This window comes from Lepisosteus oculatus, chromosome 10 (assembly GCF_040954835.1).
Source record: "Lepisosteus oculatus isolate fLepOcu1 chromosome 10, fLepOcu1.hap2, whole genome shotgun sequence".
In the NCBI taxonomy this organism is placed as follows: domain Eukaryota; kingdom Metazoa; phylum Chordata; class Actinopteri; order Semionotiformes; family Lepisosteidae; genus Lepisosteus; species Lepisosteus oculatus.
The window spans coordinates 4,583,142-4,721,820 of NC_090705.1; the positions used below are offsets into that span (position 1 = coordinate 4,583,142).

A 138,679-nucleotide genomic window follows, 5' to 3' on the forward strand; every position below is an offset into this window, starting at 1 on the left:
CTCGAAAAGGGTTCGCTAGGGCCGCAATACAGCCAACACTGCAGCAATGGAATCATTAACAGGAAACATCATTTTGATTTTCTCCCTGCTTGTACAAGCGTTTGGATTGCCACCAAAAGGTAAAATGCCAACTTCTACTGAACTGTTTCCCGTTGCTCTGCAACACGTTTTCTGCCTTGTACACAAGATGAGAGATGACTGTTGAGGGAAGCAAAACGGTTTAAACTTTTTTTTTTATTCCAGTCATTCTGATTTGGCCCTTAACGGGTTTTGATTGTTTCGGATTAGAAAGTTAACGTTTTGCACAGAAGAAACAAAATTAGAGACGATGCGACTTTTCAGGATGCCCAAATTACTGCAGTGTGTGAGCGCTATATGTGCGTCTGTTCTCAGTTAGAAAACATGGGCCGGTCGCTGTTTTGTTTTCGACTGGAGAAAATTTCTTTGGAACCCTAAATTAAAAATGATGTATAAACTCTCTTTCTGTTCCAGAGGTCTGTCTGCTCCCAGTGGCTGAAGGTCCCTGCAGAGCCACGATTCCGCGTTATTACTACAACAGGTACACGCAGAAATGCGAGGACTTCAGCTACGGCGGCTGTCAGGGAAACGACAATAATTTTGAAACTTTAGAAGAATGCGAGAAAACATGCTGGAAGATACCAAGTGAGTACTGTATATCCCCTCCCATGTGAAATGTATAAAAACTGTCAAGCACGTGTGCGTAACCTTGGAAAGGAGCGGCAGAAAGGTGAAAGTAGACTTTAACGAAAGTTTCAGCTTAAGCTAACGTCTGATGGTTATGTCTAAAACACACGTCAGTTAGCTCTGTGGAAGTTTGTTTTATTAAAAAGAGAATACTGAAATAAAACAGAGCAGTCAATCTTATTTTATACATAATGTACAGTATAATTAAAGTCATTTTATTTTCGCAGTCCTATCCAGTATTTGTTCCAACTTCATACAGATGCATGAGTTGAATGTTTAATGTTTCACAGTCAATTAGTATTTACTTCACAGCAGTGTTTTTTTTATTAGAGGTTTTGAAAGTGTAGGTTTGTTTAGAATGTATTGTTATATGTACCAGTGTACAATGAAATGCTTCCTTGTCTATTTCCTCACATACAATACCAGATGATATCACAAATTGTTGGAGACGACCACATTTTGGAGGATCATGCACGTTAACATGTTTTACCGTGGATGTGTGACTTTTATGTAAAACATGTTAGAAAATGATAATTTGTAGAATACTATGTTATGGTTCCGAATGCAAACCGCGTAACGTTCCAATAAATATGATCATTTTGTCTTAATTTGGCATCAGCGTGCTCATGATGTTCTTTCCTATGCTCCTTTAGTGGGAAAATAATTTCCAGAATGCTTTACCAAAAGAGGTTGTCTTAAGTCTGTCACATGTTTGGTCCGTTTTTTTCAAATACAGTGTGCAACACATTTTGTTTAAACTTCCTGCCTTAAATGCGCGAATGCCACTTTTTAAATGTATATCGTGTTGACATGTGTATTTGTTATCACTCACTTCACCCACCATTGAAGTTCTACCTTTGCAAAGCACATGACGTGGTTATCTAGAGGTAGAAAACAATTTTCGTCTGTGTGTGGTGGTGGTGGGGGCTACAAAGTTAATGCGTTTGGTTGCCAACTCGCCTAACTCCATTTCTTGTACGTTTAGAGATTCCCAAAATCTGCAGATTGGATAAAGAGGAGGGGCCATGCCGTGGTCTTTTCAAGAAATACTACTTCAATTTCACCGCGATGCAGTGCGAAGAGTTCGATTATGGGGGCTGCCGCGGCAATGCCAATCAGTTTGATGATAAGCGATCCTGCATGGAATCCTGCGACCCTCACAGATGTATGTTGTTACATGTTCATACCTGATGCGACGCCTCTCTTGTGCTCTACAGTTCGAGGGGTTAATTCCTGACAAGTATTGCTATATTGTTTCGCAATACATTTGCCCATTGAAATTCTTTATAATTTGGCTTGTAAGAATAAAAACATGGCCATGTACTGTAGGAGAATTCAAGTTCACGCTCTGCAATGCGTTTACCGTATTAGGAGGCAAAACGAAACCCACAGTCTTACAGTAAGTGCTAGGCGAGTTTTTAGCCTTTTACGGTATTTTCTCTAATCTTGACCTCGTTTCTATTTTAAAAGGAAGGGGGAAATCAGTTCGATGCTTTAACAACTTGAACTACAATCAGAGCATGAACATTTTTTAAATTTTTAACGTAATCCTCAATAGTTCGACTACAGGTTTCCATTGTGAGAATAATATGCCTACCAGCTAGGCAAGGTCCCTGAGACTGAAGGCTATTAATTTTCACATGTCATGTGGCTTAGACCTGCTGATGTTATTGGTGTCCCTCATTTAGAGGTAATGAGCTGAAAATATGTGTAATGGAACATAAGGGAAACATATCACAGGTCTTAGCCATTCTGAGCTGCACACAGACCTGCGTCATGCAGTGCAGATATTATGCGTCAACAGTCCCAGACACCCCAGATTTATAGCAACAGCCTGACTTTCCTTTGAGGTCTCCCATCCCAGTGCTGACCAGGCCCAGCCTTGCTTTGCTCCTGAGTTCTATTAAGATCGGTCTACAGGGTGGTACTGTAACTTTGCCGTTCGTTTCCAATAGTTGCAGACTTAAGTTTAAACTCGTGGAGTTTTCAGTAGCATTTCCATTTCTGAAAAACCCCTCAACCGTGCATGTGTGTGATGTTTGTGCAGTGACACAGCAGGCTACAATAACTCTGCTTGGTCTTTTGTTCTCCAGCCATTCCAGCTTTCTGCCTCAGCCCAGAGCATAAAGGATTTTGTTCTGCCTCCATACCACGGTATTACTACAGTCCAATCCGGAAGTCCTGTGTGGAGTTTATCTATACTGGCTGTGGAGGGAACAGCAACAATTTTGTTTCCAAGCAAGTGTGCAATGCAGTTTGCACAAAAGGTGTGTGCATAGACGTGAATTTAATAAAAGTTCTAGATTTATGTGCTTTTGTCGTTTAACACACAACCTGGGAAATGGTATTTAGATTTTTTTAGTGCAGAATTTTGCAAGATGATTGTGTAATTTATAAATCGGCCACCAAAAAAAAATGATTGCAAAAAAATTTGGAATTTGGACATTTTATTCCAAATAACTTATTTTCCATATGAGTGGGATTTAGTGTCTGGACTGAAAAAGGTTAACATGAGATTGTGTTTGACTTAGTTATCATACCTATACAAGGACTGCAAGCAGGAAGTCATAACTGTTACTAAAAAGGGGTGAACACATCTCCCAACAAGTTCACTGAACCATAATACTGGAAAACCAATTCGGTATGTAAAAATAGTTTGCTTGACTTCTTTCTTAAAATTGTTTTTTATGTATGCCATTCAATTTTTCTTTCAGGAAGAAAAATGAGACCAAGGCCAGCAAATGTGTTAATCAGGAGAAAAGTGAAAAGAATAAATGAATAAGGTAGTTTGTGAAATGATTTGTTTACACACCAGCTCACAAGTGCCTTCGGATGAGAAATGTTTTTCTACTGTTGTCAGTATTAAGTTTCTACTGTATTTTAAGATGTTATGTATGGTGAGTCTATATACTGTATATATACAATGGATATGAATATTAATTACCTCATGCTGTATCACAAAACCGTCTTGCTGCTTATATTTGAACCTTTATAAAGTCAAGATGTAATTATTATTCATACCCATCATTCACAGTGGCTGCATGATCTTAAAATATCACCTTAACCTTGGAGGGTTCTCCATGTGAGACATTATTTTAAAATATTTACACTATGAAAGTATGTTACATTTGCACTATATTAAGACTGCAGTATTTTGAATTTTGTACAAAGTGCATTTTGTGTATTTTTTATTTGAAATATCTGACAGATACTCCTCTCTCCAAAGACAGAATTATTATAATCTAAATGACAAAAACAATGCCTAAAATAATCTGGATGCTGAGGTTATCAAAATGTTTTTGAAAAGACAATTAAACTTTATTTTTACAGTTGTAGATAAAAAAAACTAAGAAGTTTTCTGATAATTAAAGTTACGTATGAATAGTGTTTTTGTATAGTTTTAGTGGTTTGAACCTCTACGATATGGAGAGTGGAGCACCTTAAATTTGAATTTTTTATCTGTTATTCTTTTTTAAATGTTTTAATACTCAGATCTCTTATTTATGGTTTTTGTTGTTTATGGCTTCCAAAACGTCTGCAGTTTATTTCTGTGGAATAAAATTTTTTACCTTGAATTTTCAGTGTTTTTTTGCCCTTCTACAGTACTGTAAGTTAACAGGCTACAGTATACAGTATACAGTATGATGAGCGAGAGAGTCCTGATCTGGACAAGTTCTTGTCAGTATTTCAGATGTAGGCATTTTTTTTTTATTTTCTGCACATTTTGTGTGATTGACAGGAACAAATCATTTTATTCCTACGTGTTGCTGTTATCTTGGTCAAAATGTATTATTTTTTTGCTGTTTGATATATTAAAGTTGTTGTGGTTTTTGGGAACACCCATATACTGTATAAACATACAGTAAGGGTTACAAATAAGTGGAGGGTATTTGGTTCAACTAGCTCATTTGTTTGCTAGTAGCTCATTTATCCTAGACTAGTTTGAATTTTTGAACATATTCTTCTATGTTATTAACGAGAAGGATTCAATTCTTTTGAAATGCCAAAATGGGATATTCTTTTAAGGCTTACAATGAACCATTCAATTTGTTATTCTGCATTGGGCCGATTCCAGAGCAGCAGTATCTTTTTTTGAGAGAGAGAGAGAGGAGTTTATTTGCCATATGTACATTTACATTGGGATATGTATTCATGCTAATCTCTCGGGACATGCACAGCACAATACACAGCATTTTTTGTAATGTGGTAAAAGAATAGTACATTGTATTCTAAATGGGTTCTTCCTAATGTGTTGTACAATTTCAATTTAACATCCCTTGATTTAGATTGTACAATTTTAGCAATATATTAAGTCATGCTTTTCACCTTGCTTATTGCTTCGCCTCACTGTTTACAGGACGAAACATTTTGTTAACCTGGATATTTGTATTTTATGTAGGTTGTTTGTTCAAGCTCTGTGTTGTTGACCTCATATTGGTTGTTTGTATTGCTTGTTTTTGACACTCTTCTTGACTACATTACATCAGCTATGTGTCCAGTCTTGAATTTAGTTTTTTTCATTGTTTCTACACTTATACAGTCTGATCTGGTCATATTTTGGTATCACCTGAAAACCTTACTAATTTACTCAATACAGTAAAATGATATAAATTAAAAAAAACTGTGGTCCTAACACAGATTCCTGGGGTACTCCACTAACTCCATCATCCCATTTTGAGTATTCTCTACTTTGCCTTAGTCACTGTTTTCTGTTCATGAACCAGTTCTCAGTATGAGTACATGTATTACCTTTTTTGGTATGGCCTTCATCTTAATAAATCATATTTTAGGAGGAATATTATCAAAAGCCTTATGAAAAATAAATACTGTATGCCATGTTCTGTTTATATCTGTTATTGTTGTCGCCTTTAACGAGATACAGTATGCAAGATCTTTTTTTTAATTTCATGTTGACTGTCTCTTAGAATCGTACTACAATACAAAGTTTAACTATGATTGTCTCCATAGCAGTACATGCAAGTAATCTTTTAATTAAAGAATGAGTGCAAATTCGCTGTGCTAGTAACAGTATGTAAATGCCCTGTGTATAACGTTAGTACAAGTTTTCATTTATATAGAACTTCATATTCATTATTCCCATAAACTATTCTTTATATTAACACCCAGATCCACATGATTGTTCATGTTTTCAAAAGGTAAAACAGTGGTCATTTTTATACAGTTCTTGTGGACTGGGGACTGCTTTTGCGAGTCAAAGCATTAGCACTTTAGTCTTCTGACTGCAGCTCCCTAGTTTTTGGATCTGAAATAATGATCTTTTGAGGGTTAAGGTTAGAAATGTGGGAGCTCACATGAGGCACTAATAAAAGTCAGGCAGCACTTTGAAGTCCTGTATTTAAACTCCCTTTTATACTCTAGCTTTTGATTCTGTACAATTGACTGTTTTAGTGTCTCTGTACAGTATTTTAATGTACAGTGCCCAGACATGATGTATTGAAATAAAGGTCTTTATATAAACTTTGTTTTAAAAAAAACAAATGGTCAGTCTTTCTCTGCGAACGTGTTCATTGATAATTTCATTAATTTGGGAGACATAGCCAAGTGTCTGACACTTGTTTCAGTTAAAAGGATCTTTCCACTTCATTTTGGTGACAGTCTGTCAGAAATACAATATCTTCTTCAATATGCTGTTTTTAGAAAGCATATTATTATATCTCAACTTTGCTGAGAGGAAGCTCTGCTGTAAACAGGAGCACTTCAGAAGTTTGCACTTCAAGGGTCACGCCCTTGGCAGTAATATAAAATGTTATGAAAGTAGTACTGAAATACTGTATCGCTATACTTTATTGATCCCTGGGATAATTTAACATGAAGCCATTTCACTGTCTATTAAATACTGGACATTTAAAACTATGAAGAAAAAAAATAATGTATCTGCTTAAAACCTTCATAGTGAAATTCCTTCTTATTTGCTTGTCTGGAAAAAATACATGGGCAGCATGGTGTCGCAGTGGACAGCATCGCTTCCTCGTAGTGCTGGACACTGGGATCAGTCTCAGACCTGGAACTGTATGTATGCTGTGTGTTCTCCTGGTGTGCGTGTGGGTGTCCTCTGGGGGCTCTCGTGTCCTGCCACAGTCCAAGAAGCATGCTGGCAAGTGAACTGGCCTCCGAGAGAATTGGCCCTGGTGTGCGTGTCAGTGTGTCTGCCCTGCGATGGACTGCTAACCCATCCAGGGTGTGCCCAGCTTTGCACCGGGTGCTTGCTGGGATAGGCTCTGGCTCCGACGTGACCCTGAATTGGAAGAAGCAGTTAGGGAATACGGATGGATGGTATGAAATGTTTTTGTAAGGATGATTATAACCAAGCTCAGTCCTGCTACTTTTAAAAGAGAATCCTCAATGACCTCACTTCTCAAAAAGCTATAGGTACCCTCGTGAGCTCTCTTCCTTGCTGTCATTATTTTCTCATCCCTCCTCCACTCCTTTTCCAGCTTTGCAGCTGCTCCTTGGCTAAAGAAGTTCGAGTGGGGAGTTGTGTCAGCGTCAGTGCACGCTGGCTCCACAGGAGAAAGCAAAGGTCAATTCCACACTGTAAAGCAGAAAGACACCCTTAATATGTAAATAGTTAGTCTATGGGGTAAAAGTATAAAACTGCTTGCTCACAGCAATGTATTAGTTTCAGAGCATTAAATATGAAGTTGATGACATTATACCCTCTATGCTTCACAAAGACAACACAAAGGTCTGGTGGAGCGTGAAGTCCTTGCATTAAGCAGCAGTCTTATGATACTATTTCATTATTTAATGTCCCAGATGTAATGGAGAGTAATTCCCTCTTGCTGATGGCAGTGGCTGAGTAGTTGGAGCATCGTTTCCTAGAGCAGCATGCAAGGCTCAGTATGAATGTGTGCCCATTGGGAATGCATTGTATGCGTGTACTGAACTCTTTTCCTTTTTAAAGATCGCTGTACTTATGAGATTTGGCCTAGATATCTCCAAAAAACTGCTGTTCTCTTCCGCTTTGTTTTTACCAGCAAATATAAAAATAGTTATTCTTCATGGTATTACTCTTCTCAGAAAACCACACTCCTCTGGTAAATAAAGCTGAATATGTCTTTATTATAATAAAGAAAGGAAGAAAGACAGAGTTAGCAGCTTGCCTCTTTCATTTATGTTCCTACGGACAGCAACAGGCTTTTATTCTTGAAGATGAGTTTTCATACAAAAACATACATTTATGATTGGTCAGAATCAGTTAGTTACCATTGAAGGTACAGTCTAAGCAAGGTCCAAAATCATGCAGTTAGGTCAGCCTTGGGCAAATATCCATTAGTTAAGACCCCGGTTCCCTTTCATGTGGCTAAATCATGCATAACATACATGAGTTACACCTCCACTCAAGAGACCTTGGAGTAATCTAGGCCAGCTGGGAATGCACAAAACAGTAAGACAGTTCTTGAGGGACGTTCACTCCTAACGGACATGTGTTCTTTCAATGGTTTGGGACTACGTCACTTTTAGTGGTGCCTTATTAAGGTGCATCTTTTATTTCTCATTGTCACGCAGTGTTGTCCCATCTTCACAGAAACCCAAGGACCAAGCTTTTTCCCACAAGCATGTGATTCATTCTGGTTTAGTCCTCACAAGCAGAGATCCCTAGTGGCTTGTAGGAAGCTGATGCCAAGTCAATTCTCTGGTTTGCTAAGATTAAATCTGAACAAGCACTAACTGTAGGTTTTAAAGTGGGTTGAACATGGCAATTTTGTTCTTCTGTTTTACTTATTAAAAAATGACCATGCTCATGTATAACATTTCAAAATAACCACTTTGCAGACACATTTGAGAGACAGCCACATTGGAGTCGATAGCATCAGTTTAAAAGAGGAATGGAAGGCAAGATTCTGAAAACATAATTTCTAACGTAGATTCATTATTAAAGATCGATTTTGTTATTTATTTTATCTTTATTCAATAAGCACGTTTGTTCAATTGATTACTAAAAGTAGTAAACATGAACAAATCTGAAAAAGCACATACTGCTGTTGGTGCCATGGTACTGAAAAGCAGGAAGCCTGTTCTCAGTGAAAGCAGAGATAAAACCGGCAGAGGATTTTGTTCTAAATTATATTTTAGTAAGGAAATTAGTATTGTAATATTTTTATGTTTGAAATCTGCATAATGGGGGTGTGTATTACAATTTATTAATCTCATTGGAATTTACTTCAAAGATAGCCGATATCTTATATTGATTTGAGACAATGTTATGAAAGCTGCAATGAAAATCACATTTCCTATGAGAAACTGGGAATACTGGAGCTTTTATCATTGGAATAATAGTTAACAGCATTCAGAGACCAACACTTTAAAGCAGTGTCAAATAAAATGTGCAGTCTTTACCTAAACATATCTGACAGTTATTTCTCACGAGCAGTTGTTACTGCTTGATCTGATATTGACTTGCTGGAAAGTGAAAGGTTGTATTTTGACGTGAGACGTAAATCCTCTTAAAAAGCCTTTAAATCCCAAAGCAAAAGTGCTTGTCTGCTTCAGATCTTCATTTAGAAAGCAAAAATATTTTCTTGACCGTCTTTAAACTGCCTGTGGAGAAATAAATGTTTATTTCAGTACCTCCACAGCTGCTGAGATATAAACATAATTTTATATGACAACTAATCTAGGTATAAGTAGTTCAAATAGGTATACCCGAAGAAGGCTCTACAGCCAAAATGTTGCATTTTCTTTCTTCTCTTTTCAGTATGGAATGAACCTATAACTTGTTCCTAATCCTGGTATAGTATGGATGGGTTTTATTTTCTTTCCTTAGAAAATGTGGCATTGATTGTGACACCTTTTTGCACACTCAATCTCTTGCAAAGATCAACATATGACACTTAAATTATACAGTATATAGTTAAACCTCAGGTTAACATTAAAAATGCTGCAACTTACAGATACTTATTACCAGGGAAATTGATTTTTTTTTAATTTCCTGCAGAAGATACTCAACAAAAATACTAACAAAGCCCAACATACTGAAGTTTCTTAAGTTGGACAATTTACTAACTGGGTTTATTTCAGTCATTTAAAAAAGGATTTTAATAGATGAAGTGAAAAAAAATATCAAAAATGTTAAAAAACGCAGCTCCTTTTATGTGGCCACAGAAAGTGAAAAAAATACTTTGTGTCTTGGTGTGTTTACTAATTGTGTTTCATTTGTTTATATGGTTATAGTATTTGAATTGTAGTTTCTCAAGAATAAACAAGAAGTCTGAAAGGAAATGGGAGGAGTGGGGTGATTAGATAGGTGGACATTCCATGATGTACATTTGCGACCCCTGCTGGTTCATTTCTCATTAAATCATTATCAAAACTCTAATCAGAAGTAGCCTACTGTACCTTGGTCCTTGGTCCTTGGTTTATTATGGGTCAAATAAACAGGAACAGAAATATGATAAACCTAAGTTTGTGTTATATACTAAGTACATACTATATACATTTACCATTCCTTTATGTTACCATCACAATTATTTGACGACCTGGACAGTATCTCTTCATACAGCTTGTCATTTCTTTGGAGAAATCTAAGAGGAATACCTTTAAGGGGACAGCAGTTGAATTCTACCCAGCATTTGGACCCCTTGACCCTACAGCCTCGTGTTCAGAGTCCTCACCATTGTTCCATGCTGCTACATAAAGTTGAGTTTCCAGTTCATTTACAAGGCAATTAGAAAACATTACATTAATAAGAGCCCAGAAAGTACTGCACTCAGTTGTTAAATAAAAATAGTGGATAAATAGATGTCATTGTGCTTTTGTCACAACCCCATCGATTTGACTGTCAACCTGTCAACTGATCCTGGGGTCTGAGCCATAAAATAAACCACAAGAGTTCCTGTTGATCTAGTGAGCTGCCAGTGAGCCTCCCTGATGCTTGTTCTGCATCCTTGTAGTTGAGGGAGAGAAGGAGCTGATCAGCAGCAAGATAATAGCCCCATTTTCCCTTCCATTCCTGGCACACAAATAAAGTAGAACCAGGAACCCCACAACTAAGCAAGAAATAATATCCCACGACAAAAGGGTCACACACGCAGAGGATTCTACAAAGATTTTGTGCATATTTTCGTATTAAAGTAATTTTGGCACAGCTGAAGTATTTTTCCTAGATTATTTTGAATTTTCCCACCTTGTACTAGTTGGGGTGCTTGCTCAGATAGGCTCTGGCTCCCAGGACAGGACCCTGTACTGGATCAAGCAATTGGAAATTGAATCACATTTGTACATTGTAATACAGAACTGTGCGCAAGCGAATTCCCCAATAGAACAGAATGTGTCCACACACACTTTTCACTGTGCTTGTTAGCAAACTATAGGCATCCATCCATTTTCCAATCGCTATCCAATACAGGGTTACAGGGAAGCCGAAGCCTATTATGGCAAGCAATGGGCACATGGCAGGATACGCCCTGGATGGGACACCAAGGCACAGGACACACACAGACACAAACACACATGCACTAACACCAGGGCCAATTTTCCCAGGAGCCAATTCACCTACCAGCACTGTGTTAGCAACTGGAGCACCAAGTGAAAACCCACATGGACACAGGGAGAACATGCATACTCTATGCTGATAGCACCCCAGGTCTGGAATTGAACCAAGGGCCCCAGTGCTACAAGGCAGCAGTGCTAACTGCTGGACATTTTGCCACTGTTTATCCACAGGGTGGGTGACAAATCTTCCTTTGTTTTCATGGTTCACCATTCTCTTTGACTTTGTGATTAATACTGTAAAATAGAATATTTAGTAATTGTTCTAAGTCTGCCATTGGAAACTAAAATCTAACACAATGACTTTATTAAAGCAAACTACAGGTAATGCTTTTGTACCAGAAGCTAGTATATTACCTGGGACTGTTTTTTTCACTGCATTGTGTGCTATTTTTGTGTCAGCTCTACATTATGCTTTTTTTTCCCCACTGTAAATACTTTACGGTTCATGGATTATTCTGAATGCAAGCTGTTTTGGATAGAGGCATTAGTTGAATTCACAATGAGCATCTTTTACAAGTTAACTATGTGACAAGAATGCCAAATTTTCTCATTTCTATTTTGTAAAAGTCCGACATTTAAGATCTATTGTGTGGGTAAATTATAGTTTCTTCCAAAAGGACTAAATGTCTCTGGAACTCACTCATTTGCCTGTGTTGATGATGGCAGCAATATAATTTATTCTGCAGTTTACAGAAATATTTTGTCTGTGTATATACAAGAACATTCTACAATACATATTGGCCAGTACTTCCAGTTTCCCCCTTGTTTAGTTAGGAGGGACAGTCTGATCTAGGTAGTGTCTGGGTGCCTTCCACTTCTTAATGATCAACTTCAGCATGCTTGAAGAGATACAATGTTTTTATATCCTTTTCCTGATCTGGGCTTTTATACAGCTTGATCCCTGAGTTGTTTTGAAAGCTCTGTGGTCTTTGTGCTTGAATCTTTGCTTGAAATTTACTATGAAAGAGGGATCTTACATAGATTGATGTATTTCTTCTGAAATCATGTAAACCACTATTATTGCACACAGACAGAAACCAGTCAACTAATGTGTGGCTTTTTAAGGTACGTTTATGCACCAAATTGATTTAGGCGTGCCACGGTGAAGGTTTAAATCGTGACTTTTAAATGTTTGTTTCATATTAATGATCTGTTGACTTCTTTTCTGTTTTTTAACTGAATGTATGGAATAGGTTGTGCATACAACAAATATTAATTATTTGCAAGCTTTACAACAATAAAATAAGAAAAGTATTCAAGGCTCTGTCTGTGTGACTACTGTATAAAATAAGAACAAGGGTAGCATTTTTCATCATAATGGGGTTTGTGTAGGAATCATTATAGTGGATTATTCATCAGATGACATACTGTAAGAGAGCATTTTATGGTTACATATACAGCTGTTTTTGTGTTTTATACTGTATGTCTTCGTTAGAGCCGCACTGTGCATGCAGAGGTGGTGGACACAGGCAGGGACTGTGATTTCCTAGACCCTGTATATCCCAGAGGCTTTTTGGCTAATGTGGAAACAATAGTGTGCTGCCCCCCTCGGATCATCCTTCAGCTGTTATCCTAACAATAGTCTCATCAGTGGATTCTGTTCCATTTTACATCTTGAATTGCCTAGGTGATCCTCTTTAGTGTTTTCTGAAAAAGTCTGGAAGTTCTCAGTGCAAGCCTTATGCATGTCACTGACCCCTTTTTCTCTTAAATAAAATGGCTGTACAGTGTATGTTTTTCTATCTTTGCTGGTGCCTGAAAATTGCCAAGTAAATTCTTTTAAAAATGGTCTTTTCCAGAATCCTCAATAACCTCTGGTGAAAGCGGCAGGCACATCACTGGGTGTACGGTAAGTTACAGGTAGGAAACAATAACATAGAAATAATTTTTACAGAGCATTCGTTTAAAAACGAATGGCATGCTGGGATAGGCTCCAGCTCCCCCACGACTGTAACGAACAGTTCTTTCCGGACCCTATGCGGACGACACAATCCAAAGAAGTGGGGAAACACTGGGAAAACGTCATGCAGGAATACGGGGATGAAAACAGGGGGGCGTGTCCAAAGTGCGCTGGTGCATGGGGGAGGTGTGGCCGAGGCAAACAATCCAAGAGAGTAATCCTTAGAGGGTATCCAAAAACACAAGAGAAAGTCGAAGCCAGGAGATCCATCAAAACAAGGAATTAAAAACCATGGAACAGGAACAGGAACAGGAACAGGAACAGGAACAGGAACAGGAACAGGAACAGGAACAGAGGTTAAAACCTTAACGGGACCAGGCGCTTCCAGGTCCCGGACTCGCATGGTGCGGAAACCAGATGCAGAGCCTGGATGAGCGTCAGCGCCTGGCTTTTAAGGTGGGCTGGGTAAAGGGATCAGGTGCACAGAATAAAGTCTAAAGTGAAAGGGCTGGAGCACCCTTAAGGAGGGGGGACTATAATCGTGACAACGACCCTGTATTGGATAAAGAGGTTAGAAAATGGATGGATGTCCTTGTGTAGATTCACCTCTCCCTGGAAATTACTTGTACAGCATTTCATATTCTAAGATACGATTAATTTTGAAGTGGGTAGTGGGGGAAAGATAATAGAACAGAATATAAAAAGATATTTTTTTCTGTTCTTACTACTGACTCACAAGAGTTCCCAAGGTAGACTTCAGAAGATATTAATCATTTTAAGAACCTCTTTGTTATTATACAAATTGAATCATTTAACAAGACATACATCTTCATTTTAGTTGTTGACAATAATAATCACATTAGAATTGGTATCTGTCCAACTAAATTCAGTTTCATGCTGAGGCGGGCCAGCAGTAATTTGCATCTCAACTGCCCTGCCGTTAGAGGTCATTTAGGTGTCTGTAGTGTAAACAGATTCACATGTGCTGTATAATTGATTAATTAGATCAGTGATTAAGGGCAGACCAACATTTTCATGTGGAAACACGTTTGGTATGTAAAGGAATTGGCTTCTGGGAAACCTTACCCTTGGCGTGTGCGTGTGTGTGTGTGTGCGTCTGCGTCTGCACTGCAATGGACTGGCATCCCATCCAGGGTGTATCTTGCCTTGTGCCTGTTGCTTGGTGGGATATGTACTGGTCCCCCACAGCTCTGCATTGAATAAAGTGGTTAGAAATGGAAGTGAAAGGATTAACGGTGGTACAGTAGCTCTGTTATCTAGAGTAGGTTTTATTTGAACAGTTTTGTTAAATAAAGTCTTCTAGCACAAATGTGTTGGCTTTGCATTGTGATTTCTGTGCTCAGGTCTCACAAGCCACCTGTCATGGATGTCAGAAGGGACAAGCCCTGGAATTCCGATCAGGAACTCCCGCCGTAACAACCGCATTCCTTTGGTGCTTCCCTACCACCCTAACACACTTTCTATCCCCAGGACTATTAACCACAACTTTTCCATCCTACAGGATGATCCCTCCATTGGAGCCCTCTTTTCTGATCGCCCCATCATCTCATATCACCGACCACCTAATCTGCGTAACCTCCTTGTTCACAGCTCCCTTGACCAGCCTCAACAACCATCCACACCAGGCACTTTCCCTTGCAACAGAGATCGCTGTATCACCTGCAAGTACACATCCACCACCACACTCATTCAAGGCCCCTCAGGACAATTCTGGATCACCCAGATGGCATCTTGTACCTCCAGCAACCTCATTTACTGTATCTCTTGCAGTAAATACCCAGCCATCTACATTGGAGAAACAGGAAGGAGACTCGGAGACCGCTTCAGAGAACACGTCAGGCCTTATACTGTATTTTAGTTGAATATTTTACTGACGTTAAGGATACTACAGTATGTTTGTGACCAATATTGCCTTTTCCCATCTTCCTGCAACAAAAGAATGCATTTTGCTGGTGAAAAATTTTAGGCCCCTGAAAGTTAAGTGAAAGTCCCATCATTTTGTATACCTCTCTAAACCTTTACAAAAATCTGAAGATCCATTTCTGTCAAGGTACATACAGCACTGCTATACCATCAGTATACTAGAGATAGATGATTGATTTTAGGGCAATTTTGTCATTGCTGGATATTAAATAATTTACAATCCATTTCATATGTCAGTTGCACACCAGCAGGCTTTGTGTCTGTTATCAAATGGAGCATGGCTTTCACGAGTACTGAAATAGGAGAGATGACACACCCTTGTTTGACTCCTGTCCAGACTTTAAAGGGCTCTGTAATGGAGCCATTAGTGAGTTTGACTGCAGGCAAAGGATGTTAGGTATTCTGGATGTGTGGAGGATGTTTCAGAGTGCCTCCCAATTCATGGAATAAGACAACTTTGTTAAATCAAGGAATGATAACAGAGAGGCTGGCATTGCTCCCTACATTTTCTACGTAATTAGCGGGCTGTAAACCCACTGATTCTGCAAGAAGGTCTTCAGCAAATGAGACAGCTTTGGCTAATGCTCTTAATGGTTTTGCCAAGGTTGTATTTGTCCCCCTTTACTGAAGATTGTCATAATCATATCGTCCTTTAAATTGGATGGTCTTGATGTAAATCTGTATGATGACGGTATGAAGGTGTAGTTCTTGTCAGTAATATACAAAAATACATGCTTTGTATTTTTTTTTATGTGCTTGATGGTGTTCATCACCTACTGAAGTGCTGGATTTATTACAAGGTCTCTTTTAAGTTCATTTATGTCAATCAAACTGGCTCACAAATGTCACCTGAAGAAGAAGCAATGTACATGGAAAATTAACACTGAAGGACTTAAGAATCCAAAGAAAAGCAAAAATTTACAAAGATATATTGGGGAAACAATGTTAAAGCTCCACGATAGAGCCAAGATGAGAACTGAAGAAAGACCTCAAATAACTGGGGACAAACAGTACAAATATCGCAAATCCCTGTAAAAAGACACTTTTATTTTACACCAGAAAACTCCAGGATGGGTTTGATAAAATGCCCAGGTGATTAATGACCTTACGGATCACAAGCAGAAAGCTTTCTGTGCCTAGCCGACTCACCTGTCATGAAGAAGCTGGCCTACCAAAAAGGCTGAGGTTCAAAGGAGAATTAAGGAAATTATATCCTTATTTTGTACAGGTGGTAGACAGACCATACAAAAGAAATTCAATAGCTTTCAGACATAAATAATATCTAAGGTTTCTTTACTGTCACAAGGACTACTTGCAGCCTGAGAAACCAAGGATCAGTCCCTGAAGACACACAGTCTAATGTCCACTGGAAAGAGAACCTTGAACATTGCTGAGTTAAGAACTCCCTCAACTACAGTGTTCAATGTCATTTGACAACACAAAAAATAAGATGGAGATAATTCCAGCATTTGCAAGCCCCTGCCATTGTCCTGATGATAGGAGCATCTTTATTCCGAGTATAATGACAATGTCAATCAGGTGTCATTGATTAGACTGGTCACACGGTGCTTGGAGATGAAGTACTTCATGCAAGGATGTTGATCAAAAATAATTCTAAAGATCTAAAAGTAAAATAATGAACAGCGTGGATAAGGAGGAGAGATTGGAATAGCATGAACATTACAAGCACAGAAATTCAATTCTTGTCAACTACTACAGCACTACTGTTACTTAATATTATTTTCCTTTCTTGTGATCAATGTAATGTTGGTGCCTGGCTATAGGGAAGCCTGTAAAAGTTTGCCATTTTCTTGGGGTAACCACCAAGCCTTGATGGGTTCATTGACATGGCTGAATCATAATTAAAGATTGTCATTTCCTTATTGCATTATCAATATTCATCTGCTGAAAATATGAATGCTTTTTTTTCTATTAGAAGATTAATTCAAACTATATAATTTAAGTTTTTTTCCAAATGAAGGTTAAATCTTTGTTTCTTCCATTTCTCTTGTGTTTTGTAGCTTCCTCTTCATAATATATTTTACAGTACATCAAGTCAAAAAACATTCCTCCTGTAATGCAAGAATATAATTAAGTTTTCAATTCTGCAGTGTTGAAATGTCATTCTAATGCAGTCTTTCTATTAAAAAAACAAAGGTTAATAGTTTTTATAATACCATTACTTTTTTCACTGTTCCCAGCAGATTTCCAGGTATATAGATTGGGATGTTCAGTGTGAATTATACAGTCGGCAAAAGCAATTTTTTTGTGTTCCTATAATCAATCTGGATGAATAATACAGCTAGAAAAAGCATTTTTTTTACCAGTTTCTATAATAAGCAATTTGACCACACTCACATACTAACAACCAAGTTGTTCACGGAACTGATTAAAAGTAGATGCGTTTACTGCATGCACAAATTAACTGAGGCATATTCCCCATTAACGACTTCTAGAGTTTATGTGAAATTCTAAACCATTTATGTTGTACAGGCTGTTCCTCATAACAGTACCCAGAAAACACCGAACATACAGTACAGTCTGGCTCATTTAAAGTTCTGTAGATATAACTCTGGAATATAAGCTCCAGGGTATGCAGTGGGGTCAATGAATGTTGTGCAAAGAAAATTATATTTGCACATATACTGTATATATAGTGACAGACATGAAAATATAACAAATGGCATATTGTAAACAATCATGTTTGTTGTGTTTTTTAAATATTTCTCATTGTGCTGGAATAAATACTGTAGATTTGTTACCTGGTGACTTGCATTCTCTTTCTGTAAATGTATCCGTAACACACATACTTTAGTGCTCTAATATTTGACAGAATTTCCCATTGATTCCTACTTTATTCCTTTCCAACAGCACTCAAACAAATCTCCAAAAAGATTAAAGTAGACCCCCAAAAATACTTTAACCAAGATATGATTAAAATAACATTTTGTTTGTGGGGAAACCATATGTCATTTGTTTGCCAGAAATTACATTTTTAGGACATTCACTCTTTTTTGTAGATATTGTAGCACTTTCGGGTTCACTTGGGTATCCACCCACTGCCACCTCAGGTCGGACCCCCTACCAATGGGGACTCGAACCCAGGCTTCCAGCATAACTCAACATTGACCCAGCCAGTTGAGCCAAAGGGAAATCTCCCATCAGCCCGGCTATTCACAGGGAAGGGCGGTGACGTCACCGCGCCGGTAAGATGGCTCGCACAACCTGCAATGGCGGCCGTATGCGTTACACTGTTAATACAAGCCCACACCAATGCCTCTTTCAGACTTCACACAGTGACCCATGTATCTATGAATGTGTTAACTACGTTTACGTTAATGATTGAAAACGATCATTAACTCAAATTAATGAGTTGATAAGCTAGAACTTGCTCCAAAGCCCACAAGTCTCTGAGTGAGAATTCCTGCAAATGAAGATTGTTTGACCTTCCACATTGTTTCGAAGTTTGAATGCTGCTTGAAATCTGTTTCATTTTTCCTGTTTTGAATTAACCGTCTTTAAAGCTGCTGGTTAGTACAGTATGTGTCTGCTTATAACTACCACCAGCTGCCCATGAGAAGACTGTAACGGGAGCCGGTTCTGACTCCCGTGAAGTGCGTAGTTTAGGACTCCATGCGGACGGTATAACCCGGAAGCGATGGGAGTCGGACACCGGTGAAAAAACGGCCGGATCCGGGCGGGAAGACAGTGATCCGGTGCTCAAGGGGCGTGGCGCAGGCAACCAAGTCCAAAACAGTCCAAATAGGGTAACCAGGGCACAATCCAATATCCAAAAACTGGGAGGTCCTTCTGAGACAACGACAAGAATAAAAACAGGTAACGGGGACATGGAACCAGGAAAATGGAAGCTAAAAGACGAGTAAAGAAGGGCATCTGTCCTCCAATGCAGAGCCCTGAGTTTCGGAGGCACATGGTTTCAATAACAGATGGGGAACAAGGGGCAGGTGAACGCAATAATGAAACTAAAATACAAAAGGGTTGGAGCGCCCTCTAGAGGAGGGATGACGATCGTGACAAAGACTGCTGCCTACCAGACCATTAATGTGAAAGAAAAGGAATGGGTTTACGTTCGACTTCACCCTTTTTTGTCAAATGGACACAGGTTACTGCGCAATAAAATAACCAGCACGAAGTATTCTGACATGGAGGGTCCAAATATTTGCTGCCAATCCGATGTGTGATCGCATTCACCATGAGCAAAAGAGATAACAGCAGGAATACCACATAAATGAGATACTACATTAATTATTTTGTTTTTGTTTTTTCAGTTAAAACTGGTGGGAAAGCACTTTATTACAGAATTACTGAAATCTATCGATCCCTGACGAAAACATTTCATCCTACTCTACTTGACAAAATCACTGTCAGTTCAGTAAATGGAGGGATGGACCTGATATTGAATTTTGAAAAGGGTCATAAGAATTGAATAAAAACACAACAGAAAATATGCCAAGGTTAAACAAGAGCACGAAAGTATACATAATTTTGAATATATGACCATATACACCAAATAAGCAATACCATGGCGGTCGTACTTGTTTTTTATTTTGCATTCTTTTCTGTTTGTGTTTTGCACTTCATGGCCACCTTAAGATACAGCAATTTACGAAAGTAAAAGAAATACTCTTGGCTTTACCAGTTACTGTCGTTAGGTGGCAGAGTGAAGAGGGAATTATTTGTCCCGTTCACGTTCTGTAGCCTGCAATAGAACTATTTGCATAGCAGCTAGACCCAATCTAATTTATAGTATTTATTGCCTACATAAATCATAGGGTTTTAAAATAAATCTTATTTATCTGATCTGTCTTTTTTATGGTAAATAAAATCTTAATGAATGAAATGAAATTTGTTTTATAGCGATGTGTCCAGTAAAGTACTCTTGTGGTTACTGTCCTTTTTAATATAAAGTGGCCTCCTGCTGTTTCTTTTGTTGCTACAGTATGTGAGTTCAGGGTGCAATGTGGAGACAAATGAAAACACACAAAAAAAAAATTTTACTTTTTGTTTTCTAAGATGTTTTCTGAGAAGTTTTCTAAGACATTCTCAATTTTGCATATTGTATTTTTAGCATTATTATACATTAAGAGAATTTGCGACATAAACAACACCATCTTCAACATTGAAAACCCATCAGCACATTATGTTAAAGAAAAGCAATTAAAAATCAGGATTTTAGGAAAATGTTTTAAAACTAGTTATTCTCTGTACTCTGTACTCATTCAGTAATGAAGATTTTCATATGAACATTCACATTAAAATCCAATATACATATACTGATAGCTGAATGAACCTTAATAAACTACAATCTGAATCTATAGATGACACACTGCTCTTACACTACTTCAGACTTAATTTATTGTTAAACCAGACTACACCTGCTCCTTTCCAGTGGGCTCACAAGCATCACTTTGTTCTTGTCCTGCAGGAGTTTGTGGCAGCCAAGACTCAGTTTAGGAAGCGACCTAGTTTTGCATTGCTTCTAAAGAAAGAATCAAGTCAGATGTGTCTCTTTGGCATTATCGCTGTATTTTTCAATTACTGTAAATACAGTTAATTTCAGGTTTCTGTAATTACACTGATGAATGAATAAGCCAGGATGCAGCTGAAAAGAGTTTATACTAAGTAGGTAAAAAAAAACAGCAGAATATTTTAGTAATATAGCCAAAACATACTACAGTTACAGACCATAAAATTATCTGATCAGTTAAAAATGCATTAGAAAATTCTGAAAGAATGTGATTCTATTAAATTGTTCTATTGAAACTAAAATAGAGCCTCAGTTTCGTGCTGTTGATCCAATATCCTTTGGAATTGACCAAAAGCTTCATTACATTGTACACAGGGAATAGAAGATTTGTATATATATATCAGCTTTCTACCAATGACATACATAATATTCTTCAATTTCCATATAAGTGTCACAATACAATTTAAAATCCAGTAAACTGAAACAAGAATATAAACACTAGAAAACTAAATAGAAACAAATATGATATTAATTGTTGGTTTCATTTCATACCTCTCTTCACTCATCCTGACTTCACACTACCTGATTGGCCACTCTGTCTATCCCCTGCTCCCATCTTCCGCCCCTCCTCTCTCCCACCTTTTGTTCTCCTGCTACATTACCTTTGCCTACTACCCTGTCTTTCTTATACCTGAAGAAGGCTCCATGGCCGAAACGTTGTGTTTTCTGTCTTCTCTTTTCAGCATGGAATAAACCTCTATTACTTGTTCCCTTGCAGCTGAGGCAGCTACCCACCTGAACTACTATATACACTATTGCATTTTCACAGTATAGTGTGTCATTTTAAGAGCTTGTAAACCAAGTGGATGGATGTTCATCTTTCATTATTACATTATTACTTCCATTATTCATCTTCATAGAATATTCTACTGTACGTCTACCTTAATAGAGGTCATTAAGCCTGTTATTTGCTGCTTGGAGCATCCTGGAAGACTCCCAACAGCCAGACTACTGTACATCTCCATATTCATGGAGGTTTGCGTCTATAATTGTCAGAGCACCATCCCAGAGAGACAGAAAAGAACCGTTCTTACATTCTCTTTGTCTGTTTGTTGTATCATTGATTGACAGGAAGAAACTGTACCTCTGTTGATAGCATCTTGGTACAGTATCTGTTTTACACTGAACATCATGAACTTCAGCTTGCTGACAAATTATGTGATCACAATGTTTGATTTTGATCAGGATTCTTGCAGTTGCAATCTAATTGCAGAATATTGCAGCATGTGCCAGCATGACAATGAAGAGTGTGTTGCAATTGTCTGGACAAAAGGTTCGTTACAAGCAATAGAATCAAGATCAGATATAGAAAGCTGAAGGTGGAGTTCAGCAGTGTTCTGGAGGAGGTAAAAATGAGATCAGGGGGCTTAAAGTAAACTGACTTTTTCAATGACCTCCAAGACTACATACAGAGAGGAAAGCAGAAATTGTTGTGCATCCTACAAAAACCACATATTCCAATCAATAGAGAAAATGTGTTCTGAATTCTACATACAGTACATGTACACTGTATGTGTACATGCCATGCCATGGGCACCAGAATGGGACCCAGCTATGCCAATATTTTTGTCAGCTGGGTAGAAGAACGCTTCTTCGCTTCCTACACTGGCTATGTCCCTGACCTCTACAAACGATATATTGATGATTGTGTCGGTGCCGCCACATGCTCCATCGATCAGCTTGAGTTCTTCCTGCACTATTTCACCAACTTCCACCCGTCCCTCAAATATACGGTTAACATATCTTCCACTACTCTTCTGTTTCTAGACATCAACTTCTCCATCAACTACCCCTGACTCTCCACTTCAGTTTATTACAAACCCACGGATTTACAGAGCTACCTCCTGTACAGCTCATTTCACCCCAACCACACTAAAAACTCTCTTCCTTTTTCACAGTTCCTTAGGCTACGATAATGCAGCGACGACAGCGACTTCGAGAACCAAGCCCTCGAAATGTACTCTTTCTGTCCCCTGCTCCGGCCTCTCACTCCTCCTCCCTCCCAGCCTTTGGTCTCCTGCTACATTTCTTTTGCCTACTGCCTTGTCTCTCTCACACCTGATGAAGGCTCCAAGGCTGAAACGTTGTGTTCTCTTTCTTCTTTTTTTCAGCATGGAATAAACCTATTACTTGTTCCTTTGCAGCCTGCGCATGCTGACGCAGCTACCCACTTGAACATGTACACAGTATTTGTTTAAAAAGACAAAGCATTTTAAAATTTACATTTTAGACTGGAACAGTTTTACTGTGCATGATGTAAAACAAGTTGTAGACATATCCCCTAAATTTTGCAAGATATTTGCATAACCTTTATCAGAGATGTGGCTGCCCTTTTCCAATCAAACATGCCTGTGATCTCAAGAGGGACTGATAGAAACCATCACAAAAGATTTATACTTTGGCTGAAGCAAAGTCTTTTTCTTTGTTCTTCAAATGCCTTTGTGAAATTTAGGATTACAGAGAAGAACAAATAACAGATTCCAAAATGTGAAGTTTAGCACAAATCTAATAAATTGCAGTTGTAATTACTGTTTGTTATTTTAATGTAAAAAGTTCCACTACTTTTTAAATGAATATATTTAGCACTGATCCCTTTTTCATTTCCATGCATACATATTGAAATCTTCTTGCTTTAGGGTTCTTAGCCTTCGTCTTAATTACTTATTCATGTTTCTGGAATAAAAAGCTTTATTTTCTTGTAAATCATAATTATTATGAGCAATTCATTACATTTTAATTATTTTTACATTTATTAAAATGGAACTCTGTTCCAAAACAAATTTCAGGGATGTATGTGACTTAATCATACTTACTCAATACTGTGATTATCCAGTCAACAAGTAAAGGTTCAAATAATGACAAAATATTAATTCTGTTGATGAAGTTTCATTAATTATTTTTTTCCAGTATCTTTAACTTTAAAGAAGTAATGTTTAAAGATGATGTTAAACATAATCATTGAAAATGAAGTAGAAGAAGATTTAAAATAATATTTGCATAATGTTTAATTAAAATTGATAAAGTGGCTATAACTACTTTGTTTAGTGAACCTGAAAATTGTTTGAGCATATTTATTTTTAGGAATTGTTCATGAAGTCACAGCCATGTTGGCAAACAGTGATGTAAGTTTACTACAGTATATACTTAATTCAATTATTGTTTAACATTTGTAACTTCATGCAACAATGTGGATTTTTTGTGTATTTGAGTAGCGCATAATACAATTAGTTGCTGCAAAGCTAAAGATGTTAAAAACAAAGTTTTCCATGTGATTCCACAAGACACAATGATAGTTTTTTCTGTAGTTATACTTTAAATTATTTCATTTGTGACAATTTTGTTCTTTTCCTGTTAGCTGATGGATGAAAATTAAGACCAAATGAATTTATTTAAAAATAACCCTTTCCTTTTTCATGTAAGTAGAACTCTAATGACATGTGAAATACTCAAAATATGATTAGTAATCTTGCACTATAAAACATTATACTGGAAATGTATATGTAATTTTTCTTCAATGTTATGAATGTAAGGGGTTATACATAATTGATAAAATACAATATATTCTATAATACCCATAAATAAGCGAATTCTCCTGAAACAGTGCTGAAAACTCCCTAGACTGCTCTGTATTCTCCTATATTGTAGATTGTAGACTATATCAAAGTAATGTTATGAAAGTCATAATAAAATATAAAATAGCCTTATCAAACATATAACATAAAATATATTCTTGGATTATTTAATCCTAAACAGTAAATATCCTCATGTGAATAGATATGAGAACCCTTAGATTCAATAACTTGTGGCACCTCCTTTGACCAGCAATGACTTTATCAAGATGTTTCCTGTACCAATTTTTGAGTCTCTTGTATAGGCTTTTAGGAATTTGGGCCGAGTCTTTGTTACAGAGCTTGTTAAAGTAGGTCACATTTGAAGGTTTCATTGCATGAGCAGCCCACTTCACGTCCTGCCATAACATCGCAATGGGATTCGGTTTCGAGCTATGACTTGGCCAATCCGAAATGCAGAAGTTCTTCGTCTTCAGCCGTTCTTTTGTAGATCTGCTATTTTAGGACTGTTGCCTTGCTGAATGACCCACTTTCAGCTCAGCCTCAGCTGATGAACGGATGGCCTGACGTTCTCCTCCAGAATTCGCTGATACAATGCTGAATGTATGATTCGTCAACAATGGCAATCTGTCGCTGAGGCCCTGATACTCCCTCCACCATGCTGAGGTGCTTCTGCTGGAAGATAGTGTTTGGTTTTTGCCGCACAGAACTTTCAAATTTTGACTCATCTGTCCAGAAAATATTTTTTTTCTGGCTATCCTCCCATGAAAACCTTTCCAATTTCTTATGGTTGAGGCATTTTCACTGACATTAGCTGCAGCAAAGCTATACTTGAGATCTTTAGATGTTACTCTGGGGTTCTTTGTATCTTCCTGGATGATTTTCTGCATTGGTTTTAGGGTGAGTGAGACACAGTGGAACAGTGGTTAGCGGTGCCCCCGGTTCAATTCCGGCCCAGGGGTGCTATCTGCGTGGCGTTTGTTTTTTCCCATCTTTGCGTGCTTTACCTCTGGGTGCTCAAGGTTCATCCCACAGCCCCAACCAATACAATTTTACTACGTTAAATGGCTTCTGAGAAAATTGGCCATAGATGTGAATGTGTGGGTGTCTGCCCTGTGATTGACAGGCGTCCCATCCAGGGTGTACCCTGCCTTGCTCCCATTGCTTGCTGGGATAGGCTCTGGCTTCCACACGGCCCAGAATTAGAAGAAGTGGTTAGAACTGGATGGATGACTTTGGGGAGACTGTTCATCCAGAAAAATATATTATATAAGATATATAAATATATTTAAAATATATACTATATTATATAAATTATAAATTCAGTTAGTATATGTATTAAGTATGTACTATATAATTACATATTATATATTATATTTTATATTATAGGAAATATACATAATCTTGAATATATTCTATTTGTAGACTATCTGTCTGACAGTCTGACAGTGGATGTGTAGAGCACCAAATGTCCAGACATAATTTTGTAACCCTCTTCCAACTGAAAACAAGTTTGTTTTCTGAGGTCCTCTGGAATCTCTCTTGATCCTGACTTCCACTAACCTGTACGTTGAAGATCAACTTCACAAACTTTCTGAACATTATATAGAACAGAACTGTAATCCATGTTTATTTTTTACCTAATTATTTAACACCCTGGTTCTAATTCCCACCTTAATTGGGCTATGTAAACTAGGAATTCTTTTGTTAATTTTCATACAATAATCGTATTCATTTTTTTCAACTTCAGACTCCATTGCATCTCAGGAATGATGTTTGGCCAACAAGATTGCTTGGCCAACAGTAGTCAGTGCAAATCTGCATGAAATGTGGGCTACAGTTCTGGAGCTCCTGTGGGGTGAATTGTGCATCTTGTTGGCAGAATTTTATTTATCTGACATCCACTGATTTTAAATCCTTGAGGTGGTCTAAACTGACATTTTACCAAGGTCTGCTGTTGCCTTCAGCAAGTTGCATGCTCCAACAGTTATAACTCTTGTGGGGACACTTACATCATCCTTTATTTCCAAAACAAAGCAAGCTAAGGAAAAGGTCTGGTCTGATGCTACTTTACAATCCTCAACAATGATGGGATGTACTCTACAATGTGCCAGTATGTACTTTGGACTGGATTAGCCTGTTTTATATTGCATTATAAATGCAAACATAAGATCTAGAATACAGAAAATAACCTCCAAAATATTTAACAAGACTTTAAAGTTCATTATTGGTTTATGTATTGGGTTTATACAATTTCTTCTTTGGGAACAATTGTACTTGTGCTGTTAACAATAATAAATTAAGCAATATTAATGTCAAATATTAATATGATTTAAAAATATCACAGTGTATAACTATATACAATATTTTACATTATTTTTACTTTCACCAAGAGATCATTTGTGACTCTCAAAATATCATCTTAATACAGATACAGTATCCCTATACTGCATCTTATTTTTCTTTCAAGCGGAGTTCTCCCTGTGAGATTTCAGCCTAACAGGAGTCATTAAGTACTTCCTGTATTTAACCAGACTAATGTTTCATCAATATGCGGTTTCACACCCACTATCTTTCTTTAAGTAGTCATGAATACTGTCATGAATGTTTGGAGGACATGCTGTAGGTGAAGTTCTTTCCAAATGCTTGGTCAAAATGCTTTCATTACTCTTTCTCTTATAGGAAATGGCAAAACTTCCTGACACTTAAGGTATAAAGAAATCAACAGAAGTATGTAAAGTGTATATAAAAGTCACTGATCTGCACATTAAATTCTGTACTATCAGACAACAAAGGGATGTTAAAGATTTATTTCAGTTACAATAAAATAAATTATTTTGGAACTTACACAGCATCACCAAATCAACATATTGCTGACTTTGATATAATTGATAGTTTCTAGGGATTTGGTGTTGGAATGAATATACTTTCAAAACTACTTGAGTGTGGGACTGAGCCTCTTTGCTGTTAAATAAAAATTCATCCATGCCAACATGCTCTATAGGTGCCCCCACCTGGTACTGTAGGAGGGAGGCAGGAGACCAGCTGCTGGGACAGTTCTGTACCACAGAGATGATACAGGTCCAGCAATAGTATTGAACATCCTGGTGTCCGTCCCCACTGCAGAGAGCCCTGAGCCAGGTCCAGCACACAGGAATACCAATTTCCATTGCCCCCCCCCAAGCCACTTCACCAGCAGTAAAGAGCTCTGTCCAACAAAGACAGAAGTTCCCAGAGTCTTCCAATCCCTCTTGAATGGGAGCCCAACCGGGTTACTGCCTCTCTCAGGCTTCATATCATCCTTTCACTGTCTTTCATCCGCTCACAGTGCTCCCCATTCATGATCAGTAAAGGGGAGTGGCTTTGCAGGCAAACTTTTTCACAAAGCAGTGATAGTAAGACATCAGCTCTGCAAAACTCTCTGTACGTGTTACGGTCAACATCCCTCCTCTAGAGGGCGCTCTAATTGGCTAGCCTTTGGACTTAATGATTCCCTGGTGTGTCTTGCTCACATTCTGTCATTCAAACCCTGAGCCTCGGGTGTTTCGGGGCTTGGCATTGGAAGACGGACTACCACCCGGTCCAGGAGAGGCTCAAGGGCATACTGTAGGTTTCGTAACGGCATCCTGACCCACTGAGTCCGGGACTCGGCGTCTCCTGTCCCATTCCTGTTCCGTGTCTACGTGTTCTTCATCCTGTTTCCCCCCTTCCGGGGATTTTATCCTGTCTTTGTCCCGGACGGATCACCTGGCCTTTGGATTTCGAATTAACTTCCTGAATACCCTCTTGGACCTGCCCGAACTCGGATGCCTATGGTTGCTTTCCCCTGCGCACTAGATCACGAACTGTAACCCCTCACTGGCTTCACTGTTTTTTCCCTGAGTCTGTCTCCTGTTCCTTCAGGATTGGACCATCACCTGGCTCTGAGGGCCTGTGCTGCTGTATAATCAGGATTCCTTCTCTCCCTGGTGCTGTGGATGTGGTCCTCCAATGTCAGCAGGTCGTGCATTACTGATAAGCGCTTCTGGGGTTTGCTCTTAATGACATTCTGGTCAGGCAAGCCACCCCTCTCTGCAATCTGGCCCTCCAGCCCTGCCTCTAAAGCTTCTCAGGGGTGGAGGCAGGGGGGCCTTCTGAAGGCGGACCTCTTCTTTAGTGTGGCATGGTGGAGGAGGGCACATGTTCTTTGACCATCAGAGGTCAAAGCTTTCTTTTCCCCAATATTCATGCACTGATGGAGTACTGGAGTACCAAAATCCATTTCAGCCTGGCTGCTTTAGCATCTGTGGCTCGCTGGTGCCTTTGCCTCAGCTGCCCCTTCCCCCAGGCAGTCACCAGAATGCTCTGCCATCTGGTCTCCCTGTCCATCTGTAGGTGCCCAGCGCTCCTCCTCTGCGTCTTGTCTTCTTCTTGTCTCTCCAGGTCCGGGCATCTTCCCTCCTCTCCTTCCACGCCACTGCAGATAACTAAGTAGTGATCACAAGCACTCAGAGGCGGAAGGGAATTCTTGCTCCAGCTTTTTTTGTGTGCAAAGGCTTAGCGTCAGCTTCGCAGTGCCACCTTCTGGAGATTTACACAGGCAACACACCAGTCTCACTACTATTACTACAGCAATGTCCCTCCCAGTTAGCGGACACAGTACAGTAGGTAACACTGTTTGTGACTTCCCCCTGTTATTCGCTGCCCTTTTGTGCCTAGTACACATTTTTACAACCAGTCATACAGTATCAGCACACATAGTAACTGCAGAGTAGCGCAAACACATCATGAGCTGTACAGACATTACAGTCCTGCAGGATGTAGCTGCAGATATACTCTTCTGCAATAAGCGGGTCAGCCCCAGAGTATAACTGTCTCGCAGCTACTGTAATCTGGTGGCATCTGGCCACTATGATATCCTACTATTTAATCAACATACAGTGTAGGGGTTTATCGTTAGTTTGATCGCCATTTTACTGCAGGTGTGTTTATGGTGTCTTTTGGCTTCGAACGCATTTATAAAACATAACGCACTGTTTTTACGGGTGTGGGCGGTTTTACTGCATCGCATCTACTGTAGGTATTTACAAACGTCTCTCTATCTCTCAGCACCAGGCTATCAGTTGGCTAAGAAACAGCACCGCGCGTCATGTGTCTTTAAGAGTAAAAAAGCCCTCTGGCCAGTTGCTTGCTGAGGTGGAGCTCTTCTCCCTACTGTCCTGCATTGTGGGCAATGTGCTGCTGTTAGTCTCAGTCGGATTACCCGTTGCTGGTGAACTGTAACAGCACTTAGTATTGGTTGCTGGGCATTGCCATTCGAAGGTAAAAAATTAAGCCTCAAGTCATTTTTTTTAAGTGCAGACCTTCCACAACCGAGCATAATGAAGTTCACTGAATTAATTCTGACTTGAAGTGGATCCCTTTCTTGTGGAACCAAACTCATTTAAATCTTCTAAGCAGAACTGTAAAATAAAAAGGGGGAATTTCTGATTATGGAATTCAGTTCCCAGGGGACCTGGAGGGGCTCTGAACTGTAGATAGCTGCCTTCATCCTGCTACACAAGTACATCAGTGGAGCTACGCTGGCAACCTTAGACTCTTCACCCGTGTTATTAAGCAGAGCTACAGTAGGTAAGTCACATTGAATTGTCCTACTTTATTAAAGCCTGCGTAATTTCTATGGACCTAACGTGCACTGTAACGTGAACAGTGCTGATTGCTTATTCTATAGATAAAAAGGAGAAAAAAAGAGACATGCATGGTTCTTAAATGTATTTGCTATTGTGAGATATACTGTACAGTACAGTAGGCTATTGCGCTAGATGACTTAAATCGTACCGTACTGTATATGGACACGATTTTTAAATGCGAGACAGCAGGGAGTAAATGAATGAATATTGCCGCGATTCCTATCATAAACCTGAGCTTTGGTAGCTCACAGCTGAAACTATAGTACGGTAGTTTGTACTCCTTGGAATACATGAATGGGCAGCCCTAACCAGCGGGAGAAGGCAGTAGCATTTGGACCTCAAAGTGCGAAAGAAAAGGTTCATTGACAGTTTGCCTTTACTTCCCTCTTGTCTGACTTGCTAATATGAATTACTCACCACTGTTAACTGATTAAATCGATTCCATGTGCCTGCTCTATCATGTGCTGTTGTGTGAAAACGGGTGAAGTGGAACCCGGTGAAAATGACGCTTGAACTGCTGTACGTTCATTCATAGATGGGTGTATCAATGGTCGACTTTTAACTATGCACAGTTTTCCCATATGAAAAACATACAGTACATACACCACTCTTCGAGATTCATTCCCCATTAAACAGAAAGGAATATAATAAAGCGAAATAACACCAATGGAATTAAAACGGGAAAAAAAGTCATTTTCAGCTGTATGCTGTATAATCTCATTTTGACTACAATGTCGAATTAAATTAATGTGCAGTATATTGTAATGGTTGGTTAAGCATTATTAAAATAAACCTAGGCTGTTATTTTCTTCTTCATTCTGTTATGATAACAATGTCTAATTGTATTGCTGTGTATTAGTATGAGTTATGCAATATTACTAAGGTATATCCTAGTGATTTGTTTTAATCTTTATTCAATTAGGAATGCAGTGTTTAATTATTGTATATTATCATGGGTGATGCAATATTATTAAAATATACCTGAGGATTATTATTAAAGTAATCCTACACATTTATATAGGATTGTGTACTGTATTTACTGTATCTTATAACAAAATCTTGTATTTATTAAATATACTCTCTAAGTTGGTTTTAGAGTTTGGCTGATTAATTTACAGTTTCAGACAAAATTCTTCTGATTACAATGGTTTTTATGCTGAACTACTTAAACCAGTGTGTAAACAAAAAGATGTAGCTTTGCATTGCTGAAAAACAGCAGCTGTAGTCTCCCATGAACTAGTTTAATGGTACTCTACTTGTGCTGTATGGCCATTCAGTTGTTTCTGCTTTGTGTGCTGTGTATTATACAGTGTTAAGTGTTTATCACATATGTGGCACTCCACAAAGCCCTGTAATTTGCCTCTCTTAATGTATTGTTTAACTCTGCACATTGCTATTGAGTGGCAGCTCAGAATATTTTTGCAATGGATAGCACTTCTAAAATGTCCCTGATTTACAGTATCTGCTGCATTTTTATATTTGGGGGAGATAAGTTGTTTCCATGCTGTAAAGTAGGGTATTAGTTTTAGGCTGGACTTGAAAGAGTTACTGTACAGTGTTTAATAATCACTGTAATGACAATACATAAAGTTGTTTTCTTAAAACTGCCGAACGATTCACACATGACACCATTGTGATGTCTTCTCTAGTAATGCAAACTACATTACCCATGACAGAGTAGCTGGCAAACAAATTTCAGAATAAAACTTTATTCTGTATAAAATGCCAAATGCCATGTCACTGAGATAGTGGTGTTAGGGAGCTTGCAGTGAAACCTAAAACACACCATTTACAGGTAGGTAATGCTACATCTTTAAATGCTATTATATAAAATTTGCAACTGTCTCTTATTTGAAAAGCTGTTGTGAACATGAGAGAAAAATGTAAACGAAAATGGTTTCCCAACAACTGTTTAAAAGAGGCGTGTGTGGGTGGGAGAGAGGTGGTATGGAACATTGAGATTACTTGCGATAATGCATTTGTGTGACAGGGAAATGCTAACAGATCTAAAACAAATACTATTCCCTGTATTTCAATGAAGGTCTGGAGCTGAAAACGTATGACAGGCATAGTGCTTTGTTTTTGCTAAGCATAAATATACCCTGCTGTATACAAGTAAGGTGTAAATAGTACAGTATATGTCAGGAATGACTTGCAGACCATCATGAAGATCAGAAAGACAAAAAATCTATTTCCTTGCTGAAATCTTTGCACCACTCTACACCACAGAGCAAAATGTTTTTAGGTGAAGGATATAGATGTAACATGATTGCATTATTATATATATTTTATAATATTTTCCTATTCCTCTTATTAGCAAAAAAACCCAAACATTTCAGGTTGTTCTGTTTCCAGATCTTATTTCTTTTTAAAAAAGAGCCTCTCATAGAAATGTTTGTAGTAGCCCATCCTTCCAGTCTCATCCTGAAATCAATTACTAAACTTAACGTTTGCTGCTTATTTACTGTTTACCAAGCTCAGAAAAATCTCCCCTCCTTATATGAAAGAGATTTGACAAGAGATTCTTTAACAAAACATTGAGCCTCAGAAAACAAAGACTTACTCAGCTGATAGCAGTGGTGTATGAGGACCAGTTCAGCTTGTAAACTGCATTATACTAGAGCAAACAGATTAATGGAAACATTGAACCCCACTTTCAAGTGATGGTGAAAAATGACACCATTACATTTTTTTAAATTTCCGTACAACTTGCGTACCATTTTCTGTTTTTTTTTTAAACAACAAAGAACAGTATCAGACTTTGTGATGTGATATGTATTGTTTTACATGTACCTGGTGTCCCGCTGTGAAAATTAGGGTGTAGAAATCATGTATCAAGCTCTGTCAGCTTGATAGAGGCCACTGGAAAAATGTCAAACGCTATAGAAAACAGATGTGTGCTGTCCTTCAGATAGAAACAGATTCCAAATTATTTTAAATTTACTTTCTTTTGCTATTCAGTGTAGCATCAGTGTCTCAACACCAACTGTCAGACCTAACCAGGGGAATTGTGAATATAATCAAGTCTAATTTTCTGTAATAAAACTCTAATGTGAAATGTTTGCTTTTGTACACAGATTGGAAGTAAAGCCCCATCTGAATAATACAAAAAGAGTGATATTTTAATGTAATATTGGATTTTAAATTTGTTTTTTGTCAGGTGAAATAAATGATCAATTTGTTAAACCTGATATCAAGAGGGAATTGCAAGATTAATTTAATAGTAGTTTCTTTAATTAGATTGCTTATAACATAAACAAATAAAACATTTATTCCTGCATATGTACAGTATGAACTGAAGTGTGAATTCGGTGGCTTTTATTAGATACACTCTCAAAATAATTCAATTAGAAAAACAATCCAGGCTACAAAAAAGGCAGTTTAAATTAAAAATAAAGAATTGATGAATGAAAAATTCTGATTTTAGAACAGCTATTAATGTTCTGGGAAGCAGATGGTTTGGTACTTAATATGAAAATGTCATTGTTTGTGCTTTCGGGTAAGAACATAGTTTCAAAAAATATAAAAAAGAATGTTTTTTACAGTGTCAGCTTTGCCCTCAAAATACATATTGTTTCAGTATTTTGAGATAATTGTGATATTGTAAACATCAGTACATTATATGTTTGTTAGACATGCTGGCTTGGTTAATTTGTCTATAAATGAGTGTTACTTGGTGTTTCCTTGTGTGCGTGTGCTTTGTGCTGGACTAGTGTCTCATTCAGGAGGTTTCTTATCTTGGGCCCTGTGAGTATGGGATATTAGAATAGGCTTTCATGAATTCTTATCACAAAACAGCAGCCTATTGATAATAAATAGATACTTTATTTATGATAACTATAATGCAGAGATTTACAAACCTCAGCTTGGCTACCTGCAAAAGACTATTTCAACATTTATGTATATGAGGGTGGCATTTTTCTTCTTGTACAGTATACCCTGTTATAAAAGAGGTTTATTTAAACAATAAACAAATATTTATTGGTGTTAATGAGTTCCTACAGTAGGTGCATTTCCAGTCTATTTATACATTAACATGCCTTAACATTACAGAAATGCTTCTGGCACTCTGAAAATGGCCCTTTTTAAATAAGTTTCATTTTAACAATTGACTGCTTTCTCAGTTGTTGGAAAACGCCGAGCTCATCTTAGAGTTTTGCGAACAAAAGAGCTGGTGTACTAACCTACACACGCACAAAACGTTTTGAGAACAATGATACTTCTTTTAGAATTTTCAAAAATATCTCTTGAGGATTCTGTTTTTTTGTAATAAAGAAGTATTAGATATAGAGTCTAATATGCACACATTTCTCAGTGCTCTGAAGCCATATGTTCTCCATCCCAGGTATCTGTGATCAGTAGGTGGTGCTATTATTTTGTATAAGATTGTGTTAGGCTCATACTGGATTAAGACATCATGAGGAAATAGTACATGCAATCGTCTTCTATTAATTAAATCATAGGAACAACCACCACCACATTTAGCTTTTTAGTAGCTGAACATATATAGTATTTGCAACATATTGAGGTCATCAAAGATATTTGTTTGATTGAGAGGCAAATTCTGATTTTGCTTTTTGAAGTACTGGGGCACCCCTGCTCTTCTGTCCCTCTGGGAGATCTCTGGAAGATGTCATGGCTGAATTCTTCCAGGTGTTTTGCGTTTACAGATTTGTGTTGCATTAAATTTGCTTGACGCTGTTGCAGTGAACAACAACAACAAAAAAAAGCTTAACTGTGTCACCTAACTGATTCCTTTCACTGCTTTCTTTAGAAAGGTAGAATTGACTGCGCTGAACTGTGTTTAATTGAAGTAATGGGTCTGGAATCTGGATCTCCAAGCCTGTTAGGAAGAATGCCACACAGTCATCCCTTTATTTATCTCAGCAAGCAGCTGTGGTGATAATTAGCCAGTTTCTGATGGTACAGTATGAGATAATTGGTTTTGTTATTTCTCCTCCTTCCTAAGAACCTTGTTGTACTTTAAATACGCATTTACATTTTCAAAAGTAGTCATGTGATTTGTTTTGACACATCATTTACAATTTCTAGGCACTGTGTGGAAGCAATACAAAACGCACACAAAATGTAAGGACATATAGTCAAAAGCAGAAAATTTACATCCAGGGATGCTATGTTAAAATTGTATAACGCAGTAATGATGCCTTATTTGGGATATTCTGTAAGCTTTTGTTCACCTGAAAATACACTGATTTTGTGGAATGAGTCCAAAGAAGAGCAAACAGATACATTCTGGGAGTTTCTACTCTGACAGCCTGATGAAATTGGACGTTTTTAGGCTTGAACATAGAAGACTATGATGGGATCTAATATAAGTATACAAAGTCCTCAAATGCACTGACAGTCAGCCCAGTGGAGTTCTTCATAATGAACAGTGAGACACATAGCAGAGGGCACAACTGGATGCTGTGTGAAAGTACATTTCAAATTACCAAAAGGTTTGTGAGAATATGGAACAAATTGCTCAGCCATGTTTTTGAAGTTGTTAGCCTGGCTTCTTTCAAGAAACAACCAGGTGAGATTCTTGGACCAATTAGAGATATGTGAGTTCAACTTTCTGTCCCTGGCTTCATTGAGCGTTTATTTACTTGTCATTCAACTGGACAAATTAAAGAAATCATTATATTCTTTATTTACAAAAATACCTGACAGGGATTATAAATAGCACAGACACAGAAAAATTACGTTTTCTGTTATTTTAGCTGTTTCATCCAGTATATTTGAACCAGTATATTCATGAACACAGAGCAAGTACAAATTAATAAAGTCTCCTGCATTGGTCATAAAAATAAAACTTTTTTAAATGGGATTGATATACAGAACTGGTATTTTTACATTTACTTTGTATTTCTTTGATAGATGTTTCAAATTTGTCTTAATATATCAATAATTAGAAAATGATTAAAAAAATGTGATTTGAGCGTTGTAATTTAGGGAGAAAGTACCTGTTACTGTTATACAGTAGACCCAGATTCAATTAAAACATTCATGCCCCCTCACGGTCAATTACAAACAAGAACTGAGACGTCTTTGGCAAAAAACAGTGATCTAGTTGTCATCAAGTACTGGGTATAAAATGTGCGATTGGTGGGCGTTTAGATTCAATCCTGGCTTGTGTTGTACTGAATAAGTGGATAAAGGAGCAAACAAACACACCACAAAGACAAAACCTCACACCTCGATGCACGTTAATATCTCCGCTCTTTGTGCGCTAACAAACAAGCATGTATGACCCGCATGCGGCTGTAAGTTTTTTGGTTCTGACTGCCTACTTGATACTGTTCCACATACAGAAAACAGAATATTATTATCACCATACGCGTGTTTCAATATGGCAAGGGTCTGTGTAAACTTTGAATTGGCTGACTGAACTCTTGCAACCTTTTTTTTTTCTCCCTGCAAATTTCATGTGTGCATTATGTTCAGATATAGGATTCCACAGCTCCTTGTGAACAAATTGTAAAAAAAACAACATTCATATCATTCAATTACCTTAGAAAGCTAAACAATTCCATTGTTTTCATATTGAAAACATTTCATATTGAAAAAATGTTTTACATAAATTATTCTGCAATGTGCTATCCACATAATTTCTTGTATTTTTTGTGAATACCAGTTATATTTCACTATAAAGCTGTTAAGAGGTCCAATAGATTTAACTGATGCTTAGAGTTAAAACTTAGACTTAGGCTTTGTGCATTTTTATATAACACATGGAAGATCCTGCTGTTAAAATCACTGATGTGGTGAGCCGAAAAAAGAGTTTTCTTCCAAAGTGTAAGGCAGTAAATTGGATTTCGGAGGAATATATTATCCCATTTAAAGTGTCCAGTTGTTTAAAAAATAGTCACATTAACTTGCAAGGTTCGTAACATATAAGTGTAAAAGGTGAGGTGGATGAAAAAAAGATGCTGATCTTTAGATTGCAGAAAGCATGTTGAAAGAACCATTGTAATACCCAAATAAGCTAGATATACTGAATAACCACCTGTAATTTGTTAACCTTCTTTGCTTTGACATTGCCTTTATGTCCAAAATGAAACTTGGCTCCTAGTTGTGTTCTTTTCTTTCAAAGGTTTCAACTTAACACATGAAATAATTTCTGTAACAAGATTAACAGCATTTTCTGTGAAATATAAAAAATATTTTAAAGCAAATTATGTCAGTCTATACAGTGCTAGATTTTTATGTTTGATGCCCGAATTACTGCCCTCTCTAAATACAAAACACCACTGTGAATCTGCTGTATGCTACGTAATGTGTAACTAATGCAAACCTAATCATGTGCGATGTCCTGGGAATTTTATTTTCACTGCATGAAGGACTTAGTTGTGACATCCTAACATTACAAATTGTGGAAATCACAGCTAAAAGAGAGTGTGTTTGCAAGGAAATACTTTTCAACTGACCTACTGTAATTCCAGCTGCTAGGTGAAAAAATACACTATAGTATTTATATGATGAATCCCCCAGTACAGATGTTGACAATGGATATAGATCACTCAGTCTAAAAACATTGAGCACCCATGTTTCACAGGAAAAACAGCTTTCTATTTTAAATCCTTACATCCTCTGCTAAATGTATTTTTTGTCATTTTCCAGTATTTTAATTGCCATTTACACTAGGATCTTTTTTGATAGTTCATAATTGGTGAGACGATCTTCAGCAATATTTCAAATAGGGGAGTATCTGTTTTTGTTTGTTAATTTGCCTTATGTTCAGTCCTTTTATCCCTGACATTAGGCTTGCTGTTCTTCTTTTCTATCTGCACAGTTTCTAAGTCCTTCCTGAGGTGTAGAGGAGACTAAATCTGAGTCTATGTATATTTAGTGACTCAGTGGGGAATTAAAAGCTTCAGTTTAAATTTTTTTTGTATTTCAGTAGTTTGGTCAGATCCTAACACATGCAATATACTGTACAGACAAAATGTATTAGAGGCTGTTTGGAGTAATTCACCTCACTGAGGGACCAGCAGCCTGACTGTAAGGATGAGGTTGACCGAATCCTTCCTCACTTTCACAAGGAAGGGAAGGGAAGTTCAGGAAGGTGAGATGATTATATTTATATATCAAATTATATAGATGAACCAAATGTCTTCCTCTTCTTCGTAAATCTTTTTACAATGTTATGTTCTTCATCTGTTCTGAAAAAAAATACGTGAAAATGAAGCAGAAATAACTTAGCATATCTTTGAGAAAACGAAATAGTGAGTTAGAAATATAGATTAAAAGAAAATATTATTTTGGATTTTTTATTATGGCAGGATCAAGGTATTTTGTAGCAGATAACATAATTAGTGATCAAAATCACCTTTCTTTGTAACATTTTCCCAAATTGCGTTCACGATAAACAAGAAAAGATATAATGTAATTGCAAAAAGAACTTGAGGTTCTAAAAATATCTCCAGTGCTTTCTTCCATAAAACCAAATACATATCCCACAAGCCTGGCATGAGAATTGTCAAATGTTGATTTTTCTCTTTTAGCCCATTTTAAGATGGATTTTTTTATGAGAAGCAATTTCCTTTTTTAAACATTAAGAAAATATTAGTAATATAGTTTTGCCAATGCAGCTAATAATGATAAAAAGAAGAAGCAATTAAAATTAGGTGCTTAATTATTTAGCAGGTGAGTGAAGGGGTGATGCTTCAGGACTGGGGCATTTCTTTCATGTTAATCATGAATCATAAAAGTAAAAATCTTGCTCCTTTCCTTTGCATTTAAAAAAAAAATCCTTGTTAAATGCAAAAGAAAGTGTCTAGTGGCAAAATATCTCTTTTGATGTTAAATGGTATATATCATCCTTACAAATGATTCCATCTACACTTTTGCAAGATTAAGCTTATTGAACTGTTGAGAAACTTGAGTCTTATGTTCCCAAAGATCAGAAACTTTAGTTCATGTACTGTTTATACCCATGGTACTTGCCCAGTTTAAAGTGGGCATTAATGGATAGAAATCACTTTTCTGGGCTGTTTGGCAGATAATGATGTTGACTGACTACTTTTCTTCACGGGATTTTACCAAATCAGTGATATACTGTATGAGAACATTCTGAAAAATCCTGTCACGATCATATTCCCTCCCCTTAAGGGCGCTCTGACGCTTTCGTATTTTAGTTTATTAGTGCAGCTGCCCCCTGTTTAGTCCGACACTATTTCGGCCTGGCGCTCTGGCTATTCCTGGCTCAGCACTGGGAGATGGACGCCTGGAAGCCCACCTACCAGCGGGTCCAGGAGAGACCCGACGGCACAGGCTTCATCACGGCGTCCTGACCGTCTGAGTCCGGGGCTCGGAGCAGCTGGCCTCGTTACCCTGGTTTTAACACTTTGTTCCTCTTCCGGATCCCGTTCCGGATTTTAATCTTCATATGTCTTGGATGGATTTCCCGTTACCTGGACCCTGGACTGCGCCCCAGATTCCCCTCCTGGACTGTTTGGACTCGTTTGCCTGCGCCACGCCCCCTGAGCACCCGCTCACCGTCGTCACGTTCCCCTGTCTGTCAGCCCGTCCCGATCCTCTCCTACGTCCTTTCCCTGTTGTCCTTCTCCACTTACTTCTGGATTATACAGTCTGCATAGGGTCCTAAACTACACCTAATGGGAGCCTGGGCCTCACAATTCCTCTCTGCATCATGGCAACATATCAGTTTGTAGTTTCTAAACACTGTAATTTAAGCTGCACAAAAAACTGTTACATTGATTAATACTAGACATTACAGTATAATATTAATTGCCTGAACTGCATGCTTCTCTGGGAAAACAGAAAGCTTGCTGTTAGCTCTTAAAAAACCACTGAGTAGCATTTAAAAGAAAACAGATGCTATTGATTCTGTAGTGGGTTGGCTGTTCATTTGCTGTTTAATGCTTTTTAATCTATACTGTAACTTGTATGTTAGGAGATCTATGTGTGCATGTAGTTGCAGTTGTGCTGGATGTGTGCTTAGGATGTCTGGACTTTACCACCTGGTTGTGCTATTATGAATACTTTAACAACGCAGTCTCAAGGAGAAAGCTTGCTTTAACCCGGGTCTGTAGGGAAACAGAAATGTGAGACAGCACTGTTATTTTTTCATGCAAAAGTAAAAATAGCTGGTGAGAAGGCTGTAAATTCTAGCAGGTTATTTGCTATATCAAATTCTTATTTTGTGGTGTCTGAAATTGAACCCCTTATTTTGCAAGCTGTTAGAGTATTTGTACAGTATATACGTGCATTATAACCATGTACTAATAATATTTTAGGATCTTATTATATTTTTAATAATCACCGATCTACATTAATGCAATTGAATAATTTTACTATTGCTAAATAATAATAAGATGAAACAAATGCTTCTTTAAAATAAAAGTTTTTGTATTGCTTTAAAAATGAAGTTAATAGTGATATGCGTTCCAGCAGCAATGATGGGTCAATTACAATAAGATATATTTGTCGTCTTATATTTTCAGAATTTAGGCCAGAATCTTTATAAGGAACAGATATGAAAGTACGTGTGATTAACTACAAAGACATCTGCTTCTTTCAGTATTAAGGATATGTCTTTGAGAATAATGCATCTGAAACTGGTATTTATAAAGTGAAGGATTTATAAAATGATTTATGAAATAAAGAGGCAAAATCTGTAATACACCCTGAGCAAAATTTCTTTGTCTTTCACAGTGTGATTTACACTTAGCATTAAATGTCTGAGTCACAAGAAGATATTGAGGGCTTTTTATATATGGTTAAATGAGAAATGAGCTTTTCCTGGACAGTAGTAGACAAAGAGAAACAGAAAATTACATGATTAATGTCTACTAAAAAATTATCTTATTTATAAAATTCCCTTGTAACAATGTGCTGTTATTTAAAAGTAACTTTTTATTAATTTATCGGCTGCATTTGAAGTTCACTGTCCACATGTATTCCTTATAATTAAATTCCTAAAGATTTTGTTTCATAAGACTTTCTTCTACCATCCGTTTAATTATATTTTGCATCATTTTTACAGGAATACTCTCATCAGGTAATACTTTACCTTTAAACTATTTTTTATCCTCTAAAATCTTTTAAAAGATGGCAATAGAATTATGTTGGACCTAAAAATGTTTCAATTTCAATTTTGTCCAAAGGAAACATTAGTGCTCGCTAATCAATATGTCTGTTAATGGAAGAGCAGTCTGGATTCCTGAGTGCAGCCAGGATATTTCCTGCCTCCCTGAGTGGTAGCTACAATGTCTATTATGGTATCCATGATCCAAGTCACGTTCCCAAACAGTGCATTCATGACCCTGAAGAAAACAGACCGCAAATAATGGGTTCTTACCCAGAAAAACCACAGTAAACAAAAAACAGGACTAATGAAAACAAAGGTACTCATGCTGGTTGACCAGGATTCAGCCTTGAGCTTCTTGGCAGTCTTTTCAGGCTTTCTGAAACCAGATATAAAAATTGAGTCAAGATAGATAGATAAGACTGTAGTACGGTAATTCAGGTGGGGAGCTGCGTCAGCATGCGTAGGCTGCAAAGGAACAAGTAATAGGTTTATTCCATGCTGAAAAAAAAGAAGAAAGAAAGCACAATGTTTCGGCTGTGGAGCCTCTCCAGGTGAGAATTAGCTCTGTGTGACAGATACTGTAGATGACAGCGTCCTCCACTCCCAAGTGTGACCAGTAGGCGAACTGCAAACATTTGTTCGAGAAATGTTTGTAGTGAATGAACGCTCAGAGGCCAATGCAGGACGTGAAACATTAAGACTAGGGTCTGATAATTCTTCTGTCACTTATGTTGGCTTTATGATTATCAAATTACACACTATGTACAGTATAAAGGGATGAACATCAAAATGGATCTCTTAGTGTGCCTAACTCTTCACTTAACAGAGTTCTGGGTAAGGGTAATGTGTCTTCTAGATTAGAGAGCGTTCCATTCTATTAATTTGATTTTTGCTTGGTTAATGAAGTTTTAAACATTGTTGTCTCAGAATATTCCAGTTTTTTATCGGTTTTGTATAAATAAATGAGACTGTATTACCTTTATTTTAGAATCATGTTTTGGACTACAAAAACTTTCAGTTTGTTTTAAAGTACTCATCAGTTGTGGTTATGTTTCATTTCTTGATTTGCTGTCAGTTTTAAAGTCTAATAATGTCTTATATTATAGACTATTATTATTATAGACTAATACAATTAAAGGTGTGCTTTAGGTACATTTCTTTTGGAATATTATTATTTTAAAAATGTAACAGAGTTTTTAAAAATTGCTCACGAGGAGGTCAAATTTGAATTTCGTCCACTTTTTCTCACCTGCTGCACACCCCTTTGTGCATCTGTTCTTGAAATCCTCCCTCCACTCCATCTTCACCCTCTCAGGGGCTCCCTGGCTCATTCTTTGTACAGCAGATGGTGGCCTCATTCTTAGAGGCCGGCTACCAATCTGTCAGCTAAGGAGCAAGTAAAGGTTTATTCTGTGCTGAAAAGAGAAGAAAAGAAACACAACGTTTAGGTTGTGGAGCCTTCTTTGGAGTCACCCAAAGAAGGCTCCACGGCTGAAACATTGTGTTTCTTTTCTTCTCTTCTCAGCTTGGAATAAAACTTTTACTTGTTCCTTTGCATCCTACACATGCTGACGCAGCTACCTACTTGAACTATTTTGTCAGCTAGCTGAGTTACGTCAAATAAACTTTAAATATACCATTCCTTTAAACTTTGTTGCCACGTTGTATTAAAGTTTTGCTGAACTACTGAATAAAGCATTGCAGTAGGATTTTTTAACAGTACCAGAATGGATTACATGTTTACTTAGGATAGCCTAAATTTAAAAAGCACACATCCAAACAGTTTAACTGTTTAACACTTTAACACTTTAAGGAATGGTGAAATATAACATATCACAGTAACTAGTTTAACAGCAGGAATGTCATAACAGTGTAATTTATTTTCACAGAATCTGTACAGTGATGTGCCGCTTACAGAATTGTTCCACAAAGAAAAAAAAGATTCAGCTCTGAATGAAATAAATGAAAACCGCATGGAAAAAATAGCCAGAAGTGACTATGGCCACATTTTAAACTTAGATAATAACATTCAATCGGTTCACGTAGAAAAACATTGTAATGCTCTGGGCAAAAAGGCAAGTCAGATTTTGAATCTTCTGAGGCAAACAAATTACTGTAGAGTACCTCATCAACAAAAAGAAAACAACAATGTACAAATTCTTACAATTTACATTTAGAATTGCTAAAACTGGGGCATTGATTTAGCAGGTTTTTGATAGAACCTGGGATTACGTAACTTGCAACTAGTGATAGGAACTGAGATTTTATTTAATTGTAACAATGATTGCGCTTTTGTTTTTCTAAGATGATGGTGAAAAAATATTTTTTCTTTTAACCTTCAAATCTGATAAAAGAAAATGTGTGTTTTATATTTTTTCCATAGGTAGTCTCTTGGAGCAAAGAACTAAGCTTGGCATTTGAAGCTTAACAACTATATAAAGGATGAATATGTTCTGTGACTTAATCTTCTCTTCTAAACCAATTGGAAAATTAAGTCATCACCAAAGGGCAATCCATTTACTCCATTCACAGAGAATAATTGATGCTCATCAAACTTTAAGTGCCTATGACTTCCAAAGCCAATTGATGTTACAGTTTTATAAAGATAACTGCATCTTCACATGTGAAATGTACTGAATTGCAATGTAGAACAATCGCATTTTTTCCTTTAAACCAAGTAAGTCATTTTTCTGCAATTTTTGACATTTTTTATTTCAATGTCTAAAGATGAAGCCTTTCAAGTTTGGGGTCTGCAGTGCAGCAGCCAAGCTTTTTCTAAGTGCAGCAATGGTCTCCTGGGCCCTATACACTGAAAGTTGCAATATTAACAGTACCCATTCCATTTCATTATTAGTACTATCAGGCTGTTGTGCAAAGTGTTTACTTTCCACGCACCGGAGCTCCATTTCTAATGCTAATGAAAAAAAACAGTTTTAAACAAGAACCCTCTTGAGCAGACGTGGTCTGAACTACGAAAGCAGAAAGACATGCGAGGTGGCCTTCTCAGTGCTGTCTGCTTTGTATTATCAAAACAGGGAGACGTTGAATAGTTTTATGTATGAGCGTGCCATGGAATTAGTTATTTATCACTCTCTTTTCAGTAGTTTGGCCAGACCATGATTTAAAGCGTAGTAGATGCATGATTTGAATTAGTTCACTTTGTTGGTGTAGCTTGCCTGGACGAGGGGAACGACAGCAAAGAGGGATGAGCTACAGAGCTGCAGCAAGTGCAAAAATGGGGTGGAGGGAGGGATTTCAAATGAACCAGTGAGTAAAACCTAAATGGGATGTTTGTATGTACTGTAAGTAGGCAGAAGTTGGTGAGATTAGGGTTTGACCTCCTATCGATCATTCATATCAAATAAAGACGTTTAAGAATTAGAAGCATTTTAGGATGTCTGTTGGGTATTTAGCCATAGTAAAATTTGGCCTAAGCCCATGGCCACTGGACAAGGAAACTGGGACCCCCATACAGAGTGAAGACTTGACCAAGGGGTAGTTGCGAATGTGGAGATGTAGTGGAGGAGGTGTGAGGTGAAATTCTCAAATAAGAGAGATTTGTTATATACAGTATAGTTTAGAGCAATGTGGTTGGGAATGTTTATGAATTAGTGAAACTAGGGCACAAGATTTGGTTGTCATCATCCCTCTTGAATTTCAGTTAAGACCTTCCGTTTAAAACTCTAATGAACCCCCCATACAGTATAATATTGAATTTTGTGTCTGATACTATTCCTGAATTAAAGGATATGTTAGAAGACAATGTTATAGTTGACATTTGACAAAGCCAACACAGGTTTTTGCTTTTGTCTTTGTATAGTATTAAGAAGTGAATCAGTGAGGATTGCAAGGTTATCGAACAAGCAGATTATATCTCGATCACAAAATGAGATGAAATATTAGTACAGACGTGAACTCTTAAACTTTGTTTGCTTCCTATATTTATGCTCTGACCATGTGCTGGAAAGTAGTCTAATCTGGGAACTCTTAGCACTCAGCTGCACTATTAAATTTATCCGTAATGGGTGGCAGCAACCAGAACGTCTCTTTAAAGTACTGGAAACAGGCTGGAACTACACATACTGCAGGCATAATGTAGAGACACTAGTTAACCTAGCCAGCATGTCTTTGGAAAGGGGGATAAAACTGGAGTACTTGGCAGATAGAATATGTTGACTCATGCTCAAGATGGCCTATTCTAGAACCAAGCCCAGGACCCAAGAGGCACCCGTGAGGCACCAGTATTAACTGGAAGAGCAGTACGATGCGTTATGTTATGTGTTAATTAATATTTTGGTTGAGTCAAATTGATCATTTACACAATGATAATGAGCTTTTGTGTGTTTTGATTAGTTTTATGCGTATTGATCTCGCATATGATTCACAGACTGCAGGTTCTCGACTACTACCATAGACGAATCACCTGTGCTGGTCAATATCAACTGCATTTGTGCGTTCATTGCAGTTGTTTTAAATTTTAAGTATCTGCTGCAATACGTTAAAGAGCAATACATGGTATCACCTTTGTAACAGTCTTAAATAGCAGGAGATAATTTGTGGTTATGTGTGTAGCCCACATGTGCATACCCTGATATGTTTTGTCGAGCAGAAACAAAAGTGTTTTGCATCCGTGCCCTGGCCTGTGTCATCTAGGCCACAAACATGGCACTAGAGGCAAAAGAAAAGGCCAGAAAATTTTATTTGAGTATTCCTCATGACCTTACCCAGGATACTTGACTATGTCATTTTTAATTATGGAGCATGGGTCACATTGCACCTGTACGAACATATAGAATACATGTGTTTCCTATTTGTGCGGAGAATGAGCTGGAGATACTGGTGGTATGCGTCGCTCTCAACACGTACTGTAATAATGTCAAAGAAATGTTTCTTTGAGGTCTGTAGGTCAGACCAGCTTTCAGGAGTAATTAGGGATTTGCCAGGAATTACTGCCACAGTCCCCTGAAAAGAACAGGATATAAGAAGAGGAAGAGTGGATAATATCTTCAGCTCTGCTGGGACAGCCAGGGTGAGAGGCTGCAGGTCATTTGATAGGTCATAACTTCCTGCTCCTGATGTGGCCTTTACATATCGGTAAAGCGAAGGATCCAAATTGTTTCATACCCTACAATTAACAAACTTCTGCTGAAGATAGTCTCCCTACTGCAGATGCCTGTATTAAGGTATTAACTATTCATAAATTAATATTTATAAATTCTTAAAAGATTGTGTTTTATGTTTTAAGGGTCACAATTGCAAGAAGATATAGCCCTTTTTCAATATTTTAAAAAACTAATCTGCACAACTCCAATTCTGTTTTTAATCACATTTTTCAGGAAATTCAGGAACGCACAGAATTACACATTCACAAAGGACAAATTAACTGCAAAGACAAATTACCTGCATACAACATTGCTTAACACTCCCTAATATCCTGATGCATAACGCATTGCAAATTGTTTATGACTCATAAAACCAGAGCAGTACTTCAGTACATTGAGCCTGGAATATTAAACAGTACATCATGATGATCCTTATAAAGCCACAACTACACTACATTTTAAACTAGAAATCAGTCTATTCACATTAGGTTAAATCTGTGTTTATTGACTATACAACAACCAAATCTAGAAAAACAAATCCCATTGTACTGTATAAACAATACAGAATGCACAACAATGCTCACACAAAACTATCAAATAAGAAAACAAACAATATCAGCATCACATTAACATTTCAGCACCTCGACCTTCACCTTTTCCTGTTTTGGAAAGGACTTGGTTGTATTATCTGAACTTGGTGGAAAATGTGCTTTTATTTTTCCTGACAATATGTGCGTGTTGCATATTGAACTAAACAATTTAGTTCTATATTAGAACAAAATTAAAAAAATCTGCAAGCTTTTGCAGTTTCCATCACAACCTTTAACTCTATTTTCCCTCACTTCATGCTGCTATTTCACTTTAAACCCTCTCCATTATTTAACAATGTAAAAGTTAATGAAACCTGACTCTTAGAATTAGAATAATTAAGTTCTTTACCCTATGATACCCCACAGAATGAAATATGTTTAAGGGCTTCTGTGTGGTTCAATGAGTAGAGATGCTAGTTCCAACAGCAGATTGATCCAAGCAGTCCTGGGGATCTTCTGTATGGGAATTTTCTGTATGTGATCACATTCCTGCAAGAGTGACATGAACTGAGCAAGTTGTGCTGGGGTTCAGTGCATTTTATATCAGTAAGACTTTCCTAAACTTTGCTGTGCATCAGTGCTCCCTGTGGCTCATCGTGGCTCATCTGTAAGCATGTACATTAGTGTTGTCAGTAAGAGCCACAGAACTCCTCCAATGGATAAGAGCTTGGATCAGGGCTTTCAGGAGGGAAAAATTCAAAGCTGGCCTCCCAGTGCACAATTCTGAGAAGAATGCATGGGGTCCCCTTTCTTGTTTGGTCAGTGTGTGTGTTTCAGTAGTAAGCTGAGTTGATTAAAAACTGTGTGTGGAGGGTGTGATCATGGAGTGAAATTTGTGATTACAAATATTTTAAATCTTTTTTTTTCTGCTAGGAAAATAAAATAGGAGAATAAAGTAAGGATAGAACCAGATTTTAATCACAATTCCTCTTTAGTTAGTTTTTCTTTGAACTCCCCTTTTCTAGCTAATGGCTACTCAACAAAACAACACAAGTTTTCAACAAGTGCTACGAAGTATATATGTGAAGTTAAATGATTACTCTTTCAAACTTCACTCTCACAATATTGAGCAGACATTATGAATAAATTCAGACCTGAAAAGTAAGCAATGCTCTGCCAATTTCTATTGTAATTTTTGATATAGCACATTTTCAATTTATTTCATGATGATTTTGACAGGATCTTATCTCTGCCATGCAAGATCCACTTGCCAGTTCACTCACAGGATGGTGCAAAGTTTTTAAATGTAAAAGAAATTTCAATGTAGAAAAATTGCTATTCGCAGAAGACAGTAGTCAAGTGTTGCTTGAGAAATTAAGTATTTTCACTTCTTTCACAAAATACATCACCATTTTTTCATGTCACTTCTGAACATTTTATAAAGTAAAGCCTTCCCATACGGATGTAATTTTTTTTAAAAATGTGCTTTTAATACATACACAAACTTTCCATAATGCCTTTATTACCTCTTGTGTGTATGTGTGTCACATTCAAATCTTAAAAAACTACTGTATATTCTGTGTGGAAATTATATCCTGTCCTACATATCCTGATAAGGCTCCATGGCCGAAATGTTGTGTTTTCTTTCTTCTTTTTTCAGCATGGAATAAACCTATTACTCGTTACTTTGTCATTATAGATCCCAAAGAACTGTTCATAAGAGTAAGGATTTTAATCCCCGTATTCTATCTAAATCCCACTATAAATGTGGTATACAAAATGTTCCCTGTTAGTTCAATTGGTAAAGCAGTTGCTCACTGCCCTAACTAATTGAGTTCTAACGAACGTTTGCTGCTGCAACTCACAACTAATCCTGATGTAATCACCTCAGTTCACATACTGTATATACCATGCATCACCCTCTCCTTCTCCTTGCTTGTTTTTGCATCCCTCCTCCACCACTTCTTCACCTTTCGGCTACCCCTAGGTCACCTTTCCACTAAGCCTGGGGGTGCAGGTCTCCCTGTCCTATGGCCGGGAGGTTGGCCCTCAGCAACAGTAGGTTAAGTCAGAGTTCCACAAAGTGCGATAAACGATTCTACTGTCACAAGATCTCTGGCTGCTGTCTTGCCTTGTGAAATCTACTGTGTAGTGGAGATGCTGACATATAATATGTGCTGTGTCAGTCACATTGGAACTGCACTTCCTATATCCTTCTTCCTGTATCCTTCACATATAGGTCCCATATGCGAAAAGAAGAATTCCTAATGCAAGAAATTGTATAGGGCTAATAAAGAAACATTATTATTATTACATTATAGGTCCCTTCCTATATGTGAAGACTTTTATCCTGGGGGATTAGTTGATTGTTTAACAGGTGTGTATACAGTATATGTATTAATTCTCAGCCTCATCACCACAGTCAGTTTCTCTACAGCTGTCCCAAGTGTCACAAAGCTTTTGATTTGTCTCTGTGAATGCAACTGACAGAACATGTAACCAGAAAACATTAATAGCTATACCAACACCATTGAATTTATTAACACTCTATAGTTGTACAGGCTTCTCTGAAAATCGTGATGCTCGTCCGTACTAATAACAGAAACATCAAAAACAAGATGTGAACATTTTAATAATCATGCATGTCCATAACAATATTTTTACTGACTACTTATTGTTAACCAGTCACTCATCACTGAACATCTCCTGAGAGATGGATTTATGATTGTCATCCAGATAATTAATTTCTGGCTTAAACCTGGCAGAACACTTGAGACTAGCAACTCAAATGGAGTTGCTGGCATTCATTTGCTGTAACAGGCATGTTTGTATGCTAGTGAACTAATTGATGCAGGCAAGCTTTTTAAACAGAAAGATAATTAAATCCAATGTCTTTGGAATCTTGCCAGATTTTTGGGGAATGTTTTTTTAGTCAGAAATATACAAGAACTAGCTAGATATTATGTATTTATTTGTGTGTTGCAGGAGTATACAGTCCATGTTCAGCTATAGTCCATGATTATGATAAATAATGGTTTTAAATTTTTGAATAGATGTTAAATTTTTTAATAGACCAATCCACGAAACATATTAATTACAGCACAGTGAGAACTGAAACCGTGTTAATTTAAAACAAAGTGATTATATTCAGCATTGCAGAATTGTGGCATCAGATTACTGGTTTGTTTGTTAAAATATGTATGTTTTACCAGTAAAATTGTTTTTGCTTATAAGGGAGGGATATACAATAAATGGAAATCTTTCAACACTAGTTTTCTGGATTTCTCTGAGGCATGTGTGAAAGCCTAGCACTGTCTCAAAAAAAATTCACTAATTTCATTAAACATGCAGTCTAATTATCTGCATTTGGCAATTTGTGCTTTAAAGGGGGAAAGCAATCTATGGTTTACTAACCTCCATAATTACAGATGTAAATTCAATGCAACACATTATGAACTGTGTAATTTTCAAACTTTGATTGACAAATGAAAGGCTGATTCCTCAACTGGCAGTCAGCAAGCCTAATACATTTTCATCATTCATCTGAGCTCAGAATTAATCCATAGAGAGAAAGAAAAAATGAAATACACGTTTAAAAAAGAATAGAAGAAATAATGAAAGACAATTTGCACTTTGTTAACAAAGCAAAATCACTACTGAGTCACTTACTGATCTGAGTGGTCTAGCTGTCAGTGTTTCTGGGGATGATGCTGAAGAAGTACACATACATCCTGACTACTTGGTCATTAAACATCCTATAACTCTGCTTGAAAGAGTAGGGGAGTAAACCCATATTTCCTCGCTAAATTTCCACTTGTGCTTGCCTCAATAACTGCCTTCCATTCATTTCCCATTTAATTCCATTTATGAACTACTGTATTATCTCCCTTCTCCACCTGATCTGCTGTGTTGTGTGGCGTCTGGTGCATAATGACTGCTGCTGTGTAGTGGGGGCTTGAACTCATAATCCACCAGTCAGTTTACCTGCTACTCTACACCATCCCTATAAAAGCACACCGGTAATGAGCAACCTACGTGCAGGAGCCAGGCACCTGGGATGTGACTACTCGAATATTGCAGCACTTGGTTGCACATTTTAATGAACCCTAGTGCAGGCGTAAAATGATTAAATTACAGAATTGCCTTTTTATTGCCTCAGTGTACAGGTGCTCCTCTGCACTTCCGTTGCTACCATTCATATACTGCTGCAGACACAGCAATTTCAGAAACTGGGCCGTAGTCTGGTTGCATAATCTTACTTGGCCAAACCCTAAACCTCTCAGTTATACTCCCCAAGGCTTACCCATTGCACTCCACCTCTCCTACTATACAAATGTAAGCAATTATAATAGAAATTCTACATAAGCAATTACATAAGCCATTTAATTGTTGCAGTTTCGACGCATTATAAAATATCCTTGCTGTGCATCTGTGCATCTGTGTTTTCTGCTTATAAGATTAATGAGTTATGTTGAGTTATGCTCTGTGCCCAGTGACATTACATACAGTACATCAGGTACTTTATGTGGATCCACTTAATATAATACAGTGGAATGAAGAAAGGATTAAATCATCAGGGGCAGGCAGAGTGGTTCCCAGCTTCCACAATAATGGAGAGTTTCCAGCCTTAATGGATGTCTGTCTGATGAAGGTCTAATTGATTGCTTGACTGGCCTGAGAATTTGAGGAACTTCATTCATGTTTGCCTGTTCAATTAATCAATTGCATACCATGCACAGAATTTGAATGTAATAGGCCTGGATTGGGTAGACAGTTTAATGAGGAGATGGACAGTGTGAATAGATTGAGATCAGTGGGGCCCAAGAGCAAGAAAACATGCTGAGATAGAGATCTAACCACAATGTGAGATTGGATCCTCGTCGATTTTTTGTTTCTTCCAGAGTCTCCGGTGTACTGAAAAGGAAGACACATTAAATATACAGTACATGGGCTCAGATCACCCCAGTTTAATACTAAGCTGTATAAATATGTAAATTGAAATAATTTGGGATAAATTGGATAAAAGCATTAGAGAAATAAATGGTGACTTGCAGTATGTTAGTTAACAAGCATTTATGTTTTAGTTTATAACCTAAAGCTTTCTTCTCTAAACTGAAAATAAAATAAAGCATATTTACAGCATGGTATTTACATATAAAGAAGTATAGAATGGCTTTTATATGTATATGATAACTACGCATGGTTAAAATATTTTCATTGTCTTAGGAAAGTGCACTAAATTAATGAATTATCCTCAGATACCTGTACTTATCATATTTCAAAATATGTTCAAATTGTCCTCCATTTTTTTAGTTCAGGTGGGTAGCTGCGTCAGCAAGCGTAGGCTGCAAAGGAACAAGTAATAGGTTTATTCCATGCTGAAAAAAAGGAGAAAGAAAACACAACGTTTCAGCTGTGGAGCCTTCTTCACCTCTCACTGAAGTCACACCTAAAGAAGCCTCCACGGCCGAAACGTTGTGTTTTCTTTCTTCTTTTTTTCAGCATGGAATAAACCTATTACTTGTTCCTTTGCTCCATTTTTTTAGTTGCAGTCACCGAGCATAACAAGTTTGTAATACAGATGCAATTAAGTGAACTCTGTATTCATTTGTTGTCTTGAAAACCACAGTCCTGGGTTGAAATACAACATGAATGTTCTCCTGTGTATATTTTTAGTGTTTGAACTCAAAATAGATTTCCTGTACTGGTGAATTGGATGCTTCAATGTGTAAAATAATTTAAAATTATATATAATTTCTGTTAATTCACTGAAAAAAATATATTTCATACAATTGTGTACCAATGCTTAATATGCTGATTTAGAATTATGTTTTATATTTATGCATTTATTTTGACCTCTCTTATCTTGAACAGTTGCCACAGAAAAGGCCATGGAGCTTCACTAAAATAATATTCGAGACTAAATTCTTTTGGTCTCAATAGCTTCATGTGCTGCTCGTCTTATTCAATTGAAAAGGATACAAACTGAAGGCGACTGCCTAGCTAAGAAGTAATCAAGACTAAGGGAGGCCTGCTCCCACAGAGGCTAGCATGAGTCTATAAATAATTTAGCAAAATGCTATTATTTATTATGTCAAAGGCTATTAGGAAATATACCTAAACAAGAACGGACAATAACACAGTCTCTGTCCAAATGTAGATCATTGCTGATGTGCAGCAAGGCAGCTGAAGGACAGCTGAACCGTGCTATTTCTTACTACATGATTTCCATATCGAAATAAAGGATGAGCAATGTTTAAAAAAGTCCTGTGCAAATATTCCAATCACTCTACCCTCAAACAGGTGAATTGAAAATTCATTTTCAGTTCGAATTAACTTTTGGCTTTCTATTCAAATATGTATTCTCATTTCACAAAAATAATATTCAGAAATAATAGTAGTAGTTAACCATGAAAGCGGAATCAATTTTCCATATCTCATTCCTCAGTCGGGGAAAAAGGTACTGTAGTTCCCTGATCTGGTAAAGTGGTCAGCACTATGGATGATTTAAAGCCTGGGATAAGCACTCCATCTATTAATTCACTCTTCATTTTCGAACTGCTTTATCTCATGCAGGCGGCTGGGCGGTGTCCCAGTAAGCAGCGGGCTCAAGGAGGGACACCCGCTGGGCAGGACGCCAGTCCATCACAGGGCACACACAGACACAAGCACACGCACTCACTCACACCAGGGCCAGTTTTCCCAGAAGCCCATTCACCTACCCATGCTACCTGTTAACCTACTCTACATGTCGGGCTGTGGGAGGAAAGGGGACCCTGTGGGAGGACACGGGGAGAACAGACGAACTCCACACAGACGGCCCCCTTGGATTTGAGCCCAGGGGCCCAGCACAGCAGAGCAGCAGCGCTATGTACTGTGCCACCGTGCCACCCTTTAAGCACCATGCACACTGAATTAAAAAGATACTGTTCAGACTCGCGCTACACAAATTCTGCACTCAGGTGCTTGAGAGTCTGCTTTCATTGCTGCATCAGTAATTAATGTGAGAAGGGCCTAGAATACCTGGAACTGCATTCGTTACTCTTTAGAAGGGGAAATGCAGCATTTGCGTTGAAAATAAAAACATTGAATCCAACATAGAGTACAGCCATTAAGACCTCTTACTACCATTGTTCAGATGTAAATATCCAATACTTGCTTTTTCACTTGCAAATTCTAGTGCTGGATTTTAATTTGCCTGCTTTTCTAAACCTGCAAACAAGGTCTAGGCTTGTAATTTGTGGGTAGAAGGTTGGTTAATATTTAACTTAATCCAGGCCTAAAATGAAATTTGAAATGTCTGAATGTTTGAAAAGGAAAATATTTGAGAAGCTTTTACTATTCCCAGACTGATTTATTTTCATCTTTGTGAACTGCAACAGCTTATTTTCCAAATGGGTTAGTAGCTTGTATGTGCCCTTCATGTTTCTGACTGCTGAAGATAAATATCCATATTTACAAATAATTATAAGTAGGGCAGAATAACTTCAGAACTGTTGAGGTGTACAGGACACTCTCATTTCCCCCCATACTGTATGTGCAACAGCAGTCATTTGCTCTGCTGAATGAAGACAGAATTGAGATATTACTGTGCTGCGTTATAAATGTCCAAAGGAGCTACAGTACAGTTTCATGTCTGCATTTTCATCAAAGGAAGATTAATGGCTGGCACTGTAGGCTTGAATCTAAGTTAACTCAGATGCACAGCACCCTTGGTAACATTGCAATGTCAGCAGCAATGGTTCAGCATGGTATGGAGGGAATTAAGTTTACACTTGGTGATGCTTTCTGGTTAACTCTGAGAAAAAAACTGCAATATTAGCAGGTGATTTGGGGCTTTCTAATTCCCTTTTGAATCTCTAGCAGTAATGCCAATAAATACAACTACTGTAGGGGTTAAACGGTAATGGAGTACTTATGAATTTTGTACATGTTTTTATACAGTGCTTTGCAAAGTATTCAGTATTCAGTATTTTGTGAAATTCTGATCTGAAGTAAAACATTAATTTTTAACCTATTATTTTTTCAAAATGTAAATGCTCAAACTGAAGGCATCTAAGTGTAAGAGGCTACGGTAAATGTCAGCAAAACGTATAGAAAAAAAACAGCTATGCTGATTTCATACGTATTCAGACTTGTAAATTCAATATTTGGTGGAAGCAAATTTGGCAGCAGTTACAGCTGCATGTCTTTTTGGGGACATCTCTACCAACTTGTTTCCTCCCATCCTACTCTTCAGACTCAGGTTATTTGGGGATTGCTTGTGGACAGCAGTTTTCAATTCTTTCCACAGATTCTCAGTAGGATTCAAGTCAGTCTGAAAGAAGAAAACCTTCATGATTTACCAGTGCTTTGCTCCATCGATTTCCCATTAATCTTGACAAGCTTCCCACTTCCTGCTGATGAGAAGCAGAACTATAACACAAAACTGCCACTACCATGCTTGACAGCAGGGATGGTTTTAACTGCGATGAACTGCGTTGGGTTTGCAGTGTCACTTAAGTGCGTTGTTAGACGTTCCAGTTGTGTCTTCTCTGACCACAAAACCTTTTGCCATATGTTTGTAGTGTCACTTAAGTGCTTAGTGGTGGCTCTGTGGTTAAGGATCAGCGCCTGTGGCTGCAAGGTCGCTGGTTTGTATCCCGCAGCCAGCAGAGGAATCCTACTCCGTTGGGCCCTTGTGCAAGGCCCTTCACCCCAACTGCTCCAGGGGCGCTGTATAAATGACTGAACCTGTGCTCTGACCCCAAGCTTCTCTCCCTGTCTGTGTGCCTGTGTGTCTCATGGAGAGCAAGCTGGGGTCTGTGAAAAGACAAATTCCTAATGGAAGAAATTGTACATGGCTAATAAAGTCATCTTATCTTGTTACAAGCTCCATGCAGGATTTAAGATGTGTTTTCCAGTCGTCCATACTGGCCAGCTTTGTGGGTTGATGGGGATGTTGTTAACTCTTGCACATTTTTCTCATCTCAGCAACTGAACTCTCAAGCTCTTCATTTTACAGTTGTGTCACTAACCAGGTTCCTTCCTGCGCAGCTGCTCAATTTGGAGAGGCAGCCAGATCTAGGCAGTCTATGACACACATTCCAATTCTTATTAATCGACTTCACCATGAGAAATTAAGGGTCCTTGAAATGGTTTATTTGTAGTCTTTTCTGTTCAACAGTAAGCATATTTATTTCTTTTAGCTTGTCAGACATAGAACATTAAAGCACATTATGCTGTAAATGCATGAAATATTTTCACAACCAAATGTTACGAGAGTAACTGAAATCAAATTGTGTGGTTTACTGTTAATGTTTTTTCAATTGAAAACTTTGTGATGCAGAAAAAAGAATGTTTCAGATATTTAGACTCTAGTGTCTCATGTTGACCTGTTGTGCTGTATTTTCTTTAATTAACATAATTTTCCACCTTATTGCGCTTGAGTTACCTGTGACTTTGGCAGCTAGAGCTGGTTATTCGCTCTTAATGCACCAGAGAAAAAACGGGCTTTTACTTTCTGGAAAACCTGGTGCAGATACAGTATATTTTTATTTTAAAATCCTTTAAAAAAACATAATTTCCAATGAATTTCCCAGTAGAGAAACCTGGATTCAGTTATTAGAATTACACAATTTACAATTTTGTTTTGTATCTCAATAAAGTATGTAATTATGTTTTCAAATATTTTTCTTTTTAATTAGTAGTGTTCTCTTAATTTGTTTGCTTCCAAAGCCATATTAATGCTATTCAGTAATTTCCCCCTTTGTTCCCGTGAATATGAGCAGATTATAATTTCAACCAGTTAGAACATTAGATAAAAAAACTCAAGCAGTACACTTCGGTTTGACAAATCAAGATAATCTTCAATTTTGAAGTAACAAGTGTTGGTTCATAAAATAGCTTAATACTGTACCAGAAAGGCATGATAATCCAATTTTGAAATACAATGCCTACAACAGTTATCCAGTCACACTTCTTATCATTTTGTAAGACTTCCTAAAGGACAAAAAAATCTTGGCTGTGTTGATGAAAGGTTTCAGTTTTTAACTTTTTTAAATCATTATTGTTGTTGTTGTTGTTGTAAACATGCTGTACATTTTTATTAATTTTATTAATTTTTATTTGAAAAAAGTGTATTCAGTTTCATCTGACCTGGTGTAACAGAATGTTCAGCTATATAGCAGAAGTTGACTCTCCTGACAGAGTGTCTTTGAAGGTAGAGGGACAGATATAGTATTCAATGTTCTAAAATACATTTAATATATACATTTTCATTGTTTTATTTAGATACCAGGTTGGTGTGTTTTGCTTAATTTGTGGAAATGCTTTAAACTTGTGTGATCACCTACTGTAAGGACGTAAGAAATGTAACACACATGGAGTGGTCATTTTGCTGGTAATTTGCTGTGGTAGTTGGTAGCTGATTGATTCTAGTATCTTGTTCAAACCTTTCTTGACAGAAGCCAGCATATGTGCTCTGACAACACAGCTGGGTAGCTTGTTTAATACTCCCTTAATCCTTTCTGTAAATAAGTGCTGGAGTTTCAGATGGACTTCCAAGGGTCATTTAGCAGAGTAACAAAACACTTTTTTGTAACGTGGTGACCATTAAGTGATTAATTAAGTAATTAAGTGATTACTCATTGTGCTGCCGGCTTAGATCTAGTTAGTTTTTGATTGTTTAGATTTACTTTAGCAGTCTAATAAAAATAAAAATAACTCAATACATCTGAAGCATTCGAAGACAACATTTTCATTTTGAAGACACCAGCATATTGGTTATGCACCTGTCCTCAGTAAAAATGATCTCAAGACAGGTAGAAGATAAATTCTTTTGATATTTTACTATCATAGAGATACAGGTACAGTAGAACTGCACATTCTTTCACAGTTCTGGGTGTCTCTGAGGAGCACTCTTTCAGTACTGTGTGTCTGGGAGAAAAGTTGAGTTAGTGCCATCCTTTTATGAGTAAGTGTTTTTACATTTTCAATGCAGTCATGAGTGCTTTTTGTTGTCAGTGTGCCTGTTACATCAGTGCTGCTTTTTTTAAAATTTTTTAGACAAAAAATAGAAAGCACATAATCCACATTGAACACTTTATTTAAAAATAGTACGTTTCTAAAACAGCATGTCAAGAAATAGTATTTGTCTAAAACATTAAAGCAAGGACCATGTGTCCTAGCTATGTTTTAAAGAATGTGGAAAACAAGCCTGGATTATCAAGTGAGTTGAGATGTCAGAATAAATAACAGAGGCAAGCTTTCTGAGGCATGTGGCAGGCATGCTCGTGTGTTCTGACCAGCTTTGATATTGCGTGCCAGTTTTGCTTTAGAGAGAGTGATGAAGCTATGCTAATATATCATGCGTGACTGTAATTTATGTTAGTCCATTTTGGAATCTGGGCACCTAAAATGTGAAACAACAGTGCCCTGTCTGCACTTGGACCTATCACAGTACTGCATTTGATTTTTCAGAAATCACTGCTGTTGGTATTTCACGTTAGCATCAAATCAGGCTGTACAGTGTCACTTCAGTGACTATATGTACTGAATGCCTTGTGAATTCACAAAAGAGCTGTCAAAGATTCTGAACTGGATAGATAACAGAGTGGATGTCTGGCTTTATCCCAAAGGTGTTCAGTTATTAGGCAACCATGCGTGTCAAAGGACCACACTGAGCCTGCTGATGCTGTGATGCTTAAAGCACACGTAGCCCAGATACCCAGGGTGTTACTACTCTTGGACAGTGTTCAAAAACGTAATGGCTTCATACCATTGACAAAAACATCAGTGTAGTAAGCTTGTCAAGTAACTATCCTTCTACAGTAAACCTTTTGAACAACAATTTTCTGTGACTCCATGGGGGTTTCAGTCCAGATGAAGTTGTGAAAGGCACATAAGAATGCTCTTAAGATTATAGCTAAGTGTCCTATTAAAAACCTTTCAAGTCGAGTTGCATGTGATTATGATGTTTATTTATGATGCACTTGTGATACTGTACAATGCCTGGCAAAAGTATTCACCCCCTTCCAACAATATCCTATTTTGCCGAATTACAAATTATGTGCACCCGTTGTTTGAAGTGAATAGAATTAATCAACACTTGCTTGAACCAAACACTTTTACAAGGGAGAGAAGTTAAATGTCAGCAAAAATGGCAAAGAAAATTCCCAAACTAAACTAAGTTGATCCCAAGTATTCATCTCCTTAATTAAGGTAAATTAGTTCTGGTGCAGAAAATGACATCGATAAGGCACACATTTAGATGGATAACCTTTGTGTGTAGTAATTGTGATTCACATGATTTAAAAAACTCTCATCTCTGCCTTAGTCAAGTGGTGTTTTTTATGGAGAGATTCAACTACTGTATTCAACAAGATAAGATATTATTGGAAGGGGGCTAAAAACTTTTGCAAGCTGTTAGCATCTTCATTACAGAAGCACTACTACCATTAGAGATTAGATTTGTCTCTAACGTCTCTCCAGAAAATGGGAACATTTTGTCTTCAAAGCAGTTTTATTTTGAGATTAATTCTGAGCCTTTAGGCAACACTTTAAAAACATATCACTGATCCCGCAAAACTTTTTCCCTTATAATTTATAACTCCTTTTCCACAGAAATGAATGAATAGTGCTTTGGTAAGCTTTACCAAAGGATGTGAAATGAAAATGTTTTACTTGAAAGGCCAGTAAAAACCTAAAATGTTGACGCACTGAAAAGGGTTTTATGCAACTCAGGAACTGAAGTTGTGACATATCTGTGATGGTTAACCTTGTAAGAACAACTCAGGAAACAGGAAACAGTTTATTTGATCAAATCAGAATTTGTTTTTTTTCTTATTTGTCAAAATCAATTAAAATAATAGGAAGGTCTTTAAAGCTTTCACAGATAAATGCTTGCGTCTTTTTTTAAGCTCAGAATGTTCATATACATCATTATACATTGTGTCTCACAGAAACACACTTTGAAACATAGTTAATAATATGGAAGCATTGGAGGCCACGAAGCTTGGAACACCTGTTAAGCGGATGGATTAACACACAGGGCTAGCTCAGTTTCGTTTGTGCTTCGATGATGGATTAATCAAGTTCCATCAAGGTCAGAACACTTGAACATCTAAGACCTATCTAATGGAGTTAATAATGCAGGTCCGGGAGGAACACAAGCCTTTTGTTGTTTCAGGGCTTTCAATTCATTCTATTAACAATAACAATTCATGTTCCTATATATAACGTAAATCAGTTGAACGGAAACATAAATACACCTACATGAATTAGATTGTCTTGTGGGTTTTCATTCTAAACATCCTTTACATAAAAGCTTGGATGAAACAAAACCCTTTGCTCCTTAACTGTGATAAGATTGAAATCATGCAGTAGAGCTCCTCTCACCAGTTACATACAGCCGGAATTGTAGCATTGTAAATTGTTGGCATTGTGCGTAAGTTTCAAGTCTAATCTTCAATCATGGATTCACTTTTCAACCACATGTGCCGAGTATTGGATTGACATTGTTTTTCAATCTGAGAAATATTGCTAGGCTGTTTTTTTTCAAGGATTAAATATGTTAAACCCCAGTTTCAGCAGTCTCAAAAACAATCTGCTCTAAAATTGGCGGTTAGAATCCTGACTAGGTCGGACACACCTTTTTGCATTACTCCTGTTCAGGAGTCCCGGCACTGGCTTCCTGTCAGCTTTTGAGTTTATTTTGAAATCCTTATGCTTATGCCTAAAGCTGTGCACAGCATGGCTCCACAATATCTAGGCAATATATTATTGATTTAGTGCTTCATGGAACCTCAGTTGATTCTGGTTTACTGTGTGTTCCCCATGTTTGTCTGAAATCTCTGGGTTACAGAACTTTTGTTGCTGTGCCCCAAAGCTCTGAAAAACAGCCTTAAAAATAATTCAGGGACTTTTGGGGATCATTTTACCTTCTGTATTTAGTTTTCTTGGCTTTCCAACTTTCCTTAATTTCACATTGTGTAATGTGCTTTTTGTCTTTGTACTTAGAGAGACTCAGCTGAAAAAGTTAATGATAAAGGCAAAAAAATATTTTTTTATTGTTAAGTTTAAGCAGAATGATTCAACAATGTGTTGCACTGCACTGGTGCCAGTAAGTTTTATTCCTGTAACAGAAATGCATGTGGAAAACACATCAGCTTGCTTGGTCAATACTGTTATAAGCTTTGATAAATTGTTTGCGTGTAGAAGTAATGGATTATAGTGCTGTGAGTTCTGGACTAAAGCTTGTAGATGTTTTGTTTTTTTATTTTTCATTCTTTACAAAGAATGTTTTTAACAGCAGTTATTTTATTAACTGAAATTGGGGAGGAAGTCATATCCTAATCTTGCCCACTTCATATTGTGCCTCCTGAGTGTCCCTTTGCCTATTTTCCATTTGAAATAGCTGTTTTATCAAGTGTTGTGTTTAATTTATTATTTCAGCTAATTTTCTTAATTTATAGTAAAATACCCCAATTTCATGGGCTTCCTATCTGACATCGCAGGTAAGTATACTGATACTGTAAAATGGGAAGTTGTGTTGGAAATAGGTGAAGATGTTTAAATATATTTGTTAAACAAACAGCACACATATTAGCACACAAACTACATACATAGTGCATGATAATAATAAAATAAAATATACCTGTATCATTTACTGTATCATATTTAATATAAACTTGGAAATCAAATTTTCAAAACTTTTTAAGCAGTCAGTAATATTAAAAACTGCAATCAGGGAAAAAAGGCAGGGAATTAATTCATACCTTTCTGAATCATTCAGCATCAAACATGTCAGTATGATCTCAGAGTGTTATGTTTTTTTACAGACATGACCTTTTATAGGAACTGTTACCGATGCTTTTGTAGGAACAGGAAGTTTATTTACAATGCCTTGCTTGTATTGAATTAAGAATGTGCCAAATAATTTGCCTTCTGTGTATTCTTAATAACATCTACTGTACTTTACTTCATTCACAACCATATTTTACAAAACGTTTTTAAACTGAACAAAAATATTTGGCAATGTTTACTTGTAAACAAAGTAAGCACAAAATCTTTACATGGTTTGTTCTGTAGTCAAGTGTATCAGTCTGTCTGACTCATTCATGCATACTGTGTGTTTTTTTTTCTGTTGTCAGGTCAATCTGAGCTCAATCAGTGATGGAATTAAAAGGCATGCACTGGCTCATTACAGCGTTAACACTAGGTTTGGTAAGTAATATGAATAATTTTCTAAAGATGCTTAGGGTGGTAATATATTATACAGCATCTGCCTGTTTCAGCAATACTGAAACTATGTATTTTTACATATTAGGGTTAGTAACTACTGTAAAAGCTGCTGTAACTACAGTACAAGCTAGGAAAACATATAACATTTGTTTTTTGGTTTTTGTTTAATTCTATTTTATACTTTGTTTCATCAGTATTTTATTTCTACATGTTAAGATGGTAAAATGGAAAAACAAATCAATTTTTCAAATGGCATTGGTGTTGTTTTACCACAGAAATGTAGCCTCTACTTATTAAAGCTAGCAACAGTCTGAAGTGCACAAACACTAGATTGTCTTCTATACATTAAGAACATGCAATATACATTCCCAATTGGTTTCTTATCAAGGAAATAAAAGCATTCCAATCATTACTTTTGATCTTAAATTTAATTACCCTTTCCCTTATCTCTGCACAACAACATAGAAATAGAATGTAATTAATCTCTTTAAATGTGCTGCCTGAGTTGAAGTTGGTGATCTGGAAGAGCGATGAATGTATATTTAATGAGCATTCACATTCACTAAAGCAGACACACACTGAACTATAACCTTTCACAAAAAGCAGCCCCGATATGTTTGTGAGTCAGTTTGTTCAAGTTCTGTCTACTCATGCATCAACTTGCTAATGTCAAATTTTTTAATCAGCTTTGAATAACAAATAATGTTATTATTTGTTATATAATTGTTATACATTTACAAGAAAATTGTTACTGTATATAGTGACAGCAAGAAACAGGGAAGAGAGGTTTTGAGCGTAGACAATGAATTAATGATGTGTAAGAGAAAGGCACTCTCAGATCTGATGTACCCTGGCCTCTTGATTTCCAAGAAGGGCTGCTCTTTTTCATCGATGACACAAAGCTGTACAGGTTCTGTGTGAATGGATGTCCCTGTCACTGTGTTGGTATGTTAGGAGGCACGTACTGTATTTCAACACCTGCACTGTGTGAGTGTTTCTTTTTTTAAGAAGCTTTTTATTGCATAAATATTGCACCTCTGGGGAACCTTTCTTCACCCTGAATACGTGTAGGCTGATATGCGTGGTGGCTTGGTGGTCGTATGTATGACGTCATTTACTTCAATGTTTGGAGTGACATCATATGTACGGCTGCTAAACTTCTACATGGGACAACAGTACTCTTTAGAAAAAGAAAGAGTCATGTTAGATTAGGCTTGAAATCAAGGAAAACAAATCCTCTTGTCTACAGCTGAGTGCCTAGGTCATCAGATAAGAGTTATGTGTTGTCAGCTGGAAAACTTGGGAAGTGATTGGAAACAGGTTTTATTCCCCGGAAAGCTGCCCAGGAAATCATCACCATAAGCTGGGAGCAACGTTTCTAATCACCAGATGAAGAACAAAGGAGAGAGGAGACTTTCTGGAGCTGGTTTTCTGTTTAAAGAACATTTAACAAATTGATCATAATAGAATTAAAGTGCCTAAAGTTCTTGCATTCTTTATCTAGCTAATTCTGAAGATTAATATACTGTACATATACAGTTTAATAATATTATCTCAAATAAGATTGCCAACAACCAGTATTTATGAATACTATACATACAGTTACATCCTTAATTTCCTTATTTGTTTATATAAATTGTCAGTGTGAAAACATGTATGTATGTTTTATGAATCTGTAGTTTTCTCTTGTGGCCTGTCTGATTTCTGAGGTGTTTGAATATTAGGCTATGAGCAAAAAATGAGCTGCGAGAGCTGTGATGTGAAATTAAAAGAATTCTAGGCGGTTTACAGCTACATTGAAATTAAATTATGAAGTATATTTTGGAGACCCACTTTGTTTTGATTTGGCTTTAAAAATATTTTATTTGCCTTTCCTGTCACTGACAGAAAGGTTTTCTGTGAGCCCATCACGGCAGGGAATCATCTGCACAGTTGTGCGGAGCCAGGAAAAAAGTTCAAAGAGTTGAAAAACAAGTGCAGATTGTTGAAAGATTCAAACTGGAAAGCCGTCTCTGAACTTTGATTTAACTGCCCTGAGAGCCAAATGCACCTGAGCTTATTTAATATTATTTATTTGACAGAAAAGAGAACAGAGGGAAGTTGTTTAGCTGAGGCTTTGGGCATGTCCCTAATATTACCTGTTTTTGTATGAAGAATCCTCACATCCTCTCTCTAATTTTTCAGGAATTTGAAAGTTACGCTTTTTTACGTTCTTCCATTGTCTTTCTACAATATCTTCCAGTGCATCAGGTATTTGAAGTATGGAAATCACGCAGCTCTTATTCGGTACTCAGTTGGCGCTGTTTGGAAATCACTGGCAGCAATCCCAATTATCCAGCCCGCTCAGGAATAATTCAGACCCGTCTTATCACTCAACATCGCTCTTCAACAGTATATGTGTTTGCGTTTACTGTGTGTAAAGGGGTTCATCCACTTTTTGACCAATGTGGATAATTCAGACATTCCAGCCTTTCCTAATTAATGAATGAATTAATGAATGTCATTCTTGAAGAAAATGGTTCATGTTTTTTCGTTTGCTTTTTTCTCAAAGCTGGAGGAGTACAGCATTATTATCAATTACATAAAAATGTCATTGGCAGTGCTGTTGCATTTTTATGTTGTGTTGAATTAATTTAATGTTATCGCTTTTTTGTTAAAGTCACCAAAGGGAATTGTCCTGCAAACATTCAGCTACTAATCATATCTTAGCAGTGCAAATGTATGCACCACATATACGAACAGTAGTATATTTCAAAATACAGTATTTCACAATGAATGCACTCCGTAACAGTCATCTTTTGACTGACAACAAAGTACATCAGCCTCCTGTTACATTGGTGATTGTGCTTTTTTTGTTTCTATCAAACCTCCTGCATTTTCATTCAGGAAAATGAAATGGCTTTCTTTTCACAGAGGGCAACTACAAGCTGTGCTACAGAAACATACACAGAACCAACAGCAGAAACTGTTGTCAGTCCACTGGTGAGGCAGAAAGCTGAGGAAAGGCAAAAAATTATTGATGCTCAATACAAATGCTTTGAAAAAATGTATAGAGATCAGCCTTACAATAAAACAGGTAACAGCTTTGTTTTTTGCTTTTTTTTCAGGGGGAAAGTTATGTTATAAATTATTGTAATTTAATGTTTTGATGCATTATCTACTCTATATTGACAGACAATTCTGTACTTAACTTTGGGATGAATGATAAATTTATAACAACCTTCACCATGAGATTCCAACTTGAAGAATCAGATCTTGAAGAAGATCAGGTATTCAGCCCTGAAAGCATTTAAACTAAATTAAGGGTGTTTTTTTCATTTTGGTGGACCTATTTAAGATCGTTTTTAAATCCACCAGCCAGAGTTGCTGCCCTTTTTAATTTGTACATGATACTATTTAGCATCTGTTTAGAAGGCTAGCTCATTTTTGAGTGGTTTAGTTCTTGAAAGCAGTATCAACTATAGTATCAACTAGCAATTGTATTGGAGAAAATTCAGTTGCTTGGTCAAATTCTAATAATGCTGAAACAGGCTGTCAAGAAGATAGCATGCCTTGTGCTTTGGCTTGAACTCACCTGGCTGAGAAAGTGACTGTCCTGGGCATGGTCACCCCCCCACTTCGGCAGGGCGAGCCGAGGAGAGCTGCTGCACAGGTGATGTTGAGGAGGAAGGAGGGGAGGTCGAGAGGATGCACGTGGCGCACCGCACAGCCAGAGAGCTTCAATGTGCAAGGAAGAGGAACTGCAACATTAGAATTTGACCCTGACCTGAACATCCGTTCAATAACACCACAAGTATAACACAAACGGGTGGAAATCATTTTCACACAAAATATCCAAAGAGTCCTTAACGCGCTCAGTTGGTCTCCTGGTCTCCACCGTGGCGTTTCTGTCTGATGTTCCTCTAAGCTCAACAAACGTGAAACCGAGAACATACAGTAAGAGTGGCTGCACACGAGAAGAGATTTTTCTGCAGCTAATTGATCCAGGGACTCATCCACTCATGTCCTCAAAGAAGCCGGGGTGTCACTTTGTTCCTGTGCCTCCTGTTCTCCATTTAAAATGCAATTCACACGAGTCCTCTGGTATCACTGCTGGCCTCGAAGAACTGCATGTGATTGATTTGATCATCTTCTTTGAGGATTGTGAATGCATGAATCGGGTCCCATTGTAGTCTTGTCTGTTCATCACTAACAAGGTTCAGTTCTGTTATCTTGTCAGTGTAGAGTATTCTTTTGAGAAGGGGAATGTACAGTATCTGGCTGCACAGAATTTTATATCATGGTGACCAATATGTACACAATATTGTACAGTGTATCTTAGGATGGGTTGATAGGCTAACTGATGCTGTGCTGTGAGAACACAGAAATGTCTGATTAAGCGTTGTGAAAAAGAAGGAAAAAGCATTTTGTTTATTTGTCTTCTTGTGAATCCCGAAGGTCCTTACTGTAACCGGACCTGGGATGGGTGGTTGTGTTGGGAGGACACCCCTGCTGGGACATACACCTCACAGAATTGTCCAACCTATTTCCCAGATTTTGACTCCACTGGTGAGACTTTCAATGTTGTCCTAAAACTAAGAATACTTCAGCAAACTTATAACTAAACCTGTCACAATATCTTTCATTGCTTTATTTACAGTCTAAAAATGAAGAGAGGTACAGTAGCTGTGTTCACATCATAAGGGAAAAAAAAACTACAGAGCAAAATCCATACAATATATTGTATATTTTCACTCTAACAATGTGTTAGCATAATGAGATAAACATTTCTTATTACTTATACATTTAATTTGCTATAATAATAAAGTACTTTGGCAAGTAATAAAAAACAGAACTTATTTCCCTTTCAGAAAATGTGCCGTACTCTGAAGTGCCAAGTTTACTCATAACTAAGATCATTTAGTACCTGGTGAAACTGAAAAGGGGGAGGTGCTCTAGCATTAATAAGGTTTCCTAACCCCAAAAATAGTTTTCATCTTCTTTATTTGTGTTTTATTTAAAAATCATTTTTAGGATGAGTACAAATAAAGTGTTTTATTATTTATTAGGATCTTTAGTATCTGAATCATTGTTTCAGATTAAATCTTCTGCAGTTCCTGTGGTGTAGGTGCAACTTTCCCAGTTCTTGTGATATTGAAAACAGTGTTTTTTCTTATTCTATGAAACTGGATGTTGCATACTGTACTGTAGATAAGTACTAGTGTTCTTGTTCATTTCTTTAACTTTTTGAGTACACCGTAACAATTTAGCTATATCTTTTTCTATTTTTAGAGAAAGTAACCAAATATTGTGATGAATCAGGCAATTGGTTCCGACATCCTGAGACCAACAGAACATGGTCTAACTATACATTATGTATTGCCTATACAAAGGACAAATTAAAGGTAAGGGACTGTACTGTTGTTTTGTGCTGTAATTTCTAAACAATGTATGATTTGTTTTTAAAACCTGCTATATAGGAAGGTACAGTATATGTCGGTAATAGGTAGACAAATACATCAAATGCTATATGCAGTCAAACTTACGAGCACGAGTCTCTATTATACTTTGAAAATATAAGATAAGATCACTTTGTTAGCCATATACAATTTCTTGTATTAGGAATTTGTGTTTTTGCATACCCCCTGCTTGCTCTCCATGAGACACACAGGCAGGGAGAGAAGCTGGGAGTCAGAGTGCAGGGTCAGCCATTGTACAGCACCCCTGGAGCAGTTGGGGTTAAGGGCCTTGCTCAGGAGCCCAATGGAGTAGGATTCCTCTGCTGGCTATGGGACTTGAACCAGCAACCTTCCAGCCACAGGCACAGATCCTTAGCCACAGAGCCACCACTCCGCCCCTTATAAAGGGTTCATGAACATAATTTATTCTTCCTTAGCCTGCCCAATTAAAAAATAGACATTATAACTAAAATCTGACATCGTAAAGCACTCACACAGGAAAAAGAGTAAGGAAAGAAAACTCTAGGATGCATGTATAGTCTTCATGGCCCTGTAATGCTCTTATTATGATTGTCTGTAGGATGGTTAGATAGAATATGCCAGATTTACTATAAAGTATCTGCTTGAATTAGGCATTTAGGCGGTACCTTTGATTCTCAATTTGATTAGTCTTGAAACCATTCCTGTTCTTTGAGAATTGTATTTAAGATCAAATAAATATCCAAAAGCAATCATGAAACAGTTACTGTAAATGTAATTCAGAATCTCATTCTGTTCTATAAGTAACATAGTCTTACTTATGAATGAATTCTACAGCATATCCATAAGAATAAGCCTTGAGACACTGTGGCACATTGTGATTCATTCCCAGACATCCAAGAAATATTGATGTGTATCAATATTATACTGTTTTAGGCAGCTCATGAAGGGAGACTGAAGCTAATTTATGGGGATTTCCAATGATTCTTCCCTTTAATCACATCTTAAAATGACAGATTACATTCCTAGCCTGTTCAGAATCAGAAATTTAACTCCTCACAAGAAAGGCTGTCACCATTCATTTCCACTAAACATGATTCATAACTGCCACAATTTGCACAGGAGTGCTATAACCATTAGAACTGAATATTATTTAAATATACTGTAAGGGCACATAAATATTTCACTCCACTGATCTGTGGTACCATGAAAATAATACCAGACATAAACAGTGAACAAACTAATTAATAAAAATGAGCAGCTTGCTAGATGGCAGTTTGAATCAGCCTGATAGGAATAGGCCTCAAATTGAATCAGGGTTGTCTCACCCATCAATGGTGCTGAAATAATGTATGAATTGAGAATTAACAGTAAAAGTAGCAAATGTAACCTTTTATGCCACGTGTTCAAAGGCAGAATGCATTAATTTCGCTCCAGTCTTCCTTCTGGTGCTGTGATAGTATTAGATAGCTTCATTTTTACACAAAAACACAAAATCTATAGTGTAAAATGTGCCACACTGTACAGTATGTGCTCAGAAGTCTGTAGCATCAGAAGTGTACTGTGGTTCTGTGTTTCAGCCTCTATGCTAAGAATCAGTTTACATTAGAAATTGTACATAACAAAAACTAAAATGTCTTTATTTTCACAGATGGCTTATATTCTGTACTACATGGCCATAGTTGGCCACGCTTTATCAATAGCATCACTTTTGATCTCTCTGGCAATATTCTTTTATTTCAAGTAAGTATCTTTCATTCCATGTCATCATGTTTGAAATGGCACCCAAATGTTACATGAAAGAGCACTGTCAAGCATTCTACGTGTGTGTAAAATGTCATAAAGCTGTCAGCTGCACTTTTTCCAGGAAAAATGTTATTGTTTAAGTGAGAAAGGTTAAATGTTTCATTTCCTCTCTCAGGAAGGAAGTACTCATTATTTTACTACCTGTGATTTTATTGTCTTTGAACATAAAATACATTCACGTATTTCTAGGAGTGTTAACCAAATAAGCCTTAGAATGAATGCAAAATCTGAATGAAGACATTGCCATGACATAACTTGAAGAGGAAAGGAAGAAGCTGTTGGTTTGAAATGTACACTTCACGTTTTAACTTCTTCTTGTTATGGTTATTACATGCTTTTATTTATTTTTTCGTGGGTTAGACATGGTTCAGTATGTGACGTCAAGCTCCTCAGAGTTAATTCTGTGCATGACAGGCAAGGGTTCAGTAGACATCTAGCGAATAATCTTCCGGCAAGTTCAGATATTAATGTTTCTTCAAAACCAGGATACACTCCAGCACAAAATGGGCTCAATAGGTATGTAGCTGCTTGGAAACCATCACAGAGGCGAGTGTAAAAAAACAAAAAGGATAAAGCAAAAGCATTAATCAAATTTTAAATTTTGATATTAACAGTAAACAGTACAAAAAAGCTTACGTTAGCACACTAAGTTAAGTTATATGTTTAGCTGTTATTGCATTACTGTATATACAGAACGTAGAGATTAATAATGGACTGCATTGTAAATGTGTCATGTAATTTAAACAGCAGAATATAACTATACACTTATTTTAAATCTTTATCATCTCTAGTTATCATATGATAGTATAATGTAAAAATATTATATAATAAACACATTTTATCAGCATGCATGTTATATCATAATTAAAGGGGGAGCCATGTGCTCTCTTGCCCACTTAACACCACAGAATCCAGAGGAAGTTCTGGCCTGATGAGCCATGGAAATTACCTAGACAATAACATAGTGATGCATTACGCCATGACAAAGTAATTAAACCATATAAAGACAGATGAACACTTTAAGACAAATGTCCCCATTTGTTTTTGAAGTCAATATAAAATATATAGTTTATTAACATATATACTGAAAACATAAAATAATAAGCACATTTGGACTCATGGCTGGTGGGTTGTGCGTTCTAGTTCTTACTGCAGATACTGCTGTTGTACCTTGACTGATATACTTTGCCTTGATGGCTCCAGTTTGCCCAGCAGTATGAACAGGGACCAGTGTTTGCTGCAGGTAGAGATTCTGATGGATTGGTGTCCCACCCAGGGGAGTGGGTCATGTGCTCTCTGTTTACTTCACACCATGGAAACCAGGGTAAACTCCATTGTGTGTGGCGCCAAAGGAATTACCCGCAGAATACTTTCTTATTTATAAAGGCAAAGTTAATAGACCTCCAGTACATAGCAGGACATGCACAGAAATGTGAAGCAGTTTCTCTAGAAGAATAGGGAACTTTAGCAAGTCCATAATGTAGATGGCCTTCACTACCATGGTTATATTTAATGATCAAATACATAAGACCTTGATATAACATTTTGTGTTCAGGACAACACAGAATAAGCCTTAGCATGACTGCAAAATCTGTATGTAGACAGACATATGTACTGTATGTCCGCAGTCACCAGGGAATTGATTTGGAAAGCAGGAAGAGTCTCATCTACTGGTAAGCCAACACCAACACCTCCTGAAGCAGCAAGATGGTCTCCTTAGAGGTCTCCCATACCAATACTGACTAGGCCCAGTTTTGCTTAGCTTCTGACATCTGACAGGATCGGGGTATAAGGTGGTATCATTGCTGTTGACTGCAGAAGTATGTTTCTCGATATATGGTACACAATTAGTGAGAACTCTTAAGCAGCAGAAGAGGTTATTTTGTTCATGTTTCTGACTTTCATCTGGTAAATACTGAAGCTGAAAAGGTATGGTTCTCAAAGATAATTGGCTCTTTCAACTGAACAATTCCTATGGCTTACACAGTTGAGTATACACAGATACATCCAATAATGTTGACAACAAACACAAAACCCTAGATTTGTTTCCTTCAGATTCATAATATGAAAAGAGAGGAAATTCATACCTCAAGCGGATCTTCAGAATGTCTTGTTGCTGAATTTATTTTCAGAAGTGCTGAAGGGGAAAAGGCAATTTTGAAGCTGTCTAAGTTTTAAGACAAGATTATGTGCTACTGACTGGTGTGTTTGAATCTTGATATTTTGGCCATTATATATCAAGCCAAGTAGATTATAAAAACTCAAATTAAAGATCGGGTAAATTTAAAAGGTTTTAAAATCTGATCTAGTATGAAATGTTTAGGAAATAATTTTCATAAAATAAGTGTTAAAGCAAATAGATAGAATGCAGTTAAAAAATGAAAGAGATGTTTAAAAATAATTTAAACATAATGAAAAGTCATAGCTTGAATATTAACCTACATTCAATAGACATAACCAATTTCTTCTTCAGGAAATAAATCCAAATGAGATTATGCTGGTTTTTCATGTTCTACAACAATGGCCACAGCTCTATTCAGGTAGTACAATTTTGGGACTGTGGGACTGAAAGGCCCTTGATCAGTATTGTGCTGATCTGTTTCAGCAGTTTTCATTGGGTCCCCAATTTTTTGTATCTATATGACACAAGCTGACACGGTAGTGTGACACTGTCAATGAAAATATTACAAGATTCGAATGAGGTATGACCCCTCCCCCGAACATTAACACAAGAGACTGCTGTAGGTTTTTTCCTTTACTGCATCAGTCAGCTGGCAGAGGCTGACTGTGGTTTTCTCCTGTTGATGACATTGGCAAGTTAGTCCCACAGATGTTCTGCTGGTTTCAGATCAGGTGTAAAAGCTGATCCCAGCAACACCAGATCAGTGCTTTCTCAAGACTGTGCCATTGTAATTCTAGTACTGTGTGATCGTGTTGGAAAATTGGAACCTCTGGATGGAAGAATAGGAAAAACTGCAAGTACATTGTTAATATAATGCTGAGCAGTAACGTTTCCTCAATCTGCATTCTTGTGTTAAAAGATATTCTTTCCTATATTGTTATACTTTCACCATTTCACTTGTCAGCTTGAATAATGTAGCAATCCAAATAATGCTGATCTTAAAATCCCTACATGTGCTCTCTTTTTTAGTGTGTTTCAAGGACAAAATGACATTTGACATCAGTGGATAATACACTTCATTATTCTCCCTACCCCATCTCAGATGCTCTAGCCCACAGAAGGCAGTGATGTTATGCTGCATCTCATTTGCCATCTCATATGCAGTAGTTGTTTCCACTAGTTCCAAGCCAGTCTTTGGTTTTATTAAATGTTTCTATACGTTAGTAACCTGTACCTTTTCAGAATAATCTACGACAGCTACAAATAATTCATACAATGTTATTTTTTCTTTTCCGTGTGTGGTTTTCTAACTAATTATTTTTGGATTGGTTTGGGACTTGAGAAAATACTTACACAAGTGAATTGATTAATAATCCACATAGCAGCGAATTTTAAACCACCATCATACAACTGGAAGTTTCTGTCAGCAAAAACTGTTACACTTCTGTTGCTCAGAATATTCTGCCAATTCAACCACAGAGTCTGCATGAGGAAAACCTCTGGAACCTGGATGATGAATCATATTTTTTTCACTGTTGATGTTTAACAAAAATCTAAAGCAAACTTTGGTTTATTAGCAAGTTGTGAAAGAAGAAATATTAATGCATAATAAGTGCGTTTCTAATAAAGACACTAATACATAATATGGAATAACTGGGTCAGAGGTGTAAAATTTAATTGCTAGAGAACTAGTGCATTATAGTGGTGTTCATTCCAGTGTAAACTGTATCAACTTTAAATATTTTAACTATACATTAGTGCAAAATGACATTTGTAAAAATATTTTAATGTCTCAGTTTTGATCTTGTAAGGCTCTTTTTAATCTAGGTGCAGGAGTTTTTGTCAGGTTTGCATAAAAGTGTTAAACATTTCAGTTTAAATCAAATAATTAGACCAATTTAGCAAGGTAAGGGATTGATTGGAATGTCAAAAATTCTTCTGGAAATGAGTTTTAGATCTATTATAGCATTGTACTTTGTTCCTTAAGCTTGAAATATTTGATACACAGAAGATACATTAATTAAATTAAGGAAGACTGTTTATCTGGTTTAAGCTTTTGTAGCCAAAGCAATTCCTCCAACATATTATAAAACACAGGCATTTGTTATATCAAGTATATATTGTAAGCCTCTTTGAGGTGAATGTTTTTAAAGGCACTATTAAAATAAAGATGATGAAGATGATTATCGTTATTATTTTGTCTTTTAGAATAAAGTCCATGGAATGAGAAAGAATATAGCTGATTTGTGTACAGAGTCTAACTGAAAATTGAAAAAGCCCCATATCAAATGAGAAAGTTTTATGAACTGAGTGTGTGATGTTTGCAGTCAAATCTCTTTAAATGTCAAAGTCCCAGTCTTACAGCTTATGAGATTTGGCACCAACATGAGTGCAGCTCATCCACACTCAATATTGTCTTAAATACTGTCTCGGTTTCAAGGGAGAGATGTGACTTCTATAATATGCTCAGTGTGCTGAACCCTGTTCCACATGGCCAGACAGTGTAGACAAGTAATGCATGGTTTACAGTAACATGATTAAGGTATGGTTAACAGAACTTTAATTCTATTTTAGCCTGATCTTGCCCACTTCTGTTCTCCTATGTATGTTTTATCTCACCTCCTGAACTTCCCTTTGCACACCTTTCTCACACCCTTCTTGTCACACCATCTACACTCTTGCAGCAGCTCCCTGGCTCATATTTTGTGAAAGTAAGGGGGGATCAGTAAGTCTCATCATTACAGTCAATTGCAATTCCCTCAACTAGGCAATTACTCCAAACAGCCTCTAAGACATGTTGACTCCAGATGGTGTTTATTAGTGAATTACTGAATCACATTTTATATTGTTTTGAATGTTTTTTTATGTGCAACATTGCATTGCAGAAAACAGCAAAAGATGTTAAAGGAGGGAGTAATTGACACTTTGTCTTGTACTGTGCCTTATCAAATGCCATTGTTTTTTTGAAAGAATAAGTCAACAGATCTCTTCAAGCCAAATTGGCACGATAGAAGGATTATCCCTGCTTTAGCAGAGAGTGGAGCATTTGTTAACTGCTATCAGTGCCGTTTTAATAAAACATCACCTCACATATTTACTAATAAAGACACATAATCAAGAATGGGCCCCTGAGCAAGGCCCTTAACCCCAACTGCTCCAGGGGCGCTGTAAAAAAAAAACATTAAAAAGAAGTAAAATGCAAGGTTCAAAGTAATATTTGGCATAAGATTTGAATGGAATTTCAAATATGCATATTTTCTAACTTCTTGAATGCATGGATCTCTTTACCTTTAGTACACAGCAGATTATCAAAACCAGTTTCATTTCAATGTCAATCATTATTTGTGGAAGCTCTGTTTGAAATTGTAGGTTTGAAAAAGCTGCTGTTGAAAGTTTTATGAAAACAGTGTCAGACAGCTCTCAAACATTATCTAAATACCTCAGACCCTTATCCTTTCAATGCCATAGTGTTTTCTACCTCATTTTTGATCAAACACATGTTGCACTGCACTTAGTGAACAGTTTCTCTTATTTTTTCCTCCTTCTTTTAAAATGTAATGTCTTTGTAATTAGTTGTGCTCCACTGGAGAAATCTGCTATGTGTTTTACTTTACTTTTTTGAAGAAACTTTTTTTGAAGTGGTGCTTCAATGATTAGTATGAGTCAGAGAAATTTTGTTTCAAATGTATCAGGGCCTGAGTAAATAAAGGTCAAAGCCACTCTGATGTTCCTGATTGATTTAAAAAAAGACTTTGTGCCTTAATTGTATGGACTAGTGTTGTTCATAGACTTAGATTTTTCAATGTGGGTTCCATTTATAAAAGAGGCACACAGCTAAAGGCCCATAGATCTGAACTTGACTTGTACTTCTTTTAATCAACCAATGTTGTACAGCACTACAAAGGACTGTAGTCCATTTTCTATAGCAGCTACTCTAATTATTCAGGCAATACCAGCTGTGTTATTATTCCTGTAATCTTTAATATTGGTTTTCAGTATTGCAAATAATAGCAACAGTGCCTTGCACAAGTATTAACCCCCTTCCAAAGATGTACCATTTTGTATTTAGTTTTTAGTTTTTTATCGTAGTTTTTGATGACATACAGTATAACTTCTTTCACCCTTAAAGGTGTTTGAACATTTCAGTTCTCAGTCACAATATTCACATTGATAACTGTGTATACACCATTTGGAATTCAACAAAATGGAACCTCACTGGAAAGGGGTGAATACTTATTCAGGGAACCTTATTTATGTGAATCTAGTGACTTTAGGTGACTAATTAAAAAAAACTTTGTTTCACTATAAAAATATAAAATAAATGTTATTTTATTATTTGTATTGTTAAGATTTTTAATTTGGCAATACTTGCACTTTGCAATATTTTTTTTCCCATACTGCTCAAGAATATCTTACAAAAGCCTGGTTCAGTGGTATGCTTTTTATTGTAGGTTTCTCCTTACTTCTGCTTGGAATGTGATTTACTTTTCATTCATCCTAAAACCAATATGTTCCCCAAACATTTAATAGTACTGAGACCTTTTAAAAGGAAGTTAGTCTTTCATGCAGTCTGATGTTTTTTTTCCTTAAGACAGCATTCTGCATGTTTATATGCGTGTTTGAGATTCTGCTCTTGTTGCATCTGAAGCATTCATTACAGTTGCTGTTTGACACGTTGCCTTCTTTAAGTGAAGGTTCACCAGTAGATGAAACTATACTTCTCCTCCCTTAGAATGTAATGTGTGTTTCAAGCTGTGGACATTTGGGATTTCACATTATTCTGCTCACTCGCTCAACTCCATGACTCCCCCATCTGAGCCAAATAAAATGGATCTGGACCAAAGAATCTTGTTGCAGGAAAAAAAAAAAGTAATAATATTTTAGGATTTAAAAAATGCAAAGCAAGTTCTATTCCAATATACAGTATCACTGAAAATGTAAATTAAGTGAAGCGATAAAATGAGTTTGGTGTGTTTGTTTGATTTTGTTTTTTTTACATTAGGTGCCTTTATTTCTGTCCCTAATTATTTGCAGTACAGTATACAACAGACCGTTTCATGAATCAGATAAGAGCTGCAATATATGAGAATATTATTTTTTTTCCAAAACTGGTCAAAGGAAAAATGGTACACGATATGTTTATATGTTAATAACTGTGAAAGTAATTGTATGTGCTTCTTTCCTTCATTCCTTGATTAAAATAATATGAAACGTGAACACTTTGCAACCTGAACATAATGTCTTTTTAAGTTCATTCTTGTCATTTATTTTATGGGAATAGCTAGGCTGTATTGAATGGTCCAGATGCTAAAAGCCCTTTAATAGCATTTTAAAATATTTTTTAAAAACAGAACTGAACATGTATTTATTTTAACTGTTTTCAAGACTGCATGCAACATCTGAAAATCTATTCAAGTTAGTAAAAGCCAGATTATCAATGTTGTTGATTTATTTATGGTTTTGTTTACATCATTGCTAATTAAAATGTGATCTGTACAGAATAATATGAGCTGTTGCTGCATATGAAAAATATTTTGGACTCTTTAAAGTCTGGCAACACAAACTTTCCTCCAACAATATTTCAGACATAAGTTAGAATCACCCATAATTTTATTAAGTCGCAAACCCAGACAAAATAAGCTAAACTGTATATTCTTCCTTTAAAATCAGTTACTACACACAATGTGGTTCATGACATAAAAAAATCAAGATCTTTTTCTTGAAGTTTTAAAATATAAGTAGACCAAAATATTGCAGCTGTCTGTTTGACACAGAACCAATGGTATTCTTCTGTAATTTACAGAAAGCAATGCAGAACCAAGATGAAATAATAGTTCAAATAGAATGTACCGTATATAAACCACATTATAAATTTTTCTCCAGTACAAGTGGGCTGAAAGTATTTTTCTCTTCCAGGAGCCTGAGCTGCCAGCGGATTACACTCCACAAGAACTTGTTTTGTTCCTATGTTTTAAACTCGGTGTTTACAATTGTAAACCTTACTACAGTTGCAAGCAACCCCAGGGTGGTGGAAAGGAATCCTGTAAGTATATTCTGAATTGTTTTATTTGGCCAAGTGTTGTCTTGAAATTGCTTATGTTATGTAAAATATTATACTAGAGAAGAGAAATTACTGTTTACCTGTAATTTATGACTGCTCTTACGTTCTTCCTTCAAGATCTAAAAGGTCTTACTATGATTTTGAAATCTGCTTGTAAGATGTGTTGTGCCATGCATTTTTTCTTGACCCAAATGAGGGGTCAAGTAATGAGGAGATTATTTTTGTTTAATACTTGTACCTTGAACTTGCTTTGTTTCATTTTAGTGCTTACAAATGAATATTTCTGTCTTGTTAGTCCTCTTTATTATGGCTCTAAGAAGGCACCATGGCAGTTGAAAATGTCTCCTCTTTGCACTCACTTTTCCTTTTGGCAATGCACTATAGCTGCTATTTGTATTGAATGCTTAGTACAATGGCTTTCAGATGTGCTAGCTGAGGGTAGTACATAATAAGTCAATTACTTTGACATTGAAATGAAAGGAGTATTTCTGCTGGACATTATGGGAGTAAGTAATATTGTATGAGTAAGTATTTATTATATTAATAGAGCTTGGTAGACCTTTGAAAATTCTGGGAACTTCACTAAGCTGAACATAGGTTCTTTCAAAAGTTTAAAAAGGACAGTCTAAAATCTAGAATCTAATCACACATTTCCTGTACTGCTGTATTGTATATTGCACCAGGTTTGCGAAAGAGCAAAGGTCATGTGAAATTAATTGTCCGGTTGGCCTGATTTAATATGCCACAGGGACAAATTGCAATCCTTCATTTGTAACCATTCTGTAGTAGAACTCGTTGTCGTAATTACTTGAAATTCATAATTATAATGAAACATCAGATACTTTTATTAATTATTTGTCTTTACAAGGAATGACTTCATAAGACAAAGAGCCCCCATCCACGCAGTCCATGAATGTTGGTTTACTCTTCCAGTTCTCTCTGGAAAGACCTTCTAACGGTAAAAGATTCTGTGGCAGTGCATGCCCTTGTCTCAAGGGTATTCTGTAGGTGGCGTGGAAGATAAAGGGCATTGACACTGCAGATTCTTAAAAGGTGCTTGAGGATGGATGTCACAATGTCACCATGCTGGAAGAACTCAGTGAACTCTGTTCAAAACATCAGTGAGCTACAATGAATACAGTACATCCTCTACTGTCACATATCTGTGTTTAATGAGAGATGCACACACTCACATTATCACAATCCCACAACCTCAACTGTCTGTGATCGGTTGACCTATAGTAAGCAGGAGCTGTCAATCAGGCTTCCTGTAGTATTAGCAATGCTAATGCAATCTTGTGACAATGAGTTGGAATTTTATTATTTGAACCCTGAAGGCCAAATGTCTGGCAGCATTCCTATCCATCACCCTTTTTTAAGACTTCTTGCATTTTCCTAAACAAATCAGAACAAATTATTTTTGCAAATATCATTCTCTCACATAAATCTTTGACACAAAATATTAAATGTCAGTAAATATATTTAGTGGAAGATGTCATTATGTATATTGTTATTATTGTTGTTTACATTTGTCTTACAAATACTGAATGAATCTCCAGAATGGAATACCTTATAGTGGTGTTTAAATGTGTATAAATTTGATTAATGTTTTTGTCTTAGAAAAATATGATTCTTATTTTTTCCGTTGGCAGAATTTTGAACAGTGGGTGCTGAGTCTGGTTCTTTGAGCTCCAGTTCTGGAATCCTTTGAATAGGTTGAAGGTTTTACTAGCACAGATGTAAATCTGTCTGTCTGGAATGTGAATGTTACAGTACTTTATCAGTGACTACATTGTTGTTTTCTTTGGATTTGTTCTCCTTCACTGTATGTTCCTTTCAAGTGATTTGTTTGAGAGTTCTAGTAATCACTCAAATGAAGCACCACTTGTGCTTTTTTTACAGAATAATGAGGTATGAATTTATTTTTAAGACCTTGTATATGGAAATATTATTTACCAAAATAGTTTTAAGATATCTACTGCAGTATAATTTGAAGTTATAATAAAGTAGCTTATCCACCTTTAAAAAGCCCATCTCACATGCCTTCATTTGTTAGGTGTGTCAATAGTGTAAGGAAGTGTTTCAGCCAAAACTGTTAAAAATTAAATTGCAAGCTTAGCGTAGTTCCTCTCTACAAAGATGACATTTCAATATTAACGTTTGAATGATAAAAGCGTTTTCATGTTCCATGTGTCCGATTCATCCACGAAAAACATTTTTCCTAAAAGCTCATTTCACTATTTCCAAGACAGGATAAATAATTACACTGTTTTCTTGTAAATGAAGATATTTGACTTGGAATGACACACAGTAAAGTGCTGAGTAGATTAATAAAAAAGAAGATCAACCATGGAATTTACTACTATTAATTCTTAAAACCTTATTCTGAAAACTGAATTGGATATTCATCAGACAGTTTAAAAAAATGCAATATTCCAGAAAAAATAGCTTTGATATTGTACTAACATTTTTCCTGTGTCAACTTAATTTCATTAAATGATATTTTTTTCTTCATATGGTTCTTCTTTCATTGGGATTTTTTTAGCAACTAAATGTAAATCATATTTCAGAAATAGTGATTTTCAGATTATTCAGTTCAGATCACTTTAGATTAGATCATCCCCAAAATATTCAATGAGCAATAAAAACTAATTTCATTTCACAAGGAATAGATACCTTGTGAATGGTTCTTGAGCTTTTAAATATAATAGGTTTTGGCTTAACCTGCCTGGTTAAGAGGAAGCCTCTTGGCAATAGGTCAATCAAGCTAGATCCCCATTCAGAGCTAGGAGTTAACCAAGGAGCAGCTACAAAGTTGGAGATGGGGTGGAGGTGAGGTGAATGTAAACAAAATGTGAGGTGTTTGCAAGAGACTTACTGTATATACTGTATAGTATATATAGTGAAACTCCATAATAATTAGTTATACATGTCATTATCACTCATTAAGAACTTCCATTTCGTGATGAATAACGTCATCCAATAATCAGATGCTTTATGAATGTCTGTTGAGTATTCGAGTATAATATGTTTTGACTTAACCTGCGTAGTTCTGGGTTAGCCTCCTGGCAATAGGACAAAGGTTTGGAACCCCAAAAAAGAAACAAGTGAACCCCAAAGACTACCAATGCAGAAAAGAACAAAGAAAAAAATGTACAGGTACAACACGGAGATGCAAAATTATGTTAAAAGAGAGGGGAGGCATTAAAAGCTTTAGAATGCTTGCTGACTTAGTCAGAAGTAGGATGCTGGACAGACCAGAGGCTGAGGAGATGTCATTAGGAGTAGCAGGGGCCAGGAGAGAGGAACCCGGTACTGAAGGTACCACCGGTGTTGGGTTGTGTTGGACACCATGTATAGTGGCTGGTGAAAATGCAGACATATTGAAAAGAGAAGACATACATTAGAAGCTGCAGGATGCCTTGACTGAGGCAGATGTAGGACGCCAGACAGACATTTGTAGGACGCTAGACAGATATTAAAAGCTGTAGGATGCCACCTGACTGAGCCAGAAGTAGGATGCTGGACAGATGTGGGCCCAAGGTGACAGAAACAGCAGGGGTCAAGAGGGAGGAAACCATGTCCATGTTGGACTCTGAGGATAACAGCAAGAAGAAAGGCAGATGGTACAAATTGTAGGACACCTGAAGACTGAGCTGGAGGTAAAATGGAAGATAGACCCACAGCCAAAGAAATGGAATCAGGAGCAGCAGGAGCTGAGAGGGAGTAACCAGGGCCATGTTTGACACTGGTGGCAGCAGCAGAAGGAAATGCAGTTCCACCGGTTCTTAACGAGAGATTAATTGGTTTCTAAAAGAAAATGTCTCCTGAAATTAATCTCCATGATGAATCTGCATACTCTTTCTCACCAGTCGTTTCCATTCTAATGTTACATCCTCCGCGTCAGGTGGGCTAGCAGGGTTTCGTCAACCTGTTACTGTACATCACTGCCTCCTGGTGTCTCCACAACGGTTGCCATGGAAATGGTCCACGTTGGAATTTCTGAACACCTGGATTCGGTTTGCAGCCACACCGTGGCCAGGTGTGGCGCTCAATAAATTAGTGGATCTGACTGTGCTTGGACCTCTGCCTTTCTGTCTTAATGCTGAGCCCCTTGAGCCCCTTAATCTCTCAGACCCCCATCTGTCTGGTATGGGTTCTTGTCAGCCTGGTCTGCTCTCTAGTCTCCAGTCCCCAGTCTGCTCAGCATGCGCTCTCTGGTTCCAGTCTGTCTGGTATGGAATCTAGTCAGTTTGGTATCTGTCTTGCATTCCCGTCAGCAATCTGTCACGGGTTCCCTGTCCCTTTGTGTGCGTGGCTCGGGACTATGATGGATCAGTTGAGCTCGAACCTTGGAGATGTGCCTCAAGGCCAGTGAATCCAAGCATCTGTGGTTCTCTAGTTGTGCGTGACTGCACGTTTATCTTTGTGTGTGTCTGCTCGGCACTCTTGAAGGCTGCTAGCCTGCCTCTTTCTCTCCTATTATGTTCTGCCTGTCCTGGCTGGTCCCACCTGGCCGTGCTTCCTAAGCTGCATGGGTCAGGCTCCCAGCGTGGCTTAACACACACCTCTTCGTTCTTTCTCCTTTCTCCTCTCTCCTCCACCTCGTGAAGGCTCAACAACTGAAACATATTTGTTTTTCTAAACTTTTCATTGTGGAATTAACTTCTGATACTTCTCCTGAGTCTTTTTCTATGCATTTCTTTGACATTTCTTGATTATCCTGACTTAAGATAACTAATCACCGCTGCTGTTAACATGCCTTAACACATCGCTCACGGGGAAAAGAGATTTACTGTTTACACAAGACTCAAATTTTTCATGGTTACTGGCTATTTAAAAATGTTACAGGTCATTCCATGTCAGGCTATGTTTTTTGCTTCAAGGTGTTTGATCGTTACTTTGATTGGAAAATGATATTGGCAACAGGCTGCACACCAGGCAGCTGTTGGATGTGGAAGAGGAGTCTCAGAAGACTAGACTATCAAGACCGATTTTTGAGATTGGCAGTGTGGCATTACAGATATTCTTTAGAATATACAGTTTTTATATTCTTAAATGTGTTTTAGTAATTTGTTTGGCTTTGTTACACACCCCTTCAATTTTATGATGAAGTATGTTGATAAACATACATGAATACATGAATTCTTATACAACATTCTCTGTACCTTCTCCTCATTCTGTAATTTCTCTGTGCTGCTTAGATATAATATAACAATATATAATGAGTCTGAAGTTATCAGATGAAAATGGAGATTCCGATTACAGGAGTTTCTTTACTGCCATGTTTGAGCTATAAAACAACCCATTTTTAAAACGAATTAAATTGGACAATATTTCATATGCTGTTCTCCAGAACTAATTTCAGGGACTTCCAGACAAACAATATATTGAGTGCTATTAATAAACCAAATAAGTAAATTCCAGAACTGTATGGATTTATGTTCAGAAAATGTATTTGGCAGGTATACAATGGGGAAAGTTTGTAGATTTTTTTAGGCTGGTTTACTGTGAACCAGCTGGTATAAACGTGTTTACATACTTTAAGATTACAGGTGATCTTGAAGAAGGAGGTTAGATTTTGATCTGAAGGGATGCTTTATCGGGATTATAGTTATAGTTATATTATGTAACTTAGGTTATAGTGCTAAGACAGAAAATACCTTAATTCCAGTGATTTGTGTGTTGGAATGGCTAATTCAGCATTGAAGGGATTGGAGAGTTCCATTTCATTGAATAAGGGACTATAATAACACATCACTGCAGCACAACTGTATATAATTTAAAATAACTCTTTTTGTACAGTATGTGTTGAAAATGACTTTTTAATATATTTGTTATACTTATACTTAGTTTACAAACACTAGACAGAAGTTATACTGTAATTCACAGAAAATAGAATGGAAGATACCCATCACCCTCAGCTTTTACTGTTTTTGTCAGAAGACCTTTCAACCAATTCATTCTTGTGAGAAAAAGGCTTTCTGAATTTTAAAGTTGAGCTTACTTTAAGGGAGTAGGTGGGATGCATTAGCTGTTTACTTTATAATGTGTATGTTATCTCTTTACAACACAATTGTACTAATACAGTATGTAAGGACTTATACTGTACTGTATGATTTTAACAGTGTGAAGTGTTGCTACAGTATGCACAGAGGGCACATTTGCTATTAGAACAGTAATCTGAAGTTACATCAAGTCACCTGGAAAATGCTTTAAATTTGATTTTTACAAGTTAAAGTATTTGGAACCATTCTGGCGTGTTCAGAATGATTTTTCCATGTATCTCTTTTTCTGTAAAAACCACAGGGATCTCACTGCGCCCTCACGAAGCAGCATGTGGTTGTAGTTCACACAATGTTCTTTTGGCGAGGAAATATACAGCAGCTATAGTAACTTCAATAAAAGAACACAGTCACACTGTAAAATCATTCCTAACTATAAGAAGGATCTGAATACTATATATTCCACATCATTTGACCTTACAATAATATTGCCTTTTCTACCTTTAATGTATGAATGGAAAATACAGTACCATATAATTTAGGGCATGGTTCAATTTTTTTAGATTTCACTAGAAAATTAACATAGTAATGTTCAATAAATAGCAGATACCTACTTTTATATGTTGCAAATATGTAATGAAACTGCTATATATATTTAAAGAGCTTTTCCTAAAAATTTATAGTAGATGTCCCTACTGTGAACAACCCTATCAATATCATTAAATTCCGGGATTTTTGGAGCTTTCCCTTTAGACTGAGACACAGACTCAAGATTAAAACAGAGGACGTTTTGTAACATATTGTGTTCACTCCACGGTTGTTTTATCAGTACAATATGCTCAAGGAAGAGAGCCTTGGCTGGGTATGTGGTTGTTAAATGGGCTTTTAGTATAAAAGTATATACTGCCAATAACAGCTTCAGGGCATTTTTTTATAACTTTATTTTCCTTCACAGCATTCTTTCCAAAAATTCACCATAAAAATAGATTTCTCTGGCGTCCACAAACATATTTATTTCCATGTTTTTCAAAATGACTGAAACAAAGCATATTGAATATTGTTTACTATGAGACAAATTAAATAATAATTGGCATGCTATCCTGACAAGCTCTGGGAGGATTCCAGTAATGAGCGGACCAATAAAAGAATTGTAAGCTTTTTATTAATGTATCTATGCAAGACCTCACAGCCAGGCTTGCAAGCAGAAAAGGGAGAAAACCCCAGTTCTCTACTAGAAGTGATAGTTCCAACTGAGGTCTTAATCACAAGCTAATTAATTTCTAGATTATTACATTTGCCTTTGGAAGGGATTTATAATTGGCATCAACTCTGTATAAATTTCTGGGTAAGCTGCATGAAATGTAATCAATTGGATCTCAGCAGATGGGAAAAAAACCCTAATTGAGGGAGACTGTTATGATACTGCCTGCTGACGTTGCTGGAAACAATATGCTGGAATTCCGATATTTTCAAAACTAAGGACTGAGTGGAGAATCAAGTAAACCAAAACCCTAAACAAGCAAGCGGACTAATTAGTGACGTGAATTAGCACTGGTGATGTAGAGATCAGTGATAATAAAAAAAAACAGCAGATACAGGGGTTCTGGGTAGGAACCACTGGCCCCCACACACACACCATGACTGCACAGGGGCAAAATGGTAGAACAAGATCAGAAACAGCATTATTACAAATTAAACAATGTTTGGTCTCTCAAAGTCCCAGTTTTCCAAGTACAAAGAATCATTTAATTCGTATAACATCTCCTGTATAAAAAGAAGCCAAACACTACTTCTGGTAATATTCTCAGGCATCTGTAGATGGCAATTTAAAAAAATAAACAAATGGGTGCGTCTTCTTATACAAGACAGGAGATTCTCATATGGAGACAGCCTGCTGTTCAACTGACTGATTGACTCTTCTAAACAAATGTGACTTTACTCCCATTCTAATGCTTCTCTGTCATCTAATTAGATTAATTCAGTTGGTCCCCTTACTTTCAGTTGATGTGTAATAGAAGAGATCGAAGTGATTTTCGTTCTCTACAGACTCACTATAAACACAGAGACACAAACACTCCATAAGCTCTTATGGACAATTAAAACTAAAACAGGTATGTTGAAACGAGACAAACCAATCATTAAAAAATCACAAGTATTATACATTTTTGCTCTACAAAACATCTATATTCTAATTAGTATTTTGTGGTTGCTGTGTATGAGATATCCTTGGATAAAAAAAATGGTGTTAATTATTATAATTATCATTATAATAGTTATTATATGTTCTTTTTTTAGAGACCTGATTATTATAAAAAGACCTTTTTGTTTGAACATCCTGGTTTCATGTGTTTTTAAAACTGGAAACAGGCAGCACTTCGTTGACTTATGGGAATCTGAAACAAGCTGGCCAGGCAAAGTTGTTAAATCCTGATATCCTGGCTGGATGAGATCCGTGGATCATTTAACTACTAACTACCAAATGGGCTAGATGGGCTGAATGGGCTCCTCTCATTTGTATCCTTTATGATGTTCTTATAAATGTGACACAAGTGGTGCCACTCCCCTCTGAAATCTAAACAGTGTAAATTGTGGCAACGTCAGGACCTGGTCTCTAGGCATGTAGGGACTGTTGCTGTGCATGCTGGGAACCACACAAGTGGCCAGGTTTGAATTCTGACAAGGGCAGGGAGAACTGCACTTGGCACAGATGTTTTCTCATTTGCTAGCTTTTAAAAATATGAAAATCAGTACTTGTTGATGTACTGTATGGGTTGGTTGTTCCCTGTCTTCTCAACACAGATTTCTGTAACCAGTGACCTCAAATCTCTGTTGCAGGTGGGTTGTAAAGTTCTGAACTATTTTCATCAGTACATGCTGGGCTGTAACTATTTCTGGATGCTGTGTGAAGGAATATACCTTCACACCCTCATCGTGGTGGCAGTGTTTGCAGAAGAGCAGCATTTACACTGGTACTATCTGCTTGGCTGGGGTGAGTTTGATTTCTGGCAGTAAAATTTTCCATTTAAAAATACACAAAATATGTTATTTGTGGGGATACAAAAAAACATATCAATGTTAAACACAGTTTAAAACAAAACATAAAGAAAGCACAATGCTTACAGTAGTATACTTTCATTTTACCCACAGATCCCATTTGGATCAGCCACTATATCAGATACATCTGATGTTTATAGTGACCTGTTGATAGATGAATGTCAGATCTGTTAATAGTATGATGGTGTGATAAAAAAACACTTGACCTCGGAATGCATTTATATCTGCACTCCGTTTTTAAAAGCAACACATAATTGATAATTAACTGCGATTAATCCCTTGTGATTCATAAGACTGCTATTCTGTGAGATGCAGTGATACAGGTTTCGTATTTCCAGGGTCTGAGATTTGATCCCCTTGTAGTCCCACTGAGGAAGGGAGCTGTGCAGTATAAAGGTTCAGATGGAGAAGCAAAAATAATGTATTATTATTAATTATTGATAATAATAATAATTGAATTTATGTAAAACTCTTTTAAAAATCCCACAGATTTTTAAATATACATAGAGCAGTGAGGAATTATTTTACCACTTGAATTAAGGCACTCCTTAATTTAGCCAGGACACTGCTGTAACAAGAGTACCGTGAGATCAACAGTGTAGTGAGGACCACAGTTTAACACCTCATCTGAAGGACAGTGCCTTCGACAGCATATTCTCCTGCCACCAAACTGAATCAGAAGGTGGAGTGCCACCTACTGGTCTATCAACTCCACTTACAGTAGTAACCTGGTCTAGGCCCGGCCTTAGTTTCTGAAGTCTAATATATCCTGGCTACAGGACCGTAATAAGGCCTTTTCTTAACTCTTTTACTTTACAAATGATCTTTTCGGTTACTGGCACATTGAATGGAGTCGGATGAAATATAGGGCAGCCATAATAACGGTTTTGGATAGCATTTTGTGGTGCCTTTTACAGAGTTAATGTTGCAAGTTCTGAGTTGGGAGACATATGGCTTGTTTATCAGCTAATAACTAAATACACTTAGCTATCATGACTCTTCCACTGTTTAGAAGATGTTTCCTTATACATTTTTATCCTGGTACATTGTTATTAAAGGGCTGAATGCTATATTGAATATGCAGGTTACAGTAAAAGCCTTGTAAGGCCCTGTAAAATCCTCACTAAAGCACATTAAAAGAATAAAAGCTGAATCTTTGCCTATGTAGTTTTGTATAAGACGTCAAGTCATATAATATTTGAGGTATTCTGATTAATTTAGTAACTCAAATAATCAGTTAAATCCCTTATTTATGGTTTGTTAGCCATGTATTTTTTCCTCTTGTACACAATTTAGTGCAGTGTTCAAGGATGGATCCACTGTGCTTGACTGATAAATCAGTGACATAAACATGACATCTTTGCTATTGCTGAGGACTGGGAGATAACCTTGTACTGCATCTGTCTTATTCATGATTGTCCATGTCGGCCAATCCCATCTTTAATCAATTCTGGCACACATTGCCTCCTATGATATCCTGCCTGGCTTTCTCTCTTTCCATCCACAATTATAACAAAAAATAGTCATAATTCCAAAAGTCATTTTCTTTTGTTTATATATATATAAACAGTCATGGGCATTCAGATGTTAAACAATGTTATAAGTTTTAATCCAGAATTAATGTTTTCTCTCTTAATTTGATTTATTGGATTATTTTGAACTAAAGTTAAACGCCATTTAAAATAATCAATTTCCCAGTTTCATTCTAATCAATTAAACCCTCCTTGCTATTTACATTTTTCTCTGCCGTGAATGTATTAGATTTAATAATTGTGTGTAATTCTCATTAGAAACATCATTATGTTTCTAATGATGCTACTTTACCTGCTCCGTAGACTGTTTCTTTTACCAGTCTTTTCTCCTTGCATTGTTGTTACGCTGTGTAGGATTCCCTATAGTTCCTGCCTCAATCCACGCTGTTGCAAGAACAAAATATTTTAATGACATGTAAGTACTTTTATTTTTTTCTGAGCATTTGAATTCAAATTCCTTGTAAAATTTTATTACTGACATTTGCATTAAATCCATAATTTACTTTAATAGCTGCTGGATGAGTGTGGAAACCCATTTGCTCTATATTGTACATGGACCCATTATGGCAGCACTATTAGTAAGTCAATTTCAATCTTTCTTACTGAAAACCAGTAAATCCGGTAAATAACGTCCATTTTCTACTGAAAATGAAATTTAAAGTTGAAGCTTTCTTCCTACACCCTATGTTTGTAGACACCTCATGATCTTTTGAGAAGATTAGATTTTTTAAAGGAAACATACCAAACAGTAGTGCTTAGTTAAAAAAAAACGTTTAATAATATCTTGGTTCATGAAATGGAGCTAATTTTTACCTCCTGCGGAAACCTGTAGGGACTGATGATTTTTCTTTCAAATCTGGACATTCCTTAACACCTACTGTAACTGTGTCCCACCGTTACACTTTACTTGCAAACTGTGTTATTGTTTAAGGTCTTTCATACTGTACAGTATGTGACTTTTGAATTCTGATATAAGCTCTCAATTTGTATGTTTCAGGTTAATTTGTTCTTTCTGCTCAATATTGTGAGAGTGCTGGTCACAAAACTGAGAGACACCCATCGAGCAGAGTCTAACATGTACATGAAAGCTGTGAGAGCCACCCTGATCCTTGTCCCTTTGCTGGGAATCCAGTTTGTGATTTTCCCCTGGAGGCCAGAAAACAGACTCGCTGGAGAAATATACGATTACATTATGCATATATTAATGCATTATCAGGTAATGTTTTGAAAATGTGCAGCATTCCACTCTAATACTGAAAGTGTTGCAAACTGAAGTTTTGCGTAATTGTGAAGAAATGTGTTTTTTCTTTTCTTTTCAGGGTTTGCTGGTGGCAACAATATTTTGCTTTTTCAATGGAGAGGTAACTTTTCTTATTACGTTTGGGAATGCCAGTGTACATTTTGGTGTATGACAATATAAGATTGAGAATTGTAGCTCCTGTCAAAAAAGAATTTCTGTAGATGCCTTAAATATGAGAGATGAAATAATGTCTAGAAATGAAGATTGTCACTAGTGGCTGACAACACGTAGCTGGAGCATTGCATATTGTTGTGACTTGTGCCGACAAACACCGGTTGCATGACTCACGTGATGCCTCGGATAGACTCATTGCATACTCCTCATTTAAACTCTGATAACTCTGCCTGGTAAGGTAAGTCATAGTAAGTTAAACCATTAGGGTTTTTATAACTCCAACACCCTGCCATTCCACTCACTCTGCGACAAGGAACTGGCTGGGATATTCATCGTTCTTTGGCTTGCTGTCTTGTTTGCTCGGGTGTGGAATGGGGTTATGAGGTGCTGGTGGCATTAGAAAAGTTTGAGATCAAGCAGAAGAGACGAATCTGGAACAATGCACAGCATTTTTAATTTACAGAAAAATAGATTAAAAGTGTTTTGGTTCTACATAAAATGGACACAGGATAAGCTTTCAAAATCAAACAACTATTAACTGTGAGTAAACTTGCATCAGCATGTGTAGGCTGCAAAGTGGAGGTAAAGGTTTATTCCATGCTGAGAAGAGAAGAAACACAAAGTTTCGGCTGTGGAGTCTTCTTCAGGTGTCATGGCTCCACAGCTGAAACATTGTGTTTCTTTTCTTCTCTTCTCAGCATGGAATAAACTTTTAATGCAAATGGGGTTTGGGCTGAATATCTGAAGCCAGTAAATGTCTTAGGTATGAGTGTAATAGCGTTAGAAGCAAAGGGTAGGAGGGTAGGAAGAGAAGCATTAGGATATATGAAAATTATGGTATGATGTTTATTGCAGATATTGATTATTATGGATTGGGCTCCTTGTTATTCAGGATGACAAAGCCACTGCTGTTACATACACAGATCTGACACTTCCTTCAACACTGAGATCTCCACTAAGTTCAAAAACTGAAAAATGGTTTACAAGCGACATGCAAGGCTCATGAGCAGTCTTTAAGAAAAAGTATGGGCTTCCCAACAAGACCTCATTTGAACCATAATGAATATGCAGAAGTCATGCTACAGAGAGTGAAATAGCTGTTGAGATCTTCATGGCTTTTGGCAAACCTTTGACTGGACAGTGTAGCACTTCCAGATGTAATAAGGTCTAAGATATTGTTTTTGGAATGCGCAATGTTCCAGAAGATAAACTCTATATTAAAATTCAGTAAGTAACACAGTATGGTACTTATGTATGCTGGAAAATCTGATTCCTACCAAGAGTTGTATTGTGTATGTGTGCATACTGTACATCAATTCCAGATTTTTAATTCAAGAAAATTGTTTTAATAAAAAGAGTAATTAATGTCTTTGAACACAAACTGGGAAGCAAGAGATGTTCAGTTTGTATTACCTTCCTCATTATTCCTGAACATTATCTCTGGAGTGGGGCATTACTTTGTGCAAGTCTTGGCATAATTATGTTGCCCACAAGTTCCAAGAGACTTCTGTTTCTTGGAATTCTGTTGATAGTTTAATGTGGCATAACATGTGGCCACACACCTGCTCTTGTGTGGCTTCAAACAGTACCCACAGTGTTAAGAACATATGCCTGGAAAGCTGTTTTGCTGCAAAGTGAATATTTGACCAAGAATCTGTGCCCTAATAGCAAGCACCCTGCCAATTATGTACTGTACTGTATTATCCATCTACTGTATATCGCAGCTTAGAAAAATAACAGCCTCTTACTGGTTAAACCTCATAATCACTACTGTATGTGGTCCATTATACAGTTTATTATGCTATGGTAAGGAGTTCAAAATCTACAGATTGAATTCTCTAGCTGACTTTATAAAATAAGCTGCCAAATTCCATATACTAGCAAAAGATCGTTATGTAATGCAGTGGGTTTACTTTGCACAGTGTAGGTTTACTTATACATGTATATTGATCTGCTTTGTTTTTCATCTTAAAAGTGTTTTTTCAAAAGTGGATCTTATTCAGCCAAGTGACACAGATTGACTTGTTACAAGTGGGCTGAGCCTGTTCTTATTATTAGTAATAGTAGTATTGTGGGTATTGGGGTAGTTATTTATTTTAAAATGAATATGTGCTTTCCTGCTATATACAGTACTAATAATACTAAAATAATTAAGTCTTTATCCATCTCTTTATACAGTAGCTATACATATTGTACTGGTTAAATAGTTTAAGAAACGTTTAAGATTTGAAAAAGAACAAGGCAATACACGTATGAGCAATGTGGTTTGGGTACTTACCAAAGAACAATGACTGAGCAACTTTGAAAGGTCTTTGAAATGTTGCGTTTAATACTCAGGAAGGTACCGTACACAGTGCTGGAAAAAATACTGTAGGTCAATTAATACAGTAGCTCATGCATGAGCAGTCAGTTAAAATCACCATTGAAGCAAAGCTGTAAACAAGCTGGATGTGTCTGCAAAACAGATTAAGTATCTGAGAGATAAAGGATGCATTGACATTTAATAATGAGGCTTTGTGAGAACATTAGTTTCTTCAACACAACTGTTTGTTCTGTACCAGCTGGACATTTTTTTAACTCTTGTTAATTTCATGCTTTTGAACTCTGCCAAAGCTGTAATCATCCGTGCATCAGTAATTCCGTGTTGATTTAATGAAACGTGAAACACAACCAGGTACAAGTTGGTGCAACACACCTGGTAGCCATTGTGTCATCTTTGTATAATCGTCTCACTGGTAGCATTGCGTAATCTTCAAATGACACTTTGGCTGTTCAGTAAGTTAACAAGCCAGTAAATCTCCCCTTCAGAATATTGCTTATGCACAGTTCATCTCTGATGTATCTACCAACTGCTACTACAGCGATTGAAACACAGAATGATCTCTTTGGTGTATTTGTATGCTAAATAATTCTGTTTATATTACTTCTCAGGTACAGGCAGCTCTCAAGAGACAATGGATGCAATATAAAGCTCAGTGGGGCCAGCGGAGGAAAGAGCACTGCTCTATGCGATCTACTTCATGCACTACGACATCTATCACAGAGGTCCCAGTCTATCTATATCAGCCTGACTGTAACAGCGAACACTTAAATGGGAAACATTCAGAAGACTATGAATTGGTTGCATTAAAATCACAGGAGACGTATGCCTGACTGAAGAACAAGTGTTAAATAAAAAAAGATACGTTCACTTTCCTCCTCATACAAGACTCCAAAGCCCCAGGTCAGACACTAAACTGGCTGGCTTGACACCCAAGTTGCAATGTACAGTCTGTCTTGGCAGTGAAGGGCCTTCTGGGAGAGAGCTCAAGGGTATGTTTGTAGTCCAGTGCTGGGTTTTTTTAAAAGAAAGGAGTTCATATTCAAATGTGGTATTTCTGAAGCTGCTAGTTCCAAGCTCCCAAGGGCTGAAGATCATCCTACATCAGGATTTGTTGCTGTTCAAATACCAAAGGGTGTGTCAGTTCACAGACTGGTATGCTCTCCATTGATTCTGAGCCAAATGCATAAAAAATCCTTAGATGACAAATCATACTGTGTATCTCTGAGATGATATGGTAACGTTCCTTGGTGCCTAACTTAAGTTTGTGGGTCTTGTACATATTTCATCTGTTCCACCTTTTATGATGTTTGTAAGTATTGATTTTTTTCCATTTGTTATCACTTGTTACAACACCTGTTGAGGTCTTAAAAGCCTCTTAAAAGTACCTACTTGTGCAACAGCACATGTAAAGCTTTTGTCAGGTGAGAGTGTGTAAAAACTGAATAATGGACAAATTGAAATGTAACACTGCTGGACATTTCAGTGGGAGATTAAAAATGCAAATAGGAATAAACAAAATAGCACACAGCCAGAATGACTGAGACCCTGGCAGTAAATGAAAAGTACTTTGTTTTCTTTTGAATTTAATTGTTGGGATTCGTATGATGACCCTGTTTATACTGTATTGTATGTTTTACAATATACAAAAGCATATACAGTATATATATATGACAATCAGTCATTTTTTGTATTTATTATTTTCATATATTTACTCTTGATGACTGATGCATAGTGATGCGTTGGAAATATTAATGTAATTACTAATAAATTAAGAATTGTGTGAGTTGTACACCAGAAATGAGCACATCTACACTTGCTGTTTTACTTTAAAGCAGTAGAGAATTTGCCTTTAACTAAATTGTTAGTCGGGTTTGCACAAATTTTGAAAAAAAAAATCACATTTTGAAATATGAAAGTGAGGATATATTGTGGTTCACAATCACAAAGAAAAGTGCAGGAAACAGCTAGAAATTGTAAATACACTTTTTGTATTCAGTGATACTGTAAAGCCTTCTCCGCTCTTTCTAGGGGGTCAAGCCATGTTCTCCTATTTTAGGTCACTAGCTATGGAGAGCACCATGTTACATTTCCAAGTGGGTTGCATGTAACAATGGTGGCGTCAGTAACTTGACATTTCCTGTGTCTGATAACTTTAGTCCAGTAGTTCATTGAGTCCATTGAGCAAAAGGGGTGACAATTTACGCCAACACGTGTTCATATTTTGAAAATGATAAAAAGCTATACTCATGTGCGAAAGAACAGTGGTGTTAAAGGACAGAGACACGTAAAAATGGTAAATGCAGTTTTTACAATTATGTGTTATATGTTTAGATAGTAGCAAGATGTGTAACATTTTTTAACTCATATCAATTTTCAATACGGGATGGTCTTTTTGGTACATTCCTATCAAGCTTGTGCGCTTTATTTGTACATAATTATCTACATTACTGAAGAAATTAATAAAAACAAATATTTTTCTAAGAGATCCTTATTGGTGGTATTAGCATTATTAATTAAAGATTAAGATACAGTATGTCACTTTAAATCAGCATTTCATGTTCATGTTTTTGGCTTTGTGTGCAATACCTGCAGAGTTTTTCTTAAATAATATCTTCTCAAAAATGTTATTTTCATCATGCTAATATTGTTTAAACAAAATACTTACACAACCATGTTATGGAGTTTGCCTGCTGTTTACAGTAAAGAGGTCATTCCACACCTGAAGTGGATAATGATGTTGATGTTGTCTTTCCAGTGTGTCTGGTAAAAACACTGTACGCTTGATCTCTTTTCAGAACGTGGGTATCATGATGAAAGATCCAGAAAGAATCTGTAAATCATTGTTAGAATGAGAAAAACGGTGTAAATGTAGTTGCTTTAGTAGAGTGCTTTTTGTGCTACTACAGATGTAGACATTAAAAAAAAACAGGTGAGTCCAAGAATAAAGCTGTATGTGTGGTATCATGTTTATATTATAATTTATGTGGCAAATTGGTAAATCTAAAAATAATTGGGAGATTTAGAAATGTATATATTCACCAGTCCATCGGGCTAGTTGTAAAATGACCTGCTCGTTAGCTGGCGTCTGGACAGATTGCATTTTAAATAAATTTCCCAACACACAGCAGTCCAGAAATTCACAAAGAACCCCTCTTCTAGCCTGATTGCATCTGGATGTTCTTGTGCAGCCTGGATAACGAATTGCCTAACCACTAACACATAACTGCAACTGTCCAACACTGTTTACTATGGCCTTAGAAGTGAATTCTAATAAAGCTGTCATTTTTTTTTATTTTTTGTACCTTGGACCAGACTCGGCAGTGAAATCAAAAGCTCCAAGTACAATTATCCCATTTTTGGAATTATCACAAAGTTATCATAGAAATACAGGAGACAGCTTACTGTAGGTACTGCTCTTCCACTGGTCTCGCACCCGGGACTTCCCATAGTGCCTCTACCTCCTCATCTACACCTCTACAACAACTCCCTGGATCAATCCTCACAGTACACAGGGGAGTTATGCAATACAGCCTTATGGCTTAGTTCAGCCAGTTGAGCTACGCCAAATACACTCTGCATATTTAGTCTCTTTCCCATTATTAGGATCTAACCAAAGTACTTCAATCATTATTAGCCTGTATTTGGTATTGAGTACAATATAAGATGAGAACATTACATACTGTATGCTGGGCTGGTACAAAATATGCTTAACATAGTGAGCAAAGAAATTCAGACTGATGCTAATACGGACTTACTGTATAATTAAAGACATATTAGCCAATGTTTTTTGTGGTGAAGGATTGCTGTACTTTAAATCATTTGCACAGCAAATAAAATATGGGACCATTTCCATAATCCGAGATAAACTGATTAATAAACTGTATATGATTCAGCACAGAAAAGAAGAAAGACTGTTGCAATGCATACTTCCGATAGAGCAAGGAATTTTCCTTTTTAATGAGGCTAGAAATGTAAGGACGAAGGATATTGGAAGTTGTAGTGTTTCTGTTCCCTCCTGTTGTTTCACTGTCCCATTTCTCTCTCAGCCCCTGACATGACTGCGTCCGTTTCCTCCTGCATTACCCTATATAAGGAGGAAAGCCCACCTTCCCTCTCTCTTTTGCCACATGCCCTGCCACAATGTCCTGCGCCCCCTCATTCCCCTTCCTATCTCCCCTTCTGACTCACATGCCCACTGTAGACTAAAGTGCTTTACCCCGTGTTGTTGGAACTTAGACTCCTGTGTCCAGCCTGCTCTGTGTCACCATCCTGTTGCTGAAACTGTTTGCCGCAATATAGTTTGGATATTAGAAAACATTTCATTAAAAAAAAATGTTTTGAAACAATTTGTTTGTTGCTGTTTATATTCCTGTTTATATGCCAGGAGGATTAATGTGTTGGCATTTTTTAAATATGTTTAGCTGCCTAATTCTTTAAAATAGAGATGGAAGAGCACATTTAATAAAGACTCCATATTCAAAGTGCAATTTGCAGCCTTCCTGGGGAGAAAAATCTGTCATCTTTCCAAAATTTAGATTATGCAAAAAGATCAATATGTGTTCTCTTTGATGGGGTTGTTCATTTGATTGGAGAATTTTGATTATTCTCGCCTCTAGAGTACTGCTTTGTAATTTAAGTAGTCAGCACGTTTCACTATGCTGTATTCATTTTGGTGTAGAACGTCTTAAAATAATTTAAAATAAACATATTTGTTGAAATATCCATGAATGCTTCATGTAACTTTTAGTAATGGAATATCATTTTCAGCTAGGGTAGAGTCCTTAGTGTAATAAAATATTCACAATATTCTGCTTTCCAATGCCTAACTCACCGAATTACTATGATTAAACCTGACAACTTGTACATCCCAAGTTGTTTAAAAGACTGAATGATTCACATCTCATTAAAAAAACTGGAACCATTAATCATTCCATCATGATATACAGTAGTTCTAAAGGAATCATGAGTCATTCAATTATTTTTTAGATGTGTAATAATTTAACTAATACATGTGGGTATGTGAAGATATTGGTTTAGGTCAGTTGTTTAACTGATTAATATATCCATGAAGTAGTTACCTTCCTCTTAATTAAAGAAGAATTAAAGAATAATCAGATAAACTAATTGCAAATCTTTGTCATCAACTAGAAATACTTAATGGAGTGGAATACATTCAAAGCCATTTATATACATTTCTTATTTTTGTGCCTTTGTGTGCAATATTTATTAGAGCGTTCTCCTATACAAAATATAATATACTTGTGAAATACAATAAAAAAACTGGAAACCCTTCAACATTTGAGATCAAAAACTGAAAGCCATGATGATTTCACTCTACTATACAGTACATTGTTTGCTTGAATTATAACATACTCCTACAGTGACAAACTTTGCACTTTGAATTGGATTAAAATCTCAGTTCACACTCATTTACACAACCTGCTCTTCAATTCCCCAGTATTTACAATTAAAAAAACAAACATAATCTTTTCATACGGAGTACAGAACGATACAGTCTTGTGGAAATTCCCTGAAGCAACAACTCACACTGGCATTTAATTCCTTTCTTTAAATAGGCCAGTACATGCTTTCAATGGCCGACAGGGTTTTACTCATGCCACATGTCTCAGTTACCACTGTGTTCCCTGACTGTACGCAGGAATCTCTGTCATTCTGCCTGTGCCACACACTTTTCCTGAGTTCATCTTCACTCAGCTAGAATGTGTGGCCCATCTTGCTGGTGCACCAGCAATAAAGATAACAATTGCAATTGCAGCTGTGAAAACTATGTTATTTTTATACAACAATATAACTAGCACAATAGTTTATATATAGATTTGAGAAACTGCATCAGGGATTTATTCCACCTGCTCTCGAGACCTGCTAACCGATTCCTTCACTTGTGAGTTAAGACAGCTCATCGTTTTTCTTGCTCACTTTGAAACTGTTTACTGCATATACATATTTTGTTTTTTTCAGCAATATAAGAGATCTATTCAGATTTGCTAAAATGAGCATCAAAAAATATTAAACCCTAATCCACTTCTGTGCATGATTTAACTATATGTTATAGCACTAATTCAGCTATTCTTTAATAAGCTTTTATAAACATCAATGGTTACATTTTAAAGGATCACAACTTACTCCATCACTAGTAAATCATTCACTGCAGTGCTGTACTTACATTGACTACATGTAAATGCCTTTATAAATACAAGAGTGGAATTATTGTACATGCTAAGGTCTTCAAAGCCTTATCTCTGACATTAGTCATATGTTTGTTTTTTTGCTATTTCTTAGATCAAAGAAATTCTGAGGGCTAAACATACCCAGTACACGTACTGTGCATGTGTTGATATCAAGAGATATCTTTTGATAAGATATGATAAGATCAATAAAACTATTTTTGTGAGTTATTTTTGGATGTCTTCATCTAAATTAAAAGAGTTAAAATTTTAGGAAAGGTATAGCACAATCATCCTTGTGTGTACAGCACGCTGTACATGCAAATATCATTTAACAATATCTTTAATAAAAGAAGCAAAAAATCAGATTAATCAGGTTGAAGAAATGGAGTTTATTTAACTAAAGTTCGGGAGGGATGACAACAACCACGCTCAATCATTCCCAGCCGTCAGTGATTAGCAATCACTCCCTTTGTCCTTCCTCCACTGAACACTATAAATACCAAATGCGATCTCCCTCTCCCTCCCTCACCCTCGCGTGCGACTTTTGCATCCCACCTCCACCCCAACTTCACCTCTGCAGGGACCCCTTGGTTACCTTGCGGGGGGTCCTGGCCTCCTTGTCCTATGGCCAGGAGGTCTTCCCTCAGCCAAGTGGGTTAAGCCAACTATTCACTACCAATAGTTCGCCACGTTTTGATTTTGGGGCGTTGTCATTCCTCGTGAAATATATCTAAGTAATGAGATAGTAGCTATTAATTAGCTCTTGTAGTAGTAGTCTCTTGGAAGCCTGGTGCATTACCACCCTAATGGTTTTTGAATCCAGCCCTTCTCATTGTGATCTGTCACAGCTGAGCGCCTCACAATTAAATGGGAATCAGTACCAAGTATGCGCTAATATTCAGAAATTAAGCACCACTGTGCTACCATTATTAATCTATAATTAATTCTGTTCTGAATTATGACTGACAAAAAGAATGAATTATGTACCACAAATTTGATTGCATTATTTGTGTTTCCCATTGTAATTCTTAAAGGGACGTGTTGCTACAGTATATATATTTTTAAAAATGTATGTTCCTGCTGTAATGTTATTAAGTTGTATTTTGCACTGTACATATGATGCTACAGAAATGCTGGTGCAAATATTCCACAAGTCTCCATGTTCAAAATCATGTTTAATGTTTACTGCCTGTGTTTGCTTTTCTTTATTGCTGTTGAAGTAACCGGTGATATCTTAAAAATGAGGAGTCCCCATTTTTGTAAATTGCACCATTGACCAGCTTGTGATAAGCTTTCTCAATAGAAAATATATTTCTTAATCATACTCCAGTCTTGTCTCCGTGGTTTTGTCCATGCGGTGTCTTCTTAGTGAAGGATTTGTCTCTGGATAAACAGCATTAATAAGAACTACTGTACCATGTTCTGCATTTTTAACTATACCACCACTACTGTAAATATGAATGGAACAGTTCCAGATCTGGCTATAATTTTTAACTACACATTAAATTACACACTTTTGTAAGTAATTGTATATATACTATGGTGTTAAAGCAATTATGGGAATGTATTTTGTAGGAAATAAAAATAATTGCTTGTTTTACAAGCTTAATTTGTTCCTCGAAACTCTTTGTAAGGTGAAATTTAAATTCAGTTCGGTAATTTCCCATGTTATAATCTTTGATTTGTTCCAGAACTGAAATATGCAAATTTCACCTTAATGCAGCACCATATCTAAATATGTAAACAATACCATTCCTGGTTAAAGTCATTAGCTGATGCTTACACATTACATAATATTAGGTACTATGAACCTAACAGATAACAGATAAAAAGTTAAAATGTAATAAAAAAATAAACTAAAATTCAAAACAATGCCAGAAAAGCATTTTGGCAATGCATTATGAGAGACTGGCTTGTAAGAGTGAAAACAAAAAAACAAGTAGCAATTACCATATCTCATATGAAATCAAACTCTCACACTGGTTTGAAAAAATGACTGAACTTTAATGTATATAAACTTTGAAAGAAAATATAGAAATCTGCCATATTATTGTTACTTCCAACCAGTTTCAGACCCACACAAGACCAATGAACTAAATTACTTAGTGAATTCTGTTAAGAAACTAGAGTTTTCTATAAAATTGGATATTTGTAGTAATTTTCTTAGTGTTGCCTTTATTAGGAGGATTTATTGCCAGCAACATTGGAAATGTTGAATAAACCAAACTTGCACTGATGAAGATCAATCTGTTTTATTTATCATATGAACGATTTTGCGAACTAAAGTGCTACTGTATGTCTGGTAATGCCACCCAAGGTAGGGTTTGTGATGGGTGGTACACCTGCAGGGAGTTAGTGATTTGTGTTAGTGTTGACCAAGTACAAAGAAAGCTGCTAGTTCCACACATCCTGGTGTCACGAGATTGAAGTGTCAGCAGCTGTTAGCTGTGTGCCAAACACAGGCCGGCAGAACAAGGGGTGTGCCAGTGTGTGCAAGTTACACTGAGGAGCTGGGGGAAGCTCTGGGACAGCAGAAGACTCGGACCGCCAGTAAAGTACTGAAGTACTTTAAAGCACTAACTTATCCAGTGACTGATAATCAGGTGTACCTCAAGTACCTCAGTCTGTAGTCCACTGTAAATGCGAGTCCTGACATCCGTAGCAGAGGCCTTTTGAGACCCCTTCAGCTTGGGTTGCTGCTCAGCAGAGCCCTGGTTTCTCAGCAGGTGGCTTTGCACTGCCCGGTAGTGGGACCTTGAGGTTGACCTTGGAGGGGATCTTCAAAGCTACCAAGGACCAAGGTATGAAAGGAGGGTGATGGGGAGCTATGTGGTGCTGACGAGGATGGTGTAACTTTGTGCACTGATCACTGAGCCTGGCATACCACAAAATTGACAGTCTGTGTTGGTTCAGATCCACCTGGTTCCAGTGACTTAATGTAACCTCTCCTGTGTGGAATCATGGTATATATTTTTTGTGACAGTCATATTAGAATGTCTAGCAGTGTCAAAATAATAAAATATGTTGACATATATATTTGGAAACTGAATTCTTTCTTAGTGAGTCCGTTTTTTAGATCTCAGAAGGTAAACAAGGTCAGCCTTTGTACTTGTTACTACAGCTTGCTATTTTATGGAAGCTACCAGAGTGAAGTAGCTAGTCAAGGGTACAATAACGGTGGCTTTTCACAAGCCATGAAATCTGATGTCTATTTCTTTTGTTCAGTAGCATGTTGGTGTCTAAATTTCTTTTCGTTTTGGTGGGTTTTTTTTCCTGACAACCACTACTGTTAAACCTTGAAGCATCTGAATTGACACAGTGGTGAGGTATGCTGTTGTTGGCACACAAGCCAACACTCATACTTCTTTGGGAATAGGTAATGGCAACCATCTTTTCCATAGCACAGCACATTGAGTGAAAGGCCTGGTTTGTTACTGCCTAACAATGCTCAAAAATCATAGGACATGCCATATTTCCACTACTTAGGACAGGATAAGTCACTCTTATTAAACATACTGTTCTGATATTTTGGTATTGGAGTTTTAATGATTGAATAGGTCACCCATATCTGATCCTTTACAATCAATGGAAGTACAGTAGCTGCAGACTAAAACATTTGAAAGAGAGCAAAAGTTTGAAAGGATGAATAGCAAGTCCTGCAGACTCAGCTACCTGAGTTATACTTGGCACACATCTTCCAAATGCACCTCAGTTTTATTTTTTTATTTCAAGGGAAATGTTTGGAATGGAATAAAATAATAAACAAAAAGTAAAATATTACAGTATACATTCTATCCAAATTTTTCTAAATTCACTGAACTGTAGATTAGCTGGATTATTGGAGGAGAGAGTAAGAACACTTACTGTATGTCACTGCTCAGTCATTAATTTACAATTCTTCGGGGGTCAGTTGTATTCCTGACAACTCAATTCTTTACTTCATATTGGGCAAAAACCTCTGTACAAAAAAAATCCTCTGTACATTCCATCTTTCTTTTTTCAAGGAAGGGAAAAATGAACTTTCTACATGATAGGATGTGTTTGAAGAATCATGAGAGTTTATGCAAGGCCTGACACATGAAGCAAAAACTAAAATGAACAAACGGTATAGTTAGAAATATACAACCTTTTTGTATTCCTATTTATTGTTTCTATGGAAATATTCAGCCAATTTGCTTCTCATTACTGCAACTGAATTCAGGGTGACTTACAGAACATTACCTACAGTATCATGCTTTGTGTACTGTGAATACTGCAGTGATCGTATACTCAACAAGCAGTAATTACAGTACATGCTGGATAAAAAGAGTGACATTGTCATGCTGAGAGGTGCATCAATTAAATGGGCTCCTCCAAGTTTAAATCTTTGATCAGCACTTGTTGTCAATGTTAAATTATTTTCTACTGACCTTCTACAACAAGGTTTATGTCTCAATTCTTTCGACTTTCGGTTATTATTTCTGTTATTGAAGCATACCTTGCAGGTGCCATAGAAAGTAGAACCAAAGGCATACTATTTGTTTCTTTACCTCTGTCGAGTTTTATTTCAGTGTATTTTTTCTACTACTATTTACTGGAAAATTTTAAGTACACCTGCTAACAGAAACAAATTTGTAATGTTCTCATCTACCTCATGAAAACTTAGTTGCAGACAACTGTGCATGAAATATACCACAATTGTGTTTGTCGGTGAACATGTGGGCATTTCTGCAAAACATAGTTGTTATGAAGTTATTTATGTATTTGAATAGGGATGCTGGGAATTTAGTCAATGCACAATTTACATTCTCATTTTGGAACCAGTGGCAAGAACTCTACGGGAACATTAAGACATTCTGCTTGCCTACATAATTTGTTACTTTGCTCTAAAGGGTTATTTCAGTCTTTAGAAACTGAATCTATTTATAGACTGTGGATCATGGAGGCCTTTTCTTTTTCTAATACTCCTATTGTAACGAAGTGTTAAAATTCAAAAAGTTTTGAAGCATTAAATGCATACAGTGTAACAAAGAACATATTTAGCACTACATTACAATGGAACTTCTCCTTCTTTCTTGATTGTAATCATATGAAGTCACTTGCCACTGCAGGTCACATGATATCTTCTATTTAAGATTCTATGTTCTAGTATACCTTTTCAAATTCTGAATCTCAGATCGAGATGAAATATTAATACGGAGACAACGATGACCCCGTACTCCCCAGGAACCTACTGTGACAGAATGGAATTTTAAAAATTTCCTTAAAAGGAAAGAAAATGACACGTACCGTGCTCTGCTCTTTCTTATTGTTTTCTTTCCTTAGAATGTTTGCTTCCTTCATTTTTGATTTAAGAGTTCTTGAAGGTTACCTTGACTACCTGCACATGTGCTGTACAGTACTTTACCTAAACAGTCTGAAGGCAAAGTCCTTGCGGGTAACCAGCTCTATTGATCCACTGTCCTTCTGCTTCTGTTTAATTTATAGTCCGCCTACAGAGACAGAGAACTATACCTTTGTTATACAGTACATTTTACTTGCATTCATGATATTAGTATCATTTATCCAACTAATAGGGTTAGCATCAGATCTGAAATAAAAAAAAACATTTAAAAAGAAGAAAACTTTAAAGTGATTAAATACAATTATGTTTTTCATTATATTTTATTCCTCCACATATATCCCGAGGTGGAACAGAACATGATTCAAAACACTCTTTATTATTACTATTGTTACAGCTTTAGGGGACTGAGAAGTGTCTCTTAGATTTTAGATAAAGTTTGTGGCACTTGGCAAAATAAACACTTCTAGCTTCAAAGCAGAGAGAATGTTTGTTGAGATGTGAGGGTCCCTTGATCAGACACCATTGCTAAGTTTACCATGGTATACCTAGGCAAGTCGTGGGTTCATGGTTGTCAATGAACAGTATAGAAACCCACCATATAAGATAACATTAAGAAAAAGGAAGAAACAAAAAGAAGCAGGCAAGCAGAGAAGAGAGAGGAGTCCGGAGGAGTTGGGACCTGATGCTTGGGCCAGGCAAGAGCCCCGACTTCATGATCATCCAAAACAAGCCTGACTGGGGCTCAGTATTTGAACTTTCCTAGAGAGAGCTTGCTATTCTGTTGTATTCTGATTGAAGTCAGAACCCTCCCCCAACAAACGATAGTGGGTACTATGTGGTGGAGCAGAGGAGGGAGATCATGACAAATGCCTGGAGATAAAGTGATAAAAGCTCAAATTTATGCCCTAGAGCCAGTGATTGGTGAGAACTGTGAATTGCATCAATCTGTGAATTTGCGTCACTTAGACTAAGAGTTTTTGACTCTGGGCAGACCATAGCGTTTTTCTGATTGAGGTGGAAAACCAATGATGTCATTTTCTGTTCTGTTTCCAAAAATCTTGTGTGATATTTTCACAGTGCCTGTTGTTTTTTTTGGTGAAAACAAGTGTGTATGAGTTTCCATCTGCCATTTGAGAAGATTAAGAAATTTTAGTCCTTCGATGCTGCATCAAGTGCAAACCTGCTTGATTGTACAATAATATTAACGCTCTGCTGGATCGCTGTGAAACTGCCATTTTTTTTGTCACAATGGTGATATTAGGAATGTGTTCCAAATAACTTCCTTCTCAGAAAATTACTTTCCTCAAAACTAATTAACCTTAAACCAAAAAGATTTTACTCAATTTCACGGGGCCACAAATAAGCAGCAAATTAATTCCTTATAAAAGAAAGAGTAAAATAGGTCATCTATTGAAACTTTTACTAACACAATCATGCCAGTTTAAAGTCTTACAACAGACACAACAAGAGGTTTTAATATATTTTGTTTTAACAACATTTTCCAAACTACAATTGCAGACACTCATTTGAGATCCTAACTAAAGAAGCACTGTATTTACCATTGTTGAATAAAGTGATAAAATATTTGTTTCCTGATTTGACACTTTGTACTGTACATTTTGTACTGTATTAAATGTCAACCTCATGACAAGTTCTGGAATTACAAACATTCAGGTTTTAGTTGCACAACATTAACAACTCCCCTATCCTCACCCACACTTATCCAGAAGTATAATATAATTTGTTATGTGATCATGTTTTTGTATCTATGAGGCAGGAAAGTGCATTACTGAGAGGTTGTAAAAATCAGGACACCAAGTTTTCTTTGAAGTACTGTATATGGATAAAAAATCTGTGTCATCTTAGAACTTTTTAAAACATGCTGTATAAAACCTGCTGCTGCATTGAGAAACATGTTGCTTACAGTTTGTCCTTACAGGATCTGAAAACATGTGAATGGGCATTACCTACGTGTTAAAGTTAACTAACAAAAACATAGATGAATTGACTGTGAAATAGGGCATTGTAAACTCTTTATTTAAAACCAATATTGTGTAAAAGGAAACACCTGATATTCAGATCCCGACTGCCTGGCACAGCCTTCTGTTATTTCTCTGAAAAATAAAAATAAGAACAGCAATGTAAACTGGACTGGTGATTGCTGTAGAAGTGTGTCACTGATCCTGTCTGGGAAGATGAAGAGGGACTGTTCATTATGTTCCTCTTGAATGCTCTTGTCTTTCACTTCCCCATAGAAAACTAACACTGCATTTAATCCCCAACACTGGACTAGCAGTGCAGTCATTGACCCTTTACTTAACCACGATAATGGTACAAACTGAAATCAGACAATTCTGTGACATGAGAAATGAAACAGTAATAGAAAAACAGTGGGTTTAACATATGCACTTGGAACGAGTCATCTCATAATTGTATTTTATAGCTGCTGTGGCAAGGACAAGCTAATAACATTCTATTAGAAAATGCTCAACAACATGCTTTAGTCGTGTGTCACCTCCCACCAAGTACAATACAAAAGCTGTTCATAAACTGAAACTAGTATTAGAGATAGATGAGGAATCTTTAGAAATCTGAAAGCAGTCACAAGCAGGCTGAACATGCCACAAGCAAGACCCTCATTTAGGTGTACTAGATAACAGTGGCCCACTGGTGTGTTGGTCTGCACTCCTGCTTTGCTCCTGGGTTGGTTTTCAGTGTGGGTCACCTTATTATCTATTCAATTTAAATGCCCTTTGCATGAAATTCAGTCACATATGCTTGAATGTAACATGCCCTTCTCCTGGTGAACAATGTGTAAAGTTACAAAGTTACAGTACTTACAAATTGTATAGTTGGAAATCTAACTTGAGATACTCTTCAGGAATTTTAGTCCAGCAGCCATCCTATGGAGACACACTATAGTTATTAGCAATCACCACTTTTCAACTGGAACATTGTGTCACGATTATAGTCCCCCCTCCTTAAGGGTGCTCCAGCCCTTTCACTTGTGACTTTATTCTGTGCACCTGCTCCCTATCCCCAGCCCACCTTAAAAGCCAGGCGCTGACGCTCATCCGGGCTCTGCATCTGATTTCCATATCGTGTGAGTCCGGGACCTGGAAGCGCCTGGTCCCATTAAGGTTTTAATCTCGGTTCCCGTTCCTGTTCCCCGTCCGCCGGTTCTGACCCGGCCTTCGTGGTTTTTTAATTCTTGCTCTGATGGATCTCCTGGTTTTGGACTTACCCTTGCGTTTTGGATTTTCCCTAAGGAATACTCTCGGATTGTTCGCCTCGGCCACACCTTCCCCGTGCACCAGCGCACCTTGGACACGCCCCCCTGTCTTCAGCCCCGTTTTCCTGCATGACGTTTCCCCAGTGTTTCCCCACTCCGTCAGACTGTGTCGTCCGCATAGGGTCCGGAAAGAACTGTTCGTTACACATTGGTTTGGAAATTCTATTGCAAAGGGAAGATTGACACTTACTGGTCCACCAACACCACCTGCAGCAGCTACTATACCTGGTTTTGCTTATAGGTCTCCCATCTATGAATAGAGGTAAGCTTTTAAAGATGAAGCTAAAAGGTGGGAACACTGCTGTATACTGTATGCCTTTACAATGAGTTCTTGTAGTAGCTCGCCTTCCTCCAGTTTCACAGACACTGATCTTATACAATGTGATGTGATTTGGGGTAAATAGGTCAAGGACTATCACTTTTCTGGGTCTGTGAAATATGCTGCTTAACTACAGATTTAATTTTAGTTTTGCTTATTTCAGAGAAACTTCTTACCCAATCATAACTGTAGAAGAAACATGATATTGATGAGAGGACAAAATTAGATACTTGCTTTGGGTGCTTGGGTACTTGGCATCTTGCACATTGAAAAAACAATTATTTATTCCTCTAAAGACGTTCCCCCCAGTGACTAGGAGCGACTAGAAAAGGAATAAATGTTTTATTACTTAGCTTGTCATAACTCTCGCATCACATCTGTTTCCGATTCTTGCATTGTTTCAGAAATTACCTAAGTTATGATTGGTTTGGGGGGAATGCATTTTATTCATGCAGGGATCGTGTTTATAACACTAACATGTGAAAATATTTCTAAGAATACCCCACTTGCTGTAAGCTTTGTCACTTCTGCATTTCTGTCCAATCAATGAAGATGAATCTGTTCTCACGGTATGGATGTGACACTCCCAGGGTCTCTCGACAGCATTCAATTGTTCTTTACACCAAAGGGCCAGACATCAGATCTTATGCACATTTATGGTATTATTGAACAGATGATCAGGTGGAGGTCAATTCTAATCTCACACTTCTACATCCCTGCATATGGAAGTTCCCTGGCTCTTCATAGCACTGCACACATGTTTCTAGCACTCAGTGTTTCACTTTGTTTCCAGACAGATGGATTTCACATTTGTCTTTGCTGAAACCTTAACTACTCCCATTGTCACGATCTTCATCACTCCTCTAGAGGGCGCTCTGACCCTTTTGTATCTGAGTTTCATTATCACGTTCACCTGCTCCCCTATTATTTATCCGTCCATTATTTAAACCCAGTGCTCCAGAAGCTCAGGACTCTGCATTGAAAGATGGACGCCTGGAGACCCGTCTAGCATCAAGTCGCCCTATGTCCGCGGCTTGAAGGTAGAAGCTTCCTAACGCCATCCTAACCAGCTGAGTCCGGGGCTCGGAGCGCCTCGTCTCATCACTCTGTTTTTAACTTCCTTGTTCCTGTTCCTGATCCTGCTCCTGGTTTCAATCGTTTGTCTTGGATGGACCTCCCGGCACCTGGACCCTGGACTGTGTCCTAGTTTCCTGTTTGGACTTCCCTCATTTGGACTCGTTTGCCTGAGCTCCTCCATGCACCTAGATCACTGGCGGCACCCGCCCCTGTTCGCCATCCCTTCCTTTCCTCACCTTGTTTTCCCTGTAGCCCTTCTTCAGTCACTCCCGGATTATACCGTCTGCACAAGGTCCGAAACTATGCACTTCACGGGAGTCAGGACCGGCTCCCTTTACACCCATTGTCCGGGTGTAAAGGGCTTGAGTCACTTTTTCACCTCTTCAGTCTCAACCTCCCACCATGGCACGAGTGTTTTTCTTTTCAGGCCTCATAATGTCAGCAAGCCTCACAGAAACTCCAAACAATTACAGTGGTTTTGTCCCTCTTTTCCCTTCCTTCTCTCTCTACCAAAGTACAGGAGTTCCAGTGAAATACCCAGCTGTATAAATGGACGCAAATGTAAGTCATTTTACATAAAAGCATCAGCCAAATGAATTAATACAAATTAATATTTGGCCTGCGACTATGTCAGTTGTAGAAATACAGGATCAAACCATCCATATTTCATAGCCATAAACACAATTAAAGAATGTGTTTAAAAAGCATTTGGTATTTTTGGCTTTTTCATAAAGTACAATTAAAGTGCATAGTCTATCTTCTCGATAAATTGTCCGACATCGTAGACCAAAATTTAATACCCGTAAACACCCAACATCACCCATCATTACCTCCAAAATGAAACTTTACTTTTTCAGATGGCAATAAATGAAAAATTACATGATAGGTGACATAATCATTAATTTTTTTATCTCAGTCCCTCAACAGTCTGTTCAATTCCCGGTACAACACTCCTTGTTGTCTGTCTATATCAGTTGCGATGCTTTAAGATCAAGTACAGAGTCTATAATGTGTGGAAAATATTTTATGGTCAATGGGGGGAGATCAAGCTTTGCATAACAATGGTTGACCTTAGAGTACATTGTTTGTGTTATTGATGAGGACGACAAACATTTACTGAATAAATCAAATCTTGTGTTATATAAACCAGTTATATAATAGATGTATTAATCACAAGGCCACTGGTAATGTTTGAATACCTTGTTTGGGCTTTTATTTTTATGAAGTTGGGAACTTGTTTTGTTTTTTTTATTTTGGCCATTTTGATGTTCTGGTGAATTCATGCTGATACTGTAAGTAGGGTAACAACAGGGGAGTTAGCATTGATCTGAGAAGTGATGCCAAAACTAGGTATTTTCTGGAGCTTAAGAGAATTATCTTACAATGACAGACAAAAGGAACTGGATCTTTTTAGTTGTGAACAAAGAAACCTGCAAGGTGATCTGAGACAAGTATTCGAAATCCTCAATATCGTTAATAGTGTCAACCCAATAATTGTTGACAAAAGCAATGAACCACTATCAATATTTACTGTATTTCCTCAAACTAGCAATTTGAATGAAGTGCTGTTTATATTAAAAATTTAATCTAGCTAAAGAAAAAAATCTAGCTAAAGAAAACATTTTACTGTGTTTTTTTATATTTTATTAAAAGACCAACATTTACATTTATTGTTTAATAAAGAAGCTTTGTTAGATTATAGCCATTGAAGATCAACATCCTTTCTTCAATTAACATTAACAGCATGCAAGTAAAAAATTCAGTTTTTAATGTAAAATAGTTTCCATTTTAATTATCTCAACAATAAACTTTTTGTTTTTAAAAGCACTCAATGAAATCAAGTTGATATTTTCTGCCCTTAATTTGCATCCTTTAGAAGTGTTCAGAGCATGTGGAGTGGAGATTAATTTGTGAAAGACATCACTTAATGTACAGTACCATTATAATATTATAGGGTGGTCCATGAATAATATTTTCACTTTTAATGAATAATTTATGGTTCATTGCCCTCTTACTACTTTATAAATATCATTATTATTATATATTGATTACATTATACAAGTCACAGTTTTCTTCTTTTGTTATAATAATTATATAAATATGAATCTATACAAAAAGAGATATGAGATGTATGTCTCAAGTGCTTTTCTTGGTAAAATAAAGCAGGCAAGCCGAGGTGAGAAATACACAAAAAAGTTTAGATAGTTTAAAAAGTTATTTTCACCTAATCCTAGCAGAATCCTACCCGCTTAATGTGATGTGCTATAAAAAATGAAGAGTGACAACAACAACAACAAAATGCTGCAGGAGATGTGGAGCTTTTGAAGTGCTAATACATTATTCTGGAAGAAATGTTTAATTAGAGATTTGTGTTGGGGCTTCCGAGAAACTAAAGAACATAATAAAGTCAATGATGACAATACCACTGATGAAAACTTTGCTCAAGAATACGTCCTGTGCAAAGGTCCATGGGACTGGGGAAGAATGTCTGATGTCATCTGTAGCTGGAGATGACATCACGCTGAGCCCATCCCTAAATACTGCTGGTCTGATGGGTCCTCGTTGGTCTGAGGTTCTCTTTGGTGTAAGAGAAAGGGGTTGTCACCTTAGGGGTAATGAGTAATGAGGTGTATATATACAGTATATAAATGAGTGAATAATGAGTGAATACAATATATTAAGTTAATTACAAGGAATAGAAGAGAATAAGCATGGGTTACCATATTGGGAGTGTTTTTGGGATGAGAAAGAAGGGTGAGGGAACAAGTCATTTTGGGACTGCTCTTTTTTTTGTTGCTTTTTTATGTTACTAAATTGTCCAATTGTCCAGTCCTTCTAAAAATATTTACATCATTATACACTACTTTTACTACACTACTACATTTACTACACTACTAAAAAAAAAGGACAGAGCGGTGGCTCTGTGGCTAAGGATCTGCGCCTGTGACTGGAAGAGGAATCCTACTCCGGTGGGCCCCTGAGCAAGACCCTTAACCCTTACTGCTCTAGGGGTGCTGTACAATGGCTGACCCTGCGCTATGACCACAAACTTCTCTCCCTGTCTGTGTCTCACGGAGAGTAAGCTGGGGTACGTGAAAACATGAATTCCTAATGCAAGAAATTGTATAGGGCTAATAAAGCAACATTTAACATTAGTTAGATCCTTATACACTACTTGATTCCTTTGAAGAAGCTACTACAAAACAGGATAAGAATCTGGAATGGGGCAAAGATTATGATAACTTACTCCACAAGAGGTTGAGTTTTAGAAGTGTCATGGTAGACATCAGAGACAAGAGCCTCTTGTATATGTACAGTTTGCAGATTGAAGTTCTTGTTTTTGTGAATGACCTAAAACAAAGTGATCAGCTCAGCTGCAGTCTGAAGACATCAGTACAACTTCTCTTCCTAGCAAACTTTAACTACAAGCCAAGGCTGTAGGTTTGATACTTATTACCATGCCAGAATTGAAAAATAATAATCGTATAATACCATAGCAAATTAAAAAGAGATTAAAAAAAGTTTTAAAAGTTTAAAGGTATAGTAAAGGGTGTGCAGATGAAATGCTGACAAGGTAATGGTGAATTACATGAAACAGCATTAAACCAGCAAACATGCAGTCTGAATTTGCCAATTCAGCTTCATAATGCACTAAATAAAATTGTAAAAAATATTTTTTCAGGTTGCTGCTCATGTGTGTTACAGTATTATGAAATTAAGAAATGAAAATGGCAGCAAATACAAATTATGGAAATATGAGGTTTTCTAATCTAATGTGAAAAAAAAAACTATTGGAAACCGAAACTGTGAAATTACCTTTTTTATATGTGAAAACTAAAACAAAAGAGAGGTATTTCAACATCTTAAATGGCTTTGAAAAAGTCAGTTATGGCCTACTACACCTCAATCTCACCAAACAAAATCAGATGTTTCTGGAATTGAGGATGGCTTCAGGGTATAAATATAGTCACTTTCATAGAGACATAGAAAAAAAACATAGAAAAAAATGACTGAGCCATGTTACTAAAGAATAAATACATAAATATTTGTATGTCCTTATTTTCTGGGGTCATATTTGTACTCTAAACCAGAGAAATGACACTACCTGCTGAATTTAAAAATACTGTGAAGGTTTTTATAGTATTTTCTTTATCGCTATGAAGAAGACTAAGGAGAAAGTGAGACAGCTGGAGATGTTCCTCTAAGTCATTAACCACCACATCCAGTAAGTCTTTCTGTTTGATTTAGACCAGATGAGCATGACCCCCTTATTAGCAAACATAGCAAACACATTCAGGAAGAGAATTAAAGGGATTGTGCTTTTTAAATTAAAATCTTAAGGCATAATCTGAAACTACTCTAATGTTGCTTTGCTGGTCTTTTTCTCAGGTGGAGCTCTGTTGATACAAAAGGGACTCATCACTTAAAATCAACCTTTCTTAGTAGTTTAGTTTTCCCTTGCAACAGAGCGCGCTGTATCACCTGCAAGTACACATCCACCACCACACTCATTCAAGGCCCCTCGGGACAATTCCAGATCACCCAGATGGCATCTTGTACCTCCAGTAACCTATCTCTTGCAGTAAATGCCCAGCCATCTACATTGGAGAAACAGGAAGGAGACTCAGAGACCGCTTCATAGAACACGTCAGGTTGTGAATATTAAAGATCTCTCCAAGCCAGTTGTTTCTCATTTCACCTCTGACGGCCACGACCACTCTGATCTCTCCGTCTGTGTTCTCAAAGGCAGTTTTCCAAACTCATACATCAGAAAGACCACCAAAACCAAAATTATTCTGCAGCTAGGATCACACATTCTCCCTTCTCTTAACAACAGACTGCTGTTCTTTTAATTTTCTCCATTCATTGGAAGTTTCATTTCACACCTCTCTACACCTATTCTGCCTTTACACCTCTTGATTGGCCTCTCTTTCGGTCCCCTGCTCCCGCCTCTCACTCCTCCTCCCTCCCAGCCTTTGTTCTCCCTCTACTTTACCTTTGCCTACTGCCCTGTCTCTCTCACACCTGAAGAAGGCTCCATGGCCAAAACGTTGTGTTCTCTTTCTTCTTTTTTTCAGCATGGAATAAACCTATTACTTGTTTCTTTGCAGCCTACGCATGTTGACGCAGCTACCCACCTGAACTAATACTTTCTTAGTAGTGCTGACTTGTACTAAGAGCTGCTGTTTCAGGAAATGTTGCTAGCATCCTGAATATTTTTACATGTATGTAAATGACATATACATTTGTTAACAGCATAAGATGCCAAGATAAAAAGAGAAAGAGGAAGATGCTTAACATTTATGTAATCCAGTCAGTTTTATCAAAGTCTCTCAAGGTCTCAAATAAAAATCAAATATTTAAAATGAGTAAAACTAACCATCTCACAGTATGTCTGTATGTCTAATTGCTCACTAGAATGTGAAACCCCTACCAAATCTCAACAACATCTCTGAGATTGAAGAAAAGAAAAGCCAGAGTCCAGATACAGTACATAGTTTTCTAAGCTACTGTACTGCCTATCCATGCATCACTCTTTTAACTTAACTTTTAAAAATGTATTGGAAACTTTTTATCTATTTAATTTCTTTATTCAGCATTAAATCTCATTTCAAGAACATAACAAAAAATTAAATGAGAGGAGGCTTTTCGATCCATCCAGCCTGTTTGGTAGTATCTATGGATCCAAGGATCTCATCATAGTTTCTTGAGAGAAGTTAGGTTATGGGTTCGAACAACATGTATTTGATGTTGTTCTGGGTTCCAGACCTTCAGATCCTCTTCTCTATACAGCACTTCCCTCTAGTTTCCACTTGTGTCCCCAGGTTAGTGGTTTACTGTTGATTCCTAAGAAGTCCACTGGGTTATCCCATCTACTTTGTGGGATTTGCATAAAGTATGTTTCTAATTCATTATACAGTTTAAAATGACATCCATTGATATGAACTCTATATCCTTTTTGTTTGCCTTTTTATGTGTCAATGTAGCGGAGCTAGTTTGGACACGGTGACATCATCGCCCTTCCTGCACGTAGCAGGGACCTCAGGCCCCTGGGCTGGGGGAGGTCTTCTTTAGCTCATGCAGCTGGTTCCCCGTTGCGTTACACCGGAGACCTGGATGTGCGCCCCGGGTGTTGCGGGATGAACCGGCGGGGTGGAGTGGCGGAGGGCACTAGTCAGCGTGGAACCACAACGGTCACATCAACAGAAACACCCATGACTTTCTTCATATGTAGAGCAGTTTCTTCAAGCTCAGAGATTTCTGTGTCATCTTCTTATTTTGGTATCATCTGCAAACTTGACTATGTTTCCTACCTACACCACAGTCTAGATCACTGATATGAATTAGAAAGAGCAGTGGTCCCAGTACAGATCCCTGTGGTACTCACAATGATTCATGATTGTTTTTGATATACGTAGAATCATAACCTTGCTCTGTCCCCAGTGAAAGATGTAGTAGAGAGAGATTTTATGTTATTCTAAGAGCAAGAACCACCTACTGTGCTGATGGATGTGAGGTACGCATGCTTGAAGCAGGTGGGGTGCATGAGGATTACTAGTAAATAGAGCGTGTGAACACACTGAACTGCAAGGTGACTGTTAAGTTGTACAATTAAAGTTAAATAAATGTTAAGACAGCTAAAAGTCAATTTCTTGCCAATAGGTTATATCAGTAAAACTGTGATACAGAAAAGATATATGACAATACACATTCTGTCAATTGAAAAAAAAAAATTCCTTTTTGCTCCATTTCCTCATGTTAAAATAATACTTTTAAAAATAGGTACCTGAAGCCTGCAGGCGATCAGCTTTGTTATGAGAAATAAACTTCAGCCAGTGTAGGAGTTTAGAAAAGCTCGAACCGCTAATGAAATGACTAATCAGTCAAGTCAAGCTTTTATAAACATTGCTAGGACTAACCTGCAATGTATTTCCTGTCTTAATCTCAATCTAGAAAGGAAAAGGCACAGCCTCCAGGTCCTTATAATTAAATACCAAAGACACTATCTGCAAACAAAGTGTTTTATTTTAAATTAGGAGGAAATGTGTATTGTCTTCTTTTGTCATCTCCAAGGTGGAACGTTCATAAAGGAGAGTAAGGAGATATGTGCTGTCTTATTTGTGTTATTAAAAGTAGCAGACGTAGCCTGCCAGAGATTTTATTTTAATTGTTTTTTCCAACCAGACTCTGCTATCAGATCTAAGAATCGTTTTGTTCTGTTGAGCAGATTCCAGGTAACTGGATTTGCCAGTGTGGTTTATTTTGTTGAAATCCTTCTTTAATCCAATCTCGCTGTCAATGATTAGGTCCAGGGAAAGCAAAATAAACAGCTACTCCGGGGGATGTGTTGATCTAAAGCACTTACATTTGCACCCATTTCTGCAGCTGGGTATTGTATCAGAACAATTCATTTGAAGCGGATTTTTCAGGGGTACACCAACAATATCTCATCCGGGATATGAACCTCAAGATCAGAACCACAAACTGCTATTCCACACTCCTAAAGGCCACATAGCAGACAAATAGGGAGACACACATCTGACAGCAACTTAATAGTGTATTTAAGAAATAGAGCAATTCAGAGGGGGGAAGAGGCTAAATTATAACTGAGGTATTACTTGGTTTACATAATGGATACTATTCTAGTCTAATACTGATTCACTGTGCTAGAATGCAACAGTATGTTTAACTTGAGGTATCTGGCGTTTTCCACCTAATTAATGCCTCACGTTTTAAAAATACTATTGTAGAGGAGGAGACCGAAGGAAAACTATAACTGATTCACAAAATGATAAGTAATCTCTCGATTCACTTAAACACTGAAGGATAGGTGTACAATAAGAGGAAATTACACTGCAGGAATTGACAGTCTAAACCTAGATAATAATCAGAACGTTAAATACGCACTCACCAATGTCTATTAATCATATTTCTCTCTGCAGCAGGCCTACCTTTAAGGCTGTTTTGCCATTGACACAGCTTGCATATGTTTTTTTTTCTACTATTTCTGCAGCAGGTACCAAGAAGAATGTGAAATCAGTAATGTGAAATATTTCACATAATCGGATCTGTGCTTTTTAATAAATAGTATCATCTGTTGATACCACCTTTAAAATGAAATACCAGGTCATTAAGTGTTTTATTGCTATTCAGTAGCAACAGGAATAATAAGAGCACCATTTCAACAGAAATGACAGGGAATATTTTAGAACAATTTTATGTAATTGAAGAATGGGACATAGGCAAACAGTTGTAAGACTGTTGTAAGTAATGTGGCCATTTTCGAACAAACTGCATCTCCATGTACTAGTGCTGTATAAAGCAATATAAATTATATACACATTATATCTATATCTTTTGGACCTGAAAACACTGGAATTATTTCTTCATTAAAGATCAATGCAAGTGAAGGATGAAGAGTGTTAAATACCAGCAACAGTAGCAAAGCAGAACCAGAAAAACGAATAGTTATATTACTACTACTACTGTTCATGCTCCTGCTACTGTTACTAGAGCTAGAACACTACTACTACTACTAAGACTATTATCTTCCACACCCAGTACAAAAGCACTGTAAGATTTGCTGTCTAGCATTTGTTTTAAAATTACAATTGTGGAGACCCCTGAGATTTGTGAGGCTGCAGTTTATAAGCCATTTAATATTAATAACAACACATATCTCAGTTTGTTTTTTCATTAGAAAGCAAGATTAGAACTTCAGAGGAGAACATTATTTCCCAGTGTTTAGATGTGGTTCCTTATTCACCTTAATAATAAATTAAATTCAGTAAGGCTATTTTCTTGCAGTTCTCACTTTGAGGGTGCTGTTTTTTTTTGTAATGGCAAATCTCAGAATTTGTATATGCAAACTACCAAGAGAAAAAATGTAATTGTTTTTAATCTGCAGCCCTTTGTGAATGTTGCTCTCCTTAAAGATGTTGATTGATTGATGTCTGAGTGCAATTGAAGTTTCAGGAAGTGAGGGATACACATAACCATACACGGTTATTTTAAAACATGAATGTTGACAATGACAGATGTGCATGGGACATATATGGCCTCTTGACTTTCCTGAGATTGTGTTTTAAGAAGATGCCCTTAGATTTTAAGGGGACTAAAGGGCTCCTCTTCACTTCTGGGAACTGAACATATGAAGGAAGGGGAACTAGATGGATCAACTATTTTTATGCTGGTGAGTAGTTCAAGACTGATACTGAACTTTACTCATAAACACATTTATACACACCTCTGAGGAAGTCTTTGAAAGACCCTAAAATGTTCAGTAGTTCGGTTAGATCCTAATGAATATGATAAACAGGTGAAATATGTATTAAGCATTTGACTAAGCTAGTTGACGGACTCTCCAGAGAGAGGGTCTATTTTATTCCCAAGGGTCTATTTGTTTTACAGCATATCACATATGAAACAGAAATATGTGAAAGGAAGTCCTGGGTACGAGATATATGCAGTGAAGTAGATAAGCAGAATTGTGGATCTAAGGATTAGAATCTACCCTTCCTCCATAAATTTAAGTATTGCAGCTTAAAGGTCTGCAACTGGATAAAACACTTCAAAATACTGTATACAGTATCTCTTTTTAATCTATTTTTTCTGAATTTTCCTTGAAAGTTGCATTTTCTTATTAACTGCCTCAGTAAATATTTTGTCTGCAGATCCGTTTCAGTCAAAGCACACATTGCACGCAGTATGTAGGCTTTTTTTTTTCCCTGCTGATGTGAGTCGTGGGGAACCCACTGTTCTAACACAGAATTCATGAAGGGGATTTAATTCTTCTTCTGATTTTCCCTTCCACATGAAAGTACAGCCACTAACTCCTAAGATGTTCCTTGAGCAGCCTTTTCCAGCTTTTCAATTACATTATAAGATAACATTTGGAGGCAGCAAAGAGTAATGGGTAAGTCTCTGAACTGGTGGGTTTTGGGTTCGAGTCTCTGTTGCAGATGCTGCTGTTGTATCTTGAGTGGGGTACTTCAACTCAGTTGCTCTAACCCTCCCAAGTGTAGAATAAGGAGCCAGCATTGCTTTGGGTAATTCCTGCAATGGACGATCGACCTTTATACGGGGAAGATAAATGTTCTTTCTCATCTGCTTAAATAAGTTTCGTCCTGATGAGCTGATTTGATTTGGATATAGAAATAACCTATAACATAGCATTTATGATGCTATGTGTGGCATTAAAGTACATTTTTACGACCCCTCCTTATCTGTAATCTTTCTTGTGAGTGTGCATTTGTGAACTTCACTTTGAATGAAAAAAAAAACAACTCAAAGGGATATGATGCAATATAAACCAAACACAATTAAGCACTTCATAATATGCAAGCAAATTTTATAAAAAATTATAAAAAGAAAATACTTTTGCATAAGAAGAAATAGACAAATTTCATTACAGAGAAAGGACACCATGAAGTTTAATGGTTTTCTCAAATTCTATGTATTTTATTAGGTTTCATGTCAAAACCTGTTTTGAAAAATACATAGATATTTTTACTGCTTTCTGTACGTTCATAATAGGTTCCGAGCCTATTTTCCCTGCATTGTTAAGACGAAAAACAGACTGAGAGATATCCGAAAAATGGAGCACATGAATGGGCACGTCATCGAGTCAGTAAAGAGAAGTTAGTGTTAGCAGTGACTTGCAAATGAACAGGAAGGAGGAATAATTTCACTGACACTTTAGGCACAGATTTTCCTTTGAACTTGTAAATAACATTCTGCATATCCGGGGTCTTTCAAACGCAAATATAACACTGAATAATGAGGTCGAAAAAAATCATTCATCTTTTGCAAATATTGGTTTCCTTTTCAATTCACAGCCAGATAAGTGGTTGATCCATTCTCTTTAGGGTCGTAAAATGAATTATTTATCTTTTGTGTGCAATGTGGTAACAGCATAAGCCTCGGGTTCAAATGATAATGAAATGACCACAGAAAACAAAGAGTCTGAAAATTAGGCTTGTTTGTCATTCAGAAGCTTATGTTTAATATGAAACTAAAAACTACCAAGGGCTTCTTATTGCTCAGATTGTAGAACAAAGGCAGGCCACAATTTAGTCAAGAATTAATCTGAATTTAAATATCTATTTTTATTTATGTTTCCCAATGTTATTAAAATGGCGCAGCACCGAATCAGTAAGACAGAGCTCTCACCTATTTGGCAGCAGCTGCCAAGTTTGTGAGTAATGAACCACTTATTCACAAAGTTTATAGTTGTTATCCTGCTGATGCACTAGAAGAACAATTATTCCTATAAATATGCATGTTTTTTTTCCAGCAAATAGTATTGTATACACACATAAATCTGGAGAGCAAATGAGTGGTGGGCTGATAATATGTATAAGATGAACGACTGTTTTTCTTTGGTGGTGTAAATGGCGGGGTGACAGCAATTTTGTTTTACAAGCATATCGTATTTACAGAATGATGAATTGATGACTGCATGTTATAGTGAAGTCAGTGATGTGTTATATTATAACTGAAATTAAACTGGAGCTATTCAGTCCACAGGTAATTATTGCTTTAATGTCATTCTGTAGAAACGTCAGACGCAAATATAAAGACAACGAAAAGCACATTTAGGTGCTTTAAGATAAGTGGGGTATTATGGCGTAATGCCATTTGATATTTAAATAGAAATAAAGGCACTATGTTAAAATTTTGTGCACCATTCACACAGTTTTGCTCATGGTCTCATGCTCTCCCACAGCTGCAGTATTTGAATGTAAGGCGTCAGATGGAGTTTAATTAGTGTTCTGTTTTCAAGGAGGGCAAAGTGTTGCTGTTGGCTGAGCAGAGGGAGAAAGATTTATGACATGATTTTTTTTTCCAAGTTGAGATCTCTGACCCTGCACCCTTGAACTAAAAGAAAACAATTAGGATGTCTCTGGTGATGAGATGAGAAGAAGGTTTCGGTTCAGTAGTCAAGTCATTTAAACGTTTCTCATGATTCGTAGGGGGTAGCTGAAGAAGTGATCTTTGTGTAATTATTCAGAGCCCATTTTTGTAAAATATTACCAGTGCCCTGGATTTTTGTTTTGACACTGAATCATTTCCCAGACAAGTGAAATGAAAGACTGCAGTACAAAACAGAAACATTGCACCCAGGGAACCATCAGAATCATAGACATTGCAGGCATTTGGCAGTTATGTCCAGATATGCCCTTATAATCCAATAAGAGTTTAAGGTAGATCAGTATGCAGCTTCTTCTGCAGATGTGAAAATGCATGAAAAACATCTACAAACAATGCCAACTGATAATCCACAGAGCTGTGCTGCTTCCAGTCTTATGCTTTTATTCTTGCGACCTCACATAACATTCTTTAATTTTACAAACATGGCAACATTCCTGTGCTCTCTGTGCTGTTATACAGTACCTTTTTCTTCTTCATTTTGCTCTTATGTATTCTGCGTTTGCTGAAATATCCTCTGTAGGAATTGGAATGTTTTACCTTTATTTCTTAACTGATTGTTTTCCATAAACTGCACCGTAATTAAAATAAACTTTACTTACAGATGACATTGTAAGACTGGAACAATTGATTTTAAGAGAAAGTTTTTTTTGGTCATTGGAAACTGGACAGTTATTTTCTTCTACCTGAAATATGCCATCTGAAGAGTGTAATCTAGATATCCAGCATCTGAGTAAGTGAAAACAAAAGGCTGTTCTGGCACATTTATGGGACAATCTGGCATTTTGCTTTCCTTTTTCTTGTTTGTTTTTAATCTTTTGCCCAAGGTCAATAAGAAAAAAAAATCACATAAGCACAGTGACACGGGGAGAATAAAAAGCTATTTTTGCTGTTTTTATACTCCTAACATTGGTTTAAAAGACAGATGCCTCATTTTCTTCAGTTAACCATACTCACTATTCTGCTAAACCAATAACAGAAAAGTTGTATTTTACCTTATTTTAAATGGCTGTGTGTTTTATTTTATTTTATTTTTTTATTGGGAAATAATGTTTCTCTCAATTTCAATTATTTTTCTGCTTCTCATTATGTACTTTATAGCATCAATACAAAACTGACTTAATTCTGTAATTGTTTTCTTCTGTTTAAACTTTTTCCTGTATTAAAACTACTCCAAACATTGAAACAACTGTCTTTTAATTTGTATTTTCATTTTTGTTATTATAACATTACATGTAAAGTCCTTGACGGATTTAAAACATGTGCCTGAACAATATAACTGCTTTAAAAACCTTTATAAATAACATGAAGAAATTTGTAGAGTGTATTCAATTCATATATAGTTTTTAATACAGTAACTAGGGCAGAAATCTGAAGGGTTTAGTTCCCTCATCAACTTTCATCAATCCCTAAAACTGTGCAAAGTGTAACATAGGCCTGTGTCTCAACACATTGCTTGTGAATTGTGCTTTAAAATAATCATGCTACATTATCACTTTAAGCTTTTAACTTTTTGCTAATGAAATCCAATGTGTTAAAATCAAAGTACAGCTAACAGCATGTACTTATTAGTATTTGGCCAGACAATTGCTGCCATTCTCTCAGAACAAGAAATGTGTTCAGCTCTGGAAGAAACTGTTTGGTCCATCTGGTACAGAATATTCTTTCAAACAGGGAAGGCTCTGGGGATTTTGGGGTCTAAACAGTCATCTGCATTTACATTTCAAATGGATAATTTCTGTTTTGCTGTTAGGTTTTCATATCTATGAAGATTAGAGGTCTGTCTTTTATATAGTTTTTATTTGAGGATTTAGGCACTGATCTACAGTAGATACAGACAAATAGGTATATATAGCACTTTTAAGTCAAGTTACTTTGAATAGGGGAATCACACACAGCTGTGCCACTGACAAATTTTGAAACCTTTTTTTTTCACATTAGAGATACACGGAAAAGGATAACTGCATATGCAATCAGAATAACCATCCTGGTTGTGTGGTTACTCTTGCAAACTGCACAGAAAGCAGAACACCAATGAGCCTGAAATAAACCACTATTTTCAGAGAATTCCTGGTGCAGAGATATACTACAAAGACTGACTATTATATATCACTTGTGTTACAGTGTTGCATTCTCTGTTTTTTTTCCCAACTGTCCAACAGGGAGCAGATTTTTAAAGACAAGATGCAGAGTAAATGTGACAAACTTTTCAAGACTTCCTTCAGTTCAAATGTAGATCTCTTTCAGGTATTATGGGTATCAGGTAGCACATCAGTGTGCAGTTTAACAGTCACTGTGTTTGTTTCATTTTGGATGTCTGAACTTCACCAAATAAACTCAAAGATTTGATAAAGACATTCTTTAACTCTACAATTCAGCAGAGGCTAAAGTAATGGGACAACATTTTCTTGAGTACAAAGGCAGTCCTCAGCATTTGTCAGCCTTTTGAGGTAATCAGATCATTTGCTTTGTTTTTTTTCACCTTCTGGAACTCTGAGACTAATACAGAGAAAGAAGCAATGTCTCCATCTAATCTATGAGTTTCAATGTGATTGGGTGCTGGCTTTCAATGCAAAAGAAAAAAGAACATTGAAATGGTCAGAAATAAGATGCATTTTTCACTTGCTGTATTTGCTAAGGGATTTGAGCTTCATCAGTCACTGAAATTGGGGAGTGCATGTTTTACATTCCGCCTACAGGCCTTGGACTGCTGCAGTGTTAAAAAAGATGGAGCAATTCATCAGTAAAGATCAATATGTGGTCAAGAGCATGGGAAGAAAAGCTCAGGAAGCCAAGACATCAGCATTTATAATTTCTATTTGCCCATTCATCTGCATATAACCTTCCTGTGTCATTAATTTAGTCAGATCAGAAAATCTGTTTATACTTGCAATTGTAAGTGAAGCATTAATGTAATGTGGTTAGAAGATCATATCTTAAACTTTTTCATGTAAGCAGCACTTGAGCAAATTGATCAATAAATAAAAAAGGACAATTAAATTGTCCGAACGAACAGGACAAAACAAAGAATGACTTTCTGTTTTAAAAGGATTTTGACTATCTATTAAGCCAGGGGACGTGTGTGTGTGTGTGTGTGTGTGTGTGTGTGTGTGTGTGTGCGTGTGTGTGTGTGTGTGTGTTTCACAACCATGTTGTGCCCTACCTTGTTCCTGTTGCTTGATGAGCTTGTTGAGGTTCCTGCTCCCCTGCAACCCTGAATTGAATGAAGCGGTTAGAAAATAGATGGTTGTATTAAGTCTGGGGTATGCACCCCTGCTCTTCAAGTGCTACATTTGTTTCTGGTTTTCATGAACAGAAACAAATGTGGCACTCAGACCTTCAGGATTTAATTAATCCAATTGGATGAGAAATTGAATCAGCTGTGATTTCCAGGTCCTAATCAGGTGCTAATTGAAACATTCCCATAAAGCATGCAAAAACTTTAAAATACTAAATTCCTCTAGATATGTACTGCAAAATATTGTCTGTGACACACATTGCTGTCTGTGGAATAAATGCAATAGTAAATTATACAATGAAAATGGTTTAACGGTTTAAACAGCAGAAATGTGCAATCAGCAAAGTAACAAAACAAGACAGCTAAAATTATACTGATTAGGACCTACAGCAATTAGCAGTTTACAATGACAATCAAATTGAAAGTTGCAGGACCTTACGGGTGTTTCATATACTGTATGTGAATATAAATACTGTTATTCACATGCTGTATGTGAATCTTAATATTTTTATTTTAGTCATTTAAGAAAAATAGGAAACAGTGAGTCCCCTACAGTATATCAATTTTCCCATAACAGGTCATTCATAATAAATCAAATGTGGGTCCCAATCTTTTTTTTTTAACTCTACAGAGTCAGGAAAAGGTTAAGGGTAAAGGGGACACCATCCACCCTGTACAGCAAAAACTCTGTGAGGGCATCCCCTCCCACACAAAACAAAAACACTATGGGGGTTCGGAGAGTATTCCCCCAGGACTGATCTCATACATCCTCCAAGCCCATCACAGCCTCCTGCAGCCCCCACATTGACAGGGAGGTGGTTCCCCTCTACACTAATGTACTATCAAATATATTTTAGTACTGTATGTGTAATACTTCTCCTACAATAAGAAAAGAAGAAAATGTCTGAATAGTAAAAACAGGGTTTGAAAACATTAGAAAATTCCTTTTGTCAGCTTTCCTTTAGGTAGGAGTGATGTAGGAGTGACATCTACTCTGCCATCAAAGTCTAAATACACATGAATAAAGCAGATTTGCAGAGGCTAGTTTGGTAACAAAAGCATAGATTTAATCTACAAATCAAGAAGAGGAGAAACAGCTCCAGCCGGAAAGCAATATCATTTTGTACTGTTTTATTTAGGGAAATTGTGAAAACAGTATAATTTCTGCTCACTCTTCTGTATACAGTATACTGTGCACTCCGTTCACAATGTGCACCAATCAAACTGAACAAAAAACATTAATGCAGAGCTATTGCAGAGGCACCTAGCAAGTCACATGGGCTGCTGCTGCACAGGACACCAAGGATATATTGTTTGGATACTCTGTGTGTTGTGTATTGCAACCTTGATGGTCACAGCTGATGAATGGCACTGTCCTGAAAAAAATACATTTGGCAGAATATGATTACCAGTACCTAGCGTAGCAGAGTACAATTTGAACCATTACAAAGGTGAGGCGGCAATTAGAATGAAAAATACTTAACAGGATATTATTACAGCAGCAGTAAGCAGTCAGATTTTTAAATGTGATGTAATTTAGAAGTGATAATGTAACGTAATTTAGAAGTGATAATAGAAGTGCCACAATTACCTTAAAACTACACTATGTTTTTTACCACAGGACTACTGTACAGTATGTCTTCAACCAGAAAATTAATATCCAAACAAGAAAATGACCAGGCACCTGAATTTTAATATGGCATATGTAAATGCAGTATATTTCCAAGGAACAGGAAGTCTTTGATTTAAATTTCTGGTGCTGATTGCATTTACAATATATTTTAAACAGGGCTTGAATTACTGGAGTCTGTTGTGTGACTGTATAAGCAATGCCTCATGACTAAAAACAAACAATATTTATTTTTTTGGGAATATCAATTATTTATTGAGAATTATATTTTAACATATACAGTAATTTATAATTATATTTCCAAAATTGCTTTAGAACACCCTGTGAGCATTAGCACAAGTTTAATAAATAAGAACAAACGCATTTTAACTGAACCCTACATGAATATGTTAAGAGCATCTTGACTGGACAATGAAACTGGTTCTTATGAGAACAGTCAGCAGAAACCACTATACCAGCTCTTTAAAAGGTAAAAAAGCCAAACACACATCTACCATGATGACCTAGAGACCTGTTTATACAGCAGGGCTTTAACTGGAGCACTCTGAGTGAAGTTGCTCACTCAAGGGTGTTAGAGTCCCACACGAGATTTGAACACACAGCTCTTCAATCTGGCTATACACCTGAACCAATATTTCTAAAATACAATATTTCAGAACACAAAACAGCTCAGTAGCACTCCCCACAAATTCTACACATGCAAAAACGGACCACATTTATACTGTTATGTACTGTAGTGTAGGAAAATTAGATTATTAGATTAGATTAGAAATTAATTTTCCATAGCTTCTTATACTATCACTTAATTTTAAAGACCAAATTCTTGTTACATGTGCACATGATTTCACTAATCACTACTTTGGATCGCTGAAATATGACATTTTGCTACAGAAGGGCAGTAAGACACATATTAATTCTGATATTTTTAGAACACTTTCCTGAAGGATTGTATACCAGTATCCCCCTGTAATGAACCTGTTAAATAACATATGGTGTGTACCTACAGGATGGTGTGCAAATTCAACCTGGTTGAGGATGCTGTCTTATTATTCTGTGTAATTTGATGTTTAGACATCAGAACAAATGCAACAGAACAATTTATAAGGAAAGTCTGGATTGAGCCAAATTTGAGTTCACTTTAGAAGGTGTCGTAAACTTAGTGATTGAGTTTATTTTCTTGATAAAAAGAGTTGCACAGATTACCAAGTTTTTAAAAAGTGTGTGATGTCTTATGGATTTGTTGAGGTAGGATTTGCAATTTATTTTCTTTCTGTAGCATTGTAATTTTAATTTAAGGTCATTTGTTATTCCACTAAATTTAGTGATAATGGAAAGTAGTGTTGATAGTAAATTAATTTAGAGGGTCATGGGAATCATTGTGAATAGGTAATTAACTTTAGATAATATTGTATGTTCAGTTTGATGGCTGCTATTTATCTTATAATAGTATATGGAAAGTTCATCCACCGATAAAGATTGTCTTCAATGTTTTTCAAGAGTGGGTCTAAACTGAGGTGACATAACTCTGACAAGTTAGGAGAGATATTGGTTCCAAGGTATTCAAGGTTGTGGTAAGTGTTTGACAGAGGAGGTTTGACAGTTGTAACATTTCAACTGTCTTTTTTTAGAGGTAGTATAGTACTATTTGTCCAGTGTATTGAGTAGTCAGATATATCTGAGAATATGTTGATTAGTATAATTGTTTCAGGAAGAGAATAGATAAAGTAATATATCTGCATTTATGGGATATATTCTGAATTTGCATACCCTTTATTTTGGTGTTGTTTTTTTTGATAAACTGCTGCTGCTAGTGGCTTTATGATTTTTCAAATAATGACGGGAGAGTGGGCATTATGAGGATATTAGTGATAAGTGTTGCCAAAGGTGATTCATAAAGTATATTAATCCACTGGACAAATGATTGTAGGGTTGCAAATAGGAATTTCCTATTTACTCTTTTTCTGCATCTAGTGATTAAATTATCACTTTTATTTTGTTTTTCTGTGAAATACCTATTAGATTAAATACACAAAGCATGCTATTTGAAGATCTTCTACCTTCAATAAATCCTGTCTGGACATATAAGTGATGGGATGAGAGGTGCTATTCTGTTTGCTAATGCTTTGCTTATAATTTTGATGTCAGTGTTAATGAGAGAAAGAGGGCAGTAGCATGATCATAATGTTGGATCTTTATCCGGCTTTAGTAGTACAGTTATAAGAATTGTTGATATGCACTGGAATGTTTTACTTACGCTGTCATTCTTAAGAGTATAGGAGAAATTGATTCCTAGAACTGTATATACAGTTCAGTTTGTTTATCAGACATTCAGAGGTTTGTTATCGGATATTTTGGTAAATTGCTTGATGAAATTTGAGAGTTGTGAGTGGCATGCTTATTGTGTCTGCTACTTCCTCACTGAGTTTGGTAAGTTCAGTCATTTCAGGTAAGAGTTTCATATACCGTATGTCAGCTGTATTTATATTCTAGTTAGGCAAATTATGCCTAAAATCAATTTTTAAGACTGCAATGTCAACCATGTGAATATACAGGAAGATAATATGGAAGAAACTGAATAAAAGAAAGAGATGAAAAGATTAAGGGAATATATAGGACATATGAAATGAATAACAGAAATCATAGATGCATACCTTAAAGGTGTAGGATCAGGAGACTGCATCAGTTGCATCTGTAAATGTCACCTTTAATAACAATTTTCAACATATGGTTCTGCTGCTACAGCAGTTTAGGTTTAACATGTATGAAATTATTTTAAGCATTAACCACAGCATACTGTATGGACTCCCCCGTAAAAAAGACTGCATGTTTTAATACTAGTATTTGTAAATAAACACATTTCTTCCTAAAACAGTTGTCCAATTTATTTACAAACATAAAACAGTAAATTGTTCATTAAATAAATCAAGAGAAAATACTTGTCACATTCTCATTCTTTCACTTATTAGGTGAAGCTCCCACACATCCAGACACCTACATGCAGCTTCTGTCATTTACATCCTTGTCAATGAAACACTTTGCATCTGTTCCAGAATGAAACTCCCTACTGAGTTTGTAAATTGTGCTTTTCTGCAGAATCAGATGGATTTTATTTGTTTGATGGATTACTTGCAGACACATTGGAAGCATCTTCATAAAACAAGTTGTACTATATTTCATGCTTTAGGATTCTCAGCGTAGCAATTGTATCCGAAAACTGAGTCGGGCGGATCAAAAGTTGTAACCTAGCATTATTTAAACTCTTTTAACTGCAAGTGCTTCTATCACTGGTCTTGATTGTTTCCCATTCATTTTTTGGGGTTTGTGGAACATTTCAAAATCCTATGCCCAGACAAGTTCAGATATAGATAGCGGAAATGGTCAGTTGACACTCCAGGTAGGGTTAGGGTTAGGATTCCCACACTACTTAGACATTTTTTAAGCTCAGGGCTGGATTTTAGGTACCAAGTCAGGTTTCTCTTTTTCTTTTGCTAGTGTGATCACTGAGCTTCAAACCTTATTGTATTATTTAAAGTTAGTGATGTTGGGACTTTACTACATCACCGTGTTTTCAAGTGTTGTACTATTAGCTAGTGATATCTTCATGGTACTATTTTTGTTAAAATAATAAAATGTTCCATTAAAGCTTTGTCTTTAAATACATTAACTACAGAGTGGTTGCTCAGAGTTGACCTAATCGGTAGACTTTATTTTGTAATTACACAGTACTATACTGTATTCTTCTTATAATACATTATGCTAAACTAACATAATGGCTTTTTCTGCACTAGACTGCAGGTTAGTGTGGTTGATCTAAATCCCTCATGAAGTGTCCTAATTATGCTGCAGTACATAAACACATAAGAAAGGAGCCAATTGTTAGAGTGCAAGCAATATTAAAAACATTCTATACATTTGTTACCTATAAGCACGGGTTGGTTTTGTTAAAACAAAATAATTCAAATGCAAACAGACAGAGAACAAAATAAGTATTTATCTGACAGACATTTGAACATCACAGAAAGGGAAATATTTGCAGAATATTTACAGAAATATTAACAGAAACAAATATTTATTTAATAAAAGCCAGCTCACAGGTATATAAGGGTCCCCTAGAGAAAACTCACATCCCCTGAGGACCTTGTGTCTAGTGTTTTTTTGTTCCAACCTGAGTAAGCAATTAAACAATTAACCTAATTATTTGCAAAATTAGACATACTGTATATAGGATTTTTGTTAAGGTCATTTACACTTGATTACAGAAAGCATTCACTTCATTAAAGGTCAGGTTACCTCCAGCCTCAGGGCTTGATTGCTGGTATTACAGTTATGCAGATAACTAAATAATTACAACAGCTTGTAATTCTCAACATAACTGAGAATGTGCATGAAACAAAGACCAGAAGACACTAGAACCTCCAGGAATTCAGTCTGAGACCCATGTCCTAGATGGTGCCATAGACCAGCTGGAATAAGACAGCTATGATCTCCAGGAGTTAAACTGGCAGCAAGAACTTAAGAAAGGGTTAAAAAGGGTTAAAACCAGCATCCACACAACCCTCTGGATTCAGAACGCATCTCCTTAATGATGAAGATCATTAAGACCAATTAAGGCCTATTTAAAAGGAAAGGAAATTGTTTTTTTTTTGTCATGTGCTGGCCCATTTTGTTGCTTACACAAATGTACTTCATGACAATAATAATAATAATAATAATAATTGCTTACACTTATATAGCGCTTTTCTGGACACTCCACTCAAAGCGCTTTACAGGTAATGGGGTCTCCCCTCCACCACCACCAATGTGCAGCATCCACCTGGATGATGCGACGGCAGCCATAGTGCGCCAGAACGCTCACCACACATCAGCTATCAGTGGGGAGGAGAGCAGAGTAATGTAGCCAATTCATAGAGGGGGATTATTAGGAGGCCATGATGGGGTAAAGGCCAGGGGGGAAATTTTGGCCAGGACACCGGGGTTACACCCCTACTCTTTTCGAGAAGCGCCCTGGGATTTTTAATGACCACAGAGAGTCAGGACCTCGGTTTTACGTCTCATCCGAAGGACGGATGAGAAGGACAATAGAAGAATAACCTCAGGTCGTTCCCTAATGAGAACATTTTCTGCACAAAAAGGTGTTTCTTAAAGTTCTGTGTAGCTGAATAAGACTTCTGTAATTCTGATCAAACAAAGAAGAGGCGTCGCGGTCGTCACCCCTCCTCTAGAGGGCGCTCTTACCTTTTTCGTTGTGTTCCCAGTTTTATTTGTCCCAGCTGTGTCTTATCCCCTTTTCCCTATTTAAGCCCGGTGTCTCCATAGTTCTGGTCTCAGCTTTGGAAGACGGATGCCCGAAAGCCCACCTACCACAGGGCCCAGGAGTGGAACGAGGGCACATGCTTCATGTGTTCAATCGGCGAACACATTTAGCCATGCCCCTCAGACCACACTTGCACCCTCTACCAATCATTATGATTTCTTATTTATTGCACATCTCCAGTCATTGTTTATACATCTGCATTGTTTACATTCAAACTGTTTACTTGTACATTGTCTACTGTTTGTTTGTGTATTGTCTTGATGCACTGTCTGCACTTTGTGTTTTTACACTTGTTTTATCGAGAGACTTTCTGTTAGTAAGAATTTCATTGTACCAGTACATGTACTGGTTACATATGGCAATACAGCTCAACCTCAAGTTCAAGTTCATCACGGTGTCCTGCCCTACTGAGTCCAGGGCTCGGAGTGCCTTGTCCCATCAAGGTTTTAACTATCCATATTCCTAGTTCCCTGTTCCCCGTGTTCGTCTCGGATGGTTCTCCCGGCACCTGGACCCTGGAATGCGCCCTGATTTCCCCTATTGGATATCCTTTTGGACTCGTTCGTCTGCGCTCCCCCCATGCACCACATCACGGCCCTCACCACCCCCTGTGTTTCTACCCGCCCTGATCCTGCTGTGTCTTCCCTGATGTCCTACTCCAGTCACTTCTGGATTATACCCTGTCGCACAGGGTCTTCATCCAGAAATTCTGTTGTCTGTTTGTGAATTCCTTTTTTGTTTAGTTTTTTGAACCATAAATGTTCTTCTGGACTGAGATCTGGAGGTGGAGATGGCCAGTCAAAGTTATTTTGTGGCTAGTTATCCTTTATTTTGTCAATTTGGATGTGTGCTTTCGATCACGGTCATGCTGGCCAATTGTGATCTTATTAGCAGAACCTCCTGAATTCAGGAAATCAGGTATTTCACCAAAATGACCTTTTCTGTGTTGAAGTTTATGGTTTCTCCATCTTGTCAATGGCCCCAGGATCCACAAAACAATATTATTTTATCAACATGAACAACATATTTTCATGTCAAAAGGACAACTCAGATGGTCTGGTCCAAAAACGCTGATGCTCAGTAGAATTTCATTTCCACTGTCCAAAAGACGTGGATCCAGCTGCAATTCACATGGCAAATATGAGTTACTCCTTTTCATAGGAGCATGGCCGTGAAATCCACAATCATACAGGCAATGCAGTGTGGTAGTTTTTGATACTTTATATCCTGGAATGCCAGTGTGTCTTTGAGATGTTCAACCGTTGCCTTTGGATTTACAGTTGACTGCTGAACCACTTGTGTCACAGCCTGTGGTGTGTAAGATCACTAGCATTACCTTCCAGACAGGGTTGCCGCTATACCAGTAGCTGTAAATTTACATGTACTTCCCCTTCCTTGTGGGAAGTAAATAATAATAATAATAATAAATAATAATTGCTTACACTTATATAGCGCTTTTCTGGACACTCCACTCAAAGTGCTTTACAGGCAATGGGGACCAGCAATGTGCAGCATCCACATGGATGATGCAACGGCAGCCATAGTGCGCCAGAACACTCACCACACATCAGGGGGGAGGAGAGCAGAGTAATTAAGCCAGTTCATAGAGGGGGATTATTGGGAGGCCATGATTGGTAAGGGCCAGTGGGAAATTTGGCCAGGACGCTGGGGTTACACCCCTACTCTTTTCGAGAAGAACCCTGGAATTTTTGATGACCACAGAGAGTCAGGACCTCGGTTTTACGTCTCATCTGAAGGACGGCGCCTGTTTACAGTATAGTGTCCCCGTCACTATACTGGGGCATTAGGACCCACACAGACCGCAGGGTGCGTGCCCCCTGCTGGCCCCACTAACACCTCTTCCAGCAGCAACCTTAGTTTTTCCCAGGAGGTCTCCCATCCAGGTACTGACCAGGCTCACACCTGCTGAGCTTCAGTGGGTTGCCAGTTGTGAGTTGCAGGGTGATATGGCTGCTGGCTATAAATGGCCATTAGCCTGCAGTCTTGTTAGAGCTATTGGGAGCTCTTGGAGTTAAACTATGATGATGCATGTTTTTACTAAATGTTGTCCATGAGATATCTCTTTTTATACTGCAGGGAAGCAGGAAATTCAAAGACCTGTTGCTCTGGAGGATCCATTGAATCAGAGCAGGAACTGAAGTTTTGTTTTTGTCGGATTTTATTTAAAAGAATATTGATGACTGACATGAATGAATGTGACCCCTGTGTTTTCTGGAACTCGATTTATAATTTAAATTATGTGTTTGTGATCACAGTATACCATTTCTGGATTTTCTTAAAGCAAGAGACACTTTCCAATTCATAACAGATTCTGTAATATGATGTTTTTTATTCCTATTTCAAAGGAGGTATGAATAAACCTGGGCATTGTATATTCTAGTATTATAATTACACAGCATGCAGCAGTTTTGAAATAGCTTAGAGTCACTATGCAATTCCTTTTTCATACCATTTACAAAATATATTTCATCTCAATGCTGGCATGAACCTTTTGTACAGCCGTTCAAATAGTACCCTCATGTTTAAGATTAAGTCTGAATGCTTTTATCAATATAACAGACCAAGATAACTGAAAAAAATTGTTTGGCATTTAATTGTATTCATAAAACATGCACAGCATTAGCCATTGAAAACTAGATTGTAAATTTTGATTTTATAAAGATTTGGAAATATTACAAATTTTAACATATAAAAGTTGACATTTGCTACAAAAAAAGATGAAAAAGTGTTTAACAGAAAATCTATGTAAAAATGAAATTTTTGGCAATTCATGGCTAGTCAAAATGGCTGCTTTGCTTGCCTTTAAAACCCCTGTGTAATTTCTAGTTTCATATTATCAAGAAACACATTCAGATTACCTTACCTGTAGGCACATATGTAATTGATAAATAAATTGGTGCGTGAATACATCTATGAAAAGAGTTACACTGAATGAACAAGAAAGGCTGTTCCTGATATGATATAACCTGTTTTGAAAAAACAACTAAGAACTGCCAAAAAGGCAGATTAAAAGCACTTGCCTAATTGTCAGGGAACTACCCCCAACATAGTTTATCCCTCACATCAGTACCGGTAGAGAAGAATTAATAAGGGCATCGTGTAATGGAGTCCCATTCATGGAGAGGGTTAGTGTTGGGACCAGTGTTCTTCCTCATAAAATAATACTCCATGAAAGTGACATTTTGTCAGGCATAGTCATTGTAATGTTGATATAATCAGGTTTAAAATAAAACATGATTAAGACTTATTGCATACTGTACATTCATAGTTTTTCATGAGATACACTGTCATATTGAAGAAAAAATATTCTGAGAGAGCTTAAAAATGCATCACATCAGTTTTGGAACTAATAGCATTTTTAGTGCCACTTAGTATTACTGAGTATCTGGTACGGTATGACCTGGAAGGTTTCTTTCAAGAACTATTGAGGGTGATCTTTTGTTGAATGAAATTCTACCTTCCATCATTATGCCTTCAGTCAACAGTGTCTCCAGACGTGTTCTATTCTATAAATAGCGCCACATTTCTCAATAAATAAAGCACTCCACCATCCTCTTTCTTGCTATATTAGATGCTGCTTAGCCCACAAAATAAAGAGCATTTTTTTAATAAGAATTTAGAAGAATTTAGCATCGGGAGATGCAACAAATGTGATTGTTCCTGTCAGGACTGGTCACCCTAGGATTTCGCTGTTTCTTGGATTAATGGACTGAGAGGCTGAACATCACATTTTGTGAAGCGGAACATCACATTATAAGAGCATCTTATAAAGAGCTAACATGCACTTAAGTTGACAACAAGTTGATCTTTGTGGCTCAAATGTTTATAATATTCTTGCTTCTTCTCGTATGAGGAAAAAATGTTATTTTTTTCTTGATTTTAAATGACTCCATGCACCTTAAATACTAATGCTCAGGAAAATTTAACTCCTTAAAATTAACAGCAAACATCCATCCCAAGAAAAACAAATAACGAAGAAAAAGAAAATCACAGAATTTAAATTCTGTACACCTCTATTGGACCTTTGATGTTTCAACTGTTGTGCTTTCATTGTGCAAAAGGTTTTGTGGGGTGATGAAAGTTTTTGGTTTAAATGCAAAGAGGTATGTCTGAAAACCTAAGACAGTGCATCACCCAGTCAACTCCATCCCTACAGCCAAGCGTGACAGTGACAGCATTATGTTATGGGGCTGCTTCTCATCAGCAGGAACTGAGACGCTCGTCAAGCAAAGTACAGGCAATCAGATGAAAACCTGCTTCAGAACTGGGATGAAAATTCCAGATGGTCAACAGCCTAAGGCCAAAGCTAAACTGGAGTATTTTAAGAATAAGAAACTGAATGTCCTTGAATAGCCCAGTAAAAATCCCGATTTTAATCCGATAGAGAATCTGGAGAAAGTCTTGAAAAACTGCTGTCCATTTGAACTTCCCAAGTTACTTGAAAGAGCTTGAGGAATTTACCAAGAAACATCACAGGAAGTGACTTTACAAGAGTGTTACAACCAGAATTTGTAATGCATTGAAATTGTTTTTTAATCTTAATTCACACAACATAGGATTCATTCTTCTGAGTCAAAACCATAGAAGCATGCAGAAGCTTTTGTAGAAGATTTGCACATCTGGATTTGGAGATTTTACCCATATCACTTTGGCTTTATGCCTGCTTTATTCCTTTTGGAATGTGATTTTTTTATTCTTAAAGCCTTTTTCTGGTTGAAGCAGGTTCTCCTTGTGTATTTGCTTGTATTTGGCTCCGTTTGTTGTTCCCTCTATCAGTGTCTCAGCCCCTGACACTTAAAAGCATCCCCATAAAATGATGCTGCCACCACCATGCTTCATGGTAGGGATGATGTTAACCTTGCATTCAAACTAAAGTGTTAGCTTTTTTAATTTTATCAGACCAGAGGATTTTTGCCACATGGGCTCAGGGTCAGCCATGTGACTTCTTACATAATCGCATGCCACGAGTTTGCAATTGACCTGACTGTGCTCCTGGGAACTTTCAACACCCTAGATATACTTGTATACCCCTCCCGAGATCTATGCCCTGGTCTTTATGGTAGAGTGTCTACTCTGATGTGCACTGTCAGCTGAGGGACCTTATATAAACAGGTGCATCTATTCAGGAATCATTTCAACCAATTGAACTGACCACAGGTTAACTATTCAAGTTTAAGAGTCATCTCACAAGGAAATCAGGCTGAATTTGGTGTACATACTGTAGCATAGGGCTTAAATACTTAAGAAATCAAAACACTTCAGTGTCAGTGTTTTCTTTGAAATCAAATGTAAATAAAACTCAGAACTTTACTTCCATTTTGATTTCCACAAAAAATCTGATACAAATGTGTTGCTATGCAATTCTGAATGTTAGGCTATAATCATACAAATGGCCCCATCTGTGTTTATCTTTTATATTGTATGTCAGCCCTAGTCCTTTGATGCATTGAACATAAAGTAGGCTATTGACTGGCAGCACTGCTCATTTAAAACGTGGAATGTCTTACAGCCTTTTTGCATACAGCATCTGGAATAGTGTGCCTGACTTACTCTGTGGGTTTGTTGATTTATTATTTGTCATGCTTAGTCTGGGCTGTATTATTTACAGCATTTGAGAGTGGAATTTTCCTAAAGATTCCAGAAAAGGCTACAGTGCACTATACGAAATGAAGTCAAGTTATATTGGCAGGGATCTTAGTTTTGTCCAAATGGGATTGCACATTGTGCGACAAACAGAAATATTGATTATCAGAAGACTTTGCAGGCCCTGATAATTTCACATGTTAATTAGAATGACTTACCTAACCTGCAGTTCAGTTTGGAAATCTCTGGATGCTCATCGATTTGCTCCCGTTAATGTGATCTAAAGAACAACGCTAGATGGGCTTAAAAGCATAATCTCATTCGTAACATTTCTTATGTTCTTAAAACTAAAAAAAAGAAATAATAATTACTGCCCAATCTTGGTAGTGCGTTGTTCTTATTAATCTTCTAATATGCAGTTTGTAGGAAAATAACTATCAATTAAATATAAAAGATCACTTAAAAATTTCAGATTACCCTGCTTCTCTGGATATTAAACTGTGCAACCATGGGGAAGCAAACTGGGCAAAAGAAACCTATGAAAACTTCATATTATTTATACTAAACTACAATACCTGTTATACAGTATGTGTGCCAGTGTAGTTATATTATTACACTGGGATCCTCTGGAATAACCATAGTATTAAAGGATTACAAAGTGGACTACAGTTGTATATAATGTCATTTAATATAAATTACTGCTTTTTGTCTCTTGCAATGTCTCATTTTTACTGTTTAGTAGTGCAGATTGCACCATACCACAGGTTATGAGTGCTATCAGTTGTAACTTTCAAAGAACACCAAAAGATTTAAGGCACTTTAATTAAGTACTCGTGCACAGCTACAGTATGGTTTCTTGCTTATATCTGTCACCTCACCTGATAAAGTCAAATTGAATGTTCCCCAGGAGTGTCATTAAGAAAACATAAAATGCTCTTCAGACAACTGATGTCACCTTGTGGGATCAATACAGTATACTCTCTAACTTTAATTTAATTTAGTCATGTTCTCATTACAAAAAAATACATTTCTTCTTCAGAACAATGTCCTTATCATGAGACATCCCATTTTAGACGACTGTTTATTTCCTTTGCTTTCATTGAATTTCTTCAATTTCATCATAACAGGAAGGAAAAGTAGTCACGATTACTTTAACATTGCATTTAGGATTAGCTGATTCCTGTTTTTAGAGGCTACTTAAAGGAATTCAGCTCAATTCAGTATTATATGCATGAAATATAGCATGTTACTGTCTTGAAACTCCAGTTCCAGCTTCTTTAATGTTCTTAGCAAAAAACAAAAATAAATCTAAAATGAAAGCGGTCTGAAGAAATCTCAGGTTTATGATGAGTAATCTAGCCATTTACAGTAAAAGAAGTATAACATTTAACCCTGCTGCAGCAGCTGGGCATAAGTGTCTAGAATTAAATATGGGCTAAAATTCTATGCCATAAAAAGGATCGAGATAAGAATTAGACTCTGGTGTAACCCTGAACATTTGTATTTGTTTCCTAAATTCCATCTCATCCATTCGTTTTCCAACTGCTTAATCCAATCCAGGGTCGCTGGTGAGCTGGAGCCTATCCTGGCAAACAACAGACACAGGCAGGATACACCTCGGATGGGAAGCCAGTCAATCACAGGGCACAAACACGCACACATGGGGCCAATTGTCCTAGAAGCCAATTAACCTACCAGTACTGTATGTCTTTGGACTCTGGAATGAAACCTGAGCACCTGGCAAAAACAAAAAAATTAACTTCACAACATAGTGATCCAGGTCCAGAATTGAACTCAGGGCCCCATTACTGCAAGACAGCAGTGCTAACCACTGCACCACAATGACACCCATAACTTATCAGTGGCAATAAAGTGCAAAATTCACAGAATTTAGCATCTTTGTACAGTATTCCTTACTTCTCTCAATTAGCTTTATAATATCACTGTTTCTTTTATTTTGTAATCCATTATTTAACCTCAATCGACAATTTTAATGTCTGAGGATACCAAACAAATGGGAGTTGCAGCACAACAGCCTACAATATTAATACAATAGAAGTTCTGCAAGTCTGACGTGGTAAGAGAGCTGATCTAAAAACTTTCTAAATTAGCTGAACACCAAAACATTTAACTCAAGTGTACAGACATGTCATGCACTTGTCTTAGTATAGAAGTACTGTATCTTATATTTTATATAGAAACCTTGTTTACATTTCATGTGACACACAGCATACATTTTTGACATAATAAGGTTAAGCTGTTGGTTGGTGCAACAAGTACAAAATTAATATTTAAATCAGACATACTAAGTCCTGATTTATGGATTAATATTGATTTTTAGGATTTGGATTTAGCTGGTACAGTTCAACCCTTAACCTTTTAAGGGAATAGTAGATTTTCCCCTAATAAATGTAACTACAGCAGTTTCACACTTTCTTTTCAGAGTCTAATATTTCCAAAAACAACAAGGACAGATTATAAAGTCATGACTTAAACAGCCTGCAGCCATATCACTCTGCAACTTAAAACTAGCAACCCACTGAAGCTCAGCAGGTGTGAGCCTGGTCAGTACCTGGATAAGAGGCCTCTTGGGAAAAACTAAGGTTGCTGCTGGAAGAGGTGTTAGTCGGGCCAGCAGGGGGTGCTCACCATACAGTCCATGTGGATCCTAGTGCCTCAACATAGTGAGGACGACACTATACTGTAAACAGACGCCGACCTTTGGATGAGATGTAAAACTGAGGTCCTGACTCTCTGTGGTCATTAAAAATCCCAGGGAGTTCTTCGAAAAGAGTAGGGGTGTAAAACCAGAATCCTGACCAAAGTTCCCATTGGCCCAACTAATAATCCTCACCTATGAATTGGCTTCATTACTCTGCTCTCCCCACTGATAGCTGATGTGTTGTGAGCGTTCTGGCGCACTATGGCTGCCATTGCATCATCCAGGTGGGGCTGCACATTGGTGGTGGGGGAGGGGAGCCCCATTACCTTTAAAACGATTGAAGTGGAGTGTCCAGAAGAGTACTATAGAAGTGTAAGCAATTATTATTATTATTAAAGGTGTATTCGGAAACTAAAACATGTTGTATCTTAACATGGTCCACACAGGGTATTACTTTAATTTTTACTTTTTTAATTTTTTGTATTTGAGAAAAATGTCAACACACCACAAAACCAGGTAACTTGGCCTCCTGCCAAAACAAAGATTATTTTAAGAAACAACTGGATGAGATCCTTGATCAATTAGCAGCTACCCACCAAACAAGCTA

The 138,679-nt window shown here is 37.0% G+C and overlaps 2 protein-coding genes across 2 annotated transcripts in view; both read left to right on the forward strand.

Moving 5' to 3' along the window:
- The window catches only part of tfpi2 (tissue factor pathway inhibitor 2), a 4,312-nt gene extending 32 nt beyond the window's left edge, over positions 1-4,280 (forward strand). The window contains exons 1-5 of the mRNA XM_015357759.2: positions 1-119; positions 493-663; positions 1,691-1,870; positions 2,799-2,972; positions 3,420-4,280. The exon at positions 1-119 is cut by the window's left edge and continues 32 nt beyond it. Coding sequence (XP_015213245.1) covers positions 47-119; positions 493-663; positions 1,691-1,870; positions 2,799-2,972; positions 3,420-3,487 — 666 coding nt within the window. The 5' untranslated portion in view covers positions 1-46 and the 3' untranslated portion in view covers positions 3,488-4,280. The remainder of the gene's footprint in view (positions 120-492; positions 664-1,690; positions 1,871-2,798; positions 2,973-3,419) is intronic.
- Positions 4,281-29,241: 24,961 nt separating this feature from the next.
- Positions 29,242-96,518, forward strand: calcr (calcitonin receptor). The gene is made up of 13 exons (XM_006636015.3): positions 29,242-29,791; positions 61,670-61,742; positions 64,674-64,836; positions 66,198-66,308; positions 67,032-67,144; positions 68,829-68,920; positions 77,022-77,148; positions 86,007-86,160; positions 88,112-88,172; positions 88,269-88,335; positions 88,755-88,973; positions 89,077-89,118; positions 92,103-96,518. Exons 2-13 carry the CDS (start codon positions 61,692-61,694, stop codon positions 92,322-92,324), a joined length of 1,422 nt encoding a protein of 473 aa, XP_006636078.2. The 5' UTR covers positions 29,242-29,791; positions 61,670-61,691; the 3' UTR covers positions 92,325-96,518.
- Positions 96,519-138,679: the final 42,161 nt, after the last annotated feature.

Bases quoted from the DNA above. Each gene is read 5' to 3' on its own strand.
- calcr (XM_006636015.3), top strand. From the start codon at position 61,692: ATGGAATTAAAAGGCATGCACTGGCTCATTACAGCGTTAACACTAGGT. The intron at 68,921-77,021 runs GTAAGTATCTTT...TTTCTCTTCCAG, and splicing joins GCAATATTCTTTTATTTCAA to GAGCCTGAGCTGCCAGCGGA. The intron at 86,161-88,111 runs GTGAGTTTGATT...TACGCTGTGTAG, and splicing joins GTACTATCTGCTTGGCTGGG to GATTCCCTATAGTTCCTGCC.